The sequence below is a fragment of the Muntiacus reevesi genome, chromosome 3, assembly GCF_963930625.1.
Source record: "Muntiacus reevesi chromosome 3, mMunRee1.1, whole genome shotgun sequence".
In the NCBI taxonomy this organism is placed as follows: domain Eukaryota; kingdom Metazoa; phylum Chordata; class Mammalia; order Artiodactyla; family Cervidae; genus Muntiacus; species Muntiacus reevesi.
This window is the reverse complement of record NC_089251.1, coordinates 192,741,063-192,885,241: the sequence shown is the minus strand read 5'-3', so window position 1 is coordinate 192,885,241 and position 144,179 is coordinate 192,741,063. Positions and strand designations below refer to the sequence as shown.

General features: G+C 39.4%; 1 protein-coding gene, 1 long non-coding RNA gene and 1 pseudogene across 6 annotated transcripts; 2 read left to right on the top strand and 1 right to left on the bottom strand.

Annotated features, from left to right (window-relative positions):
• Nucleotides 1–25,890: 25,890 nt before the first annotated feature.
• Nucleotides 25,891–43,254, bottom strand: LOC136163372 (uncharacterized). The gene is made up of 3 exons (XR_010662229.1): nt 43,197–43,254; nt 27,689–27,714; nt 25,891–26,952 (listed from the first exon to the last, which is right to left on the bottom strand). It is a non-coding gene; the product is annotated as an uncharacterized lncRNA (long non-coding RNA).
• A 41-nt stretch (nt 43,255–43,295) lies between these two features.
• Nucleotides 43,296–142,374, top strand: CEP162 (centrosomal protein 162). Of its 5 annotated transcripts, none has more exons than XM_065931354.1 (27): nt 43,296–43,379; nt 45,238–45,353; nt 47,395–47,500; nt 51,257–51,403; nt 51,731–51,911; nt 55,742–55,809; nt 65,632–65,744; nt 66,645–66,675; nt 69,666–69,779; nt 79,462–79,653; nt 80,202–80,283; nt 86,974–87,256; nt 88,105–88,363; nt 91,595–91,728; nt 91,991–92,218; nt 92,759–92,899; nt 96,005–96,117; nt 97,988–98,093; nt 103,202–103,328; nt 104,501–104,664; nt 105,927–106,031; nt 108,843–109,055; nt 110,157–110,806; nt 114,684–114,825; nt 115,919–116,017; nt 129,886–130,020; nt 140,880–142,374. In XM_065931354.1, the coding sequence occupies exons 2-27, from the start codon at nt 45,297–45,299 to the stop codon at nt 141,081–141,083; spliced, it is 4,194 nt and encodes a 1,397-aa protein (XP_065787426.1). In that variant the 5' UTR covers nt 43,296–43,379; nt 45,238–45,296; the 3' UTR covers nt 141,084–142,374. The 5 variants fall into 5 exon arrangements, 4 of the variants coding, with proteins under 4 accessions (XP_065787426.1, XP_065787424.1, XP_065787425.1 ...); XM_065931352.1 differs by having other exon boundaries at nt 69,663–69,779; XM_065931353.1 differs by lacking the exon at nt 43,296–43,379 and adding an exon at nt 43,390–43,467 and having other exon boundaries at nt 69,663–69,779.
• On the top strand, nt 107,887–107,984 carry LOC136165546 (U2 spliceosomal RNA; annotated as a pseudogene).
• Nucleotides 142,375–144,179: the final 1,805 nt, after the last annotated feature.

Here is a 144,179-nt window from a genome sequence, read left to right as displayed (position 1 = left end):
TAAGTGTGTTTTTTATAGTATATTTTAAACAAATTATATTATCCATAAACACATTGTTGTTTTTAAGCAATTCTTTAAGAAAGCTCCCTTGATTTGGAGACTTCCCTGGCAGTCCAGCAGTTAAGACCCTGCACTTCCAATGCAGAGGCCTAGGCTCAATCCCTGGTCGGGAAAGTAAGATCCCAGGTGTTGCATGGTGTGGCCAAAAATAAAAAATAAGCCTCCTTGGTATGTTTTTGGATTTTGTTTCACTTAAAAATCCTTAGTAGAGACTGCAGTAGATAGGCAAAAGTATCTGTGCTATACACAAGGATGAAGCCAGTTTCTTGGTTTCTCATTTCCATTTAAGAAAAAGTTTTTCCTCTAATGAGTCCTTCTAGATTCATGTTCCAGTTTCTCCAGCTACAAAACAAGACTCAAGTTGTTGCCCATAACAACACAATGTTGCTGCCCAGAATGTTGCCCAGTTCCTTTCACTGTGCACATTGAACCAGTTTCCATACCCAATCTCCAGCTCCTTGCCAATCGCCTCCTCCAGCCTTCTCCCACAGCTTGGCACGCTTGAAGGCAGGGCCTGTCTCAGCCCCCAGGACCAAGCACAGTGTCTGGCACGTGACTGAAGTGATTCTAGTTGATTAAATGGAACTTGCTCTTTCCATATGCTTGGTAAACCTGTCTAACAGACCAGTGCTTCTCAAACTGGGGTGTGAGTTGAAATCACTTGGGGAGCTTTAAAAATGCTGGTACATGCACCCCACTACCTGAGATTCTGATTTAATTTGTCCAGGGTGTGATCTGAGCATCAGAATGGTTTAAAACTCTCCAGGCAGTCCTAACTAGAAGCCAGGAGTGAGAACCACTCTTATGATCAGATGCTTCCTGAACTGATGAATACGCCAAATAATCCCATGTTTACTGCATACCTGCAATGTCTTAGGCTATATTAAACAGTTATTTCCCCTTCCTTTATGATCCCATTCCCTGGGGCTTTGGAATAAGCAAAGTAACTGCTTTTTAGTTATGACTAAACCAGTATTTGGGGCTTCCCAGGTGTCACTATTGGTAAAGAACCCACTTGCCAATGCAGGAGACATAAGAGACCCAGGTTCAGTCTTTGAGTCGGGAAGATCCTCTGGAGAAGGGCATGACAACCCACTCCAGTATTCTTGCCTGAAGAATCCCATGGACAGAGGAGCCTGGCAGGCTACAGTTCAGAGGATTGAAGAGTCTAACATGACTGAAGCTACTTAGTATGTAGCACAAACCAGTCTTTGGCTGCTAAATCAGTATTTAAATCAATGCAATATGAAATAACCCTAAACTTCCAGTGGAATGCATTTTGATTGTATTTTAAATTGGTTTTGAGCAACTTTTCTTCTAGGAAAAAACAATCATTTTATAAGCCTAGGCCCAGGAGACACAGGGAACATAATTTGCAACTCTCACTGCCTCTGATATATAGATATCTCCCATGCCAGTAATCTGAAAAATGTTCGTATGCTCTGGAAGACACACACATGCATTGTGTTAATATAATTTTACAGAGTAAGACCACAGAGAGATATTTGGGGAAACCATGTTTACAAATAAATTGGCAAGATTCTGAAATCAACAGACAACATTCCTCTGAGCTCCCTCGGCTTGCGCACCAGAGTGAAATTAACTCTCAGTCAACGATAGGATAGAATGACTGTCCTGTGCTGGCCCCCATTCTGGCTCCTGCCTACTCTCATCTCTGTTTCTGAGCAACTCCTCACTTTCATCTTCTCTCCTCACCCTACACTCTCAGCACTTCCTTCCTCTGTGGAGCCATCATCCCTCAAACATGCCACCAGCACTGCACTCATCTTTTATATTCTTTGTCTTCACCACTAGACCGTAAGCTTCTTGTGGGGTCATCCTGCGTCTTATCTCTGACATCCAGAACAAAGCAGAGGACAGGGAACACCTTTGACCTGTTAAGTGATTAACAGAGAAGGTTGCTGCTGCTGCTAAGTCACTTCAGTCGTGTCCGACTCTGTGCGACCCCATAGACGGCAGCCCACCAGGCTCCCCCGTCCCTGGGATTCTCCAGGCAAGAACACTGGAGTGGGCTGCCATTTCCTTCTCCAACGCATGAAAGTGAAAAGTGAAAGTGAAGCCGCTCAGTCATGTCCGACTCTTAGCGACCCCATGGGCTGCAGCCCACCAGGCTCCCCGTCCCTGGGATTCTCCAGGCAAGAACACTGGAGTGGGTTGCCATTGCCTTCTCCCAACAGAGAAGCTTAGGTGGTAGATATCTTGAACTAATTAAGCACAGCCCCGGGCATGACTTGAATACACAGACCTTGAGTCAGTGTATTAATTCACAGAAAGGAAAGAACAACATGAAATGTAGCTGTGTATTTTCAGACAGTGCCAATATATTGAAATAGCAAAAGTTCATTCATATTATCAAGTTTGACATTGTTTTCAGCACTTTTTTTGGCGGAGGAACATCAAAGAATTATCATCTCTATGTTTTCATCTATTTTGAAAACTGGTTAGTATTGATCTGTTTCATTTCCTTCATTTCTGCCAGAGAAGGAAAACTAGTGTACATGCCAAGGTTTCCCCCCAAAGTACTCAGGCCATTATCTTTCGAGAATGCTCTGGTATTCTTTGGAGAATGTACTGGTATTCACTCAGCTTGACTTTTCTTAAGGTGATTTTTTTTTTTTTTACTTGTTGCTACTCACTTGCAAACAATCTGCACCTAGGAGGTACTCAGGACCTTGTCCTTCTCTGCGGCAGACACTACTAGCTGACTACCAGGCCATTTCTGTCTTTCTGGACAAATCAACAAGGGTGCACTTTCCAAAGCTTTGCGATCCTATGTGGTCACCTGACAGAAAATGATATATAAGTGGGAGTGGTGTGTGTCCCTCTCAGGCTTGGCCCTTAAAAATCTCCAATGCACATCATCTGATGATGCTTGTTTCTTTCCTGTTTTACCAGCATGATGGCAAGTGGTAAAGACAGGCAGAACCACCAGATTAGAAAGAACACAAATCACTGAAACCTTGAGGAGGAAGAGTGCCTGCAGGACTTCACGTGAGTATGACTAAGCACTAAACTTCCACTATGACAAGCAGCTGAGATTTGGGATTATGTCAGTCACAGCCCCGATTCCCTTCCTGATGGAACTCCACACAATATTGATGCAAAAATGGGCACTGCAGCTGCTGCCAGTGTCTGGGAGACTTGGCACTCTGGAGCCCTCACTGATCCCCCTCCGGGAACTGAACCTACCTAGGCTATACCCACCCATTGCCCCAACCCGGAGCTTCTCCCCGGTTCACATCATGTGGCTCATCAGAGGATGGGATCACCACAGGAGCCTCTCTTTGCCCACTCGGCTGCAGAGTTTAGTGATGGTGGGCAGGTGGGAGAGAATAGAGAGAACATTCCTGAGCATCTATTATGTATCAAATACCTTGTGATGAGGCTTCCCAGATGGTGCTAGTCGTAAAGAACCCAGCTGCCAGTGCAGGAGGACATAAGAGACTCAGGTTCAATCCCTGGGCCGAGAAGATCCCCTGGAGGAGGGCATGGCAGCCCACTTCCATATTGTTGCCTGGAGAATCCCTTCGGCGGGGGAGCCTGGATCCTGTGGACTGCAGGCTAGTCTATGGCTACAGTCCATAGGGTTGCAAAGAATCAGACATGACGGAAGTAGCTTAGCACGCACACACGGACCGTGCGATGTACTCCTTCACGCAGGATCTCATTTTCAATGTCACAAAACCCCATGAGGGAGGCATCACTATTTCCCCACTCCCCACCTGAAAACTAAAGACACACACAAGGTTACCAGCTGCTAGTGACAGAATCTAGAAACCAAATTGACTCTTCTGCCTGGAGGATTGGTGATGACTCCATTCCCTGTGAGCCCTACACAGATACACACTCAGCCTGCTTCCCTGTCCTGGGTCTCGCTGGGAGCACATGTCTCTGGGAAGGGCAGTGTGGGAGCCTCTCCATGGAAGCCAAGCCATGTCAGAGAGACCAGAGTGGGTGGAAAATGTGTTAGCAGCCTTCGCATTTAAAACTTAGAAATGTATTTTTCAATGGAAAAAAATATTATGCAGAAACATTCCATTTTTAAATGTATGTGAAAGCACTTTGCAAACCATCAAGAAGCATGTGACTTGCCTGTAAGGAATTGCTACTCTCCAGTACATTAGCACTGTAATTCCGACACGTTGTGGATTAAATAGCCTTTTGTGAAGTAGTTGGAGAATTTAACCACTGACTGTTACATTGTCTCAAAGGAAAAATACATCTGATAGCCAAACAGCTGACTTACAACAGACATTTGGAACCAAACCCATTCATAAACTGAGAGCTGCCTGGATTAACATGAAGAGGACACATCATCACCATCTTCATCAAGTATTATTTATTAAGAGCAGTGTATGGGGTGAAGGCTTTGCGTTAAAGGAAAAAAAGAAGTGATGTGTTAATCTAATTTTTAGTGGCTAAAATTCCACATCCCCAGTTGTGAATGAACTCAAGCTGCTCCCAAACATCCCTCTCATCTCTCTCTTTACCGCCTTCCCCTCATTTTGCACTTATCTTTGACTTCCCCCTCTCTTTTTTTTTCCTCTTGCCATTCCATGTCTTGTCCACCTTCCCCATTTATTCTTGCACAACACAAGCTTTTTCTAAAGCTGGTATCTCAGACTTTGTGATGAAGTCTGTCCATGGCTCCTCTGTCCATGGAGTGGATAGCCTTTCCCTTCTCCAGGGGATCTTCCCACCCAGGGATTGAACCCAGGTCTCTCACACTGCAGGTGGATTCTTTACCATCTGAGCCACCAGAGAAGCTCAAGAATGCTGGGGTGGGTATTCTATCCCTTCTCCAGCAGATCTTCCCAACCCAGGAATTGAACTGGGGTCTCCTGCATTGCAGGCGGATTCTTTACTATCTGAGCTACCAAGGAAGCCATGATAAAGTCTAGAAATACCATCATGAGTAAAGTACAGTTCTCAGCAAACTCCCTGACCAGTAGAGGAGGTGATTCTATAGACAGAATTCTGTCTAGTGTGAACAACACAGAGGCAAGCAGGGAGAAGGGAGGGTGCTGTCTTGGTAGGATTTAGGAAAACTCTAGTCCCTTCTTGCCCATCTCACACATGCACGCCCTCTCCCCTGCCACACCAGTTTAAATCTTTATTGCTTCTCTTCTGAACTATTCCACAGTGATTCTAAGCCATCTCCTGACCCCTGCCTCTCCCCACTGTAATTTAATGCATGGATTGCTACCAGAAATGTGTTTCTTTGGGACAACTCCCATTATACAATTTCCCCTACTTATCTCACTGATACTTTTTGCTCTCAGAATTTTATAATAACTCCTCATGTTGTGTTGGAAGGCTCTGCATGGCTTTATCTGTAGCCCATGCCTACACAGAGCTCCCCTATTATTTAATCAAATTGAACTGCATGTTACTCCCCAGACATGCTTCCTTATGCTATTCTGTCTTCCTGAACAGAGTTCTTCAAATTACTGGCATGAAATTCTATTTATCTGTCCATACCCGGCTCAAAACCCAGTTGCTTGCAGAGCATCCCCTAATCCCCTCGGCTATGGATCCTTTATTCCTTCTTTGGAGGAAGGAACCAATGTTTACTGAGCATCTTTTATGTATCCAGCTCAGTATTAGGTAGTTCTCACGAACTATCCTAGACAGTGTTCACAGCATCCCTATGAAACCACACTGTCAGTTTCCCCACTACTCAGAAAAGGAAAACAAGGCTCTAAGAGGTAAAGAGGGGTGCTCTAGGTAAGTAAGTGGCAGAACCAGAATTTGAACAGGCAAACATCCATCTTCAAGGTCTGTGTTTGTCTCTTTTCATTGTCTCATTGCCTCCTTCTCTTAGAGCAACAGATTTGAAAAGTGGTGTTTGTACTCACCATTATCTCGATAATTTTGTGGATGCTCTCAGTTCGGAAACTTGGTTTAAACATCTTTGTATACCAGAGTGCCAACCACTGCGCATGGGATAGTAGAAACTTTAATGCGGGATTGATGAAAGTAGCATGACATTGTGTGGGGTGGGGTGGGGGGATGAAATCTACAAGCCCATATCCAACTTAACTCCTTAAGTTACTTTATGACATTATATCATTAACCACGGAATCATATGTCCACAGACACATTAATACAAAGAATCAGATATGGAATTCTTATCAGTGTAATTCTCTAAAGAGGTTCTAAATAGAACAGAAACTAGAGATTAGCCCCCCAATGTTTGCATCTGGCAAAGTTTGAGAAGAAAAGGATAGTGAGTGTCAGCAAATATGGAAAATGTTTTGTTTGCTTGCTTAGATATTCAAAGTGAGCCATTTGCCAAATTTACAGACCCACTACAAGACTGAGAAACAAACGTCTGCTTCTTCTCAGCCAGTAATAGCTTCTGATGCCATCTGGAAACCTACCCCAGTCAAGAAAGAAACAAATAGACCTTTTCCCCCTTTTCTTCTAAGACCTCAAAGCTTATAAATCTGGAATCTGTTGGGGTAGGGAAGAGAAGAGAGTTCCAAAAATGGGGGCCCTCCATAAAACTCAAGCCCCCTGGCAACCAAGACTTTGGATTGTAGAGGCAGTCAGAGATCATGTTTATTTTGATCTCAGAGGCTCAGGAACAAAATAGAAGTCGCTGCTATCTCTGTCCATACTGAAAGAGCGTCACCATGACCCAATTTGGAGTTCAGTCCAACCCTGTAAATTACTATGATATTTTTATTGATACCATGAAAATGTACCCTTGATTCTCTATTGTCACAAAAGCATGTTGTTGAAACACTTAAAATATACTGGCACACTTTAAAAGTGCTTTTTACAAAAGAGACATGAAATTAATGGTGCATTTCAGTCAACACGTCCCTCACAGCGCTTTCTTTCCCCTTCCTCAAAGCCACAGAGTAAAACAAGATGGATCCAAACAAGACCTCTGAACATTTCTGTGATGGTAATAACATGTGGGCATCCGGGAATGGGAATCAGTGTTACAATCTCCTCTCATACCCGAATGTACACATGAACAGCATTAAGCTAGCTTTATCATCAGATTTCACTCTTCAGTGAAGCTTTAATAACCCACCCCTATAATGTCATTTCTGCGAGGGAGTCTTGTACTTCGCCTCCCATTTTCTTGCTTTCCAAATCTGTCCCTTGGGAAACTCCAGCCAGCTCCTAGTCCTGCCTGCTCTTTTCATGCCCTCATTCAGAAACTTTCAGCTCTGAAGTGACCACTCACCACTCCCTCGGCGTGATTTTTTTTTCTCTCTCTCATTTGAACCCTGTATGATCCTAACCACACAACAGTTTCCAGCCATCAGGCACATAATCTGAGTTGCACATTAGCCTGGAAATGGGCTTTTCCCCCATTTGGTTATCTTATCCACAACATGTGCAACGATTACCTCATTCATCCTTGTGCTGGCTCCAGAGATTAACCCCCAAACTGTCACGATAAATGTATAATTTAAAAAATAGTCAGTTTCCTCAAACTTCATTTTGTCAGTCTCGTTTTAAATTTCATCCCCCGTTATGACGTGGCTACTAGAACCTGTCATCTTTTATACGGTCTCATTTCCAAACACGGGAGCCAAAGGTGATGTCATGTAATCTAGTAGCACTGCACTTATCTAAAGGAAAAAGAATACCCAGAACTTTTTCTAATGTTTTTATTTGCTATAATAACACACAGTGCAAGTTGGAAAACATATTTTTAAGGGAAATCCATGAGACAAGCTTTAACCTTTAACCATGGAAAGGATTCCTTAAGTATTTCAAAGGAAAGACAAATTCTGTTCCTGAGTTGGATTAGGCAGAGAGTGGCAAAGGTTTCTGTTTTTGTCTTCCCGTGACCATTCAGTGTGAGCAGAATCATTTATAAATCAAGCAGCAATTTTGTCATGAGCATCGTGTGGGTATTATGGAGAGTGTTAAGAAGTGAGGGTTAGTGTTCATATCCAAAAGAATTTAACATTTTATCTTTTTAAGTTGGAAAATAAAAGAATACAATGATTCTTCCATATTCTGATTAGCACCAGTAGCATCATATTTAATCAGCATAAATGGAAGATGGTGTCATGGGAAACAGAAGATCAGGGCATGGACCTCGGAACGTGATACTGGGCAAGTCTCTTACTTTTCCTCATTTATTAGAGATAATCTCTTTTATCTCAAAGTGCTTGAGGAAGATTAAACAAGTAGTTCATGCAAAAGTGCTTTGAAACTATAAAGCACTAAACAAATATATGACATCATCTCTGCCAATTTTTAGTTCCCACTCTTAATTTTTAAAATTAGCAGCACTGGGAGACTTCCCTGGAGATCCAGTGGCTATGACTCTGTGCTCCCAATGCAGGGGACCTGTGTTCAATCCCCAATTGGGGAACTGAATCCTGCATACCAAAGCTAAGACCCAGCTCAGCCAAATAAAAAAATACAAATAAAATATTTAAAAATTATCAGAGTTGGCACTCAACCCCATTTACACCTGTGCATTCTTCTCTCCCAGTGGTGACCACCCTGTCTTGTAACCACATCTGTATAATTATTCTTCCTGCTAGCCTGCGTGCATGTATGTGTGTGCTCAGCCATGTCTAACTCTTTGCAACCCTATGGACTGTAGTCCACCAGGCGCCTCTGTCCATGGATTTTTCCAGGCAAGAATACTGGAGTGGGTTGCCTTTTCTTACTCCAGGAGATCTTCCTGACCCCAGGGATGGATCCTGCATCTCCTGGGTCTTATGCACTGGCAGGCGATTCTTTACCACTGTGCCCCCTGGGAAGTCCCTACCAGCCTGCAAGATCCTTCAATTCATCTTTATAGCTGAAGTGCCCAGGGCAGTCTAGGTAGGTGTCTGTTGAATAATTTACTTGCCAATTGAATCTTTACATAGAGGCTCCCAATTTTCATTTCAGCTTTCTCATTTTCCGTTTTTCCATTAAAGCCTTAGGCTCTTGTCTTTGCCTCATTACTATATCATCTATACAGAATACTGTTAATTTTTGTTTTGCCTCCTAAATCTTCCTCTTATTCTTCTTTATTTTTCTGTGAAATTTTCCCTATGGCCAAGAATAGAGACTCAGTACCATAACTGAAGTCACCACATATGAGAAATTTCACTGAAGTCTTAAGAATTACTTTTTTAAATTCATGGAAAATTTGAATGGAAATTCATGACTTAACTGAATTTATCTTAAGAAAGATGATATTTCCTCCTAAATATTTGGGTAAAATTGGTATTTCAGAAAGATGGGTCCATGCACTCAAAGACCCAATATCTTGGCACACAATGCACAGGAATAATCTACATTAAAAGTTGTATTAATATAGAAATATTAATGAGGACATTTGACCTCACAAGTAAAGGTAATGTAACTGTATATTCTGAGCATACCATTAGCACCAAATAAATCAACTAAAAAGTCCAGAGAATATAAGTAAACTGATTTTTTTTACTCACCTGGGAAGATTTTTGTTTGTTGGTTAGTAGAATATACAAGCCTACTCTTGCAATCTCATTTAATTGGTCTGTTAGATTTCATGAGAGTACTTTTTAAGCTTCCAAGATGTTTCTACTGCACAGCCAAGGTGGATAATTTCTGAAATACATTCAGAATTGAGAAACACAAGAGGAAAATATAAACCAAGAACTTGGGAATAAACATCTTGTAGAAACATCTTGGGAATTACATCTTGTAGATGTAATAAACATCTACAAGTTAAACTCCAGAATCAGAATCCAAAATTGCAGAGTACAGATACTTAACTTAGAAGGAGAAAATGGCTCTCGGGTGCAGAATTTATGATTAGGATGTTGATAGGTACAAATAAAGAATATTTCAGTCAGAAGAAGGTGCTAATTACCCATAGAAATATGAAGAAAAAATCAGAAGCTTCAATATTGACAGAATGAGGACAGCATTGTTCTAGGGAGATAAAGTTTGACCTCCAAGTATAACCTCCAGTGGAGGAGGAAACCCCATCTTTGGGTGAGACACAGAGGTCTTAGATTCAAAATGACCTGCTGGCTAAATCCTGGCTTTAATCACTTATCAGCTGTGTGATCTTATATAAGTTGCCTGATCTCTCTGATCTTGTATCCTCATCTATAAAGTAGTTTTATCATATAGAAATGTAAATCCATGTGAATCAGCACAATGCCTCCTATGCAGTAAAAGCTCAATACTGGTGGCTATTAGTGTTATTATTAGCTATTGTAGCTTGATGACCCAATTATGGACATCACTCAATTAAAACTCCTTGGAGAAGGAAATCCCAATCCACTCCAGTATTCTTGCCTGGAGAATTCCTTGGACAGAGGAGTCTGGTGGGCCACAGTCTATAGGGTTGCAAAGAGATACAACTGAAATGACTTAGCATGCCTATGTTTTCACACTTAGGAAACAACTGTCTCATTATAACCTTATTTTTCCATAAATATCTATCTATTGGGAAAGAATGTAGTGATCAGTGATCAGAAGAGGCTGATCTACTGAATAGCTCAATGTCTCATTAGAAATTAATACATTGGAATTTTTGTTTTGTTTTATTTTTTTGGAATTTTTGCTTTTATACATCAGTCTTTTGTGGCTGTGGTTACTGAGTTCTTTGGAGTAAAGTTACCAATACTTTATTTTGCTTACCTAGTGACTCAGATGGTAAAGAATCTGCCTGCAATGCAGGAGACCTGGACTCGATCCCTGGGTTGGGAATATCTCCTGTAGGAGGGCACGGCAACTCACTCCAGTATTCTTGCCTGGAGAATCCCATGGACAGAGGAGCCTGGTGGGCTACAGGCCATGGAGTCACAAAGAGTCGGATATGGCTGAGCAACTAAACACACATACTTAATTTTAACGTCAAACATTTTAACCTTAGCCTAGCTGATGTTGAGAACTAGCCCCTGGGCTATAAAAACCCAACCAGAGACTTCCTTGGATGCCAGTGGACCTTACCCAGACAAGGACCCTTCTTCTAGTGGCCTACTGCTCCAAACTTCAATGCACAGGCTTAAAGAAAGAAAATAATTTTTTTTTATTTTGAAAAAAATTTTAAAATATTTTATATTTTAATTTTATTGGAGTATAGTTGATTTACAATGTTGTGTTAGTTTCAGGTGTACAACAAACTGATTCTGTTATACATGTATTCATTCTTTTGTAGATTCTTTTCTCATATAGGTTATCACAGAATATTGAGTAGTTTCCTGTGCTATACAGTCAGTTATCTAAAAAGCATTTTTCCTATTTTTTTAAAGTAGATCCTTGGGTTTCTCACTTATAAAATGAAGACAACTTCTTTTCTACTTAGAGAAGACCATTTAACATTTCATTTTTTGTTGTGCTCAGTTGTCCAGTCGTGTCCGGCTCTTTGTGACCCCATGGACTATGGTCCACCAGGCTCCTCTGTCCATGGAATTCTCCAGGCAAGAATACTGGAGTGGGTTGCCATTTCCTCCTCCAAGGGATCTTCCTGATCCAGCAATGGAACTGGCGTCTCCTGCATCTCCTACATTGGTAGACAGATTCTTTACCACTGAACCCAACATTTCTTTTAGGGAAGATTTAGTACTGATGAGCTCTTTTCAATTTTGCTTGTCTGAGACATTTTTCTCTCTCCTTCAATTCTAAACGACAGTCTTGCTAAGTAGAGTATCCTAGGTGTAAGTGGTCTCAAGCAGCAGGGAAGGAGGAAGCAGAGAGTACAAGGAGATGCCAGCCGCTTGTCACAGACAGAGAAGACAATTCAGGCTACGGATTTGTTGCTTTTGAGTGGATGTTCTTTAATGCATGTAAGGTACAGACTATCTGCATTATGAGTTTTTAGTGTTTTTTCTATTAATACAATTCAGGGGAGAGAGGGAATTTCTTACAAATTTATCTTTAAATTACGTTTTTGGTATATTTTTTATCTCTATCCTAAAGGACACAAAACAGCATTTTCTTATTCCCATATGAAAAATCACCCCCAGAATTTGATTTAATTTTGTAACCTCCAGTAGCTATTTATGAATGACATGTGAATAATTTGAAATATTTTTTTCTAGAAATGTCATTGAATTTGTTTCACTGCCAGTTAAGAAACAACTGAAAGATATTATGCATACAGCATACTTATTTTATGTACTATTTGCAGGATTTTATGTCAACCTTTGCACATCAAAAAGCAGTGGCCCTCCTCATACCTCCTCATACTCATCCACAACATGCTCTGCACACAAAAGAGTAATCTTATTGATGAGGAAGCAGTAAAATGGAAGTGCGCATATGTGTTATTTTTATTGTTGCGTTGCTTTCATCATCTCTGTTTCTAACCAAGAGACAGAAAGCAATGCTAGTGGAATTTCCATGTATACCGCACTTATCCTGTTACCAAGCCAAACTTGGATCCACTTGCCCTCATGTAGTAAAGCCAACCATTGCAGAGAAGGAAAGTGCAGAGTTTATTGCAGGTGCCAAGCAAGGAGTCTAGGGCAGCTAGTGCTTAAAAGACCTGAACTCCTTGCTTGGGATAAACACTGCAATTTCCTTCATCACAACCCTGGCGTTTAATGCACTTTACTTCCTGAGGGCAAGTGGACCCCAGTTTGATTCAGTAACAGTCTTTTCTGGGGACTGTTACAAAACTTACAGACTCTGATGAATGTTATGGTAATTTCTCCCATAGTTAACAGACACAAACTTTTACTTTCCATTTCAGGGCCTTATGGATCTACTGAAGTCTATTTGTATCCTAAAGGCCCAAGGTTAAGAACTTCACTTCTAAGAGATTTCAGGATCCGGCCACGGTAAGCTCATGGTCTCATGGTACAGTGAGCCAGATTCACATAATTTATTTTCCTTTGCAGGATTCAATTTGCAGATGAAATTATGCTCATCTCTACTCTGTAAAAGAGGAAAGGCTAGACACTCAGTATCTGAGCTGATTCGTCCTAAGAAATATAGTTGCGGGCACACACCTTATGATGCCCATGAATTTGGAAAATAATGTAAACAAGCAGGGATCATATCGACAATGTGTGCATTTGTATTCACAAAACAATATGAAGAGCAGCAGTTCTAGTATGTATTTTATTATATTTGATCAGTTTAATCTCCCAAATTAATAGGAAGCCCCATAATACAAAAATATACATTTACATAGATAGCAATTATTGAAATTTTATTTCTATATGAGTTGAACATGAAGCACTGAAAGAAATACCCTGCCTTTTCTCTCAAACCCATTGCCATAGGAACGGGGTGATATTTTCTGCACTGGCCTCTACTTGTGGCCTCTTATCTTGTAAGTATTTAAGTCTGAAGAGATATAGTTAGAACTAAATAGAATTTTTCTGAGCGTATGGATTTTTACTTCCTGCCAAACATTCTATTCTCATACACCCTTGTGACCCTATGGAAATGGGAACCATGAAAATATTTTCTGGCTCAGAGGTTAATCTATGGTTCACTTTCTCCAATGTACTCCACCAAAGACCAGATGGAATACTAAAATGAACTAGGTTCTGACTACAAAGCACCCTTATAGCCTGAGGCAGGGGAAGGCATTACAAATATGTATGCTATGTGGAAGTCCCAGCGGGATTTCCACAGAGAGCCTGTCTGAAGGCACATCGCCACTCTGGGAAGTAAACCACTCTGAAATTCCCAATTCTCTCTGAGCACTAATCCTGCAGCCTGGGCATGGAGGCCAATTGGAACCATGTGTATGGGCTGCAGCTCTGGGCAGATCACAGTGCCCTGGCCACACTGTCTTGTGGTCACGGTCCCAGGGCCTTGCCAGTTCCACGGTTATGGAACAAGTTCTCTACAGCCATTGACTTAGCCTTCTAGAAAAAGTGTACCACTTGTGATTGGGGAAACACATGCTTTGGCATCATTCAGGCCTGAGTTGAATTCTGGCTCTCCCACTTTCTAGTTACATCGTTTGGTACAAGTGACTGAATCTCTGCGCTTTGTACCTTGTGTACAAAAGTGATAGTTACACCTAACTTGCAGGATATTACAAAGATTGAGTCAGAAAATACAGTATTCTGGAGAAGCTAGCTAGCAAAACGGTTAAGAACTTTAAAGTGCTACATTGTCAGCTTCAGTTTCCTCATCTGCAAAGTGGAAATAACAAAACACTTATCTAATAGGGTTCCTAGGAAGGATTCAGTGACTTGATATACTTAAAGGGCTTCAGCCAGAGTTTGCTATATATTAAATGCTTCAGAAATGTTTGTATTATTGAATGATGCTCCTATAATATTTAGCAGAATGCTATGGGAAAGCAGAACCTCAAAAATAGCAATACTGTTATCTTTTTTATTTCTCCCTAAACATGGTATGAAAGGAAATTGTAGTGATTATTTCCACAGCTGCACAAATTTAATATGTTTAATGGTCTCAAAAGTGTCTCTTTTAAAATGTCCTAAAACTTCATATTCCACATTCAGCTTGTCTATACCAAACTCAGCCTGTGTCAATTCCCCAAATTTTCTCAGAATATAAAGCACAGACTGGAATTAAATGGATCCAGTGAAAGTTAAAGAAAAGTGCACAGAAGAGAAATGCTGGTGCAAGATCAAAGTGTGTGGCTAAAGAATTTAGTAATCTCTACCTCCAAATACTCCGGTCCCTCTTGAAAATCTCAAGAAGAAAAACAAAATGTTTCCAAAAAAAGAATCTTTTCCTAGCAGCCAAATGAAAGATTTGTATAGTATTTTACTCAAAACAGCAATTTTCATTCTGCAGCCAGGATACTTTAAAGAAGAGAAAGCCCAATTGTGTGCATGGCCATGAAAATGATTCCAGGTGCAACAAGCCATCAAGATTTATATAACTCAGCTCTTAATTTATTTCCTTTAATCCACACGCTATTTCCTGGGTTCTCAATTGTCAGCCACATGTTTCTCAATGAAGACCATAGTAGCACCAAAATTCCCAGTTAGATGCTGTGAGTGCATTTCCTGAATGGCCAATATGCAAAGTAGTTACTGCTTTTAATTATTATTTCTGTTGTGATATTTCCAGAGGACAACGGAAAGGTTTTATGCCAAACCTTGGTCTTTATAGAACCTGTCAATGGGCATAGGGTTACCAGAAAGCTGAATTTGCAAACTCTGATGGCAGTGTCAGCATGAAGCAGCCCTGTAATTGATAAGCAACTATCTTAAGGTATAATGCACAGAGCATGTAATGCATGAGGAGAAGGCAGCTCATTACAATCGAAGGCCACTGCAGTCTCAACATAGAAGCATTCTATATAAAAAACTAAAAATAAAACCATAAAAAACTATAGTATAGGAATATTAACCAATGGGCAATGTGCTCTTATTATCTAACAAGGGGAAACAATATAAAGCTTTGTAGGTAGCTACAAAAGGCTTCCCTGGTGGCTCAACAGGAAAGAACCTCCTGCCAATGCAGAAGACGTGGGTTCCAGCCCTGGGTCAGGAAGATCCCCTGGAGAAGGAAATGGCAACCCACTCCCGTATTCATGCCTGGAGAAGCCCATGGACAGTCAGTGGGGCTGCAAAAGAGACACAATTGAGCAAGTAAGCCACCACCACCACCACAGGAAGGTCTGTACTACATGTTTTAGTGAACTAAAGTTCAGACTCAGTCATTCAAAATCCATCTTTTGACAGATAGAAATAAGCTTTTATCTAGAAGAAGTTTACTTTTATACCTGCCTACTTAAACTTTACTTACAAGAGCAATTTCTTGCAGTTAATTAATTAAGCAGAGATCACTACACAAATAGAAAATTTTCATTACACTTGTTTTAAAATCATATCCATAAAAAATAAACTATGTAAAATTAAAAAGTCCCACCAGAGTGACACTATTAACATTTTCTTCTAAGAGGTCTGAGTATGAATTCATTAGAATGGAAAGGTAATTTGTGAACATTTTATATGAAAAATGATATAAATCCCCTTGTTAACATTACACAGTAAAGTATTACATTATTCTTCAGAGAAAATAGCAGAATCTATTCTACACCATAAGTGACCAATGAAAATTCCAGAAGAAGCCATTTTATTACTTTTTTCATGGCATTTCAGAGCCATTGTTAATATAAGAAGCAGTCATTTCCAGTTGTGAAACTTGTGAAGAGAACTTACTTTTTAGGATGAAACATCCAAATGAGCAACTTTTCACACCCTCTGAGTGTGGTGTTCATGTCGACATCACGCAGAACAAACATGGCTTATGAGCAGAGGTTAAATGATAGATAAATCATTTCATAAGCAAAAACTTGAAACTTTTTCTATTCTTCATGGTTATCAGTGCCTTGGTGCTGTCTTTATCTTTGCTACAGTCTGCGGTCTTACTTTTTTTTTTTTTCTTTTTAATATGATTCCCGGCGTTTTGATGTCATATGTTTTGCCTTATTCAACCATTTGGAGTACAGGTGTGCCACTGTGTTTTTGATGGAGTGTTGCTATTCCAGAAAGCTCCATCCAAAACGCAAGCCCACACATGTAATCCAAACCCGAGGATGAGTCAGCCACGGTGCCTTTGCTCCAGTTCTTAAGAGAATGCCTCACATCGCTCCCCAGAATACAGGATTAGTAACACACGTGATAGTTAAGGAATAATCCTGAACTTGAAAAGATCTAAATCTTCCTCTATGAATTTTCCAGGAAGAAATTTGGTTTTAAATGCTGGGTGCATTTTACTAGGCTTACAGTCAGTGCTTTTAGATTACAAGAGTCTGTCCTTGGTGAATAAAACCCGAAGTTCATGACTTACTCCACCTCAAAAATGAGGACATTCCACAATACTGGTCCAGTGATTTTTTTCCAATAAGGACAAGAAGCTTAAGAGATTTTCTTGCCATGGAAATACCCTCTCAAGTGCTAGTGAAGACGCTGCGGATTCTGACAAACACATCACCCAATTCTTATCTATTTGAAAATGTTTCCGTTTCTTTTCACATTAAGAAAACAGCCACTTCCCAAAAACAGGCAACCACAAAGAGAATAGCGTGGTCTTTTTGTTTTTTTGGTTAATCTGGGTATTATGTTCAAGACACACTTCGGAGATAGTCTCTGAATGTTGTCGGAGGCATGTCTCTGCCAGTGTTTATTTCTCATACTGGTGCAATTCAGAGGTTGTTAGTGAAAAAGATGCTGAAAGAAAGGGCGTAAACGAGCAGACAGGTGTTGTCCTTCCTGCGCTCCAGTTCAGAGCCCGCACGGCCGATTCCTTCGTGGCAGATTGGCGCTATGTGGGTGGCTGCCTGACTTCAAATGCTCAGCTGCTCAGGCTCCCTGGTCACTGACAGACTGCCTCCTCCACTTGGGAACTCGCAGACGATGAGTCCCTGACCCTTTAAACAAAAAGCCTGAGCACCATATGGTGACTCTAAAAAGTGCTATCTCAAGATACAAGGTCTTTATGAAGAACATTTGCACGCTGCTTCCATGCCCGGGGTCGGTTCCTCGCATTGTTTTTGTTGGTTGAAACCACCTCCCAGTCTGCACCCTTTAATAGAAACACAGCCACAAATGAATGGAAGTTTCAAGCTGGGAGGAACTTATAAACCGTCTGGTCCAAACAGCTTCAAGCATTAAAAAAGATAACATGTGGGAAAACACTTTGTAAACTGAAAAATGTTCCCTAAGAAGAATGTATTTTATTTTGAAGAGGAGGGAAACCAATGACAAGAAAATGATGACTTATTTACTATACCTTAGGTCGATCAATAACTGCATAATTAATTTTAGCATTTTCATACAAATTTTCATACAAAGTTTTAACAACCAAGTTCCCATTTAAAGTTTAAAATTAGACCACGGGTTCCATGACTTTTCATTTGAATGTATAATTTTGGATGAGAAATTTGGGGCTTTTTTTTCATTCAAATAGTCTATCTTACAAGCAATGTGTGAAACTTCAAAGAGGCTGTCATCTTCAATCAGAGCCCTTCTATAAAGGTGACCACGTATGCTGACCGAATGGAAGGAAGTACGTGTCCATTTCACAGGACAGACAGAAACACTTTGCTGAGGCATGTTCTTTGGTTAAAAATAAATGTATGGTATAAACTGTTGTGTAATATCTTAATATCAGAAGTCTCCTCATACCTTTGTCTAAGGGTAACTGCAATCCAAAAAAGCAGAAAGATGTAGGTAGCTGTCCAAAGTGGGACCATCAGATTTCTGAGTCTGATTCCAAGAATCATGAAACTAACAAGAGCCACAGGGGTACAGAGAAGCCAGTTCTGGGTCCTGTTTCCATGCAGCATCACACAGGAAGGCACAGGAAAGAGGCAGACCTGCCAGACAGGCTCACATCTGGTTGATCTCAGCCCTGGCTAAGGTGGCCAGAAAGCCAAGTGCATCTTTACCTATACAAGTTGGGGCCGTCAGTGATGCTCACAGATTTGAAGGAGTGGGGGTGAAATAATTTGCATTGACTTCTGGACACCTCCCAGCATCCACAGCTGTCACAGAATCTGTATGTCTACAGGAAACAGCTGGAGGAGGCCTGGTTAACAGGTGGAATCTGGCGGAGTCATGGTACTGCTGGGATCCCACCTTCCTCATCCTCTTGTAAGACCTGAGTGCCCCCTGGCCCTCTCCACAGACCTCAGGATTCCTGGCCCAAGCATGTTCCTGTTTCTCCATTAAAACCTTCTCCCACCTCAGCCACAGTACCTCTCAGTTGCTCATAACAAGTTGAAGAATCAGGATACTGATCTGTGAAGCAAGAAGTTGAGAAATTCAGAGAGAAAAAAGGGAAAGAAGTGCAGCAGAGCTGACTCTACTTAAAGCTAAGCCATTAAATGGGCTTCCCCAGTGGCTCAGCGGTAAAGAATCCACCTGCAATGCAGGAGATGAAGATTCGATCCCTGGGTGGGGAAGTTCCCCTGGAGAAGGAAATGGCAACCCACTCCAGTATTCTTGCCTGGAAAATCCCATGGACAGAGGAGCCTGGTGGGCTATAGTCTGTAGGGCCACTAGCAAAAGAGTCAGACAAGACTTAGTGACTAAACAACAAGCCATTAATTGCCTTTTTATAATTTGATTCACTTTAGCTTCTTCTTAACCATGAAAATCAGCAATATGGGAGGATATGGGTAAGAAGCTGGAGAGATTTTCAAGTTATTAATGAAAGGTGATTCATAAGACAACCTTGAACAGTGAGATTGAAACCCAGGGCCCTTCAGTGACATCCCAAGCCTGGAAGGTGCCAGATGTCCACCCTCTTGTATTTCAGTACCGAGACCCCTTTTATTTGTTTTCTTTCACAAAGTGGTGAAGCTGGGGACGGGGATGTGTAATTGTTGCTTATTTCAGTAGCTCTGTCAAAGTTCTTGATGACACCTGTCATCACATTGACCACCCGCAACTCCTTGGTTGGAGAATGCCTCCTAGTCACCAGGCCAGAATCTGGCAAAGCCAGGAATCCAATGGCAGAACTGGAAGAGACTTTATTTCTCAACTCTCCCTGGGAGAATGTCCACTTACCTGGCCTCCTTTGTCTCTTCCATTTCCATGACTGAAAGAAAAGACTGCATTCAATTCCTCCAATATCATATTAGGAAATTTACAACAAATTTCCACATTTATAGCTTAAATTTGGTCCTGATTTACCTTGTAAGCTACTAAGAGGAACGGAAACTGGTTGTAATATTGAGACTGAAACTCTCATGGCTAGAGAGTGAATCTGGCTCTCTCAGTATGGTGCTTAGGATAAACATACATTCACATACTGTTTATTATACTTCAAAAATTAAAAAAAAAAGTTTAGTGTGGGGCAAATTTTTCTAGCTGTATTTAGAGAGTGACCTGAGATGTGGGAAAGTTGTCTATTGCTTATGTTATTTTTTTCACCCACTTTTGAACACTTTGAGGCTACATTTCCCCGGCGTTGAGCAGAGACTGCCACCCACCTTGGCTCTTCCTGCCTCTGCCCCAGCAGAGCCTCTTTGTTGTTTTATCTAATCAGATTCAGAGGCCCTGCTATGGTTGGCTCGCTTGGATTTTTCAAGGAGGCTCTATTTCTTATTTCCCAGGCTTCAGAAGAACTAAAAATAACCGGGTGAAAAATCTGAAAGGCAAAACTGCTCTATCTGCCAGCATTCTAAGGAGACAGGATCCAGCTCAATCAGAAGAGAGCGTATCTCTGCCCTTCTGGATGATTAAATCAAACTGACGTCTTATATCAGTTTGGGGACTAGAGCCCCTGGATTGTCAGATGCTCATAGTTAATAGGCTTACATTTTCCTTCTTCATCCATTAACATTATTCCTGTGAACACCTATGCTTCTGTGTAAAAATGAAACTGCCCTTAAATTATGCTTGGCCTTCACCTTCTGTATCTACAGTAAATAATCATAATAATAAACTAGTAAATTTGAAATAGCACCAATGGAAAGTGTTCTGAATGGTACTGTCACCATTTTCCACTTCTCATCACCTTCTACATTGTAGTTGCAAGCTAATTTTTTTTTTAACCACGTATTGTCCAGTCTCATCCAGAAATCTGAATGGTGTGTGGCCCTAAGACTCATTATAAAGGATTAGCTAAGCAAGACAAGCAGTCCTCTTTTCAGGAGGCTTTGGTGGCAGAAACATCCATCTCTGGGTTTTCAAACGATGGATTATGCCCGTGAAACATGGGTGAGGGAACATCTGTCATACATGAAAGATAAAGTATATCTGGCTTTGCCTTTTCATGTGTTATTTTTCAGAGCCATAAAAAATTAAGAGGCTAAGTCAGGGGAAAAAGTTCAAAAAAGGAGTTTGTACCATTAACTCTGCTAGGGCATCAGAGGAGATATAGGGTTTCAGTTTTGAACTTACAAATATGTGAAACTAGAGATTATGAAAATAAATATTTAGCCTGATTCCTAGTTGTCTTTTCACAAAGGTTAACAGTTTCATACTGAACTAAAAGCAAACAAACAGTGGTGAATTAAGAACTTTGTTCAAACTGCTTTCTTGGTTGTGTTCACAGTGATAATCTCGCCTGACAAAACTAAGCAATAAAAAAAGTTAGACTCTCCAAGATAACACTGAAGGGTGACACTGTTATTTGGAAGCATTTACATATGACATGGAAATTTTAATAAATAATTCATCTTAAGTGTAACATATGCATAACATATAAATGTAAATGAGTTCAACATCAGATTTCCAGAATTGTTTCATATTTTAATAGCTGAGCCAAGTCTCCACTGATAAGTCAGAATAATAAAACTTACTTAAATGAGTGGTGGGGGAGTGATGAGTAGGACCGTCGGCATATGGGAGCAGGATCATTTCCAATAACTTTTGAATTTTCCATACTGGATCACAAAAATGGTGAGCAGAGATTCTGTTTTCTATGTGATTTTTGCAAAACTTTTTATACTTTTGACTATTTTTAATCTCTGTTCAGGTCAAGAACATCTCTACCCTATTCCCAGTTCTTCTCTAGAGCTTATCAGTCACTGGTGCTCACAAAATATTTGTTGACTAAACAAATGAAGGAATGCATGTGTGAACAGCCTGGGTAGAATTGATCTCATTTGGGATAATAGATTTAAAATGGGAAATAGAAGAAACACAACACTTTTTGTGAGTGTTGGTGATAACATTTTCCTTTCCTTCTCACTCTAAGTTAATTTTCCAATCTAAAACTTTGCAAACTAAGAAGTAGAAAATTTAAGCCAGAAGTCTGCAAAACAGAAGTCTTCTGTTACTAGTTAGTCCATGCAAAGGTTTGTTCAAGAGGAAGAAAAGATGAATGTATTCACAAGGAGCAGGAAATCTCTTTGAGGAACGTGGTGTCTGATAAAAAGGGACAAAGAGAAGAGAATATGGTACCAAAAGACCACAAGCAACTGACAAAACACTATTTTACAAAAATGAAAATGGTCAATGTCTGCCATTATTTTGCCTTGTACAATACCCCTAGTGCTTATTTTCATTCTCAAAGCTTGTTTCGCTGGAAAAAGCTTTTAAATCGTAACCAGTTTGTTCCAATCCTGCTAGGTGCTTGGAGGCAAAAGGCACAAACATTTTTGCACAAGCATTTCTGTAGGTCCACCCTTGCTCACAGATGATTAGATGGGGGATATCTTGACTATATCTATGCAGTTCAAGTCATTTTTGAAACAAGATCTTGCACACACACAGTTTTTTTAAAAAATGCTTTTCTCCATAACAAGGAAAAGACATGGTTCCTCTTATACATGAAATGAGTTCACATACTCAACGTCTCTCTCATCTGTGTATAACCACATATTTCTTCTGTCATATTTATACGCACCCACATAAGAGAAGTCAGTTTTGAGTGAAAAAGTCAGAGAACAAAGTGGAATCCCAACTCAAAGGGCATATGATAAGGACACTCATGTTAAATATCTAGGGAAATAGATCAGACCTACTTTTCTGAATTATTTGCCAAGTGCTACCAGAGCCAAGCATATTACCAACATGATCCTATATCTTAATAGTCCTGAGAAATAAGTATTATTATTATTATTCCCATCTTACTGATAAAATCAAGGCTTTGCAGGACTTCCCTGGCAGTCCAGTGGTTAAGACTTCCCTCTCCAATGCAGAAGGTGCAGGCTTAATCCATGGTTGGGGAGCTAAGATCCACATGCAAAAATCCAAAACATAAAACAGAAACAATATTGAAATGAATTAAATAAAGCCTGAAAAATAGTCCACATCAAAAGAAAACACACACACAAAAAGAATTTTCAAGGAGGTGAAATAACTTAAAGTGCAAGTCACAGAGTGCTAAATAAGTTATATATAGCATATAAGTTGCACATAGCATAAATAAGTTGGCCTTGTTCTGCTGGAAAGCCACTGTTCTTTCCAAAATAGTACAGTAGTTAGTGAACTGTGTTCCATGGGTAGCTGGGCATTTCTGAGTGGATATTGATGGTTTAGATATCACCCCGCTCTCCCCACACACGTTCACACATACACATGTACACACAAGCACACCCTTACAAATGTATCTGCTTGACTTCATTTATTTGCCTTTACTTTTTATCAGGGTGAGAGACAGAAAAAGAAGTTATAGGTGGAGGGGATGGTATGGTATCTGATCCCATCGAGACCAGTAGGCTGGAAATATTTAAAAGCCAATGGCCATAGGCAGATGGAACTATATAACTGAGCTTTGGTGGGGAGAAAGATATGTCAGAGACTGGCAGAGAAGACCCTTCTGCCCCGCTGTGTTCGGCACCCAGCGCTTTCTGGTGCCCAGGTTAGGGAGCCTGGCTAGGGCCCTGAAATGGTGTTCTCAGTGTGGACATTGAGGGTTTCCTGGCAGCAGTGACAGGTGCATAGACGGCACTGCCAGCAACAATGGGAGGCAAAAGAGAAAGAAGGCAAACCCACGGCTCAGCACAAGTAAGGAACTGGGGGCTCTGGAGAGAGGCTGCGGATCCACACTCACAGATTCACAGGTATCTGCATACGGGCGTCTATCACACCTGGAGACTTGGCATTCTGAGGATGGACCTTCAGGCCCTTCTTCAGAATCGAGGGGGCAGTCCCAACAGGTAGGATTTCAAGGCTCCCTGCCTACTTCAGCCAGAGCCTATTTTCAAATGTTATAAACTGGAATTCCCTGCAATAGGTCATTTGAAAAAAAATATTCTGTTGATTTAGAAATGCAAATTACTGACTATCTCCAACTGCACCTTAAGTTCAATAATTCAGCATACACCCAAACCTCTTTAGCTTACTTAGTCAATGGCCCTAGCACCTATATATATCCATCTGTTCATCCAACTGAGTAGCTTCAAAGACATCATCAGCTTCTTCCTCTGCCCCACTCCGTAAGTCAGCAAACCAATACATTTAACTTCCAGAAAACCTCTCAAATCTCCTTTTTCTCTCTCTTCCTCATTGCCCCTTTCTTTTAAAGCCCTTATTATCTCTCACTTGACCATCACAATAGTCTTCTACCTGGGATGCTCATCTCTATCCTTCCTACCAAGCTCAAACAGACAAGAGAACTATTTTTAAAATACAAATATGATCATAACATTCTCATATTCTAAAGTCTTCATTGTGAAAAAACATGGGGCATGACATACGAGACCCTTCACACTCTACCCTAACCTTCCAACTCAAACATGAGCACTAATGATGTAAACGTGGTCCTTTAGTTGCAAGAATTATGGCGGATAAAACAGGGAAGGTACTTATGACAGGATATATTGAGGGGTTTACAAAAATTTTGGGTGGAGGAACCAGACTCAGAAAAGGCAGAAAGAAAGTGAGGCAAAGCAGAAAAACCACAGCCCAAAGCAGACTACACAGTCAAGGGAGTTGAGACTGCCATCCTTCCCAGCACAGAACAATGGACCTATGCTGCATGCCACCGCTGCAGCTGTCTCTGGACACTGGGTATGGCATTGGCCCCACAGCCACTGCCTCTGAAACCACAACCCCAAAGATGCTGTTGACACAGAAAGATTCTCCACGCAGTGTGTTTTTCTGCTTCTCTTGCTCCATCTGACTGGCAGTGCGAAGTCAGATATCCATTCCCTGCCAAGAAAAGGGGGAGGTAGGAAAAGAAGCAAAAACAAGAGGCAGACTTTTCAGCATCATATGGAGAGGCTGGCTATAACAAGTGGAATCAGATGCTGGCAACAAAAAAATCAATGTATGCTTGATACGTACATTGTATCAAGTATAACGTATGCTTCCACTACCTGGGCTATGAAACCTTCTTCAAAGGAGACATGTTCCCTTTTGACTCCTTAAAAATTCTGTTGTCAATATTTGAAAAGATGGTTCCCTGTTTCTAATAAGGGTGCATCTATCTGCCCCTGGCCTGATGTTACCTCCTCTGTGAAGTGCTGGCTGATGCCCTCAGGCAGAGCTGGTGCATCTTTTGTTTGTGGTCATCACACTTACTTGGAGTACTTCTTACAGGGAGTTGTCATCCTGACGTCATTTCACAATTCAATGTCCCACCTCAACAGAGAATTCCTCTTGGCAGGGACTATGTTTTTATGTCTGTGCCCTCAGAGCCAGACACTGTGCCTGAGGCAAGACAATGTTCTCTGTAAAGTCTATTGAGTAATTTTTGTGTTTCCCCTAGGGAGAATGTGTTGGAGTCTCTTGGTGATCCCTACAAGATGCTGGCCTCAACTGCCAATAGTAGGGGAACCATCTTCTTCTTGCCCAGAAACTGAGAGATTCTGGAACTTTACAAGACAACTGCAAGCTGGAAGGCACTCCTGGCATGAACACTGCCCACCAGCCTTTTAACCAGAACCTCTCAACTGGGTTCTCAGTTCTAACATTCATTACAGTGTGCTCTTTGGTATAACACTAAGGTCACAGCTGTACCAGAGCTTATGTGTAGTTGTTTTATTGCCTAAACTAGTTATAATCTGGGTAGTATAGAAACTGTGAAAAGTTTTCCATTATTTCATAGAGGAAGGTTAAAGCAATTTCAAAAGTAGTCAAATCCTGTTGGGTAGAACTCATATGTGTTACTGTTTAGTCACTCAGTTGAGTCTGATTCTGTGCAGTCCGATGAACTAAAGCCCACCAAGCTCCTCTGTCCATGGGATTTCCCAGACAAGAACACTGGAGTGGGTTGCCATTTCCTTCTGCAGGGGGTCTTCCCTGCTCCGGGATCAAACCCACATCTTCTGCATTGACAGGTGGATTCTTTACCACCATGCTACCTGGGAAGCCCTGAACTCATACATACAAAAATTTATAGTCTTCCCTGTGTTACAAAGACAGTAAAGAACTGATATTCTCTACCTAGATTTCAGATCGCAAATGAGATAAAATTCTTTAAACTCTTTAATGTTGCACAATATATCAGCGTAACAATAGAAAATTTGATAAATTTCAGGCAGTAAACATACTAAGTATTAACTTTTTTTGTATTAAGTATTAACATAAGTAGAATATATTTTTATACAATTAATATTGTCTGAAAGTAACAGAAAGATTTGTGAATAATGTTCATTTGTTATAGGAATGAGATATGCTACTTGTTATCCACTTAGATGCTGGCCTAAAATAACATGATTCTTCAACAAATGTCGGCTATCAGCTGGATGCCTCCCTGAGGCACAAAGAACTATTATTGTTCTTCAGGCATTTGAGAGATAGTGGTAAAAAAACATGGTAATTATTCCACCAACATGCATCAAGCTTGCAAAAAGGAAATGAAACTGAAGTAGCTAGCTGGAGAAAGCACCAAGCACTATACATACACTGTCACTGAAATGGGAAAACTGTGTGAATAAACACACACCAGTTCAGGGGGAGTTGTTCTCTTGTTGTAAGGCTCGGTGAGATAGTGTTTTCACACATACGTACACTTATTTTTTCATTTCACAACTTACAGCTTTCTTTCATCAGTGTGTTCTGGAAGCTTTGCACTCCAGCAGCCCTCAGAAGTTCACTTTGGTAGAATTTCTGGATCTTGGTTTCTTTCTTTATTTCTTTACAACCTTTACATCAGATCTTGGCTGTGGCACGTGGCCTTCCCTCGCGTGAGCCCCATGGCTGTGGTGCACGGGCTCTCTAGCTGCGGCTCACAGGCTCAGGAGTTCCAGTCGCTCAGGTTTAGTTGCCTCTTAGCATGTGAAATCTGAGTTCCCAGAACAGGAATTGAATCCACGTCCCCTGCATTGGAAGGTGGTCTCTAACCACTGGACCGCCAGCAAAGTCCCTTGACAGTAGTTTTTGAGAAACTTTTTATTCCCAATGGTCTTGCTTGGGTTCTATCATAGGGCCAGTATAGGTATGAGACATATTCTTACGAAACTATTAATATGTATTGTTTGTCCTTCCCTACTTCGTCTGTAAATTCATTCTCTTCCTTATCCTGGGTCCATGACTTTGGTTCAGTACACCAAGAAATCAAAAAATATGTGAGTCTCCAGCCTTAAGAAGAAATATTTAGATTCACCATGACCTAGATAAAGAAACAACAGTGGAAGAAGTTTTGTTACAAGTCTCAACCAGCACATTCACCATTCCTAGGTTAATATTTATTTTGGTATTAGGGAATTATTACTTTGGATCCCTTTCACAACATGAAACTTTTATTACAAACATACAATAATTTTATTTTCATTTAAACTATGAGTATCCTTAAAAGTTTACTGATTGTTCAGCTTCTGTGGACTTTTTGAAATATAAAACTCTCACAATAGGTCTTACCCAAGGAAGAGGCATAAACATGCAAAATGCAACCATATTTACAATAACTTAGAAAATTAACACCTTGATGGCTTTTTTGATTAAAAATATACTTTAAATAGAAATTAGAGAACATTTATTTTATCTCTGATAATTTATTTCTTTACCTTAAATCTCAATAAAAACATTTAAAAAATGTAAAAAAAGTAAAGCATATTGCACATTTCATATATTCTTGGTACTTCCCCCTTTTTTCAAACTTAAAAACACTACACTTTTAATACAGATAATAAGAAGAATAAAGTACCAAGAAATTTAATCAAATTTGCCATCCAACCCAGATAATTTTCATGTATGGCCGATGCCTTTTTTCTATGAGGCTAAATGTATATAGTTAATGAAATTCAAATTAAAATTCGATATTTGAAATAATGTTATATTGTGAGATTTCAATCTTTAAACAGTAGAGAACTTTTCAAAATTCAAAAAGAAATGAAAAAGAAAATTACCTTTTGTTCTTGAAGAGTTGCCAGAACTGAAAATGTAAAACAAATTCAGCTTATATTCCAGTTGTATTGCCCAAACTTTAAAATACTGTTGATCTCAGACAAAAATACATAATTCTCTTTTAATGTCAGATGCTACCTTCTCGGTAGCCTGCCCATCATGGGTTTTGACGCCATTTCCGAGCCTGCCCTGCCAGACCTGCCTCCCACCCCGTGATGTACCAGCTCTGACCCTGCTGTGTTGGGCAGGGAGTCCTCAGACCAGCCAGCTTCACCCTCCATGAGGGCAGACATCTTGGACATTTGTCTGCTACATTCCCAGATGCTTGGGTTCAAACAAACTATATTCGTGATGGTGACATTTTCCAAGGTCTATACAGGGTTAAAAATGTGGCTGGGGGAGGTCTCCCCTCTAGTAAACTGATGACCTCTTCTTAGATTTACACAAAAGGTTTGTTTTTGTTAATATGTGACTTAATTTCTTCTTTTCTTGCTGTGTTCATACTACATATCTTGAAATAAAAAAACAATTTCAACTAAAATGAACTCAAATGTATTTCCTTTCAAAACAGTATCAAGAAATCAGAAACAACTTCGAAATGGTCAGAATCTCATGAGCTTTACTTTTTTGTTTTTTAAGAAAAATAAAATATTAACACCTCTCTTCCCTGTGGAAAAGAGGGAGGAGAACATGAATGTCGCATCCTTATCTATATATTAGAATTTTGCTTCTCAGAGTAGATAAACAGCCTAAATGTGTTTAGAGCCAGCCCCCTACATATGAACCTTCAAGTTGCAAACTTTCAAAGATGTGAACATGCCCTTGTATGCCAGTTGTTGTACTGTACTACTGTACTTTCCAAGGTTCTTTACTGTAAGATTAAAAATGTTTTATTTTGTGTGTTTATTTTTGTGTATAATTTGTGTGAAGAGTATTACAAACCTATTACAGTACCAATACCAACTGTGCTAGTTGGGTAAGTAGCCTAACTGTTGGACTTATGAACAAATTAGACTTAAGAATGTGGTCTTGAAACAGAATTCATTTGTATGTAGGGGACTTACTGAATTTTTATAAGAGGAAGGAAATAAAACTGCTGAAGCTATTTTAACTTGTTACATTAACTTATGAGGAAAATATGATTTTAAAAAAAAAGCAACACTTATTCAGACTTCTCAAAGACATCAGGATCAGGTACTTTTTTCCAAAGCTTCCCCGGTGGCTCAGCTGTGAAGAATCCACCTGCAATGCGGGAGATACAGGTTCGATTCCTGAGTCAGGAAGATGCCCTGGAGGAGAGCATGGCAACCCATTCCAGCATTCTTGCCTGGAGAATCCCAAGGACAGAGCAGCCTGGTGGGCTACAGTCCATGGGGTTGCAAAGAGTCAGACATGACTGAAATGACTGAGAATGCATACACCTGATTCCAAAGGTCATCACCAACTGTCATTCTCACTCTAAGGACTCTAAGGAACCCTATTATGGAGCAATCAGCAGTTGGTTGAGACTTTTACATTTATATCAAGCCTTTTAGAATTGACAGTGGTGTAAGATGGTGGAGGACAAGGACGTGTGCTCAAATGCTTCTGGGAGAACTCCAAACTACACGTCGCTGCTGAACAGTCATTGATAGGAGAATGTTGGATCCCACCAAAAAGAGATACCCCATGTCCAACGGCAAAGGAGATGCCCCAGTAAGATGGTGGAAGGGGCAAAACCACATTTAGAATCAAATCCCAAACCTGCTAGAGACTCAGAGGGCTCAAACAGAAGTGCGCACCAGGATACAGAGACCCCACAGAGACGGAGCCAGAACGGTTTGAGTGTCTCCGGCAGACGTACGGGTCAGCAGTGGCCTGCCGAAGGGGCAGCAGTCCTGGGGACGGCATAAGCCCTCTTGGAGGAGGTCACCATTTAACCACCATAGAACCGCCAGAACTTATACAGGATTGGGGAAACAGACTCTTGGAAGGCACAAACAAAAGCCCGTGCACACCAGGACCCAGGAGAAAGGAGCAGCGACCCCACAAGAGATTGACCCAGACTCGCCCATGAGTGTCCGGGACTCTCCAGTGGAGGCGTGGGTCAGCAGTGGCCTGCTGCAGGCTTGGGGGCACTGAGTGCAGCGGTGTGTGCATGGGGCCTTGTGAAGGAGATTGCCACTGTCTTCATTACCTCCACCACAGTTTGGCCTCAGGTCAAACAACAGAGCGAATACAGCCAATAAACAGAAAACTGGATTAAAGATTTACTGAGCATGGTCCTGCCCATCAGAACAAGACCCAGTTTCCCCCTCAGTCTCTCCCATCAGGAAGCTTCCATGAGCCTCTTATCCATCAGAGGGCAGACAGAATGAAAACCATCATCACAGAGAACTAACCAAACTGCTCACATGGACCACAGGCTTGTTTAACTCAATGAAACTATGAGCCATGCCATGTAGGGCCAGCCAAGACAGACAGGTCATGGTGGAGAGTTCTGACAAAACATGGTCCACTGGAGAAGGTAATGGAAAACCACTTCAGTATTCTTGCCTTGAGAACCCCCTGAATAGCATGAAAAGGCAAACAGATAAGACACTTGAAAGATTAACTCCCCAGGTCAGTACATGCCCAATACGCTACGGCAGATCAGTGGAGAAATAAATTTAGAAAGAATGAAGAGACGAACCCAAAGCGAAAACAACATCCAGGTGATGGAACTGAAGTCTGATGCTATAAAGAGCAATATTGCATAGGAACCTAGAATACTAGGTTCATGAATCAAGGCAAATTGGAAGTGGTCAAACAGGAGATGGAAAGAGTGAACATCGACATTTTAGGAATCAGTGAACTAAAATGGACTGGAATAGGAGAATTTAAATCAGATGACCATTATATCTACTACTGTGGGCAGGAATCGCTTAGAAGAAATGGAGTAGCCATCGTGGTCAACAAAAGAGTCTGAAATGCTGTACTTGGATGCAATCTCAAAAACGACAGAATAATTTCTGTTCATTTCCAAGGCAAACCATTCAATGTCACAGTAATCCAAGTCTATGCCCCGACCAGTAATGCTGAAGAAGCTGAAGTTGAACGGTTCTATGAAGACCTACAAGACCTTCTAGAAATAACACCCAAAAAAATATACCCTTTTCATTATAGGGAACTGGAATGCAAAAGTAGTAAGTCAAGAGATACCTGGAGTAACAGGTAAATTTGGCCTTGGAGTACAAAACGAAGCAGGGCAAAGGCTAATAGAGTTCTGCCAAGAGAACACACTGGTCATAGCAAACACCCTCTTCCAACAACACAAGAGAAGATTCTACACATGGACATCACCAGATGGTCAATGCCAAAATCAGATTGATTGTATTCTTTGCAGCCAAAGATGGAGAAGTTCTACGCAGTCAGCAAAATCAAGAGCAGACTATAAGGAAAGCTGAGTGCCAAAGAATTGATGCTTTTGAACTGTGGTGTTGGAGAAGACTCTTGAGAGTCCCTTGGACAGCAAGGACATCCAACCAGTCCATCCTAAGCGAAATCAGTCCTGACTATTCATTGGAAGGACTGATGCTGAAGCTGAAACTCCAATATTTTGGCCACCTGATGTGAAGAAATGACTCACTAGAAAAGATCCTGATGCTGGGAAAGATTGAAGGCGGAAGGAGAAGGGGATGACAGAGGATGAGATGGTCTGATGGCATCACCAATGTGAGGATATGAGTTTGGGTAAGCTCTGGGAGTTGGTGATGGACAGGGAAGCCTGGCATGGGGTTGCAAAGAGTCAGACATGACTAAGCGACTGAACTGAACTTCAGAATTAAGACACAAAATGAAAGAATTTTCCCATTGATGTGATATTTGTCTAGATTAAAAGAAGCAATTTATTCACCCATTTGCCCAGACCCTGGGAGGGTACAGAACATGTGGGATGACTCTGAGCAACTGTTGAGCTGATAGAAGAGATTCTATAGTTCCCACAGCTCTCATTGTTCTGGACATTTGGTTTTCACTGTTATCCCTGAAATTAGAGAAAGTAATAATGGATCACCACATTTATAGTGTAATTGTAATTATTCCTGCTTTCTCATGCTCAGGCCAAAGGATAATCTTTCTATCTAGTACACAAGAGTGGGCTGGGGGGGCAGGGAGGGATAGCATTACCTCCATAGAAATGACAGTCATTTTAGAAAAGTTTTAAGCTAAAACTTAAAACACTAGATAATAGAATGATTTAAGAGAAACAATCAATCCAATAGTTTTAACCACAAGCTACTGAACACCTATTTGTGCAAAACATTGGTATGATACAAAATTTATTAACAGAATACCTATTCTTAATGAATTTACTATCTGGAAGGAAAAAAAAAAAAAAGAAAGACAGTTGCTTCTTGGAAGGAAAGCTAGGACAAACCTAGATAGTGTATTGAAAAGCAAAGACATCACTTTGCTGACAAAGGTCTGTATAGTCAAAGCTATGTTTTTCCTGGTGGTCATGTACAGATGTAAGCGTTGGCCCATAAAGAAGAAGGCTGAAAGATAAAGAATTGAAACTTTTGAACTGTGGTGATGGAGAAGACTCTTGAGAGTCCCTTGGACAGCAAGAGATCAAACCAGTCAATCTTAAAGGAATTCAATCTTCAATATTCATTAGAAGGACTGATGCTGAAGTTCAAGTTCCAATACTTTGGCCACCTGAGGTGAAGCGCCAGCTCATTGGAAAAGACCCTGATGATGGGAAATATTGAAGGCAAAAGGCGAAGGGGGCCGCAGAGGATAACATGGTTAGATAGTATTACCAACACAGTGGACATGAATTTGAGCAAACTTGAAGAGATAGTGGAGGACAGAGGAGCATGGCATGCTACCGTCCATGCAGTGACAAAGAGTCAGAGATGACTTACTGACTGAACAACAAGGAGAAAGAGAAAGAGCAAGTATGCAATAAGTAAATAAATATTTTAAAACATAACATTTCTACTAGAAATATAAGCAAAGAAAAACCATTGTTTCCAACTTGAAGTATCAGAAGGTCACTGAAGGCTTGAATGTGAGCATGAAATAAAGTTGAATTAGATGTTCTTTTCCTTATTATTCAATTTTCCCAAAGTTAAACGGATTCCTTTAATACAGCAGTGGTGTTATAGAACTAATGCTGTTCTCAATATCGTTGATTATTGAATATGGAATAATGCAGATGGTAGGTTATTCAGATTTGTCTACCTCTGCCTTTCACCATGAGAACCAATTCATTGCTCATAAAAGCTCCTGCAGAGAGCAAACAAGTGAGGGCATGGAGTTGAAATTCATTTTGGAACTTGTTAGAGGCATTGGTGAAAGCCCTGGTGGAATTGTAGAAACAGTCTCTTTATATGTTTTTTTCTTTCACAGAAACCTTGTTTTCCATCAATGAGATTTATTTGGTGACTAGAAAGTGGTTCAAGTGTTTTGACTTTCAGGATAAAGGAGTTCTTCAAAGACGGACTTCAAGAAAAAAATCAAAATTTTCCCCCACCTAAAAAATTTTTCCAATTTCATATCAAATATTAAGTTATAGTTTTCCTCTTAAGATTTATTACATAACCAAGACCAAAAAAAAAAAAAAACTAGATTAAATATTTTTAAACTAACAGAACACATCAGTATTCACACAAGTAGCAGAATCTATTTTCATGTTAAAATTCAATTCAGTTCAGTCGCTCAGTCATGTCTGACTCTCTGTGACCCCATGGACTGAGGCATGCCAGGCCTCCCTGTCCATCACCAACTCTCAGAGTTTACCCAAACTCATGCCCATTGAGTCAGTGATGCTATCCAATCATCTCATCCTCTGTTGTCCCCCTCTACTCTCGCTTTCAATCTTTCCCAGCATTAGGATCTTTTCCAATGGGTCAGCTATTTGGATCAGGTGGCCAAAGTATTGGCGTTTCAGCTTCAACATCAGTCCTTCCAAGGAATATTCAGGTCTGATTTCCTTTAGGATTGGCCAGTTGGATCTTCTTACAGTCCAAGGGACTCTCAAGAGTCTTCTCCAACAACACAGTTCAAAAGCATCAGTTCTTCGGCACTCAGCTTTCTTTATAGTCCAACTCTCACATTCATACGTGACTACTGGAAAAACCATAGCCTTGACTAGATGGACCTTTGTTGGCAAAGTAATGTCTCTGCTTTTTAATATACTATCTAGGTTGGTCATAACTTTTCTTTCAAGGAGTAAGCATCTTTTAATTTCATGGCTGCAGTCACCATCTGCAGTGATGTTGGAGCCCAAAAAATAAAGTCTGACACCGTTTCCATTGTTTCTCCATCTATTTGTCATGAAGTGATGGGACTGGATGTCATGATCTTAGTTTTCTGAATGTTGAGGTTTAAGCCAATTTTTCACTCTCCTCTTTCACTTTCTTCAAGAGGCTTTTCAGTTCTTCCTCGTTTTCTGCCATAAGGGTGGTGTCATCTGCATATCTGATGCAGATATTTCTCCCGACAATCTTGACTCCAGCTTGTGATTCATTCAGCCCAGTTTTTCTCAAGATGTACTCTGCATATAAGTTAAATAAGCAGGGTTACAATATATAGCCTTGACATACTCCTTTTACTATTTGAAACCAGTCTGTTGTTCCATGTCCAGTTCTAACTGTTGCTTCCTGACTCGCATACAGGTTTCTCAAGAGGCAGGTCAGGTGGTCTGGTATTCCCATCTCTTTCAGAATTTTCCACAGTTTGTTGTGATCCACACAGTCAAAGGCTTTGGCATAGTCAATAAAGCAGAAATAGATGTTCTCCTGGAACTCTCTTGCATTTTCGATGATCCAGCAGATGTTGGCAATTTGATCTCTGGTTCCTCTGCCTTTTCTAAAACCAGTTGAACATCTGGAAGTTCATGGTTCACGTACTGCTGAAGCCTGGCTTGGAGAATTTTGAGCATTACTTTATTAGTGTGTGAGATGAGTGCAATTGTGTGGTAGTCTGAGCATTCTTTGGCATTGCCTTTCTTTGGCATTGGAATGAAAACTGACATTTTCCAGTCCTGTGGTCACTGCTGAGTTTTCCAAATTTGCTGGCATATTGAGTGCAGCACTTTCACAGCATCGTCTTTTAGGATGAAATAGCTCAACTGGAATTCCATCACCTCCACTAGCTTTGTTCGTAGTGATGCTTCCTAAGGCCCACATGACCTCTCATTCCACAATGTCTGGCTCTAGGTGAGTGATCACACCATTGTGATTATCTGGGTCATGAAGATCTTTTTTGTACAGTTCTTCTACGTATTCTTACCACCTCTTCTTAATATCTTCTGCTTCTGTTAGGTCCATACCATTTCTGTCCTTTATTCAGCCCATTTTTGCATGGAATGTTCCCTTGGTATCTCTAATTTTCTTGAAGAGATCTCTAGTCTTTCCCATTCTTTGTTTCCCTCTATTTCTTTACACTGATCACTGAGGAAGGCTTTCTTATCTCACCTTGCTATTCTTTGGAACTCTGCATGTTAAATGTTAAAATTGAAGGGCCCTAAATTTAATAAAGAATCAAGAAAATATGAGCAACAAAAAAAATCTAAAAAAAAATTTTTTTTTTAAATAGAAAAAATGACCTTAAAACAATTACTTTTATCAAGAACGGAGCATGAATTAAAATAACAAAATCTGTGAAAACTTCTGATGTTCCAGATTCTAATCTACTTCCCTCAAACACCACACACCCATGAACATTGTACGCAAAAAGAATGATTTCAGATAGAAGCAGTATGGAGGTTTCCAGAATTGAGCCACTGGAAGACAAGTGATGAAACCCAGTAAGACAGAACTGACTCAAAAAAGAGGACAGAAATGAGGGGAGGAACAATTGCATGGACATCACTGAAGTCTAAGTTCTGGCTGTTAAAACTACTAATCCATAAACATTTATTTCTCTGTGAGCCACAGACTTCTGTTTTTATTACTTATTAAACTTTTTAATTGTTGCTAGGCCTCTGGGACTCCAAAAGCCAAAAGAAAAATGTCTTTTATACACTATATTGGAAAACTAGAACCAATACTGTGTGCTTAGTCACTTAGTCATGTCCAACTCTTTGTGACCCCATGGAATGTAGCCTGCTAGGCTCCTCTGTCCATGGGGATTTTCCAGGTAAGAATACTGGAATGGGTTGCCATGGCCTCCTCCAGGGGATCTTCCCAACTCAGAGATCAAACCCAGGTCTCCCGCATTGTAGGCCAATTCTTTACCATCTGAGCCACCAGGGAAGCCCAAACCAACAATAATAGTGATAATAATAGATAATAAATCACTGTTTACCACATACACCATAGGACGTGCTTCACGAAAAACAACAGGACTGCTAACACACATTGAGCATTATGACATACAATCACTGATGAGAATTTTTACATGCTTTAACTCATGTATTTCTCACAACACTATGGTGTAGACTATGTGTACATGCACATTGTTGTGCAACCATTAGAGCTTTTTTCAAATCCTGAAAAGTTGAAATCCCAGTACCCATTCAATAATCCACAGGCCCACCATTTTACATTCTGTCAGCATGCATCCGTCTATGCTAGATACCTCACAGTTTTTGTCTTTTTGTGATTCATTTCATATGTCACAGAATTTTTGGAAACATACAAAAACTATGCTCATGTGAAAATGTTAACGATCATTTTACAAGGAGGCTTTTTATTATGACTACTCACCAAAAAGAGCAATGACAACTGATAACTTGTGTTTTTATGACACCAATGAAAATTATTTTAACTTACTGATTTTTTGCATGTCTAATAATTTGCCTAGGGCAATAAAGGTTTTAAATTAACAAATGCTACCTATGACAGACAAAATACATATCGATAGTAGATACTTAAAATTTACTATCAATAAGATACTTGATACATTGTGCATTGTTAGTGTGAAATGAAAATATCTCCTGCATATCAATATACAAGAAATGTCACAGCCATCAGCGATTTCTGGGCTCCAAACGTGAATGAGGGCTCCCACAAGTGCAACCGAGAGGATGCTGCCACCCTCGTGGTGACTGCTGAAGGGTTGGAATGGAAGAAGCAAGGTGATCAAGGAAACAGGGCTGGCCCCGGAGAGCTAAGGTGTGTAAGAAGGGAATGAATTCAGTGAGCCCAGAGGCTTGCATCTTCCCACACACAGAATGCTAAATTCCTTAACTTGATACCTGGTATTTGATGTTCAAACTGCCTGCTCTTTTTGTTGCAGACTTAGTTTCTCAAATGCAACGCTCATGAGACAGACTTTACTTTGTTTTATGAAGTAGATGCTATGTGCATTAACAAATGTACTTCTAAACATGTCTAAGCTTTAATTTTGTTTATTTTCCTCCTTTTTCATAAGTGAGATACTTCTTTTGTCAATTATAGACCCCAGAAACCTAGCTGAAATTAAACATTGTATATTCCCAAGACAAGGAGTCATCAACATTTGCATTAAAAATTTTAAAATTTTGAATTAAAAACTTTAAAATTTTGCATTTAAAATTTCTTAAACTAAAACTTGAGAGCAGCAGAGGCAAATAAGAGCCTCATGCTCTTGTAACCTATCAGATAATTTTATTGTTAAGAATTATTTTTCTTTCTGTACAAATGACATTAAGTAGATAGTGGTTTTTCTTTTGTAAAAAGCCTTCTAAGAATGTTACAGTCCTGATTTCAAACAAGATTTTTTTCAGCAAAGCTCAAATTTTCTGTTCAACATTGTTCTTTCATGACCTCTGATGGTGAAAACGTAAACTGACATTACAAATACCAACAGAAATAATGCCACAAACTCCATTTATCTTGTTAGTGAACCTCCTTTCCCTTCTTTTCACATTTATTTACCTTAAAAATGTAATGGTATCAATTATTCAATAATCTAGAAAGTGTTGCACAAGTTCATACCACTTCAAAGCATAAGAAACTCCTCTTATTCAGTCTATAAATCTCTAAAATGTATGTGTGTATTTTATAAAGCAGAGTGAACATTTTAATGATGCAACAACTTACTACTGTGACAACTAGCTCTCAAATGGAAATGGAATAAAGTTAGGATAAGCTGAAACAACTATTTTAATTTTCAAAGCCATCACTCTTCCTAAATCTGTCTATACATGAATAAGGCAGCATGATTGCATATTAAGACCTGAATTATTTGGATTTGTTTATTTATTACTTCAACTTAGTTAATAAGATTACTGTCTCAACCTGAGTCACTCCTGAAAAGGTACTTTATCTGGGAATATGACCTCAGAGGGCTTCCCTGGTGGGGCTAGTGATAAAGTACCAGCCTGCCAATGCAGGAGACTAAAAGACATGGGTTTGATCCCTGGGTTGGGCAGATTCCCTGAAAGGAGGCATGGCAACCCACTTTAGTATTCTTGCCTGGAGAATCCCACGTACAGAGGACCCTGGCAGGCTACAGTCCATGGAGTCACAAAGAGTCGGACACAACTGAAGCAACTTACATGCATGCACATGATCCCAGAGCCCAGGAATAATGATTAGGGAGTAAAAACCGCCAGGAAGGAAGAGCTGAAAAAAGGATGCATTATCAAAATGACTATGGCCAACCTATGCTGGATTCCACAGGCCTTCTAAGAGACTGCAATGAAACCCATAAAATAAATAGAAGGGGGATTTCCTGGATGCCTAGTGGTTAGGGCCTGCACTTCCACTGCCAGGGGCTGAGTTCGACCTACTAGGGGAACTAATCCTGCATGCCTCATGGATCAGCTGGAAAAAAAAAACAAAAAGAGAGAATGATTTTTCAATGGGCTTTCATCTCTCATAGGGCTTCCCTGGTGGTTCAGATGGTAAAGAATCTGCCTGCAATGCAGGAGACCTGGGTTCAATCCCTGGGTCAGGAAGAACCCCTGGAGAAGGGAATGGCAACCCACTGCAGTAGTCTTGCCTGGAGAATCCCATGGACAGAGAAAAGCCTGTCAGGCTACAGACCATGGGGTTGCAAAGGGTCGGACATGACTGAGCAATTAACACTTTCACACTTTCATCCCTCATAGATTTAGTGGCCCTTAGACTTTGACTACCAAATACCACTTGTATGTTGCACATATGTGGCAGTTCAGTGGGCATTCCACACCCATACTTCTCACCAGAAAATGCTCAGGAAAGGACGCAAGAGGCTCACACCTTGGCCAGAGGTGAGGCACTTTCCAGTGGCACCTTCATGAAGGTGGCCAAAGTCAATGAGAACTGGCTGTAGAAACAGTGACTTCAGTAGAATGCAGCGCCAAGTGAATTTTAGGTGATGTACAAAGTGGTCGCTGATGCACTAGAACCTCTGCAAACACACAGATTCACTTTTTCTCTCTATTGACTCCAAATCTGTCACCAAGTCTCCTGACAGAGGCTAGCCAGCCACAATTTCTGCAAGAGGGTTTGTGGAACTCGCTACAGTCCCTGCTGCCACAGTTGGTCCCCAAAGCTTGATAGTCAATATCTCTCTTCTCTACCACTGATTCTAAATTTCTCTCACCATGGCCAGTATCTCAGCTGACCTAAGGTTGTTTGCCTGAAGTGATCCAGACCTGCTTCCTCTAGGTTTGATTTGCTTTGCCTTCATCAGGGCTTCCCTAGGGGCTCAGATAGTAAAGAATCTGCCTGAATACAGGAGACCAGGTTTTGATCCCTGGGTGCGGAAGTTCCTCTGGAGAAGGGAATGGCAAACCACTCTAGTATTCTTGCCTGGATAATTCCATGTACAGAGAAGCCTAGCGGGCTACAGTCCACAGGGTCACAAAGAATAAGACACAACTGAGCAACTAACAGTTTCACTTCACTTTCACTTTTCCTCAGGGCATAGTTGCTGTAAGTGCAATTCATCACGATCAACTGTCACAAAACAAGAGGAGATGCATTAGTCAAGCTGTTGGATATTTTTCCTGCCTCCATCATATGGCAGTGATTCAAACTCTTTGTGTTAATAAGGGTAGGTTACCCTTGCAAACAGGCTTTCCAGGAGGCACTAGTGGTAAAGAATCTGCATGCTAATGTAGGAGATGCAAGAGATGTGGGTTTGATCCCTGGGTTGGGAAGATCCCCTAGAGAAGGAAATGGCAATCCATTAGAGTATTCTTGCCTGGAGAATCCCATGGACAGAGGAGCCTGGCGGGCTACAGTCCATGAAGTTGCAAAAAGTCGGACACTGAGCAAAAATTCCTTTTTTGCTTGATGATCTAGGAGTGAGGAGCCAAATTACTCAAATGAGGAGCCCAGAGTGATCAGGTGATAATTTCTGTGGAACTCTTTTACTTTGACCTTTGGTGGCCCTGATAAATAGTCATAAGGCCCTTTGTGGAACTGTAGTGAGAATGCTTATAACCAATCTTATTACATTACACATACTTCCTCAAGGGCCCTCACCCTCCCTTTGAACCCTTGGTAACTAGATCTATTGAAATTAAATATATCCAGAAATAGGGTGAAGGATCTGGATTTTCCATTGTGATAGCTGACGTTAGTATTCTGTTCACAAGATCTCTTTGTTACATACTCACACACACACACACACACAAACATACACACACATATCAAGTAATCACTTAATCAGCTGTCCACTTAATCTCATCCCTCAAAACACCATGATTTATTAGCTATCGGCACAGATTTCTGCAGGTCAAGGCAACCTCATTGGTATGGCAGAATTCTGCCCATTTCAGTAATTACGGCCATCTTGCCTTTGATAGTTTTGTATTGCTACTGCCACTGAGAAATCTCATAACCCCACTGACGCTGGGAAAACTAGCTCTATAGCAGCATCTCCTGTTAGAAACTCTGACCTGTGGAGGACAGAAATCACCAAGTTCTTTTACACCAATGAATTTCTTCTTGCCTTACTGAAGGGAATGTCCTATTGAGTCCTCCTAAGGAGCAAAGTCAGGTGCTAGGCTCTAGATATCACATAACAAAACTACTCTAACATTCTCATCTCTGTGAGCCTCCTGACATCTTCAATAATACTCTGCCAGAGCAATTTCAGCATCTCTACTTCATCTGCCTATTGGCCATTATCACATTCAGGCTTCAGGGAAACATCTGAGCAGCAAATGACCAGCACCAGCTGTTCTCACTTGCACGCTGAACTCCAAGGCATGAGTGAGTGTTCCCAAGTCCATAAATCCTTGTGCAGCCTTATTTTATCCTCCTTATCAGTTCAACACTCCAAAGATCCTCTCCTTCATGTGTTCCCCTGGTTCCTTTCTAGTATGTATAATGTGGGACCTGCACTTTCTGAAAACCATTTTCTCCCAGAGCAAGGATTATATTTCCATGCTCAGATTTTGAGGCTTGACCTGAGTCACTGGCACAGAGATGGTGAATGGTGGCAGGGCTGGATCCTGAAGAGGACAAGTGTCATGTTGTGAGTTGCCTTTCTCACATGAGGGCCCTAACTCAAGATAGCCAGTGAGACTGTGCCTTCATTCTCTATTGCACTTATGCTGAAGAAAATGAGGATCTCCTCAAACGCCCATAGAGTCCTTGCCTATATAACAGTAAGTATATGAATCAATTCTCATTTTCCACCCATACCTCTCCCCAACCAACCTCATATGAGAAACGCAGAGCTGTGTTTCAATGGTTATCACCAAACCATTTCCCGTTAGCAGTGGAATCTTCAGTGCCATCTGACTGCTGACTTACCCAGCTCCTAAATACCATCCTAATGATCCCCTTTCCAGGGTTAATCGTGATCTATCCATCTTTCCTAATGTTTGCCTGAAGGCAGAACATGAGACACAGCTTTGCACGAGAGTCATCTATTACTATTCAGAAGTGGGTTGCCAAGTAACAGTAGCCATGAACAAAAAGTGACACAGAGAAGGATCGAACGCCAATACAAGAGTGTGCTAACAAGTTGGCCTCTGTGGTGAACAACTGGCTCTGGATCACAGAGGACACTCTGGTCAGTCTTACGAAATGAGTATCAATTCTGTCCAGGGTCAATAAGGAAAATCATTTGTTCATCAGCTCCAATTCCCATTGATCAAGCTGAGACCTATAGAGATTAATTTCCGCACACTTCCAAGCTTCAAGTATTGAGTGCTGAGTCGATTCCCTCCAGAGTCAGAGGAGCCCCATGGATCAAAAAGCCAGAGGTCCACACTGCAGGCTCCAGGCAGGCACACAGATGAATCACACCTGTGTGTAGCTAGTGACAGCCTGACTGGAAGTGGTCCCAGCAGCTGCAGCCCGAGTGAAAAAATGAGGCCAAGAAGATCTGAGGCTAATAGGTATCTGTGAATGACTGTGAAGGAGGCCTAATTTGCAAAATGCTTCCTAATAAGGATGGGTGAGAAAGGTTCCTAGAAGAAATGAAGGCTAAATTGAAACCTAAACCCCTAAAGGATGAGTAGAGGGCAGCAAGAATTGATAAAGAGGAAACAGGTCACTTTCACAGAGAAAGTAGCTTTCTCCATCTCTCAAGGGTTGAGGGAGCTTCTAATGTCTTTTAACCACACCCTACTTCTCCTACAAGTTGTGATTGCACAGAACTGCAATTGTCCAGTCACTTGTCTGTCTGCTCCACTAGATCGAAGACTCCACCAGGGCAAGGATTGACTGCCTTCACCCACTCAGCACTTGTTAGAAACAAAAATATGGACTTAATTGAATTGTCTTTTAGACTGTAAAGCGGTGAAGTAACCCACGTGCAGCTCCTAGCAACTTAAGTGGTCAGTAAAACAACAGCTTCTTAAAATCTCTATCATAATATTATTCAAATCTTTATCATAGGGCAGTTCCTGGCATGTACACATTTGTATTACAATAAACAATTGTTGAAAGAAAAGTTCAGGCAGGACATGATGAGGTCTTTAGGTCTGCCAGCATCAATGATTTCGATTGATGCTGATTTTTCTTTTTATACCCTAAATACTGTCCTCTGAAACTCCAACGTGCTTTGCTTCTATTTTTTTTAGAGAAAGAAATAGAAAAAATAAAGTAAAAATCAGGAAAATAATTGTAAGATGCCGCAATAGAACAGAGGCAAAGAAATAGTGGGAAACCACGGAGATGCTCTGATACACTAATAGGTAGGGCTTGTGGTGTGTCTGTGTATTTTCAATTTCTTGTCCACTAGATGGTGGAACAGAGTCCCTGTCCTGAAAACAGAGCTCTTTCCTGAAAACAGAGCTCTTTCCTGAAAACAGAGTTTCATTCACAACGCGCACGCAGGGCGTTGCACATGAAGGAAATCACTCAATATTTTTCAAGGTTTCCTCTTGGAAAGCAGAAGGCTGAAATAACACGGGAAGAGAAGGTTTGGAAGAGATGACAAGCGGCGAGAAACGCTGAAATACTAAAACCGGGGGAGCTAAACTACATTTCCCAGGAAGCCACGGGCGGGCTCGCCACACCGCTCACTCCTGTTCCCGCGCTCACGACCATGTCGTACATCCACCACCCCAAGGAGCACACGGAAGGCCGCAGAGTCTCCAATGATGCAGCGGCAGCGGCAGCGGCTCCCACCCCCCAGACCGTCCTGCTGAGCCACGACCACGCTAACCTGCGCTCGCGAAGGCGAGACGACGCGAGCTGCAGTCCCTCCGCGCCCGCAAGCCACGTGACCAGCTTGCATCATGTGACTCCGGAGGCTGGCGGCTGAAGTCCGTTACCCTGGCAACTGGCTGCGCCCCCTCCACCCCCACCCCTCGGACCTTCCGGGAAAGCGCGGAATTCGGAAGCGAAGGTAGGTGAGGCGTGGATACCTGCTTCCCGCCCGGTTCAGCGGCGTCCAGACTGTGCTCAGACCTGCTTCTTGGGGCCTTGAGTTTCAGGTCAGTCCCCACCTGCGTCCTGACTCCTGCGAGCGCCTTTGTCTTCTCGAGGACGCCAAAGGCGCGTTTCCTGGGGCCGGGTACTCCTAGGGCGGGATCCGCCTGTGACCTAGAATTTGGGGCCAAGACCTTAACCGCCGCCACCCTGAACTGAACCGAAATGCAGAAGAGGAGGAGGAGGTGTTACTGCGCAGCTTGGCCGAAGTGTTGTCTAAGTCTCCACACCTCCCGCCTCTGCAAAAGGAAGCTGGGGTCGGAGCTGCCTCAAGGAGTTACAGTCCATAAGTTGGCGCAGACGCGCCGTTGGATTCATGAGGGGAGGCTGGAGAGAGTTTAGCGTTGCGCGTCACCATTGCATAGTTTTGTTGACCTTCCCTCCCTCCGAAGGATGCTTAATTTGTTCTAATTTGTATACTCCGCTTTGTTTTAGGTAGATTCTGAGTCTTCATAACTCACTCCAAAAATTTACATCTGGAAGCGTCCCCAGTATCAGAACAGTGTATTTTGCAAAACTTTTAAATATGGATTGATAATTACCTGAATGATAAAACTGCACGAACTCTGCCTTTTCCTTTGCAGAAGGAAAACAGTCTTTTGAATATGCTAGTTTTTAAAAGTTTTCTTGAGAAGCCCTGGTTTAAGAGATGTTAATACATACACACACACACACACACTCACGCACGCATAGATTTAGGAAATATTGCGGAGATCACTTTCTAATAATCGGATATTAAGAATGAAAACTCAATTCTGAACTCAAGTATAATGCACACTGTAAAAGCTGCTTGTTAAATCAATTTTATTAATGAATTAGGACTCTCTCACTCAGCTTACTGGTCAGTGATTGTACTTACATGCGAAATCCTAAGAAATGCCTGCGCAGGAGCGGGTCATATGGTAGTTGTAGGGAAGGAGCAAACTAGCCAAGGTGGCCGCGGTCAGGCGCTCTCCCCGCAGGGCCTCTGGCTCTCACCCCACGGTTTGTAAATAGATGGTCATGTAAGAGCTGAGGTCACTTATGGCAGTGGGCAGGCGTGGAACCTGTAGAAGCCCCACCTGAGAAGCCCTTGCCTCTGCATTGTGGCCGGGGTATGGCTGTGTCTGCGGGCTCAACCACGGCAGAATCCCCTGCGTCTGCTGTGCCAGTCAAGAGAGACTAAATATCTCTGTAGTTCCTCGGGTTTTCCTCCAGTTTTCTTCCAGCTGATGGCTGGTGACCTGCCTGCCCTGGGTTCAGCAAACGGAACAGTGAGATATAGCAAGACAGTAGCTAGATATTTGGTTCCTTATAAAGAACCTCCATACTGTTCTCCGTAGTGGCCACACCAGTTTACGTTACCACCAGTAATGTAAGAGGGTTCTCTCTCCTCAGACCCTCTCTAGCATTTAGTGTTCAGAGACTTTCTGATGATGGCCTGTCTGACTAGTGTGAGGTGATATCTCATTATAGTTTTGATTTGCATTTCTCTAATAATTAGTGACGTTGAGCGCCTTTTCATGGGCTTCTTGGCCATCTGTATGTCTTTGGAGAAATGCCTGTTAGGTCTTCTGCCCATCTTTTTGTATTTTCTTCCTTTTTATGTTGACCTGTAAGTGAACACCGGAAACTAACACTGTTTTCTGTACATCTGAAACTAACATAACATTGTAAATTAACTATGTTTCAATACAATTTTTTTTTTAAAAAAATGTCTGAAGTTCAAGCCTGCCTGTTTTTTTGATGTGATTACTGATTTCCTTAAAGGATGTTTATTATCTCTTGCCATTTAGTGTTTCCAGTGTTGTAAATACTTCAGAATGTTTACTTTGGAAAGTGAAAAGTATTGATAATGGCCCGCTATTCCAAAGAAGAGCTGGATGAAGAGTTTGAACAGTTCATGAAAGAAGTAAGTTTCTATTTTTAGAAGCTATATTGTAAATATATAAATACATGCATATTTATAAATATATATAAATATAGCTTTCTCACCAGAAACACATTTCTTCAATTCTCCGTTTCACCTGTAAGATACAGTCAGTCAGTCATCAGGCTCTGTCGCCTGTCTCCAGAGTATATCTATCATCCCTCTAGTTCTCTCCCTTTTCGCTGCAGCCATCCTATTCCAGGGTGCCATTATCTCATTAGGCTACTGCAACAGCTCCTACTTCCTGTCCCAGCATTCCTTCACCATGCTGCAGCCAGCATGGTCTGTGACATAAATCAGACTCTGTTCCTCCAATGTAAAACACTATTCCTTCCCATCACGTAGAGAATAAAATCCAGACTGCTTTCTGGGACTGACAAAGCCCTAGTGCTTTGGGGTATGTCCACCTCACTGAACTTTACACCATTCCTTCCCATTTTCCAGTCATGCCTTTCTCCTCCTCCAGATATGCCAACTCAATTCATGTTAGGAGCTTTGTACTACTAGCTGTTCCCTCTGCCAATACTAGGAGCTTCCCTGGTGACTGAGACGATAAAGAATTTGCCTGCCATTCAGGAGACGTGGGTTCAGTCCCTGGGTGGGGAAGATCCCCTAGAGAAGGGAACGGCAACCCACTCCAGTATTCTTGCCTGGAGAATCCCATGGACAGAGTATCCTGGCATACTGTATAGTCCATGGGGTCACAAGGAGTCGGACATGACTGAATCACTTTCTATGCCAACAGTGCTCTCTGTTCCTCCGTTCTTTACCTGGGTGGTGAAGATCTCTTCTTAAAAATCCTACCTGAGAGGTATTTTTCCTATTGACCCAGTTAAAGAAAAAGTAGCCATCAGGTTCCTTCTTAGTATACCATGTACTTAATTATCCATGTTGCATTTACAACCATTCATTATTTTACTTCTTTAGCTCTGTTTTCTGACTCCCTTAAGAATGGTCTATGACATAATGGCTGTATTTTTTTAATTGAAGTATAGTTGATGTACAACATTACATTAGTTCAAATAGTGATTCTATTTTCATAGATTATATTCCATTTAGAGTTATAAAATACTGGCTATGTTCCCTGTGCTGTATGATATATCCTTGTAGTTTGTTTTAAACACAGTAGTTTGTACCTTTTAATCCCTACCCCAACCCCTATTTTGCCCCTCCTCCTTTCTCTCTTCCCACTGGTAACACTAGTTTGTTCTCTATATCTGAGAGTCTGGTTTCTGCCTTGTTATATTCTTTCAGTTTACTTTTTTTAGTTTCCACATGGTAGTGATAACAGTACTTGTCAACCCTGACTTATTCCACTAAGTATAATACCCTCCAAGTCCATTCGTCTTGTTTCAAATGACAAAATTTTATTCTTTTTATGGTTGAGTAATATTCCACCATCAGTTCAGTTCAGTCGCTCAGTCATGTCCGACTCTCTGCGACCCCATGAACCACCTGGGAAGCCCTTTTCTAATTAGAGGAGACTTGAGTGTTCATTCTTTTATCCTACGATTATGCCAGGTGCTGTGCTTGGCCCCGGGGATGCAGCAGTGAGCAGGTTTAGTGACCTGAGGGAAGGAGGGATGGGAAGTTGGGGAGGGAGTAAGATGGAGATGCAGTAGGATCGCCTGGTAAGAACGTGGTGAGGAGGGAAGTGGGCCCCTCCGCAGGTTCTCCTTGGAGTGGAGGAAAGGATTTCTCTTCTGAGAGAGGAGAATCAGTATCTTAGCAGGTGAGTTTGAGTGCTAGAGTGAAGGGAGTGAGAAGGGTGGTTTTGACTATAGGGTCTTCATTTTCTCAGAGAGAGATACTGGCTGAGAGTAAGGGAGGTAGATTGCCTTTAGAGTAGGAGTTTATGATTGTAGATTTGGACCTAAAGGGTAGAAAAGGAGAAATAAAATTTTTTCACTAAAGCTTATTAATCATTGTGACAAGCACTAATTGTCAAGATCTAAGAGAAACATTTTCAGTGATAAATCTGGGATTCTTGAATATAAAATTCAGTAGCTTATATCTGATTTAGCTTTCAGATGATTCTTTTGAAAATTCAAATAAAACACCTAGACAACCTAAAGAAGCGAAGAAGAAAGATACAGTGCCATGGTGGATAACTGAAGATGAATTTGAAAGTGGGTAAATACTGCTAATTTTAAATTATTTGACCACAAGGGGGCAGACAAGACTTTTGATTCTGGATTTTCTTACTGTGCTGTTTAAGTTGGCCAAAAAGTTCATTTGGTTTTTTAAGTAAAATTAAAAGGCCCATTTTTCATTTTCAACAAGAACTTTATTGAACAACATATTCACCATTTCTTTCCTCTACCTTCTGCAATTTTTCAGAAAACTTTGTAATTCCGTCTTCCCCAGGCTATCTTTTTGAGCAAAGAATTGTCCAGGTGCCTTTTACAGTCTTCCAGGGAATTGAAATTTTTTCCATTAAGAGAATTTTGTAAAGACCAAAGTAAATGGGCATCCAAAAGTACAGTGTCTGATAAATACAGCGGATGAATCAAAACTTCCCAGCTAAGCTGGGAAGTAACAATTTTTGCCTGGTCATTGAAGAAACTTGTCTTTTCTTGATGGAAGATCATGTGGTTTATATTGACCAATTCTGGACGCCTTTTGTCAAGTGCTACCTTTAGTTAGTCTAACTGGGAGCAGTACTTGTTGGAATTAATTGTTTGTTTTTCCAGAAGGAGCTCATAATAGAGGGCTTCCTTCCATCCCTACCATATATACAACATCACCTTCTTTGGATGAAGATCAGTCTTGTGTGGTTGGTGGTGGTTCATTTCCCTTGCCCCACAATCTCTTTGGTTCTGCATTATTGTACAGTATCCGCTTTTCATCACCCATCACAATTTATTTTAAAAAGCACCGTTTTTGTTATGTTTCAGTAGAGAATTGCATGTGGAAATACAGTCAAGAAAGTCTTTTTTGCTTAACTTATGTGGCACCCAAAGTGATTAATGTAACCAAACTGGTGCAAAGGATTTTCAGTGCTTGACTTAGATGTTTTAAGTATGTCAGCTGACCCGCATGGTATAACATTTACTGTTCTCAATTAATTTCTCGATTTAATCACTGTCAACTTCAGCTGGGCTCCCTGACCATGTAGCATCATCAAGCGAGAAAACTGCACAGAACTTCACAAACCACTTTTGACAAGTTTGATCAGTCACAACACCTTCCCCATTCACTGCACAAATCTTTTTTTATGTTTCAGTATCATTTTTACCTTTCTTGAAATAATAAAGTATGATACACCGAATATGTTACTTTTTCTTCCATCTTCAGTATTAAAATGGATATGCAGGAATTCACCAGTTTTGGTAAGGTTTTTTTTTTAAATGCACCCTGGTATGCCAGCTGTCACAGTATAATCTAACAAAATTTTTTCTAATGACATTAAAGACAACTAAGCTCTACCAGAGCCATTTTTTGGAAAAAGTCAAACGAACCTTTTGGCCAACTCAATATATAAGGAAAATAATAAGTGAATTTTAAGCTTGCATTGATTCTCATATTATATAACTTTATATTTGTTATATAAATGAGAATCTATTTCTGCATTTTCAGATTATTTTACGTTCAAATAACTTATAATTACTTAATTTTAGATGGTGAATAATATAGGTATATTTATATGTTATGTTTAATGGTAAATTGATTTAAGGTGATTTAATAAGATACTCTGACAATGTGTTAATGTCATTGGATTTGGAAGATTTTAGTAGACCTGTTGATTTTGGTATCAACTGTCTGTTAATAACAGTAAAAAAAAACAAATACCCTTGTCTTAATGGTAATGAACTCATTGATCCTGTCTACCACATGCATATACCTCTCCCGGAACCTTTCCTAGTCACATTTTTACAATGGAAAAATTACTCTCTTGCCTGTTTCCTTCATTATAGCTAGTTTATGTGGTACTGCTAAATTCATAAGGATCCTCAGGCTACCTCTGTTAAGTACCTGTGATAACAGAATCTGTGGATCTTTAAGCACTATTTTATGAACTGATAGGATTTCTATAGTACTTCTTTTTCCTTGTACTCCTTGACCCTCAAACATAAATAATAAATGTATTTAATAAGGAAATGTTACAATTTAATAGTCATTTCCCTGTCCTTTTTAACACTTTACAGTAAGGAATTGCCTTATTGAAAAATTCAGCGTATTTCATAAATCTATAAATTATGCACAGTGCTAAAGCTTATATATGAAGAATTTTTTGTTTTAGAATCTTTCCCCATATTGGTGCTTGAAAAGGATATTATATGATTAAGTACTATTGAAATAGTTGACAAAAATTTGAGACTTAATTAGCTTTAAAATCTCTCTCCTAGAAAGTAGTGAATTAGAGTTGGGGTATGCAAACTTATGCAAACTCACCCTAAAGGGAAAGAATGAGTCCTAGACCAACACGTAGTGTAACCTGATTAAAGAGACTAAGTTTTTTTGAAAAGAATGTTATCAGTCAGTGGATTTGATTAGTAAGGGATACAAAGGATACTTAGGAAGGAAACTTTGACAATGTCCATTTAAACACAAGGGAGAAGGTTTCTCTACCCAAGAGCATAACCTGGTCCCTCGTTAATTCACACGCATTTACTGAGATCGTATTGCCTTCTGAGTATTTGGCACTAGTATACAAAGACAAAATATGATTCCTGCCAGCAAGAGTGTAGAAGCTTCTAAGGGAGAACTGAACCACCCCTCTTGAGAGGAATGCATTTCTTAAAGAGACACCATTAAACATCGACATTGAACCAATTCTACCTTATAATTTTGCTTTTTCTTTAAATTGCCATTAAGACAAAATGTTCTGCAGAGAAGGTGAAACTATCTATCTACTGGTTATACTCTTCATTATAAATAGCTGAATCAGGTCTTGGTTTTGGTTGTATTAGTCTCTTGGGATGTGGGTTAGTGTGGGTCACATCCCTGAGTCCAGCTTCAGAGCCAGACTGAGACCCCTGGACAGATGCCTCGACAGCGCTCCAACCTTGGCATGCATATTTTCATCTGAAATCTCCTGATTTTCTCTGTGTTAAAGCTATTATTGGGCCCATTAAAACCATTATTCACACAGAGCCAAAAAGTTTGATTCTGAACCCTTTCCAGCAGGACACTAAGTAGGAAATTGAAGTCAGAATTTGTTAACTTATTTTGATAAGGCTTTCTTCTAAGCAAAAGTGGTGTTTTTCTAATCTCAATTTTTATATCATACATATAGTTATTTTTTCCATATATCAGTTTTTTACAACAATTATGTACTGCTGGGATAAAGAATATTTGATATTGTATAACTTTTACAGTGTTTTCTAATGCTTTTAGAATGAAGAGCAAAATCCTTTCCCCAGCCTATGAAGATGAGCATGGTCTGACCTTTGGCTCCTGCCTTAGGGTTACTTCCTCCAGACTACCCTCACTGACCTTTTTGTATCCTTGCATGTGGCCTGCCCTCCCGTTTTTGACCCTTGGACCTCCTTCTTCCCCAGCCTGGAGTTGTCTCCCTTCCTTCCTTCACGTAAGGCAGGAGATATCTTTCAAGTGGCATGGTTTATGTATTAAGTACTTGTGCTTCAGAATAATTAATTTTTAAAGTCTTGATGCAAATTTTTAAAATATTCCATTGGGTAAGATTCACATAATCAAATAGAATTTTAATTTTCCTTTTGTGAATTTTTGGTCTGGTGAATTTTTATTTCATGTAGCAGATTTAGCTACTGTCTCCTAGTATAACTCATATAATAGCATAACAAATCTAAGCTAATTTAACAGTATTACTATGTTGACATAGAGGTCAAGACAATTCTTTTTTGTTTTTTAAAAACAATTCTTTTAATGTAAATATCCAACTATATTAAATCCCATCCCAGGACCGTTTGGGACAAATGTAAGCTATTTGAAAACAAAGAAGACTTCTCAGCCTGTTATGGAAACAGAAGAGGAGTCTGCTGAAAGGATTCAGTTTCTTAAGAGCAGTGGAACCTCTATCTTGAGTATTGACAGCTTAGAAGCCAATGGTAAGAATTGTGGGGGATATAAATTGACAGATTATGATGCTTATAGTCAGAATTTTTAGAAAAATTAACTCTTAGCTCTCTTGGAGCCTCCTTAACTGAAGTGTATAGACAGATTTAGTATCTTCCCAGAAGGTTTAGAATTACACCTCTGGAGAATCCACATAACCTTATATATTATGAACACAACTCTATGTTTGGTGGTAAGAGAGTAGGTGAAATGTTATAGACTTTTTTAAGTTTTGCTATATAATTTCAATAAATGCAACATTAAAGTTAATTTCTTCAAATTGTATTTGTTAATGAAATATATTTGTGCTTTCTATTTAGAGATAGTTTCTGAGCTTAATCATAGTGTTCTCGGATTGGGACTGGACACGTTAGAAGAGCAAGAGGAAAAAGAACAATTTTTTGCCAGGCTTGAGAAAGGCTTAACATCGTCTGTTGATTATTCAAGGTTAAATAAGGAATTGGATTCTAATGACTCCATACATTTTAAAGCTTTACATAGGTAATGTAAATACAATATAAACAAATCATTAAATAATTTTTGTGTTTTTCTATATTTTTATAATGCTAGTATATGCATGTAATTAAAGGGGTAAATATAACAGGCAAAATTTAAGTCTTATTTTTAATTCTGTTTTCTGTTCATTATTTTGATCAGGGTGTGTGTGTTTATGAGTGTGTAGAACATGATTTGTATGTATATCGACTGGAATACATTTGTATTTGAGTCTCTAGATATCTAAAATTTCATGCATGATATACTTTTGAGGTGAACAACATATTGCTAAGTAGCCCTAACCAGAAAAGTAATTTATTAAGTCGTCTTCTACAGATAAAGTGAGTCCAGGTAGCTATTATAGACTCAGGGGAGGGACTTCCTTGGTGGTCCAGTAGTTAAGACTCCATGCTTCCAACTGCAGGGGACACAGGTTTGATCCCTGGTTGGGAAGCTAAGATCCTGCATGCTGTGTGGTGCAGCCAAAGTCTTTAAAAATAAAATAAGATAGGAACAAACAGGGAAAGAGGAACCAGGGAGCAAAGACAGATCTGGTTTGTGTCCTACCTTTGTGTGTGGTTCACCCTAAGGATTACCAGGAAACCTCATCTATCCTGGAAATTCTACTAGTTTACTGAGCTGGTGCCTTGTGCATGCCATAGACCTTTGGCATTCTCGAGATTTGTGTGACCTGATATCTTTAATATCCTCAGTTTTAAGTGTTCCATTTAATTTTGAAAATTATAAATGGAAGTCAGATTGCAAGTTTAAGATTTTAAGAACACCAAACTATAATTAAATTAAGGGTTGGGAAACGCATACCCTCTGGTCATCAGAGTGCCTGGTCTCCTCGGGATGCTTGGTTTCTTACAGACAGTGGACAAAGCAGTGACTGTCATGAACTACGTAGAGTCTGAGATTTTTACCCTACGTGCAAACCAGACTGTGGTTTATGGATGCTGACAATTGACAAGGGTTCTTGGGTCAGAAACAAAATGACTGTCTCTTGACAAAAGCAGGACCCAAGTGCCATGTTGATTTGCCTCAGTTTCCCTTGTCCCACAAGGTTCATGGGGTCCTTGATGGCTGTCCACCCATGTAGTGGGTTGCTTTACAGGACAGGGTCACTGAGCTTGGGGACTCTATTGCTTTTTTAGTAGGTAGAAACAAGCCTGCTTTGAGGGCAGAAACATTGCCTGTGTTCAGAGTTGATCACTGCAACTCTTAAGAAATGACCTAGGAAGGAGGGTCCGTGCCTTATGTTCTTGGCTTACCCAGCAAGAACTTGCAGGGACCCTAATGGCCCATGGTGATTGCCTGTCTTAACAGTGACAACACAGAATAAGCATACACAGGTTTGCTGGCCACAAGTTTTTGTCCCTTTGGAGTATTTCTTAATGTTTCCTTGTTTTTAACAATGTTCCTAGAGATCTCTTCAAGACAGGCTAGAGATCTCTTCAAGTAAATTAAAGATACCAAGGGAACATTTCATGCAAAGATGGGCTCAGTAAAGGACAGAAATGGTATGGACCTAACAGAAGCAGAAGATACTAAGAAGATTTGGCAAGAATACACAGAAGAATTATACAAAAAAATCTTCACGACCCAGATAATCATGATGGTGTGATCTCTCACCTAGAGCCAGAATCCTGGAATGCAAAGTCATGTAGGCCTTAGGAAGCATCACTGCGAACACAGCTAGTGAAAGTGATAGAATTCCAGTTGAGCTATTTCAAATCCTAAAAGATGATGCTGTGAAAGTGCTGCACTCAATATGCCAGCAAATTTGGAAAATGCAGCAGTGGCCATAGAACTGGACAGGTCAGTTTTCATTTCAGTCCCAAAGAAAGGCAATGCCAAAGATGCTCAAACTACTGCACAATTGCACTCATCTCACATGCTAGCAAAGTAATGCTCAAAATTCTCCAAGCCAGGCTTCAGCAATATGTGAACCGTGAACTTCCAGGTGTTCAAGCTGGTTTTAGAAAAGGCAGAGGAGCCAGAGATCAAATTGCCAACATCTGCTGGATCACCGAAAAAGCAAGAGAGTTCCAGAAAAACATCTACTTCTGCTTTATTGACTGTGCCAAGGCCTTTGACTGTGTGGATCACAACAAACTGTGGAAAATTCTAAAAGAGATGGGAATACCAGACCACCTGACCTGCCTCTTGAGAAATCTGTATGCAGGTCAGGAAGCAACAGTTAGAACTGGACATGGAACAACAGACTGATTTCAAATAGGAAAAGGAGTACATCAAGGCTGTATATTGTCACCCTGCTTATTTAACTTATATGCAGAGTACATCATGAGAAACGTTGGGCTGGATGAATCACAAGCTGGAAGCAAGATTGCCGGGAGAAATATCAATCACCTCAGATATGCAGATGACACCACCCTTATGGGCAGAAGGTGAGGAAGAACTAAAGAGCCTCTTGATGAAAGTGAAAGTGAGGAGAGTGATAAACTTGGCTTAAAGGTCAACATTCAGAAAACTAAGATCAAGGCATCCGGTCCCATCACTTCCTGGCAAATAGATGGGGAAGCGGTAGCAGACTTTACTTTCTGGGACTCCAAAATGACGCAGATGCTGACTGCAGCCATGAAATTAAAAGGTACTTGCTCCTTGAAAGAAAAGTTATGACAATCTAGACAGCATATTAAAAACCAAAGACATTACTTTGCCAACAAAGGTCTGTCTAGTCAAGGCTATGGTTTTTCCAGTAGTCATGTCTGGATGTAAGAGTTGGACTCAAAAGAAAGCTGAGCTCTGAAGAATCGATGCTTTTGAACTGTGGTGTTGGAGAAGACTCTTAAGTGTCCCTTGGACTACAAGGAGATCCAACCAGTCCATCCTGAAGGAACTCCGTCCTGAATGTTCACTGGAAGGACTAATGTTGAAGCTGAAACTCCAATACTTCGGCCACCTGATGCGAAGAGCTGACTCATTTGAAAAGACCCTGATGCTGGGAAAGATTGAAGGTGGGAGAAGAAGGGATCAACAGAGGATGAGATGGTTGGATGACATCACCAACTCAATGGACATGAGTTTGAGTAAACTCCAGGAGTTGGTGATGGACAGGGAGGCCTGGCATGCTGCAGTCCATAGGGTCGGACACTATTGAGCAACTGAACTGAACAATGTTCCTAGTTGTGATACTTCTACTGGAGAACAGGCTAGTCAGAGTACAGTGTAGTATTGAATATATGGTGTTTGCTGCTACTGTTATTAGAGTTTATAGTTTCTTGGGCCTCCTAATGATCTCACTAAAGACTTGGTTGGGGGACTGAAAAAGGTAGAACTGATTCTTCGGTTTGAAAAAAGCACAGTATATGAACTAATATATCCAATATAGTTAAAACACCTCCTGAGTCTTTATTGGTTTAAGGCTCTCATTCAGCTTCCATTTTGGGATGAAATTCCTTATTAGCATGGAAATGCTGACTCTGGGAGTTTTTTTTCTGGCTTCCTCATATACTTGACTGGTTCTTGCAGCTTGTGGGGCATACCTGATCTGTAGTGTAGAAAGGCTGTCTGGGCCCTGAGAAATATAAGGCACACATTTAAGTATAAAATTGTATATATTTATGTATAAAGTTAAGAAATATGGCATTTTCTGCCCCCCCTCCCTTGTATTTCTTTGGTGGCTACAGTTAGTTTCAGGCTTGGAAGAGCCTTCATTTTTAAAACATTGCCTTCATAGTTTCCAGATTTTTAGCTTTTGCTAGAACAAGAGTACTTAAGAAGAAATACGTGATGTTAAGATTTTTAAAAAAATATTCACAAAAGATTTCATGGAAATATATTAGTAATGTGTGATATTAAATATTTTCTAGTAATCAAGCTAATATGGAGCTAACTGAAGATAAACATGAGAATGAATCAAAACATGAAGAACTGGCAGGTAATTTCACTGATTTTAAAATTTGCACTATTTGAAAAGATAATATAACTTTTAATAATGACATTGATAAGAGAGGGCTTCTCTTGTGGCTCAGCTGGTAAAGAATCAGCCTGCCAAGCAGGAGACCTGGGTTCGATCCCTGGGTCCGGAAGATCCCCTGAGAAGGAAATGGCATCCTACTCCAGTATTCTTGTCTGGAGAATTCCATGGAAGAGGAGCCTTGTGGGCTACAATCCATGGGGTCGCAAAGAGTCGGAGACAACTGAGCAACTTTCATTTTCACTTGATAATACAATTTTATTTTTAATTATTTTTCTCTTATCTTGGAAAGAGCTTGAACAGGTAGAGTGAGTTGCCTGTGTCACAAACGGAGCTACTGAGAAATTGTTATAAGAGCAGGACTGTTTTGTTTGTTGGGAGTGGATAGTGGACCTATTGGGAAGACGGAAAAAGGAATTTTTGTCTTAGGACCTGGGGAATGTGTACAGCCAGGACAAATACCTCCAACGCATGGTTAGGGAGATAAATCTTTTTCTGCCTTTTGACTTTAAATGTGTCTGTGTTATACTATTTTAAACGGTTTTCTTTTGGTAGTGTATAGCTGAGTTTTGGTTTTATATCCAGTCAGTCTCAAACTGTTGGTTGAAATGTTTCTGCCCTTTGCAGAAAGATACTCACTGCTGTGGTTATTTACTGCTTTGCCATCTGTCCCTTCCATCTTTTTGTTGTTGCTTTTGTGCTACGTTTTATTGATTTGAGTATTTATGGCGTTCTGTCTTAACCTTTCTTACGGCTTGTTAGTTGCACCTCTTAGCTCTGTTTTTTACAGTTGCCTTACGATTCACATGTGCTTGTGCGTCTTTACTCCATTAGAGCCTACTTTAAAATGACCTTGCACCACTCTACATGAATTTTAACAGGAGCAAACTTCCCCCAACCTTTTGGCCGTTTTTGGCATACATTTTTCTTCTACATCGCTTAAAAGCCCCACAGTACAGCAGTATTAGTTGTTGAGGCAGTCTGAGGGCAAGTTGGAAAAGAATTTCCAGACATACAGCATTTCAGAAGGGAGTGAATTTATTAAGAACAAAGAGCAGAAATAAAGTGTGTACAGCAAGCACAGTGGGCTGACAGATGGAAGAGTCGACAGTTTTTCTGGATTAATAGCCAATTTTTATAGACAAAATTTTAAGACAAAATTCTTGCTGGATGGTTGGCGTTAGGTGATGGGTTGGGGTGCTATAGGCTGCTTACTGGAATGGGCATCTTTGCCTAATTAGGAATTAGGAAGCTTGATAGTGATTATCAGGGTGCTCTTGGCAAGGTTACAAAGGGGCTCAGTCATCTTTGGAGATGTACTTCTGTGATGCAAGGCTTCGAACCTGTGGCCTTGGGGAAGGACTCAATATTATTATTGCCTTTAACAGACTATTATAAATCTTATACATAATATAAAAGTGTTTTTATACTTACTCACATAGTTACCATTCCCAGTGAATTATTTTACTTTTTATTTTGAAATGAATCTTTAAAGTTTATTTTTAAATTAAGTTATAATTAACATATATAACTTATTAGCTTCAGGTGTATATCATAATGATTCAATATCTGTATACATTGTGAAATGTTCACCATAATAAGTCTAGTTAGCATCTGTCACCTTCAGTTCAGTCGCTCAGTTGTGTCTGACTCTTTGCGACCCCATGGACTAGAGGAGGCCAGGCTTCTAGTTGGCCAGTAGGACAACCAGAGTTGTCCATCACCAACTCCTGGAGCTTGCTCAAACTCATGTCCATTGAGTTGGTGATGCCATCCAACTATCTTATCCTCTATCATCCCCTTCTCCCGCCTTCAATCTTTCCCAGCAACAGGATCTCTTCCAGTGAGTCAGTTCTTCAAATCAGGTAACCAAAGTGTTGGAGTTGCAGCTTCAGCATCAGTCCTTCCAATGAACACCCAGGACTGATCTCCTTTAGGATGGACTGGTTGGATCTCCTTGCAGTCCAAGGGACTCTCAAGAGTCTTCTCCAACACCACAGTTCAAAAGCATCAGTTCTTCGACAGTTAGCTTTCTTTATAGTCCAACTCTCACATCCATACGTGACTACTGGAAAATTAAAACTTTGACGAGATAGACCTCTGTTGGCAAAGTAATGTCTCTGCTTTTTAATATGCTGTCTAGGTTGGTCATAACTTTTCTTCCAAGGAGCAAGCATCTTTTAATTTAATGGCTGCAGTCACCATCTGCAGTGATTTTGGAATCCAAAAAAATAAAGTCTGTTACTGTTTTCATTGTCTCCTCATCTATTTGCCATGAAGTGATGGGAGGATGCCATAATCTTTGTTTTCTGAATGTTGGGTTTTAAGTCAACTTTTTCACTCTCCTCTTTCACTTTCATCAAGAGGCTCTTTAGTTCTTCTTTGCTTTCTATCATATGGGTAGTGTCATCTGCATATCTGAAGTTATTGATATTTCTCCCGGCAGTCTTAATTAACAGCTTGTCCTTTATCCAGCGCAGCATTTCTCATGATGTACTCTACATATAAGTTAAATAAGCAGGGTGACAATATACAGCCTTGATGTACTCCTTTCCCGATGGAACCAGTCTGTTGTTCCGTGTCCACTTCTAATTGTTCCTTCTTGACCTGCATTCAGATTTCTCAGGAGGTAGATCAGGTGGTCTGGTATTCCCATCTCTTAGAATTTTCCACAGTTTGTTGTGATCTACACAGTCAAAGGCTGTAGCATAGTCAATAAAGCAGAAATAGATGTTTTTCTGGAACTCTCTTGCTTTTTCAGTGATCCAGCGGATGTTGGCAATTTGATCTCTGGCTCCTCTGCCTTTTCTAAAACCAGCTTGAACATCTGGAAGTTCATGGTTCATGTATTGCTGAAGCCTGGCTTGGAAAATTTTGAGCATTACTTTGTTAGCGTGTGAGATGAGTGCAATTGTGCAGGAGTTTGAGCATTTTTTGGCATTGCTTTTTTTGGGACTGAAATGAAAACTGACTTTTTCCAGTCCTGTGGCCACTGCTGCATTTTCCAAATTTGCTGGCATATTGAGTGCAGCACTTTCACAGCATCATCTTTTAGGATTTCAAATAGCTCAACTGGAATTCCATCCCCTCCACTAGCTTTGTTCGTAGTGAGGGTTCCTCAGGCCCACTTGACTTTGCATCCTAGGATGTCTGGCTCTAGGTGAGTGATCACACCATCGTGGTTATCTGGGTCATGAAGATCTTTTTTGTATAATTTTTCTGTGTATTCTTGCCAATTCTTATTAATGTCTTCTGCTTCTGTTAGGTCCATACCATTTCTGTCCTATATTGTGCCTATCTTTGCATGAAATGCTCCCTTGGTATTTCTGATTTTCTTGAAGAGATCTCTAGACTTTCCCATTCTATTGTTTTCCCCTATTTCTTTGCACTGATCACTGAGAAAGGCTTTCTTAGCTCTCTATGCTGTTCTTTGGAACTGTGCATTCAAATGGGCATATCTTTCCTTTTCTCCTTTCTCTTTAGCTTCTCTTCTTTTCACAGCTATTTATAAGACCTCATCAGACAACCATTTTGCCTTTTTGCATTTCTTTTTCTTGGAGATGGTCTTGACCACTGCCTGCTATACAATGTTATGAACCTCCATCCATAGCTCTTCAGGCACTCTGTCAGATCTAATCCCTTGAATCTTTTGTCACTTCCACTGTATAATTGTAAAGGATTTGATTTAGATCATACCTGAATGATCTCGTGGTTTTCCCTACTTTCTTCAATTTAAGTCTGAATTTGGCAATAAGGAGTTCATGATCTGAGCCACAGTCTGCTCCCAGTCTTGTTTTTGCTGACTGTATAGAGCTTCTCCGTCTTTGGCTGCAAAGAATATAATCAATCTGATTTCAGTGTTGACCATCTGGTGATGTCCATGTGTAGAGTCTTCTCTTGTGTTGTTGGAAGAGGGTGTTGCTGTGACCAGTGCGTTCTCTTGGCAAAACTCTATTAGCCTTTGTCACCTTCTATCACCTTACATAATTGCAAAAAATTATTTTTTCTTGTGATGAGCACGTTTAAAATGTGTTCTCTTAGCAGCTTTCAAATAGTTGGGATCTACTATTATTTTTAGTTTCTGTCTAGTAGTATTTTTCTTCAGCATGTAAAACCTCCCTGGCTTTTCTTATAGTGCAGGTCTACTAGGAATAAATTCTCTCAAGTATTGTTTGTCTGAAAGTATATTTTGCCTTTGTTTTTGAAGAACGCTTTTGCTTGATACAAAACTGTAGGTAATTTATTTTCATTGAGCACTTTAATGATTTCCTTCTATTGTCCTCTGACATTTCTCATGAGAAGTCCAGTAATAACTTCTGTGATTTTGTGTATACAGTGTCTTTTCCCTCTGTTTGAACATTTTTCTCTTTAGGCCAGTTTTGTGGCCGTTTGGGTAGTATGATCTTGGTGTGCTTTTCTCATGTTTATCCTATTTGCAGCTGGTTGAGCATCAATTGATCTGTTAATTTATGGTTTCCATCAAAATAAATGTTTTCTGCCATTAATTCTTCAAAATCATGCCTGACTTCCCTTGCTTTCTGATCCTAATTCCAAGTATGTTAGAAAGTTAAATTTTGTCCCATAGATCAAAAGACTGTCATTTTTTAAAGCTTTTTTCCTCTCAGCTTTAGTTTTATTGTTATGTTTTCAAGTTCATTAATCTTTTTTCTTCTTTAATCTCTTGGTTTTTTTTTTAACTCTAGAAGTTTCTTTTGCATCTTTTTTTTTTTTCATTTCTTTTGGTATATTTCCTCATGTTCTTTGTTTTCAAGTCCTCAACACTGAGTGTATTCTGCAGTCCCAGTATTTGTTTATTTCTGGGTCTCTTGTAGTTGTGGTGACTCTCTCCTTGTAATTCTAGTAAATTTTTAATGGAGTGTTGAATATTTTGTAGATTTCTACATTGTTAAAATGAATTTTTAATTTTGTTTTCTTCTTTTCAACAGTGTTGAGCTTTGTTCTGGCTGAAAGGTTGATCTTTTCAAGGCTTTTCTTCTGCTTTGTTAAGGGAAGTCCTGAGTAGCCTAACTTTAGCAGAGTTTGACACTGCTACTGAGACATAGCCCTCTTGATATTTTCACTGGATGATCCTACTGAACAACAAGGATTTTTTACATTCAAGCTGGTTAGAGCTTCAAAACCACTTTTCCCTGTACAAAATATGGAAATTTTCCAACTTCCAACATCCCACTTGTTCTTTGGTCAAACTAGACTTAAATAATTCAGTATGCAGGAGAGCCTCAAGGGAGCTCCCTACAGATTTCTAGCGCTTTGTTTCTGAAAGTTGCTCATTGGAGTCCAACTCTTTGCAACCCCATGGACTACAGAGTCAATGGAATTCTCCAGGCCAGAATACTGGAGTAGGTAGCCATTCCCTTCCCCAGGGGATCTTTGCAACTTGGGGATCAAACTCAGGTCTCTTGCATTGCTGGCAGACTTTTCCAGCTCAGCTTCATCCCTTTATCACTTGCCTGCAGCCTACCTTGTCTTTTCAGTATTCATCTCTGTTTTCTTAACACAGTAAGACTGTCCTGATCTCCCTGATCCTGCTTAGCACTCCAGGATATATGTTCAGTTCAGTTCAGTTCACTCAGTCGTGTCCGACTCTTTACGACCCCACGAGTTGCAGCACGCCAGGCCTCCCTGTCCAACACCAACTCCCGGAGTCTACCCAAATTCATGTCCATCGAATTGGTGATGCCATCCAACCATCTCATCCTCTGTCATCCCCTTCTCCTCCTGCCCTCAATCTTTCCCAGCATCAGGGTCTTTTCAAATGAGTCAGCTCTTTGCATCAGGTGGCCAGAGTATTGGAGTTTCAGCTTCAACATTAGTCCTTCCAATGAACACCCAGGACTGATCCCCTTTAGGATGGACTGGTTGGATCTCCTTGCAGTCCAAGGGACTTCAGGAGTCTTCTCCAACACCACAGTTAAAAAGTATCAATTCTTCCGCGCGGTTTCTTTATAGTCCAATTCTCACATCCATACATGACTGCTGGAAAAACCATAGCCTTGACTAGACGGACCTCTGTTGGCAAAGTAATGTCTCTGGTTTTTAATATGCTGTCTAGGTTGGTCATAACTTTCCTTCCAAGGAGTAAGCGTCTTTTAATTTCATGGCTGCGGTCACCATCTGCAGTGATTTTGGAGCCCCAAAAAATAAAGTCTCTCGCTATTTCTACTGTTTCCCCATCTACTTGCCATGAAATGATGGGACCAGATGCCGTGATCTTAGTTTTCTGAATGTTGAGCTTTATGTATCTTCTAGTAAATGTATACTTAGCTCACTTGTTTATCTTTCTTAAGAATCATATTTTTGCACTGCTGATTGTCCAGTATCTGAAAACATTTGTTTCATATACTTTATGCATTTTATGCATTATTTTGGAGTAGGGGATAACAACCTTCTCTGGTATTCTTGCCTAGAAAATTACTCAGATAGAAGAGCCCTGGTGGGTTACAGTCCATGGTGTTTCAAAGAGTTGGACACAACTGAGTCTGCATGTACTCATCATTTACAAAGTTCTTGAAGTCCCACAAGGTACGGCTGAAAACCCTCTAAATTCCATCATACTTAAAATTTATCAGCCAAGTATTCTAACAGAGAAGGAAAAATATCTCCAAAATGTATCTTTTAGATCTTTTACATCAAGAATTGTTTGCTTGTTTTCTGTTTATGCAAATTATGTTTTGAAAGTTACAGATGCGGAGTATAATGGTAGAAATCCCTAATGTTGAATGTGCAATGTCTTCCAGTCAAACAGATCAGAAGTGTAAAAGTTGTTGTTTACTCAGTCGTGTCCGACTCTGAGACCCCATGGACTGTAGCGTGCAAGGCTTCCCTGTTCTTCAACATCTCCCGGAACTTGCTCAAACTCATGTCCATTGTGTTGGTGATGCCATGCAATCATCTCATCCTCTGTCGTCCCCTTCTCCTGCCTTCAGTCTTTCCCAGCTTCAGCGTCTTTTCTCACGAGTCGGCTCTTCACACCAGGTGGCCAAAGAATTGGAGTTTCAGCTTCAGCATCAGTCCTTCCAATGAATATTCAGGACTGATTTCCTTTAGGATGGACTGGTTTCATTTCCATGCAGTCCAAGGGACTCTCAAGAGTCTTCTCCAATACCACAGTTCAAAAGCATCAGTTCTTTGATGCTCAGCCTTGTTTATGGTCCAACTCTCACATCCATACATGACTGCTGGAAAAACCAGAGCTTTGACTATACGGACCTTTGTTGGCAATGTAATGTCTGTACTTTTTAATATGCTGTCAAGGTTTGTCATAGCTTTTCTTCCAAGGAGCAAGCATCTTTTAATTTTATGGCTGCAATCACCACCTGCAGTGATTTTGGAGCCCAAGAAAATAAAATAAAAATTAATATTGTCATCGTTTTCCAAACAATGTGAAAGAGCTGGTGGAATTTATTATCTCTGATATTTCTCATATGAGAACCACCTTCTCAATTGTGTTTTAGTCTTTGATTTTTATATAAACTTAATTTCCCTTGGTGTTTCTTTCAGAAATTGCTGATTCACTGTTTTCCTCTCTTTTATTTCTTGTCTCTCTTATTTCTCTCTGTGTCTACCAATGGCATTTCCTTCTTGCTTCAAACCTAGTTTATTTGTGACACAATTCCTTATTGGTCTTTTACATGTTAGTAATATTTGCCTAGACTATTCCGTTACTAAGTGCCAAGAAAATGTAGTTTTGAAAATTGCTCATTAGATTAGTACATCTCTTAAATACTATTTGGCTTTATTAACTTTTAATTCAGATTAAGTATAACACAAGCTATAATACTAACAGATAAATTATTACCGCTCAATGTAATGGCTAAGACTAACATACAGTGCAATTGTATAACAGTAACTCTTAATCTTCTCATCAATTCTCTGAAATAAATACTCATATTGTTCCTACTTTATAGCTGGGGAACATGAGGCAATGAGTTTGTGACTTGCTTTTGGTTCTACAGCTGAAAAATACTAGAATCAGAAGTTGAATACAAGTCTTCTGGTTCTGGGTCATGCTACAAGCACTGTGCCACAGTATCTGAACTGTTTCTTATGATGCTTCTTTGAGGTGACACAAACACTACATCCTCTTCCATTGATTTTAGAAAGTTCCCGAATCCCAAGTAGTTGTTTAAGTTTATGTCATACTCCCCATAGGACTTCCTGTAGCTCCAATGGTAAAGAAGCTGCCTACAGTGCAGGAAACCTGGGTTCAACCCCTGGATCAGGAAGATCCTCTGGAGAAGGGAAGGGCAATCCACTCCAGTGTTCTTGCTTGGTGAATCCCATAGACAGAGAGGCCTGCAGGGCTACAGTTCATAGGGTGGCAGAGTTGGACACGACTGAGTGACTAACTCTTACTTACTTACTTATGCTTATACCCTCCCATATGTCTTCCCTCCTTGTTCGTCATCTTTACTTAAGCATGACTAATTCCTGAGGTACTTAAAAATCAGTGATTCCCACTAGAATATGAGAATGTTAATCATCTGATACTGGTCCTAGCATCTAGAATTTAATACAAGATGATTTCTCTGTAACTGTTTTGTGATTATGTCTACTGATACTATAAAATTCCAGGCAGAGTTCTTTTTCAGATAGAAGAAAAATAGAAGTGAGCTTCTCCGCCTTAGAACATAGATACTCTTGTAATTAACCAACCAACCTAATTTATCTACCTAAGTCACAGTACCCATGTTCTTCCACCCTTGTATACCTGTGAACTGAAATGGAGATATGTCTATAGGTAGATCTCACTTGGAACATCTCTGTTTAGCTTACCTATTTTCAGACTTCCATTGTTAATCTCCATTCAGAGAAGACTGAAAGATGGTCATTCCAGAAGCAGGCTCTCAAACCTCATGCAGCCTTTCACCCATCAGGCCATACTGTCTCTGAATGTGATCTAATTTTTTAAATACAAATAAGATTATGAATGATCAGTTCTCTTCTAAAAAGGCCATTCTTGTTCTGCAGCCCACAAATCTCACTCAGTCCTTCAACTGGAGGGCTGTAGACAACCAATTAAAAATTGATGATGAGATCCTGGCCATACAGTTTCTGCCATCTTCACCATAAGAAGCCTGATAGCATCATGTTAACTGGACAGAGCTTGCCTTCTGCTGCAGAGTCATTGAGATAATAATTTGGGAGACTTTAGCTGAGAGATGTCTAGGATTGGGAAACAGTGAAGGTCATTAAGGCTAGTATTTTCCTAAGGGAGGTGTCAAAGATAGAGTTTTCATACCCTTTCATACTGCTTAAGGGTAACAGTAGAAATAACTGTAAAGACTAAAAAAATCAACTTAAATAAAATCCAGCCTTTGTTTAAGCATGTCTAGGTTTTTCAAAAGGGCTACCTTTTAGAAGTAAGAAATTTGAGATTTTTATCTTTAAAAATCAAGTAACTGCAGTTTGTTTTAAAAGTATGTAATATTTTGAACACCTCTGGAAAATTTTAGTTGGAAAATAATTCAAAGTATTAATAATATAAAACTGATAACTACTTGAAAGTACAAAAAAAAGCTTACCCAAGTCTTTTTTTTTGTTTGTTTGTTTTTTTGTTTGTTTTTTTTTTACCCAAGTCTTAATAATTGAATTCTCATCAATCTTTTCCTCAAAATAGTGTGTTCTTAAAGATATCTTTATGTTAACATTTAAGTAACTACTCTTATGCAGACTTCTTTTGGAAATCAATAGTCTTTCCCTGGGAATTTGACTTTTTTGACTATATTATTCTTGTGGCTTTTTAAAAACTATTTTCTTCAGAAAATTATAGTGATGATTTTGAAGATGAGGATATTGATGCACCTTTGACTCCTAAAGGAGAGACTAATTCCAAAGAAAATTCCAAATCAGAAAAAACAAATGTACCTAAACAGGTATGTATCAATTATATGTTTGACAGTTTGGAAACTTCTTTCATTACCTTAGCTGACTACTGACTATTGCTCTAAAAAGAGCTTGAAATACAGAGTTCTTTATATTCTTGTTATTGTTGTAAAGTTATATGTCTCTTAATACTCAGACACTTTGTTAACTCAAGATGTCAGTTTTAATCTTAATGAAATACATAGCAGTTGATGGTTTTCTGAAAGATTTCTTTTGGGAAATTTCTTTAAGCTTTGAAAATTGAAAATTTCATTAAAATCTCAAATCCTAATTTTTAAATAGGTATATTAAACTGTACTTTTCTTTGCTTGGTCTTGTCCTTGTGAGACATCCCCTCCCTAGTATTTATGCCAATAGTGATGTTACTGACTGAAACTTAATGGGCTAAGATTGTTATTAACATTGTTAATTGTCAATTAAATTATTCAGTTCACATTCAGGGATGTTGTACTCTTAATTCTGTCATTTCTCAGTTTTTACCAAGACATGCCAGACAGAACTTACCCTTGAAGCTACCTGATGGTAGACAATTGCTGTTTGTCATAAACTAGTGATGTTATCTTGGAGTTCAATTTAAAGAGGGTGATTTCTGAGCAAGGTAGATGAACAGATGACATCAGGTACTTTAAACAAGGCGCAAAAAGGCCTAAATTAATTGCTGGTGACCACCAAGGTTATGAAGAGACTTGCAGAAGTTCTCTCACTGCTCCACTGTCTAGTCCTACAGAATGGTCAGTGAATGAGCATGGTGAGAGAGATCCAGGAAGCGTATTTCTTGGTCTTTTCACAATGGGGTAAGGTGCTGCCTTTCAAGTTCTGTTACTCTTTGCAGTGGACTCATTTCATATGAGTTCAACTTCAAATCATATAATTTTCTTTTTTTAATTTAGGAAGAAGAAAAAACTGGCATGCTGGCTAATGGTAAATATTATGTGTATTCATAAATTTTTGTAGACAAACAGTTGGTCTGTTCAGAATTATATTTAAGTCTGAATAAATTACTGTATCTTGTTTTTAAATAATTTCTGATGAATTAAAATTTATAAATTTTCTCAATATGTTCTTTATGCCTACCTTAAATTCTTCTTGTTGTATTTAAGGATATATGTTTTTTAAAAACCCTGGACCAAATGCCTTTATGGATAAATTTTACCAAACATTCAAAGATGATTAATGTTAATCCTCCTTAAACTCTTCCTAAAAAACAGAAGAAGAGGGAATTTTTTCAAACTCAGTCTGTAAGACCAGCATCACCTTGATACGAAAGCTAGACAAATATTCCTCAAGAAGACTACAAACAAGCAATTCTGTTTGTAGTGACATTAAAAAGAATACAAACTTAGGAATAAATTTTATCAAGGAGGTAAATTATGCCTAGAACTATAAAATATCAGATAGAAATTGAACACTAAAATAGAAAAATATTCTGTGCTCATAGATTAAAAGAATTACTACTGTTAAAATGTCCATACTATCCAAAGTGATCTACAGATTCAGTGAAATTCCTATCAAATTCCAGTGACATTTTTCACAGAAATAGGAAAAAAAAATCCTAAAGTTTTTATGAAACCACAAAGAATTTCACATAACAAAGCAAGCTTGAGAAAAGAGCAAAGTGTGGAGGCATCACACTCCCTAATTTCAGAATGTATTACGGAGCTATAGTAACCAAAACAGTGTGGCATTGGTGTAAAAACAGACAGAAAACCAATGAAACAATACATCCATGCACCTGTGGTCACCTGATCTTCAACAAGGGTGCCAAGAATATACAATGAGGACAGATAGTCTCTTCAATACTTCATGTTTAGAGAACTAGGTATTCACATGCAGAAGAATGAAATTGGATCCTTACCTCATAGTGCATACAAAAGTCAACTCAAAATGGATCACAGATTTAAGTATAAGACCATGAACTGCAAAAATGAAAAGAAAAACATAGGAATACGGCTGCTTGATGTTATACTGGGCAATAATTTTTTGGATATGACCCCCAGATCACAAGCAAGAAAAGCAAAATAGCTAAATGGGATTGAATTAAACTAAAAAAGCTACATACATAGCAAAGGAAAACAGCAGAGTGAAAAGGCAGCTTATAAAGTAGGGCAAAATATTTATGAACTATATGTTTGGTAAAGGATTAATAACCACAATTAACAGAAAACTCATGCAACTCAGTAACAGTAACAACAAAAGTTAAAAGTGAGCAGAGGATCCAAATAGACATTTCTCAAGATATGCAGCTGGACAAACAAGTGTATGAAAAATTACTAAACTTTGCTAATCATCAGGGAAATGCAGATCAAAACCATAATGAGATACCACCTCACACTTGTTAGATGACCGTTATCAAAAAGAGGAAAAATAATTTTTGGTGAGTATATAGAGAGAAGAGAACTTTAGTACACTGTTGGTAGGGATATAAATTGGTACAGCCATTATGGAAAGCAGGATAGAGGTTCCTGAAAAAAAATAAAAAGTGAAACTACCTTATAATTCAGAATCCCACTTCTGGATATATAACTGGAAGAGATATCTGTACTCCCATATTTGTATGTGTGCTCAGTTGCCAAGTAGTGTACAACTCTTTGTGACCGCATGAATCGTAGCCCACCATGCCCCTGTCCATGGGATTTTCCCAAATAAGAATACTAGAGCCATTACTTCCTCCAAGGGATCTTCCCGAAACAAGGATCAAACCTACATCTCCTGGGTCTACTGCATTGGCAAGGCAGATTCTTTAACCTGAGCCACCTAGGAAGCCCCACTCTCATGTTTATTGCAGGATTATTCACAATAGCCCAGATACGGCTAGAACGTAAATGTCCATCAAACGATGAACGGACAAAGAAAATGTATTTATAGTTAAAAAAAAGGAAATCCTGCCATTTGCAGCAAAATGGATAAATGTGAAGGTATTGTAGTAAGTGAAATAAGCAGATGAAGAAAGATGCATACTATTTATTCTCACTTATATGTGGAATCTAAAAATGTCAATATCCTAGAAACAGTAGAATTATGGTTACCAGGGGCTGGGTTTGTGGGATATGGAGGTTGGTTAAGGGGTACAAGTAAGTTATGGATCTCTGATGTGCAACAGTGTGACTGCAATTAATGTTTTATACTTGAAACTCGCTCAGAAGGGAGATCCTAAGTGTTCTCATCACATACACCAAAAAGGGTACATGGATATGTTAATTAACTTGATTTGGTTGATTATTTTATAGTGTATCACTTCAGTTCAGTCACTAGTCATGTCCGACTCTTTGTGACTCCATGAACCGCAGCACGCCAGGCCTCCCTGTCCATCACCAGCTCCCGGAGTTTACCCAAACTCATGTCCATTGAATCGGTGATGCCATCCAACCATCTCATCCTCTGTCATCCTTTTCTTTTCCTGCCCTCAATCTTTCCCAGCATCAGGGTCTTTTCAAATGAGTCAACTCTTCATGTCAGGTGGCCAAAGTATTGGAGTTTCAGCTTCATCAGTCCTTCCAATGAACATCCAGGACTGGTCTCATTTAGGATGGACTGGTTGGATTTTATAGCATATGTGTTTATCAAATCAACAAGCCATAGATCTCAAATATATACAGTTTTTAATCAGCACTATGTGTCAATAAAATTAAGAGAAAAAGGTGGTTTTTTTTTGTTTATTCTCCTCAGTCCTTTGCCTTTTATATATAAATATATGTTAGACCTGTATTTAATCATAGATAAGTTTTGATATAAGCCTACTGTGTTGTATATAAGAAGAAAATCATTCTTGTTCTAGGTATGTAGTTATATATTCTTTATATGTAAACATTTATCTTTGTTTTTATAGATTGCATGTGATTTTAAGTATTTTGTTAATAAAACCATACAAGCTTATTTATATTCCTGATTTTTCTTTTATGTTATTCTAGTAGTGCTTCTTGATTCATTAGACTCTGTTGCGGAAGTCACCCTTGATGAACCGGACAGAACAAAAACTGAGCCAAGGGCTCTGCCGGATACGACTGATAGTGAAATGATAGGAACAGGTAAGAATGGGAAACGATAGCTAGTCTCTAAACATATAATATTTTGTGGCTAGTTGACTTCATTTCTGGGGAAAATATGATATATAACAATATGTATAATTATATCAATAAGATTTTATATTTTGTATTGAAGAGTAGTTGATTTATAAAGTGTTAGTTTCAGGAGTGATTCAGTTATGCATGTGTATGTATGTAGACATGGTACTCACGTGTGTATATGCATATGTTTAGATTCTTTTCTATTGCACGTTATTACGGGATGTTGACGTAGCTTCCCTGTGCTGTGCAGCGGGCCCTTGCACATGGTGTGTGTCTGCTCATCCCAGACTCCTAGTGCATTCCTCCCTCAGTAGCCAGAAGTTTGCTTTCTGTGTCCCTGGGTCTGTTTCTGTTTTGTAAATAAGTTCATTTGTATCATTTTTTTAGATTCTGCATATCAGTGCTAACATACAGTATTTATGTTTCTCTTTCTGACTGACTTCACTTAGTATGATAATTTCTAAATTCATTTATGCTGCTTCAAATGACATCATTTCATTATTTTTCATGGCTGAGTAGTATTTCAGCACACATGCACGTGCGTGTGTGCGTGTGTGTGTGTGTGTGTGTGTGTGTGTGTGTATACCTCACATCTTTTTTATCCATTCATCTATTGGTAGACATCTGGGATGCTTTCATGTTTTGAGTCTTGTAAATAGTGGTGCTATGATTATTGGGGTGCATGTATCTTTTTTGAGTTATAGTGTTCATCTTTTCTGGATACATGCCCAGGAGTTGGGATTGCTGAATACTATGGTAACTCTGTTTTTAGTTTTGTAGGCAACCTCTCTGCTGATTTCCATAGTGGCTTCAGCAGCTTACATTCCCACCAACTGTGTAGGAGGGTTGCCTTTTCTCCACACCATCAGCATTTATTATTTGTAGACTTTTACATGATGGTCATTCTTCATGGTGGTGTGAGGTGGTGTCACATTCTGGCTTTGACGTGGCGTTTCTCTAATAGCGATATTGTGTATCTCTTCATGTGCCTGTTGGCTGGCTGTCTGGCTGCTTTGCAGAAATATCTGTTTACGTCTTCTGTTCATTTTTGATTGTGGTGTTTTTTTTTCTTATTGATCTGTTTGTATATTTTGGAAATTAAGCCCTTGTCAGTTGCATCATTTGCAGATAACTTCTCCCATTCTATAAGTTTATGGTTTCATTTTGTTTATGGATTCCTTTTATGCAAAAAGCTTATAGGTTTGATTTGGTTCCACTTGCTTATTTTTGCTTTTATTTCTTTTGCCTTATGAGACTTAAGAAAATATTGATACAATTTATATTAGAGAATGTTTTGCCTGCGTTCTTTTCCACGAGTTTAATGGTGTCATGTCTTATGTTTAAGTCTTAAGCCATTTTGAGTTTATTTTTGTGTGTGGTGTGAGGGTGTGTTCTAATCTCATTGATTTGCATGAGACCAACCAGCTTTCCTAACACCACTTGTTGAGGAGACTATTTTTTTCTCCATTGTATAGTCTTGCCTTTGTTGAAAATTAATTGACCACAGGTGTGGGAGTTATTTCTGGGCTTTCTATTCTGTTCCACTTATCCATGGGTCTGTTTTTATGCCAGTACCCGGCTGTTTTGATTACTATAGATTAGTGGTATTGTCTGAAGCCTGGAAGATATGCCTTCAGCCTTTCTTTTTTTTCTCACAGATTTGTTTTAGCAATTTTATTGTGGTTCCATATAAATTTTAAGATTATTTGTCCTAGCTCTGTGAAAAATGTCATGGGTAATTTGATAGGGATCACATTAAATCTGTAAGTTGCTTTGCGTAGTATGGCTATTTTAACAATATTGTTTCTTCCAATACAAGAGCATGGAGTAGCTTTCTGTTTCTTTAAATCATTTTTAATTTCCTTCATCAGTATTTTATAGTTCTCAGCATGTAAATCTTTTAGCTCCTTGGTCAGGTTTATTCCTAGGTATTTATTAAATAAGGGCGTCCCTGGTGGCTCAGAGGTTAAAGCACCTGTTTGCAATGCGGGGGACCTGGATTCGATCCCTGGGTTGGGAAGATTCCCTGGAGAAGGAAATGGCAACCCACTCCAGTATTCTTGCCTGGAGAATCCCATGGACAGAGGAGCCTGGTGGGCTACAGTCCATGGGGTCGCAGAGTCGGACACGACTGAGTGACTTCACTTTCACTTTCACTTTATTTATTAAATGCATTATTGAAAGGGATTTTTTTTTCTTTTTCTGATATTTCATGTTAGTGTAAAGAAATGCAACAGAGTTCTGTAACCTTGTATCCTGCTACCTTGCTGAATTCATTTATTAGTTCTAATAGTTTTTATGTGGAGTCTTTAGCATTTTCTATATATAGAGTATCATGTCGTTGGCATGTAATGACAGTTTTGCCTCTTTCCTTCCAGTTTGAATCCCTTTTGTTTCTTTTTCTTGTCTCATTGCTGTGGCTCAGACTTCCAAAATATGTCAAATAGGAGAGGTGAGAGAGCATCCTTGTCTTGTTCCATATTTCAGTGGGAAGGCTTCCAGCTTTTCACTGTTGAGTACTATGTTGGCTGTGGGTTTGTCATAAATATCTTTTATTGTGTTGATTTATGTTCTCTCTGTACCCACTATGGTGAGAGTTTTGATCATGAATTAATGTTCAATTTTATCAGATGCTTTTTCTGCATCTATTGAGATGGTTATATGGTTTGTCTTTTCTTCTGTTGATGTGTTATGTGTATCACATTGATTGATTTGTATATGTTGAACCATCCTTGTCACCTTGGGCGGAATCCAACTTGATCATGGTGTCTGATCCTTTTTATGTACTGTTGGATTCTGTTTGCTGATACTTTGTGGAGGATTTTTGCATCTGTATTCATCAGAGATATTGGCCTGTAATTCTGTTTCTTGGTAGTGACTCTGTCTGGTTTTGGATCAAGGTAATTGCAGCTTCACAGAATGACTGTGGGCGATCCCCCTCCTCTTCAGACCCTTAGAAGATCTGGAGAAGAGTCAGTGCAAATTCTTTCTTGTGTCTTTGTTAGAATTCCCTGGTGAAGGCATCCAACCTGGACTTTTGTTTGTAGGGAGTTTTTTTTTAATTACAGGTTCTATTTCACTTCTAGTAATTGGTCTGTTCACGTTATCTGTTTATTCTTGATTCAGTTTTGGTAGGCTGTATCAACAATAAAATTTTCAATCTCACATTTTCTACCTATTTTAACAAGTTAAATAGTCTGAACTTGCTAATGGTGACACTTTATCCCAATAGGCTGAGTAAAGTGTTTTAAAAGAAATACTTGTTATTAAATGCTGTTGATACAAAGTATGGTACTGAGATGAATATTACATAATTTCCTGTGCGCCCCCCTCCCCCCCAATTCTGTTAAAGTTGCTATATGTAGGAGGATTAAGACTTTGTTATTGTGCTTCTTTCTGGGTAGGAAAAAGCTAGATCACATCCTGAAATTCTGAAATGTATAGGACCATCTAGACTTAACTAAAAGTTGTAGAGACATTTAAGATAGTGCCTTTTCAAACTTTCTTAAAGCAGTGGAACTGTTACCTACCTCCCAAATGGAGTCTTAGGTAGTACTCTCTATATAGATACAAAATGTATTTTATCAGTACAAATATAAATGTTTACATTTGTGACATTTACTTAAAAAGTTAGAACAGTAATGGTCTTTTGAAATTTTTAAAATTAAATGTTACAGATACTTCTTACATTCTTATATCATCAAATTTCCAGTATGTTTATATATATTTTTATTGTATAATATGAAAATATTTTTGTTTTACCACATAAACAAGTGCAAATGGGATCTTTTCAGCTTGCTTTTGCAAGTCTTAGTTGACCAATATGGTCACTAAATCAACCCAGACACTAGTCAAAGAAAGAGCAATAGAAATGGTAAATCACTAGCCAACTCTGAACATCTGCTTGCATTTTAATTTTACTTTTTATTTCTCTATGGCAGTATAATATACTTTTTATGGCAGTATAATATGCTTGTAGTAGAATTCATAGTGCAGTTTGGTGAATTTTCAAGTACTGAACACATTCATGTAACTGGCAACCAGATCAATAAACGAAGCATGATCAAAACCTCAAAGTCTACTCACATCTCTTTTTCTAGTCATTACCATTCTAAGACTCACCACTGTCTTGTTTCCTTTACCTCCATTTTAAAATGTGAATATAACAATTACAAAGTTTAAACAACAACAAAAAATTGCAACAGAAGTTATTCATCAAAACATTACTCATTTACTTGTTATTGCCTGACTGAATATTCTTCCATGATGGAAGCGTGTGCTGGGCACATGTTCCTTAGTCATATTACTGTTTTTATTTAAATACTTGTCATATGTGCTCTGGTAGTCTGCTTGCACTGTTTTCAGTAAGTAGATATGGATTCTTCTAAAAGACAAGTCTAGAGCTACAGCTTTTCTGATCAGTAATACATTATATGAGGTTCATTTATATACAGGATGGCCAGAGAAACTTTTTTCTAAGATATGCATGAAAACAAAGTCAGAGGAAAGAGTTATCACTCTGCTCTTCATATTTTAAAATGAAAATTCAAACATCTCTGGAACCCATGATTTTCTCTGAATGAAAATCAGAGCAGTTTGAAAACTTCTGCTGTACATTATAAGAAGACTCAGAAATAAAAAACATATTGCTGGAAATAGAAACTCTAATATGATCTGGGAAATTATATAAAAAGTTAAGAATTTTTGGTCTTATTTCTTAAACATTCTTGATTCTGAAATAATTTGGTGAGTCAGTTACTAGAAGAGTAGAGTATGACCTTACTGTCTTTGGTCTTGGACTCATATTTCCAGCCTTGCCAGTTACCAGCTGGGTGACAATGGACAATTAGTGCATCAAAGCCTGTTTCCTCTTCTTTGAAATGACGTTATTTGATGATCAATTGAGATTGTGTAGTGCCTCGCGTACTGTTGCAGTTCAACAAGGAGGAGCAGCTCTGTGGTTCTCATCACTTTGTATTTCAATACTGTTAATAGTCAAACTATAATAAAGAACCTGAAGGCGTGTAATGGCTGATTCATATCAATGTATGACAAAACCCACTGAAAAAAAAAAAAAAAAATTAAAAAAAAAAAAAAGAACCTGAAGGCATAAATACCTTTTGGCTATGAAGTATTAAATTTACCTACTATTTACAAAAGTACACTGGAAAATTTTCAAATCAGAGTCTGAGCTTGGATTAAGAACTGAAAGTATCGGCAGCTTCGTTTGTTTACCATGCGTCTTTGAGCCTTAAGCAGGCTCAGTTTAGGTGGTACATTGTCAAAGATTTGTATCTCTTTTTATTTTGATAATACTGTTCATGAAACTTGTGCTTTACTGTCTTAAAAAGGTTGGAAACTGTAAAATGATGGTCAGATCTCGCCTTTTGCTTGTTTTCCTTTGTCTCAAGGGCAGGGCCCACTTTGTGCCATGGTCGCGTGGCTGCAGCAGTCACAGGACAGTGTTGGTTCACAGCCAGACCCCTGCCTCTGCCAGTAGGATCTGACACTTCTCTGCCTCTTGAAGTAGAAAATATAGTGGGTTTTTGACTTGTGGTAATATATAGAATACATGCAAGAAGTCAGCCCTTTTCTCTCTATAAAATGCATAAAAAGGTTTTAACATAGAAAGGATCTGAGAAAATATTTGAAGAGTTGATAGCTGAAAACTTCCCAAACATGGGAAAGGAAATAGTCAACCAAGTCCAGGAAGCACAGAGGATTCCTAGGCAGGATAAACCCAAGGAGAAACATACCAAGACACATAGTAATCAAACTGATATAAATTAAAGACAGGTAAACTATTAAAAGCAATAAGGGAAAAATGACAAATAACATACAAGGGAGCTCCCATTAGGCTATCAACTGATTCCTCAACAGAAGCTCTACAAGCCAGAAGGGAATGGCATGATATATTTAAAGTGATGAAAGGGAAGAACCTACAACCAAGAAAACCCAGGAAGACTCCCTGGGTTCTCCTTTTGATGGAGAAATCAAAAGCTTTCCAGATAGGCACAAGTTAAGACAATTCAGCACCACCAAACCAGCTTTGAAACAAGTGCTAAAGGAACTTCTTTAGGCAAGAAACACAAGAGAAGGAAGAGACCTACAGAAAGTAAACCCAAAACAGTTAAGAAAATGGTAATAGGGTGATACATATCAATAACTACCGTAAAAGTCAATAGATTAAATGCACCAACCAAAAGACATAGACTGGGTGGATGAAAACATGTGCGTGTATGCACCTCCACTTACATCACTCTGCTTGACACACCCCCATTGTATGTAATTATTTTGTTTTGTTAAGTTAATCATGTTCCCATTATGACTTGCAATTGTAATTATCTTTTGTTTTTTGTTGGGCTATTGATTGTGAAAACTGATAAACATCTTTTACTCTTGTGATTATGTAACTATTACTTAATACCATTGTATCATGATTGGTCAACAGAAAAGTAATAGAACTCTTTATCACCAGAAATAGGATCTAATAGAAAAACCTGTAATCACTTTTTAAAATCCAGATGCATATCAGAATTATCTTGGAAGTTTTTTGAAAAAAATACAAATGCTCAAGTATTACTCTTTTTCTCCAGCGCTCCAAATATGTTTCTGATGGGCAGTCATGTTTAAAAACATCATGATGATCTTTTACTTTTATCTAGTATGTTTCACTTTTTCTATTTCATATTCAGTGCTCCCATTTCATTTAGTTTATATTCTCCAATTTCTCCATCTCTTTTTTTTTTTATGTTCTTTCTCAAGCCTTTATCAAGTATAGTAGAAAAGCTTTTGTATACATATATATAAATACATATAATGTATATATTTTAAAAAACTTATGAATTTTTGCCTAACTAAAAAAATTGTGACATTTTGATTCCACTTGTTTGATTTAGTGTGAATAGAATGCTAGATTTCTAATTAAAGGGCTTCCCTCGTGGCTCAGATGGTAAAGAATCTGCCTGTAGTGTGGAAGACCTGGGTTCAGTCCCTGGGTTAGGAAGATCCCCAGTATTCTTGCCTGGAGAATCTCCCAGGACAGAGGAGCCTGGCGGGCTACAGTCCATGGGGTCGTAAAGACAGAGAGACTGGTGGTCTACAGTCCATGGGGTCACAAAGAGTCTAAAAAAATTGATAACGCAATAAGCAACAAAAGTTTACTGTATAACACAGGGAACTATAGTGAATATCTTGTAATCTATGATGGAAAATAATTTCAAAAATAATATGTGTGTTTGCATAACTGAATCATCTCGCTGTGCATCTGAAACACTGTAAGTCAACTGTACTTCAACTATATATATATATATATATATATATATATATTGAAAAAAGGTCAGCATCTATGACCCTGAAATTATTTTTAGTATCAGTTGGATTAATGATTCAAATTAGGAGACAAGTACCTTTCCCTTGCTCTGTTTTCTGAGCAGCACCTAGTGCTTCTCCATCTTGCATTTCTAATTTTTAACTTTTAGGTAATTTGCTTTTCCACATCTTTGCTCAGCTGTTACTTTAAGCCAAAACCACTTCTTTCTGGCACCTCATGCCTGTTAAATTAGGCATGAGCACTCAGTACTGTGATGCTGTTTCCCATTGGGATCATTTCTTTCATACATACTCAGCAGATACTTAAGCATCCAGGTATTTCTCTAGAGGAGGCAAAATGTCTTCTGCCTTTTTCATTTCTTCATTAAAATTAATTCTCTTCTCCTTTTGAGTCTGATAGATGGTTTGGGGGAAAAAATATGCTTACTTTAGCAGGCAAGATTGTTTTCCTCAAGTCCTGCTGGACACCCCTGCCACTTAACTATTAGTGATTCCAAACTGGTGGTATCCCCTTTTTTAAATGTATTTATCTATTTATTTACTTGGCGGCATTGGGTCTTAGCTGCAGCCTGTGGGATCTCCGTGGCGGCGTACGGATTCTCTGGCAGTGGCGCACAGGCTCTGGAGTATGCAGGCTTCAGTGGTTAGAGCACTCGGGTTCTCTAGTTGTGCACATGGGCTTGGTTGCCCTGCAGCATGTGGGGTCTTAGTTCCCCGACCAGGGATCAAACCTGCATCCCTTGCATTGCAAGGTGGATTCTTAACCACTGGACCTCCAGGGGTCTCCTTCACTTTTTTGTTTTTAGTTTATTTAAGCAAATTTATTCCATACTGGGCAGGCTCCAAACAGCAGTGGTGCCCTGATGACCTGAAGCAGCAGATGCAAAGCTATTCCATTGTGAGGCATTCTTACGTAATCACATGTGATACTTGGCACCCTCTTACACTTAGAGTTGAAACTAGTTCCTCAGAATTTTATACTGTGTAATTTACAGATTATATAGACAAAGAGGAAGCTGTATATATGCTCTTTTATTTTTAGGCATTAATTAATAGTCACAGTTAATCAAGAGAACAGGAGTCTGATCACCCTATTTCTCTTGTTCTACTCTTCTATGATGCTTTTATTCTTCTAATTTTGAAAATTCTACTGTTCATAATGAAAAGTACAAAATGAGTAAGGAAATACTCATAAAAATCTTAGATCATCATTGTAATTAGATTCTTTGAATTCTTTTCTCCAGAGTTTATCAGTTGGTAGGAAGAGAAGGAGGTTAATAGGGACGGAAAAGTGAACTGTGACAGAGGTTCTCTGTTGGGGATAACTGATCACGCCATAGCCAAAGTAGCAGATACTGGGAGCAGAACAGATTTTGTCGGGGAATGTAATTAATTTACTTGAGGATGTATTAGATGTGATTTGCTTCTGGAACAGTCTACATGTCTGTTAGGAAGTTCAGTGTTCAGAAAAGAGACAGAAGATAGATTAAACGGAAGACAGGTTTGGGAGTCAAATGTTTATGGGCAATTACTAAGCAAAGGGTGTTAGTGAAATTATCCATTACAACCCCCCCCCCCGACACACCCATAAAAAAGAGAAGTTTGAAAATAGAGAGCTGAAGACGGAGCCCTGAGATGAGCTATTTACCAGAGAAGGTGGAAAAGCAGCCATCAGAGCAGTGAGAAGAACAAGAAGGTGTCATACAGAAGACACAGCCCCCAGGAAAAGAGTAGGGTCACATGTCTCACAGGGCGAAGAAGATCTTTCAGGCTGAAGAAAGTTAGAGGCTGGGTTTGTCTCCTAGGAAGTTATTTATTTTTTTTTATTATAGCAGCTTTAGCAGGGTTTTGGAACACACTGGACTGCAAAATTAGAGGATTGAATTTCAGTTGAAGAAATGAAGAATACTACATGGTTGGTGGCTCAGGAAAGCAGAGAGAGAGAAAGGTGGGGTGGGGGGCATGTGGAGCAGAGGAGAGACAGAATCCTTGAAAACTTTTTGTGTCAGCTTGAGAAATTTAGGAGTAGTTTTCTCCAGCGCAGAGAGTTTGTATAGGGATAGTGGGCAGAGATGGTTTTACAGGTAGCCTGTCAGAACACAGTTCAGCCTGCTGAAAGAGTCCCCGAGCCTGCTGAGACTGCACGCCGGCAGGCTGTGGCCGCCCGTTACTGAGGTCTGTATTTCACTGTGTCATATCAGGATTGTCCTACAGCCTTGTTCACCGCGCTTAACAGATGAACAGCCAACTTGGTGTTTTTATGTTTCTCGTGTTTGTGCGGTTATGCTAGAGATTACGTTTATCTCAACAGGTATTTCTTACGGACAAAGCAACAGTGACATTGAGGCTCTACATCAGGCTTATTGTCACATAGCCCGGTCTTTGGGAGATGCAGATGAACAAAGAACTGAGAGTAATGCAGCAGAAAATACCAAGAGCTCAACAAAAGGTCATCCTCAAGAAAATGAAGGCTCCTCTAAAAACATCTCTACTACAGAGTCAGGTAAAAGCGTCTTTGTTGGAGCCTCTCTGAGCTGTTTTCAGTATGGTATAGTTTAAATACAATTGGCTGTAGTAGTTATTTCTCAATATCTGAATTTAAAAGTTTGTTTAAATAAATCTGGGAATTACCCTTTTAACTATAAAGTTAGCATCGAAAATAGGTTAAAATTTTAATTCCTCCTCTAATATGCTTTGACCAAATTAAGAAATCTCTTGAATATTTTCACTTTTTTTTATACTTTTCCATGAACATATAGTAATGTTATTTTTTTTTAATGGAGAACAGTTTTGGGGAATCAACTAAATACATGATGTTTGTGGATATAACCATACACATATACTTAGAGGGAAAGAAAGTAGATATATATTTCAAATATAAATACCAAGATTTTTTTGGTACAAATAAGTTTACAGTGGGAATCTGGGATTATTATATGTATCATTTTGTTAACTATGTCAGTCAGAAAATGTGATTTTGGTGGTATTAGATGTTAAATTAAGCAATTTGCATAACATTTTTGGTTGCTGTTTTAACTTTTCTTCCCTCAGATCTGCCCACAGTAGAGGAGCTGATGAAGCCTATCAGAATAGATTCCTTTGGGGTCAGTGGTTTTGATTTACAACCCATCAGGTATGAGTTTCTTGGAATGGATTGTGTAGGTTGTTTGTTTGTTTATTGTTTTGTCACTGCAAACTTCTAGAATCATTTGTTCTACCTAACGATTCCTAGTGAATGATTAAAGGTAGCTGGTATGAATCTACCTGTGAATGAGTCCTGTTTTCTTTTCCTATTAATCTTTACTCAGTTTATCAAAATTCATCTAGTTCTAAAATAAAAAAATAAACAATTGCTGCTAAAAAGTTGCTGCCCTTAGGTGGGTGGTTCTAAAGATTTTCACTGAAAAATAAAATCCCTTCAGCTCTAAATAGTTCAGGGACAGCTGATTCGAACACTGAGTGTGAACATGAATTTTATTCTTTGTGTGAGTCATCTACTCGCTTCCTTATAAACCAGTGAATTCTGCACTTAGTCACAGACTAGCCGTCATCTCCCAGGGTGAGATCTTGGGTCACAAGAGAAATGGGGTTCACAAAAATCTCCAGCTCCAGTACATTTTAATGACAGCTTACAGGACCTGGCTGTCATCCACCAGCACAGAGGATCATATCACAGTCACCTTGTCGTAGGACAGCTTGGCACCCATGCAGCACCAAGAGTGTCGCATCCGTCATCTCGTGAGATCTTTGTAACAAATAGGTCAGCATCTTTATCCCCACCGTTCAAGTGATGCACGCGAGGTAAGCAGACTTAACTGGTAGAGCTCTCACAGGAACCAGACCATGATGACAATAACAGCTAACATTTTAATCACATGCTTACTGTGGACCAGGTGCTGTACAAAGCTCTTTACCTGTCAGACTTTATTTAATCTTACAGCGATTCCATGAAGTCTATTCCACTATCATCCTCATTTCATAGATTAGAAACTGGGGCTTAAAGAGGTTAAATCAGTTTCTCCAGATCATATGGCCATGACCCAGGAACACACTCAGATTGTCAGATTTTATCTCCATAAAATATTTCTGTGAAAAGCCTGTCATCTGTTCATGTATTCACTTGTTCATTTGTGTTTTAACAGACAAGTTTTTGAGCCCCTCTTTGAACTCCATCTTCATCATGTAAATCCACGTGCAGTGATTTCTTGGTCTTTTTCCTACGTTTGTGCTAGTTGAGACAATTCAGTGTAGTTTATACTAAAACTCGTCTGGTTTTGTTGGTAACTCGTGTCCAACTCTTGTGGCTCAGTGGACCGCCAGGCTCCTCTGTCAATGGGATTTTTCAGACAAGAATATGGAGTGGGTTGCCATTTCCTCCTCCAGGGGATTTTCCCGACCCTGGGTTGAACCCTGGTCTCCTGCAAAGCAGACAGATTCTTTACCAACTGGGCTATTAGGGAAGCCCATCTACTTGAATACTAAGTCTAGATTCTTCCACTGATCTGCAGTGCCTGTTAATAGTTTTAAAAGGCAGTTGTGCTCACATAATCGTTGCTGTTTTGGGCTATGCTAGTGTTACTGAAGAGTTTTTGTTTGTTTGTTTTTTTACACGTCTTGTGTCTTTGTTGGCTTCAGTTCAGTGAAGTCACTCAGTTGTGTCCAGCTCTGTTGTGACTCCATGGACTGCAGCATGCCAGGTCTTCCTCTCCATCATCAACTCCCAGAGTTGACCCAAATTCATGTCCATCGAGTCGGTGATGCCATTCAACCATCTCATCCTCTGTCGTCCCCTTCTCCTCCTGCCTTCAATCTTTCCCGCCATCAGGGTCCTTTCAAATGAGGCAGCTCTTCGCATCAGGTGGCCCAGGTATTGGAGTTTCAGCTTCAGCATCAGTCGTTCCAATGAACCCCCAGGACTGATCTCCTTTAGGATAGACTGGTTGGATCTCCTTGCACTCCAAGGGACTCTCAAGAGTCTTCTCCAACACCACAGTTAAGAAGCATCAATTCTTTGACAGTCAGCCTTCTTTATAGTCCAACTCTCACATTCATACACGTATACTGGAAAAACCATAGCCTTGACTAGACGGACCTTTGTTGGCAAAGTAATGTCTCTGCTTTTTAATATTCTGTCTAGGTTGGTTATAACTTTCCTTCCAAGGAGTAAGTGTGTTTTAATTTCATGACTGCATTCACCATCTGCAGTGATTTTGGAGCCCCCAAAAATAAAGTCTGCCACTGTTTCCACTAATTCCCAATCTGTTTGCCATGAAGTGATGGGACCAGATGCCTTGATCTTAGTTTTCTGAATGTTGAGCTTTAAGCCAACTTTTTCACTCTCCTCTTTCACTTTCATCAAGAGGCTTTTCAGTTCTTCTTTGCTTTCTGCTATAAGGGTGGTACCATCTGCATATCTGAGGTGATTGATATTTCTCCCGGCAATCTTGATTCCAGCTTGTGTTTCATCCAGCCCAGCGTTTCTCATGATGTACTCTGTATATAAATTAAATAAGAAGGGTGTCAATATACAGCCTTGACATACTCCTTTTCCTGTTTGGAACCAGTCTGTTGTTCCATGTGTAGTTCTAACTGTTGCTTCCTGACCTGCATACAGGTTTCTCAAGAGGCAGGTCAGGTGGTCTGGTATTCCCATCTCTTTCAGAATTTTCCACAGTTTATTGTAGATCCACAGAGTCAAAGGCTTTGGCATAGTCAATAAAGCAGAAATAGATGTTTTTCTGGAACTCTTTTTTTTTTTTAATTTATTTTTATTAGTTGGAGGCTAATTACTTTACAATATTGTAGTGGTTTTTGTCATACATTGACATGAATCAGCCATGGATTTACATGTATTCCCCATCCCGATCCCCCCTCCCACCTCCCTCTCCACCTGATCCCTCCGGGTCTTCCCAGTGCACCAGCCCCGAGCACTTGTCTCATGCATCCAGCCTGGGCTGGTGATATGTTTCACCCTAGATAATATACATGTTTCGATGCTGTTCTCTTGAAACATCCCACCCTCGCCTTCTCCCACAGAGTCCAAAAGTCTGTTCTGTACATCTGTGTCTCTTTTTCTGTTTTGCATATAGGGTTATCGTTACCATCTTTCTAAATTCCATATATATGCGTTAGTATACTGTATCGGTCTTTATCTTTCTGGCTTACTTCACTCTGTATAATGGGCTCCAGTTTCATCTATCTCATTAGAACTGATTTTTGATGATCCAGCAGATGTCAGCAATTTGATCTTGGCTCCTCTGCCTTTTCTAAATCCAGCTTGAACATCTGGAATTTCACAGTTCATGTATTGCTGAAGCCTGGCTTGGAGAATGTTGAGCATCACGTTCCTAGTGTGTGAGATAAGTGCAATTGTGCGGTAGTTTGAGCATTCTTTGGCTTTGCCTTTCTTTGGGATTGGAATGAAAACAGACCTTTTCCAGTTCTGTGGCCACTGCTGAGTTTTCCAAATTTGCTGGCCTATTGAGCACTTTCACAGCATCATCTTTTAGGATTTGAAATAGCTCAACTGGAATTCCATCACCTCCACTAGCTTTGTTCATAGTGATGCTTCCTAAGGCCCACTTGACTTCACATTCCAGGATGTCTGGCTTTAGGTAGCATCATTTTAGTAATGTGGATTCTAGTATCGATTTTTGCATTTGTGTTTAAGAGCTGAAAACAAGTGTGCTTACATTAAGGGCATAACAATAATCATAGAAATGTCAGTAGTATAAACCCTAGTATACTTATCAAAAAATGTTTTATAGCAAACTAGGATAAGTAATTCTAGCTGCTGTAACAACAGAAAAAAATCCCTTGAAAAGTTTAGCATCATCAAAAGTGTATTTCTTACTCACATCACAATTCCATGTATCTCAGTGGATTTGGGGTGGGACTCTGGTCCACATAGTCTGTTTAGGGACCCAGGCTGTTTCAGTCATCAACACACAGCTTTAAGGTTCTCATGGCTTCATGTAAAGAGTCTATAAGGAGAGAAAAAAGATGGTTTAGCGTACTTCCTTTTAACTGCCTCAACAGAAATGTTACATCACTTCAGTCTATGTTCTATTGGTAAGAACCAGCACCTCTAGCCAACAAGATCCAAAAGGAATGGAAAATGGTTTGCTTTTGTACCCAGAAAGAAAGTCAGTGCGTTTGGTAGGCATCTAGCCTATCTCCACCCAGAATCTCCACTTCTGTCAAATATCCATTCCACTCTTCTTCATACAAAGACCTACTTCACACAACAACCTACTGAGCTCCTCCCCAAAGCAAACAGCTGGAAGTCCCATTTAAGACTGTATTCATCTGAAAGGCCAGAATTTCTAGGTGAAGCACAGTTCTCTTCATCAGGTTTGAATATAGCTCCTCATTGTCTGCTAATCAATGAATTAAAAAGACAAGTTCATACTTCCTTACGCACACCGCTCCCATTCAGAAAGGAAAAGTATGAGAAGAAAGTAATAGCCATCAGTAATGCAACTCTGAAACCCACTGAAAGACCTCATAAGGAATTTTCCTTAATTACGCCATGATTCTGCTCTTAAGGAGGAACTGCCAAGTAACTATTGTTTCATATAGCTCTTGGTTCCAATCCTTGAAGAATTTGTCTTGTATTTTATCACCGTTGGCTTCAACTGAAGTGGTTTTCAGGGGGAAGGTATGCCCTTGGAGGAGGTGATCATTTCTCCATCTGCTTTCTGCCTGCAGGTGGTTTTAAGGCTCCGAAACAAGTCTCTAGCCTTTTTCTTTTTTTGAGAAGAGTTGTGGTTTCTTTGTCATTACAGTTCCTTCAGAAGGTTTATTAGGCTTCAGATGTACTTGGTTCCAGTTAGTCCCGTGTGCCAGGAACTACACTTAACGTTCTTTGCTAGACAGAGGTTTTACATCTGCCTTATGTCTGCTTCCTTATTTCCTCTGTTTTTTTCTCTCTCAGTTGCAGCTGTCTGAATATATTATTAGGAACAGTAACCTTAAGTTTGAAGATGACACTTAGAATAATATTATATTTGCCAAGGGACTGAGTCTCTTTTCAACCAGAAAGTCTCATTGGTATCTTGCTTTTTCATAACATTTTGTAATGCTGAATCTTACTGTTTGAGTTTAGACACCGAGAGTGAACCTAAGACACCTTAAATGCCCAGACTTCGTTCCCTCTGATTTCTTCTTAACAAACCAACCCATTCTATCTTGAAATTATTTTTTTCTCATAATATCTTGTCAAAAGTAGCTAGTGGTAGCTGGCACTTAAAAACTGCCTGTTGTCTCCTACTATTTTCTTAGTACCCTAGACTGGGTAGCCATGTGGTCTGCCTTATAAACTGTTGTAGGTGACAGCTTAGCAAATGTTCTGTTACCATAAAACATGGGTTGTTACCTCTCCAGCCTCTGTATCAATTTCCTTGCCACCTAAAACCCACCTACTAAGCCTCATATTTTAGATTCTTGTCATCGTAGCACTCACATTCTAAAGACAAGAACTAGCATGTGGCCCCATTTAGACTGAAGGCAGTGATGAAATGTAGTTCAGTCGGTTCACAGCAAGAAAGGGGAACGATTATGATAATAATCGGATTCTGCTACCATTAAGAAGGAAAGAATTGTTACCGACATGCTTTCTGATTATTCCAGCTACTTCAAGTATTTCTAACAATTATTTTTTTTTTCTAACAATTATTAAGAAGCCAGTCTATCTTATGTGAAAATGGTAGCCTCTTAAACTTTCCTTTTATCTTATTTTACAAATGTAAAAATCAAGTAACCTAATGGACCATGATCTAGTAATTCAAAAATGACAATATACATATTTCTGGAACTCCCATAATATGCCAATATCTAATCACATTTATAATATTTCTTTAAGGGATAGTTTCCATATTTTAAAAACCTACTGATCTGAAATGTAACATTGCATTTAAGTGTTTTAAAATAAAGGAATGATTTTATTTTAAAGTCCTAGTGATTTTTCTTGTTTCACTTAAAAAATTTCCTGTACTGTGGATGAAATTATTCATTTTAATATTTATGTTTTATGCCTTAATTTAAATTATGGTTACTTCTTAATTTCTTCTGCTCTATATACTTAGTTGCTCAGTCATGTCTGACTCTTTGCGACCCCATGGAGTGTAGCCCCCCAGGCTCCTCTCTTTATGGAATTCTCCAGGCAAGAATACTGGAGTGGGTTGCCATGCCCTCCTCCAGGGGATCTCCCCAACTGAGGGGATCAAACCCAAGTCTCTGGCATTGCAGGCAGATTCTTTACCAGCTGAGCCACCAGGGAACCCCAAGAATACTGGAGTGGGAAGCCTGTCCCTTCTCCAGGGGATCTTCCTCAACTAAGAATTGAACCAGGGTCTTCTGCATTGCAGGAGGATTCTTTACCAGCTGAGCTACCAGGGAAGCTAGAAATGTGTAAAATATTTTTCCTGCCTCAAATGCATGTTGACTTTATGAGCTCTATTACAAAAAGGCCATTTAGAAATTCATTTTTAAATTTTTCTTGGACAGAAGCAATCTCAGTCTTGTTTGGTTTGTCTTTCCTTTGAAGTAGGTCTCAGAGTCAACCATGAAGTCCCTTATGCAGCATTGAAATTACTATTTTAAAACAATTATGTGATGCTGTAAGTTTACTGTCTTAAACCAGAATTGTAAATAATATGTTTAACATTAGTAACCTAATTTAAACTTTTACAAATATTAAGTATATTTAATATTATATATTAATGTAAATATGTTTTTATATAATATGTATACACATATTAATAAAACTGATATTTGAGGACTTACATAGGGTTCATTCTCTGTGTCCTGTTTTGTTTTATAGCTATAAGAAACTGGCTGAGAATAAAGAAACTGAATTTGTTAGCCCTTTACCCCTCAAGATTAACCCAAATGTTGTGTCTCAAGAAGCACAAACTGTGAGCCAATTTCTGGACAAAAATGAAGAGAATGTAGTTTTAGAAAAGGCAACAAATGAAGGTACAGAAGATAACTATCCAAGAGTAAATACTGTGGAAGAACAAATAGATAAAATGTACCTTGATATTCTGAAGAAAAAAATATCTGTTGGTGCTTCATTATTACCTCAGGATGACAAGACAAATAAGGTAAGTTTTATAATTTGAATTGATTTGGCCTACTGATAAATGAAGCTGTGTAAATACTGTTGAGAAGTGTGTATTTCCTAAGTTAGCGGGATCACGCACATACTGACCTCCACATAACTCCTGGACATCTGTGAGCAGTATCTATTATAACACACTGCGGTCCCCAAATTTAAAAATACCACCGTAGCGTTAGCTCTTTTTTAGAAGGCGTTCTGTATATTTACACTTTTTAATAAATGCAGTCTAGAGCTTGAGCAGCACAGATTCAGGGCACTCATCACCCTGGTGCTTTGCGGTCACCTCGTAGTCTGTGTGGTACAACAGTGGGTACATTGGCGTTTTGTACACATGCTGCTCACAGCTCTTGAGAAACTTGCATTTCACTGTTGCTTTTTTCTCTCTTCTTGATTTATTCTGATTATATATAATCAGGCCATGACCACAGTATTCCATTTTTACTTTACAGTTTTGAGTTATGTGTTTACCGTAAACTATCACCTTATAGAATAAGGCAGGGTACTAATAAATTTTTACATTGAGAGCTCTGAAGAAAAAAGATAAGATTTTTGTCATTTCAAAACTTGTTCTTCTCTGCTTTCCTCCATGTTCATTCAATGCTTTCTGGCAAGCTTATTTTGTTTTATTATTTAGCTTTGTCTTACTCTTGATTTTGAAAATGTTGGTTCCAAATATTAAAATTCTGATGACTTTAATTTAGAGGACTTTAATGGTTTGCCTTCTATGAATTATGTTCTTTAGTTATCAATATGATTTTACTACCTGTTAATCTTATTTGCAACTGTAGTTGAAGTTTATTTAAGTACTGAAGAGTTTGTACTTGTATGCAGACTTTAAGATCTCAGCTTGATTCTGGAGAAGGGACTGTAACTGGTAAACAGCTACCGTACAAGAAGGCCAGAAGTGCACCTCCTTTATTTAAAAGAAAACCCCAGAGTGGATTATATGCATCAGTTAGGAGTTCAGGGTATGGCAAACCCAGTTCACCTTTCAAGACATTTTCTAATCTTGAAAAGAAAACTTCAAAGGACATCATGAAGAGCAAAAACTTGAGATCTATTCCTGCCTCAAATCAAAGTAGGAAAAAAGGTAATCATTCTATACATATAGTATATTATATTCCTTGTTCTCTGCTTTCCTTGTTTCCTTTCTCCTTCTATGAACTTTTCTTATTAATAGAAAAAAAATGAGTTGTAATCATTACATTCCTTTTCTGAAAGATTCAATTCTATTGAGTTCAAGAGGTTTTTCATCATTAGTTCTAGGTCTTCCTGAAAGAAACCCAGGAAGTATAGGAAGTGAATATAAAATAGGAGAGTTCAACTCCTCCTCATCTGGCTGGCTTTGTAATATCCAAAATGTTTGCCAGAGCAGAGCCATCAATTCAGAATCAAGTGGCAATGTACAGGTGAAGGTTGATCCGGAAAGAAATACCTGGGTATTAGTTCAGTATAGACTTTGGAGAGTCAAGATGTTTTCTGGATTACAGAATGCCTGCTTCTATATGTCACAGTTCAGGTCGGTTCAGTTCAGTCTCTCTGTCATGTCCGACTCTCTGCGACCCTATGGACTGCAGCACACCAGGCTTTCCTGTCCATCACCAACTCCCAGAGGTTGTTCAGACTCATGTCCATTGAATCGGTCGGTGATGCCATCCAACCATCTCATCCTCTGTCGTCCCCTTCTCCTCCCGCCTCTCATCACAGTGCCTCCTAATCTAGTTATTTCCTTATTTAGTCATTTGTTAATATGTTGGCAGTAGGGAAGGGTAATTTTCCACTTAGAAGCCCATGCTGCTAGTAAAAGAAATAGAGATGTTTGACTTAGACCCACATTTCTGTTGCCTTTGGACTTCACTGGGGAAGGGAGAGCAATAGAGCCAGAAGCATTTTGTCCTTTTCTGTATGATTAAATCAAATAGGTACCAGTTCCATCATTGCTACCTGGTAACAATAGCTGTCAGAGGAGAAATAACCTCATTGGAAAATTTACTTCTGCTTTAGTATGTTTTCCCTTGCCTTTCCCTGCAACTGTCAATTTCAGGACCACTTTGACTGTATTTAAAATTCTTTCACATCAAAGATTCTTTTCTTCTGTCTATGCTTGTGCATATTCGCTACAGAAACTCATGCGTGTAAGCTGGAAAGGCTGGGGCTGACCCGTGTGAGCAGGGTAACAGCAGTCAGGGGTGGGTCTTCTGGAGATACAGAATTGTAATTGCTGGCTTAATGCAAGCATCCTTTCCTCCTGTTCTCAACCTGTGGACCTCTGATCCCTTCCTCTAAGAAGTCTCCTGTGGTTTTGTTTTCTCTTACTTTTCTGTGAAACAACTAGAGGGAAGGAGAAAGGCAAGCATGTGAACGAACAGACAAAACATTTTATAAGAATAGAGCACATTTCGTAAGTTCTTTCAAAATAAATATTAGATTTAGTTTTATTTAAATCCTTAGGAAGAAAAAGAAACTTCCTCCTAAGAAATATTATATCCCAAAAGATTGTTTTAATAAAATAGACCATGAAAACCCCTGAAAGGTTGCCAAAACCATGTTGTTTTTTTACCTACATTTTTCAATTCTATACATTATCCGTTTCCCTTCTATGAAATATGAAGTAGTAAAACCCCCCCACTCACATGCCTGCTGCTCATTTTTGTTGGTTCTATTTTTATTTGTTCAAGATACATCTATTATATTCTCTCCAGCAACTGTAATTCCCCACAGCTTTTGAATGTGGGTCTTGGTTCTGGCTGTTACAGTACCAGAATGCTTTTCACTAGTCCCTTAACCATCACTTTCTAGAATTATTTTGGTTGATTTCTTATTTGACTGAATTTTCTTAATCCATTGTTTTTTCAAGAAGGGCTCATGAGTTCCAAACACTGTGCTTTTCACATTTGAATTTTATATCCAAGCGAATTTTCTTTCATGTATAAGGAGAAAAGATATTGTCCATGTACTGTTACTGAAAATAATTACCTAGGGAGACCAAAATTAAGAACTCAGGAAGGAAGAATTCTGGCATAAAAGCCCTGGCTGACTGCAGCTTGAGCAAGAACCACTTGTCACTCTTGGCTGCCTCGTCCTTGGAAGAATCACAGGGCTAGCAGATCACACCCCATGCATTGGCCATGTTAATGGGCCTCCAGTGACTTGGAAGGTTTAATGCCTGCTTTTACAATGACTCAAACTGTTCCTTTATGAACAGTTTAAGAAGTTTTCTCCAGAAAAACCTTCCACATCACAAGTCCAATTAAATATGATTACTACTATATGAGGAAACACTGGCATGGCTGAAAGAGAGTAGAAGGAAATCTCAGGGTGAGGTCGTGTTGGGGACTTGCTGTTTCTTTTGACTTTTCTATATTTTCCAAATCTTTAATGACCATGTGTTTTAACTTCAATGAAAAAGCCAACCTTGCATTTAAAAAGTTGGCATCTTAAAGAAATTATATTAAAAATATAAGTTTCGGATGTTTCATTTACATCTATGGCAATCAAGTACATGTTTATGCAATATTCAGTTCAGAATCTGTAATGTTAGAATATGGGCCTGAGGATCTCTTCTCAGTATTTCCGTTAATTTTTTTTTTTGTTATAAATTGAGCAACTTATTGGTCTTAGAATTATTTCTTCTTTTTGTAAGATTTACAAGGTACCTTAAAAACTGAAAATTTGACCGGTATATGTGTGTGTGTGTGTGTGTGTGTGTGTGTGTGTGTGTGTGTGTGTGTATGTATAAACCACATTTTTTTCTAATTTAATAAACAATATTATAGCAGTTTTATCATTTTATTTTTAATCAGATTTTAAACTACTTGTTATGAGGTGTGCATGAAATTTATATTATTCCAGTGATACTATATCTTGATATACATTATTTATAAAAATTGTGCTTTGAGAACACACTTTAGTCTGAACTGAAATATTTCATTATCAGCTGCTCTTTGATTCATCATTTAAATACTTCTATTTGCTATTGCTATGAACATTTAAAATGATGACTTATTGAAAAATAATAAAACCTGAAATTACCCTAATCCACATTCTCCTCACACTTATCGAGCTCCATCTGTCGTTTAATATGAATCTTGGGTCAAGGAGCCTTCTGTGTCAAATCGAATAGAATGTTGATTGTGGGCTGGCGTTCCGAGTGCAGTGAAACAGATGCCTTGCAGTGTTTGTTAGGCATTGGCCTCCTTTGAGATGCTCATTTGTCTTAGTGTCCTCACTGGATTAGTACTTACTGTTAGATAATTGCCTGAATACACAGTCAACATGGTTTATATTTGTGGTGCTTTTATCCATTGTTCACAATATTTAGAAATCTTATCTGCAACAAAGCTGATCAAGCCTGCATCTTTGGGTAAACCAACTCCCCAAACTGAAAGTTGGCTGGCTACTCCTAAGTCGTCTGAGGGCCCCACAGAAGTTGACTCCTGTGTTCAGTTTCAGAATGTAGGTATTAAATTTAAAAATAATATTCATACTGTTTTATGTTCTATATATACTGAAGCAACTATAAAAAATGAAATATTTGAAATTTCTTTTGTGTTGACGGATACTTATCACTTTTATTGAACAAGTATTGATCTTCTTGATTAGTAGAATATTGTTAAACATGTCATTTTTATTCTTTGTGGGTGTTTTGTCCCCTAACCACCTATGTTTGAATCTATTATGTAACTCTTCATAATGAAGTAATGCTTTTCATTAAAAGGATTCTTTAGGATACCATGGTGGGAACAAGGAGACAGAATTGCTTATGTTTAAAAGAGTTCAGGAAGCAGAGGAAAAATGGAAGGGTGCCCAAGCTCTGATTGAGCAAATTAAAGTCACTTTCTCAGAAAAGGAGAAAGAGCTGGAAAATAAGATGGAGGAACTAAAGAGACAGCAGGAAAAGGAACTCTTCAGACTGAATCAAGACAATTATATTCTTCAGGCCAAGGTACTAGACACATTGTCCTATTTCTCCTTTTATTTATTAAAAAGAACTTGTACTCTCTGCTAAATGCATTGTTATTTTCTTGTCCCTGGGGCCTCTTGACTTGATATATTTGCTGCATAAAACATGAACACGGTTTCTGACAGTGCCTCCTTACGAAAGAGCCTACTTGGAATCCTTGGGGGGGAAATAAAAAATTAAATTGGTTCATTTTTATAGTTTTCTTGTTAGCAGCCTTTTTTGAAAACTAATCACTTGGTTCACTGTGACCTTCAGGGAAGATAACAGTTTCAGAAAGAAAGCTATAGAAGTTCTAGATTCAGAAAAGTGACACTGGTAGCATTTCTTGAGTTACTTCCGCCCTCAGAACCATCAGTACGAAGCATCACTGTAGTGACTTAATTGTAGTTGGTATTATGATAATTCTGATGTGCTTATAAGACAGTCTTGGGTCTATACACCTAGAGTTTTCTGATGTCTTTCCTCACTTCTCACTGTATCATTTTCTTCCCCAAATGAAACAATACCTGCATTTTCTCAAAGTTGAGTAGCTTTGAAGAAGCAAGCAAAAAACACAGGTGGTTGCATTTGGGAGAAACAACTGATCCTGTCACTGAAGAAAAATTGAAGCAAATCCAAAAAGAAATACAAGAACAAGAGGTGCTTCTTCAAGGATATCAGCAGGTATGGCTCTTCAGCACAAAGTTAGTCTTGAGATTCTTTGATTATAAAAATAAGGCATTTAAAAATATTTCTGTGTCCATTTAACAGGTGATGGCAATGTAGGGAAGTAATAATTTGACTAGTCTGTGCATTTTTTATGGGGAGAATTAAAGCGATTAAGAGCATGGGTTCTGGATTCAAAAAAATCTGATTTTAGATTTTGCTTCACTACCTGCTCTATAGCCTTAGGCAAATCACATTACCTCTTTACAGCAGTTTCCTCATCTGTGAAATGAGGGTAATAATACTTGTGTCAACGCATTTATATGGAATTTAGAGAGATGGTAACGATAACCCTATTTGCAAAACAAAAAGAGACACAGATGTATGGAACAGACTTTTGGACTCTGTGGGAGAAGGCAAGGGTGGGATGTTTCGAGAGAACAGCATCGAAACATGTATATTGTCAAGGGTGAAACAGATCACCAGCCCAGGTTGGATGCGTGAGACAAGTGTTCGGGGCTGGTGCACTGGGAAGACCCAAAATGATTGGGTGGAGAGAGAGGTGAGAGGGGGGATTGGGATGGGGAATACATGTAAATCCATGGCTGATTCATGTCAATGTATGACAAAAACCACTACAATATTGTAAAATAATTAGCCTCCAACTAATAAAAATAAATGAAAAAAAAAAACAATACATGTCTCACAATGGTTGTGAAATTAAAATAAGACTGCAGATCAACCTCTTCCTGCCTTCCGCACAGTAACCAGTTAGTGCATGTTGGCCTTTTAGTAATTCTAATAGTCAGATTTCCTTAGAAACTGTCTTTTTTTTGCATTGAAAGTGTTAGTCACTCAGTCATGTCTAACTCTTTCCAGCCCCAGGGACTGTAGCCTGTCAGACTCCTCTGTCCTTGGGATTCTCCAGGCAAGAATACGGGAGTGGGTTGCCATTCCCTTCTCCAGGGGATCTTTTTTTTTTTTTTCCCGTAGTAATATTGACTAGTTTTGATACTATATTGAGAACTATAAATCTGAAATCAATTGCCAATGCCTTGAGAATAAAAATAAAAAATGAATTAAATGGGAGAAACCGTGTGTGTTCTGCGGAAGCCTTATATTGGTTCTCTGTGATAACGGAGTCTTGGTGGTGTTGACTGTCTGCCGGGGCAGGTCTGGCGATCTTCCAGCATGAGGCTTGTCTTAGTTTAACTTCTCTATTCTTTTCCTCTGTCTCATTCCTTTTTTCTCTTGACAACTGTAACCTAAGCATCCAGCCTCACAATAACAAGCATTTTCATTCTGGGGACATCCAGAGAAAGCATTACCATATCAGAAATTACAGCTTTTCTTTTTACTGTTTATTTATTTTTTCACTGGTCTCAGTTGGGGCACTCAGGACCTTGACCTTCTTTGCAGCATGTGTGATCTTTAGTCTCGGCATGTGAACTCGTCATTGCGGCACATGGGATCTAGTTCCCTGACCAGGGATTGAACCCAAGGCCCCTGCGTTGGGAACACAGGCAGAGTCTTAACCACTGGACCACCTGAGAAGTTCCCCAGACAGTCCTACTGTAAATCAGATACTATGGATTTTGCAAGATACCTGGCCCTGGAGTGAGTTAGCACCTTCCAGACCCTCCCTGCCATTCTGAGCTTTCTATATACAGAGCATGGGTTTTTGTGTGTTTTTTTTTTATAAGTCAATTTTTATTTATTTATTTATTTTTTCATTTATTTTTATTAGTTGGAGGCTAATTACTTTACAATATTGTAGTGGTTTTTGCCATACATTGACATGAACCAGCCATGGATTTACAAGTAGTCCCCATCCTAATCTCATCTCCCACCTCCCTCTCCACCGGATTCCTCTGGGTCTTCCCAGTGCACCAGCCCCGAGCACTTGTCTCATGCATCCAGCCTGGGCTGGTGATCTGTTTCACACTTGATAATATACATGTTTCGATGCTGTTCTCTTGAAACATCCCACCCTCGCCTTCTCCCACAGAGTCCAAAAGTCTGTTCTGTACATCTGTGTCTCTTTTTCTGTGTTGCATATAGGGTTATCGTTACCATCTTTCTAAATTCCATATATATGTGTTAGTATACTGTATTGGTCTTTATCTTTCTGGCTTACTTCACTCTGTATAATGGGCTCCAGTTTCATCCATCTCATTAGAACTGATTCAAATGAATTCTGTTTAATGGCTGAGTAATATTCCATGGTGTATATGTACCACAGCTACCTTATCCATTCGTCTGCTGATGGGCATCTAGATTGCTTCCATGAGCATGGGTTTTAAAACAGGATTTCACAGACCTGTGATTTTGCCAACCACCCACTCCCATAAAGATAACATGAAATTGATGTGTCTATGTATGATGTGTTTTTCTGAGTTTCATTAATTCTGCCGAAAATCACCCACAAACTGTGTCAGGCACTGGACCAGGCATGGTGAGATAGTTCATGGTTTTCATGAGATCCTGAGTGGTCCTTGGTTTTCATCAGTTTCTTGTTTTTAAAGAGGTTAGCAAGCCAGAGCACCTGAGCACAGATGGGTACTTTCTCCCCTATCTTCATTGTTTGAGTCCCTCTTTCGCTCAAGCCAGATGCTGTACTGGGTCTAGTCTATATACTCACTGTCCTGATCTTCTGGAAACACCCAGTCTCTAACTTCCTGCTCAGATAAAGTTTCAGAAACAACCACGGATACCCACTGTGGCTTCATCCAGTTACCTCACTGCAGAAAGATGGGCCAAAAGCAGGAAAAAGAGCAAACAGCCCCAGTGGCCTTTCCATCTCAGGCACACAAGTCAGGATGTGGTTCTGCCTGCAGTCACTGGTCCATTTACTCCCATGAAATGCAGTACACTACTCTGACGGGCTGTTTGGTTTGGGGAATTTTTTTGCAACTAATCATTTTGAACATTTTAGAAAGAACTGTTCTTGGATTACAGATTTTCTTCTGAGACAAAAAGTTTGAAAAAGATGTTGCTTACTCAAAAACTGAAGAAATTGAAAAACCTTTAAAATTGCTTAAAGGATATATCTTTTATGAGCAAATAAACTTACATAAGTACTACTGGTTTTTAATTAAAATGTAATTTTCTGTTTATAAAAAGGAAAATGAAAAATTGTATAATCAAGTGAAAGATCTCCAAGAACAAAACAAGAAAAATGAGGAGCGAATGTTCAAGGAAAACCAGAGTTTATTCAGCGAATTAGCTGCCTTAAAGTAAGTCCTTTTTAAATTCTTAAGATCAAATATACTTGGACTATTTCTAAGCATTTTATTATTATATTAATAATACATTTAGTTATACTTAGAAATTATAAAAGTTGTACGCTGATTTACAGTTCTGTAACTTTTATGTTTTTCATATTCAGTGATTCTCTTTGGTGTTTAATGATCAGTACATACTTTAGTATTTTCAATATATTGGTATTGGAGTTTCACATCAATTTCAGGAAACTGAATTATTCCTTTTAAACCTGAGATACTTAGGTAATATAATAATAAATAATAAACTACAATATTATTTACTGTGTTAGGTCAGGTTGCATACGAGTAGAGTCTGAGATGGGGATCTTTGTGGAGGTGCTTTCCTGGAAGATAACTCTTAGGAGAAGGGGCAGGAGAAGTGAGATGAGGTGGGGGTGGGGGTGGGTGGTGAGAGGGAAAATCAGTGAGACTGAGTCTCGGCTGGAGGCTGGCTTCATTCCACTCTCACCAGGACATGCAGGAGAATAGATTTCATTGCATAGCTGGTTCCTACTTGAGGCAAGTGGAGAGCAGCCCTTTGAACCCCTCAAGGCGGTCTGTCACTGGATGAAGTGGGCCCCAGGAAGCAGGTAGCCGGTGTCCTCTGGGGCAGGGGCAGGAGCTGCTGCTTGACAAGGAAATTTCTCCAGAGAATGAGAACCTGGGAGTTATTACAACAAACACACCATGGCAGGCTGACAGAGCGCTAACACCCACTTACAAACCAGTCATACTTCAGACTGTGAGGTCTTTGGGATGTTACTATGTCCCTCTTTAATATACCAAGTGAAAGAGCTGAGCCACCAAACATGGGCAGGCCAGGGTTCTGTCTTCTTTTAGGAAATGACTGCCACCAGTGCATCATTTCACCCCAACACCTGAAATCTCAGATAGAACTACTGTCCGAAGAAACGTCTTGGACTGTGAGTGTCATGTACATTATGTTTCTCTACATACTACTTCCATTTTTTTGTAAGATAATGTAGGGCATTAGAGTCATGGCTGCTGTTAACTCACACTAATATTTCATGCACAGGAGAAAAAGGCACGCCTTGTAGCAGACAGAGCTAGAAAGTACACAGGTTGGCAAGCTGAGGGCACTTTTGTATAAATTGGGGGGTCACCCCTTTCTCCTGGTAAGTGTGACCTCCATGCCAGGGCTAATAATCTGCAAGGTTTGATGCCTCAGGGCTTCTACATCTGCTTTCTTCCCAGATGCTTCAATAAAATATTTTAAAATTTTATATCTTACATTGCCTAGCTTTTAAAAGAGAAGATCTATTCCTGGCTCCAAACCTGAAGCTCTAAGTGAATTTCCACAATGGAATAAATGGTTTCTTTAGACTTAGATGATCATATACAGATTCCTAAACTCCTTGTACAATGTCCTCTCGAAAAATAAAAGAAAAACTGACTTGAAGTTACCAGTAGTAGACTGTTTGCTTTTGTTAGTTTCCATGGGTATGATTGGTAATTTGTGTGTCTCAGAAAGGAGTCTAGAGTGATGTGACAGGGAGTACAGAACCCCACAGGGGAAATGCAGTGAGTCTTTCCCAGACATTGATTTCCTTTTTTCTGAAAATTGGCAAGAAATATTTTTATATTACAAATACACCAATACTCTTAGAATTTCAGTTCTTTTAGATTATACATAAATGTTCCCCTTAAAGCATACTCCTCTTGTAACATTTCAGTATTGTATTATTTAGTGCAAATGAACTGTTTCTCTTCAGTGACTCAGTTTTGATGTGCAAAGAGTTTAGTTTTTAATAATTGAATATTTTGTACTTAAAGGAGGACATTGTAAACACATATATATGTATGTATTTTCCAAATAAATCAGAGAACAGATGCACAGAAGTCGTTTACTGTCTCAAGCAGTTGAAGATTCAGAGCCCACCAGAAATCAAAATTTTACAGATCTGCTAGCAGAACTACGGGCAGCACAGGTAAGGTACATAAGGATTTTAACCATTAGCAATAAAAGTGTGTTATAAAAATCCTTACGTGTATAAAAAAGGAAAATTTGTTTTTGTAACTTATGAATAAATCTGCTTATAAATTTCATACCAATTAAAAACTAGGAAATACCTAAGATTAGCATTGAAATACCTATGACCTCAGTGTAGAGGAAACAATGTGATATTGGTTGTAGATGGCATCTTTTACTATCCAGCCTCTTATCAGGCATTTATCATGTGGAACCATGTTGGAGCCATAACCTTATTTAGGGAAGATCCCTTGGAGGAGGGCGTGGCAACCCATTCCAGTATCCTTGCCTCCATGGACAGGAGCTTGAGGGGCTACAGTCCATAGCGTCGCCAAGAGTTGGACATGACTGAAGTGACTGAGTATGCGTGCGTGTACATGCCTAACTTCAAACAAACTCCTCATTGAAAATGGAGGGCTGAAATACGAAGACAATTTGAAGGTGATCATTCACCTTAAAAAGTGAGTTGACTTTTCCTCAGTCTTTAGGAAGACTGAGTGGACTGTGCACTTATGAGGGGCTGAGGCTATATCTGCAGGTATTTGTATCTGATATGCCTGACAGAGTGGTGAAATGGAGTATCTGCTACATAATTTTTTTCTTTATTTTTACTGAGTTGTACTAAAGCAGTGTTTACCAATGGGAAAAGTTTGGGAATTTAGGGCAGATTAGTTTTGTCTTAAGCAGAACAGTTATAGGCATTGCTTGATTTTTATCACTCCTGTCCCCAAGAACTATGCTTATAGCACCCGCCAGTCACTGTAACACTCAAAACCACTGCCACAGACAGCTCCTGTGGAAGGGCAGTTAGCTTTCCCCACTCCCTCCTATTAAATACTTCCAATCTATTTCAACGATTATGCACATTAGAAAAATTCCAATTGCATATCACATTCTAATTAGAAATTTATTATATAAAGTTAGGCTACACAGAAATATAAACATACCATAGTTCAGTAGTTGATGTTTGACAGGTTTTTGTAATATATAAAGTGCAGCTTCAAATATGAACCCATTAGAGAACTTCCTTAAGATGCATGTGGATACAGATGATTAGATAGGTAAGCAGATAAATACAAAGAATAAATGATTGGACACCTTCACTTATCATTGGGCCCCAAAAACTAGCAATTTAAGAGAGAAATTGCTGTGGCTTATGAAGGCTTGGGAAGACATGATAGGGTTTCAACCACAGCATTAACTTCATTTGAAGGCTGTTATTAGTGACCTTTTAAAAGTGGTTTTGGACACATTTTCAAACAAGTGGTAAACCAAAAGTGCCACTGAAATCACCAGAACATGCTGGCTAAAATATAATTAACATCTTGTAAATTACATAACCCTATTCTCAAGAAAGTAAAGTGAACTTCTGGGGTCAGAATAGAACAGGGATACAGAGCTAGCAGTAAGCATTGCTCCTAGGCTGTCAGCCCAGTAACCACGAGCCTTGAGCTTGAACAACAAAGTAGAGATAGGACCTCAGGACTTCACAGGGCCACATCCTTCAGTAAAACAGTGTTTTAGGGAAAAAAAATGTACCCACTTTCAGAAGGGACTGAAATGTCAAGAAAGCTTCTTCTTGTTAACTTGGTATTTATAGAAAGAGAGGGGGAAAAGATCTCGTCTTCTCAGTGCTTTATTGATTATTCAGTATAGATGTCATCCCTTCTCCTTTCATTTGTGTTTTAGTATTTGAATTGACACCACCTTCAAGGATAGTGGGGCTTCCCTCATAGCTCAGTTGGTAAAGAATCCACCTGCAGTGCAGAGATCCCAGTTCGATGCCTGGGTCAGGAAGATCTGCTGGAGAAGGGATAGGCTTCCCACTCCAGTATTCTTGGGCTTCCCTTGTGGCTTAGCTGGTAAAGAATCTCCCTGCAGTGCAGGAGACCTGGGTTCAATCCCTGGGTTGGAAATATCGCCTGGAGAAGGGAAAGGCTACCCACTCTAGTATTGTGGCCTAGAGAATTCCATGGACTACACAGTCCATAGGGTTGCAAAGAGTAGGACATGACTAGGGGACTTTCACTTTCAAGGGTGGGTCATGCTCAATCTGGGAAAAAAAAACCACGTAAAATGTGATCTTCAGTCAGTGGTCATCTTAAGTGTGTCTGAAGAAACACGTGCAAAACACTTTTAAGGGTGTCTTCTCTTAACTCAGTTCACACAGTATTCCTTCAAATTAAATCATGTTGACAGTACACTTGCAATGCAGAATTACAAAATCCAGGGAAATAGCCCACCATGAGTAAGCATGGGGTGACTTAATAAACAGGGTTAAAACCCAGTAGAATTATTGAGTAGACTATAAATTAAATAGATTTAAAATGATTAAATATATAGAATAAGGGAGAAATTCAATGTGAGGAAGGAACAAAACAGACCAGGGAAATTCAGAGAAAAAGAGAATAAGTAGAAAAGTTAAATAGATGATCAGATGTAACTAAGAAGAAATTAGTCAACTGGAAGATAGATCTAAGAAAACTTAGAGTGAAACACTCAAAATAGAGAAATAGAAAATAACAGAAATAGGAGATGCTCTAGTATGTAATTAAATATTTTTATAAAGTAATGGCAAAGAATTTTCTAGAAATTATGAAAGATGAATTCTCAAATTCAGGAAATATAGTGAGTCCTGCTCAGGATACATAAGTAAAAATCTACATCTAAGCCCATCATGGCGAAAGTATCACAGGCAGGAACACCTTAAAGGAAAGGTGTTAGTTGAAGATAAAATTTATTTGGGGATGTAGTTAGTTGTGCAAATACCAAAAGATGGAATTACCATTATGTGTTTATTTTCATTCACTCTGGTTTTCTGAGTTTAAATAGTTTTAGAGCAAAAATTCATACTGGGATAAATCTGTAGTATAATGTTCATCTCAAACCTACTTAAAAATTAGTTCCCATTAGTGTAGTTGTAAAGCATGAGCCGGTTCTTTGTAACCTATGAATGGGCACATAATGAAAACAAAGATCTTGAGCCCTTTGCTTCTAGTTTCCCAGGAGGAGGAGGAGGAGGCTGACTGCAGCTCAGCTGTCACTTAGGAACTCTTCTTGGCTGTGGAAAAATGGCAGGTAAAGAAGACAGGGCTGTACCTTGGCTCACTAGAAGCAGGTATTCAACCAGGGAAGACAGGTAGTAAGTGAATAAGAAGTCGGTGCTCATGGAGGTTCAGTTCTTTGAGAAAAACAAGAACAGAAACTAGTGGTAGGCAGTGCAGGGGTGAGGCAGCCCTCAGCCGTGCGGGTCAGCAGGCGAGGAGGCGCTCCTGAGAAAGTAGTGTCTGCGTCAGGAGCTGAGGAGCAGCGGCCACTCACTGTGCAAAGACCGAGCCTTCCAGACGGCGGGACACGGCGCCTCGGAGGCCTCTGAGGAACGGCTGGGTGAGTGAGGACAAGGTGATGGGAAAGAGGGTCCGAGAGACAGACGGAGGCCTCCGAGCGTCCCACAGTACATTCTTGAAGAAACTCAGCGCTCTCCTGAAAAGACATCCACAGAAGATCCCACAAAAGGTTAAACGTTGAAATGATGCCGCTAAAACCACGGTTATATTCATACAAGGCCTTATGGGTGGATTTATTTTCTTCATGAGACTGGATGTTAAATTGTAAGGTAGCGTGATACAGAGTTTCTAAGGATTTTCCTCTCGACACTGAACTAGGAAGTGTACCGCCTTGAGCACGGGAGTTTCTCCAGCAGCTGTCAGCTGAGTGTGCACTTACTGAGTGCCTGCCGTGTGCTTACTGCCAAACGTAAACGAGCAGTAAAAGCAGCCTTGATGTCCCCAGAGAGCTCTCGGCCTAATGAAGAGAAAAGGCAGGTGATACAGATGAGTGTCACATGGAACAGTAATAGATGCTGTGCTTCCAGGTACACTGGAGGTTTGTGGGAGTGCAGGGTTGGGGTCTACCAGGAAGAGCCGCATTTGAACTACACTTTGAAAGGTGAATATGACTGTCAAGGCTAGGAGCAAGGGCTGTTGCGTATGGCACGTACAGCACATTGAGAATTTAACTTGTTGAAAGGTGAATATGACTGTCAAGGCTAGGAGCAAGGGCTGTTGCGTATGGCACGTACAGCACATTGAGAATTTAACTTGTTGTGTCAAGCATAGTTTTTGCCTTTGTGATACAAGGAAGAGAAATATACAGTTCTGCTTTCAAGTAAATATATAATATGTCAGGGTGATGAGTATGTGAGAGGAAAGTACAGCTGTACACCCCGGGGCCAGGGTGGGGGTTGCTAGTTTAGAGTGACCAGACAAGGCCTTCCTGGGGCCTCATTCGAGCAGAAATCCCAATAAAGTGAAGGACAAGCCACTTGGCTATCTGGGGGCAGAGGGAGCAATAAGTGCCAATACCTTGAGGCAGGAATGCCGGGTGGGTTCAGAGAAAGCTGGGAGGTCTCTGTGGGCGTACAGTGGGAGGGGGGATTTGCAGGCCACGCATCCGAGGAGTGGGCAAGGCTGGGTTCTGTGACACTGAAGGTCAGGGTAAGAGCTGTAGGTTTCCCCTCAAAGAGGTGGGAACCACAGAGAGTTTCAGACCAAGGAATGATATCAACTGACTCCTGAAGACAGTTCCTCTGGCTCCTGGGAGAACAGATTGTAGGTGCTGAGGGTGGAAGAGGCAGCCTGGTTAGGAGGGTGCAGAAACCCAGGAGCAGTAAGAAAAGAGATTGGAAGGGGCCTGGAAGCTGTATTAAGTGATGAGAGCTGATTCTCGGAGGCTCTGAGGAGCTTGTATCACTGGAAGGAGAATGGTGATAAAATCAAGCTGAAATTTAAGAAAAAGAATTAGCAGTCTTTATGATGAATTGGGGACAGAAGGAGAAGGGGACGACAGAGGATGAGATGGCTGGATGGCATCACCGACATGAGTTTGAGTGGATTCTGGGAGTTGGTGATGGACAGGGAGGCCTGGCATGCTGCGATTCATGGGGTCACAAAGAGTCGAACACGACTGAGCAACTGAACTGAACTGATGAATTGGGTGAAAGAGACATTATTCTACAATTGATTGTGGTTGGAAATAATTTGCTTTTGTATTTTTATGAATATCAAGAAAGAAAAGAACAGTTTGTTGGAAGACATCAAAAGACTGAAGCAGGACAAACAAGCTCTTGAAGTAGACTTGGAAAAAGTGAAGAAAGAGAGAGACCAAGCCAAAGACCAGATTGCTTATGCTACAGGTAAAAGTCTGAGGTGAAATGGTTTACCTTTATACTCCTAACTGTTCTCATCTTGAGTTAAGTAATAGCAGTTGGATAGTATAATCAAAATGCTATTCCTTGAAGTGTATTATAATTTTAGAGGCTTTTAAAATATTAGCTATTAATAGGTATGTGCAAACACATCACTGATTACAAGATCAAAGAAAATCATGGATTATTTTGAATTTGTGGCATCACATACTTAGTTGTTTATAGTCATCTCAGGTAGACTGTGACTTTTCAGGGCATAGTCCCTCTTTTTATCTCTGAGTCTGAAACATACGCTCTCAGTTAGTTCAGTCGCGCAGTCATGTCCGACTCTTTGTGACCCCATGAATCACAGCACGCCAGGCCTCCCTGTCCATCACCAACTCCCAGAGTTTACTCAAACTCATGCCCATCGAGTCAGTGATGCCATCCAGCCATCTCATCCTCTGTCGTCCCCTTCTCCTCCTGCCCCCAATCCCTCCCAGCATCAGGGTCTTTTCCAATGAGTCAGCTCTTCGCATGAGGTGGCCAAAGTATTGGAGTTTCAGCTTCAGCATCAGTCCTTCCAGTGAACACCCAGGACTGATCTCCTTCAGGATGGACTGGTTGGATCTCCTTGCAGTCTGACAAGTATTTGCCAAATGAACAAATAGCACTGTACTATGTTGTAGAAAACACAAAGATGGATATGGCATACCTCACCAGGGAAAACGAGAGTAAAATAAGAAAGCAGAAAATTTTAATATTTAAAAAATTAGAAATAAACATGAGGATGCTAATGAGGATTTTAGAGAAGAGTGGCATTTGAGCTGGGTCCTGACAGAGAGATTCATAGGTAAAGAAACGGAGAGGCCCAGAATCTGACATTTATTTTCATAGAAATGACTTTACTTTTATAATGAAAGTCATTGGAAAAACTATTAATCAAGAATTTCTAGATGCCAGCTTTGCTGCAAGTTTGATGATGTGGACTATGAGCACAGTCTTTATCCTGCTTCACTAATACACTAAAGTGGACACAACCTTACAAAAAACCAAGTTTTTTGCCTCTTAATAGCACTTTCATTAGAGAGGCATTGGTTTTCATTCAGAATGTTTTAATTTAGTTTATTTCCACATTTTGAAAAATTATTATCGAGTTATTGAATTACTTGGTCTTATAGGTGAAAAATTATATGAAATAAAAATTATACAAGAAACCCATAAACAAGAAATCAGTCGTCTACAAAAAAGATTACAGTGGTATGCCGAAAATCAGGAACTTCTAGATAAAGATGCAGTTCGGCTTAAAGAAGCAAATGAAGAAATCGAGAAGCTGAAACTTGAGGTAACAGATCAGTTCAGAATGTGTTTCTATAGATGAACCCTGTTATCCTCAACACTCCTTCATAGGCCTGTGTCATTGAGTCAGTATACTTGAAATTCTGTTAATTACAGTGGTCGAGTTGACTTTGGTTTGTGTTTATTTGTATAGTCTATTTTAGATTAAACTGAGAATACAGGCAGCTCTCTGTATCCACAAGTTCCCTATCCAGCAGATTAAACCAACGATGGATTAAAAATAATCAGAAAAAACAGAATGTCAGAAAGCAGAGTTTGCTATGCAATGGCAGCTATTTTCATAGCATTTATGTTGTTTTAAGTATTATAAATAATCTAGAGATGATTTAAAGTATATAGGAAAAAAGTGAAAGTTGCTCAGTCATGTCTGACTCTTTGTGACCCCATGGACTGTATGTGGCCCGCCAGACTCCTCTGTCCATGGAATTCTCCAGGCAAAAATACTGGAGTTTGGCATTTCCTTCTCCAAGGGACCTTCCCAACCCAAGGATCGAACCCGAGTCTCCTGCATTGTGGGCGGATTCTTTACTATCTGAGCCACCAGGGAAGCCCAGTGTAGAGATGATTTAAAGTATACAGGAGTTACATGCAAATTCTACACCATTTTATACAAGGGGCTTGAGCATCCTTGGATGTTAGTATCTGTGGAGATTGGGAACCAGTGCCCGGCCCACCCCCTCCCATTACCAAGGCATGGTTATAAATCCAAGCTCCTTACCACAGCCTGTGAGGTTCCCACGTGGTCTGAATGCGCCTGCCTCTCCAGCCCCGTCTGTAAGGCCCTTCCCCAGTCACACTCCTCCAAGCACAGCAGACCTCCCTCTGGTTCCTGAGCATGCTGAGCCCAGGCCGCTGGTCACTTTGGCCTGAAGCGGCCTGGCCTGTGTCCTTCCCATGTCTCTTCGTTTGTTTCAGCTCTGATTTCTCTTCCCCAGAAAGATCTTCCTGACCTCTTTATCTAATGTAGCTACCAGTCCTGCTGCCCTCTGACTGTTTCTTTCTCATTCTTTCACTTTATTTTCTTTGTAGTACTTGTCATGCTCAGAAGTTACTTATTTACTTCATCAGCTCATCAGAGCCCTCCTTCCATTAGGACATGAGCCCCATGAAAGCAGGGGTCTGGCTTGTCTTATTTGCTCTCTGTGTCTCCAGCACAGCGCCCTAAAATGTACTCCCATCATGCTTCCCTCTTGAGGTCTGCTGTGTTTCAAGTGTATGTTTCTTAACATCATCTTTCCTTATTGGTAGGTTGAGAAGCTGAAAGCTGAATCTGGAAATCCATCCATCCAGCAGAAGATACGTTTAAAAGAAAAAGCAGCTGATACCAAAAAAATTCAGGATCTAGAGCGACAGGTATGTGTTTAGGGTACATTTTCATTAAGATGTTTTATATACAGTGCATTTTTGTTTTTTGTTTTAGAAGTTCCTATACGATGTAGTCAACTGGCAAGCTTTTGGTGTTATTCATTCATTTTAATATAGAACTGCCTCTGCTTCCAACTTTGAATACAGTATTCAAAGTAACAATAAAAGCAGGAAACAAAATCATTTTATATAATCTGTGATTCTGTGAATAAAGAAATTTTGAGAGTCACGTGTCTCATTAGGTGGTAGACTTGCTGATGGAAGGTTGTTTGCATCCCAACTCTATTTGACATCCAGGAAGAAAGAAACAGAACTTTGACACTCTGGGTGTAGGATCTTTTCTCGAGAAGAAGGATAGGTGTGAGAGGAGGCAGGGTAGGAGACCCTCTGGGAGTGTGTTAGTAGCACTTGGGAAGTCTTGTGGGACGCTCTGGAAACCGAACATCCAACCTCCCAGAGAGCTGGCCACAGTTTTGAGCTCTTGCTTACACTATTTGTGTGTGTGCACACTCGGTTGTGTCCAACTCTTTGCAACCTGTGGACTGTAGCCCGCCAGGCTCCTCTGCCACTGTTTAGACTTAGAAATACTCATGTCATGGTCAGTGTGGCTGGGAGACTTTTTTCAAAAACTGTATAGTGACGCTTATTAGGATAAAGTTTTTTCTTTTTCATTGAAGTAGTTATTTTGTAAGCAGGAATACTACTAAACTCTTTCCTTATGTTTTTAAAACCTTCTGTAATGTAGTGTTTGTATTCATAACTAAATATTAAAACAAAATTAGAATTTCCAGCCCTGTTCATAAGGGCACATGATTCTATAGTTGTGACACTTAGATGTACAGCTATTATTCCATCACAGACCTGAAACTGTGAGGTCATCACTGGGCAGAATATTATCCCCATTTTAGAAGAAGAAGGAAAACTGGGCAAAAAATTAACTTCGTTAGTTTTACAGGACCTGTTAGATTAAAAGGTATGATTTGGTAGTTTGGTTCAGTGGCCACAGAAGGAAGAGGAAAGAGGTGGTTTGAAGAGCTAGAAATATTCTGAAATAACTATAGTCCAGGATTGTTTGACTTTTTTTTCCCCCCAGTGCTTAAGACTTAGATTAGCCCATGTAGAAGAAGCCATCCAGAATTGCAACAAAAAACCAAACGAACCACTTCAGCACTAGATGACTTAATTTTAAGAGAATACTGTGGAACCAAATGTATAAGAGTAAAAAAATAAAACATGCTTAAAAACAAAATTAAGGTTTGAAATGGTGACCCATATTGACCAGAAATACATTATAAAAGTAACCTCCCTCTTTTACTAGCACTTTCATTAAAAATTTATTGGTTTATTGGATTAGAGCTTTCTAAAATATTATTCATTAATACTTTGTATAGTTTGCTACATGTGCATTTCAAATCCTATTCTCTTTTTGTGAGCAGACGTTTCTATCCTAGTGATTGTAAGTCTTAATATATATTTTATAATCAAGGTATATCAATATATTCAAAATCATTTTGAACTATATTCTGAAATTATAGAATAAAACATCCATTTTTCTAAATAGTACATAAGGAAAGTGGGGCTAATTGTATGCATGTTAATAGTGAAAATTTCAGGTTATGTTCATTCATTCATGCTCTTATTTAATGATATATTTAGTAGTTTAATTTCCAGTGAGATTTTAAAAAAAAATTGTATGATAGAGCCACACTGATAGCAGTGACCAAAGAAAAATATTAAAAAGCCAGATTAGAGAAGATAAAAATTAGTTTTCCACCAAAAATGTAGTATACATTTTAAAATATCAAAATCAGATTGAAAATACTACTTAAAATTTAAATGAAAAATCACTTCTCGGCCTTTTGGCTAAGATCAAGTGTAGTAAAATTTAAATGAATATATTAATTATAGACATGTTAAATCCATTTTTAAAAACTAGTTTCCTTTTTAATTTATTTTTAGTTGAAGGATAATTGCTTTATAGAATGTTGTTATTTTCTGCCAAATATGGTCTCTTTTTAATATACATGGAATGTATGTGTGTATGTATATATATATACCTTTATATGCTTATATCTGATCTAGATTTTTAATACCAGAGGAAGCAAAACTGAAAATTTTGCAGATGAAATTACCAATATTTGTATCTGGATATATTCCACTTGATATCTGTATACATTTATGTCCATATCGATGTACATATCTGTGTACATTTATGAATGTGGAAGCAGTCTTCAGGAATGGAAATATTTGCTGTTAACTTTGCAAATGGTGTCACCTTTAAGTACCTACTAGGACTAGTAGTCTAGAAACAGGATTTTGAGCAATCCATTTTTGCCTTAGGAAAGGTGGTTTTTGAGACCAGATCATGATAAAACCATCATCAGGACCTCATCACATGCTGGCCACTCTGCTAATCACTTCACTGAGATAAATGTCATCTTATCCTCACTTAATTGCATGAACACCATGAAATCAGTATTGTTTTCTTCCTGTTTTACCAGTGAGGCAGAGATTTAGATGAGTGTAATAGGAAGTCACAAGATCTATTTCAAATAAATATAAGAGGGTTTCTGTAAGCTAATCAGTTAAATTAGATGTTATACTCTAGTGTTTTTTAATCAGATAATATAGACTAGAAAATTTGAAATTTGTGCTACTGTACATTTGATTTAGTCTTAAGATGTGATATAAACATCTCTTTGAAATCTAAACATGGCTAATATAATCTAAATGTGTACATTAAACTGCTTAATTTTAATATATCTGTGACTTTAAATGCCTACTACAATATTTCACTAGGTTAAGGAAATGGAAGGAATTGTAAAGAGACGATACCCCAATTCTTTGCCAGCTTTAATACTGGCTGCATCAGCAGCTGGTGATATAGCAGATAGAAATACAGTGGAGTTTATGGAAAAAAGGATAAAAAAACTAGAAGCTGATCTGGAGGGCAGAGATGAAGAAGCAAAGAAAAGCCTTCGTACCATGGAGCAGCAGTTTCAGAAAATGAAGGTAAGTGCCAGGTTAGCCATGGAGGTGGGGCTCTGAGGTGTGCCATGGGAGCTGAGAGCTTCTTAGAATGAGACAGAAGAGTATGTCTTGGGATGGGGCAGTGGGGAGCGGTGCAGAGACCAAATAGAAGAATGAATTCCAAGCCCTCTGTTTTGATCTGTCTAAATTTTCCCGACTTTTTCCTTTTTCTAGGCCCTATCTCATCCCACTTTTGCCCCCGCTCATTTTTTGGCCAGTTCTTCATTTCTGATTCCCAGTGCTCATCAAGTGTTCATTTGCCTTTGCCTATGCTCTTCTTCTGAAATAGCCCTGTTTCCACTTATCCCCAATTTACACACACCCCTCAAGGCTGATTGAATGTGCCCTCTCGCCGCCGTCTTCTCCCCTTCCCTCAAGGCCTCCAGACACACTTGGGTGCCTCATCCCCTCTGCCGTGTGTCCATAGGCCCGTTACCACCGTTACCGCAGGACACTGAAACTTGCCATGTCACTCTCCTCACCAGGCTATGAACTGTTGGAACGCAGGAACTGGATTTATCTGTAGGGTCTGATGCAGTGCCGGCAGTCGTAGCTCAATAAATGCTCATTGAATGAATGAGCGAAACCCTCCTCCCTCCTTGGCCTGGACTGTTAGGTTATGTTTGTTAATTTAGCTGCAGTGTGCAAATTCTAGTCTGACTTCAGTGAAATTTCTAAATTGATGTTAAGCTGTTGAAATCTGCTATTTCTTATAGACGTCGGTGTCCCCAACTGCTTTCCCTATTTATCCTCAGGGAGAATAGTTTGTCAGTTTGCATAGAGAAGGGTACACAGTAATGGTGAGGCTTAAAATAAGTTTTAGTATACAAAAACGTGTAATTTAATGTTATGAAACAACATACAGCATTATGAAATTACATAACATATATTGAGAATATGTAATGGAATGCCCATCAAAGATTAGGACTTCAATACTGACTCATGGAGCATGGCCTTGGAGGCATCAGAATATATGGTGGGCCCCTGAATGAAGGAAAAGGCAGGGCCTGGGAGAGTTCGGGGCTTTGGTAACTAATGAAGCATTTAGCAGTGGTCTGTTGTTGCATGGATTCTTTTCTGCAGATTCAGTATGAGCAGAGACTGGAGGAACAGGAGCAGTTACTTGCTTGCAAATTGAAGGAGGCAGCCCAGAACCAACAGGACAACTCCTCAAGGGCTAAAGCCCTGGAGAAGGAACTGGATGATGTTAAGGAAGCCCATCAAATCATCGTAAGAAACCTTGAAGCTGAAATAGATGTCCTTAAACATCAGAATGCTGAATTGGAACTCAAGAAGACTGAGAAGGATGATAAAGATTTCCAGTCCATAGAGTTCCAGGTGGAACAGGCTCACTCTAAAGCTAAACTGGTCAGGCTGAATGAGGAGCTGGCTGCAAAGGGGAGAGAGATACAGGACCTTTCCAAAACTGTGGAGCGGCTTCAGAAGGAGAGGAGAAAGATGCTCTCTAACCAGCACCCTAGGGCTCGAGAGGAGATGACAGCCAAAAGGGTGAAGAAAGATGGTCTGCACCCTGGCAAAGGAAATGCGGACTCCTCCGGAACTCTGGAGGGCAAGCGTTACCAACCACATACTTTTACTGATTCCCACGTTTCAGAGGTTTTACAAGAAAACTGCAGATTGAAAAATGAAGTGGCAAGATTAACCGTGGAGGGGAATGAGCTGAAGATGAAATCTGAAGCTACAGTGAATCAATTTGAAAACACCATGAAAAGGTAAAATAAGTGAATTTGTCAGTTTGAGAGACATAGAAAATTAAAAAATCTTAAGATGTATTTCCCCTGGGTAATTAGTTTGACCCTGAACTAAATTCACAAACCAAAATTTAAGAACCTGTATAACATGGCATTTCCTTCTCCAGGAGATCTTCCCCAACCCCATGGATCAAACCTGGCTCTCCCGCATTGCAGGCAGATTCTTTACCATCTGAGCCACGAGAGAAGCCCCCTGAACCAAGTACACAAACCAGATTTTAAGAACCTGTATATAAAAAAAAAAAAAAAAAAAATCTGTATAACATGGCTAAGTGTAGATCTGTTTGAGGGTTGGATCTCCTACCTGTTGCAAGCTGAGAATCTGGTGAACTGGGATCTTCGTGTGAACCCCGACCTTCCTGCCCGGTCTTGTTTCTCTGCAGATACCCAAGTGGTGTTAGTAAGCTGACCCATCTCTACAGATTTATGGTTGTGGTAGGCAGATGGCTGTCAGAAAACAGCTCTTGTTAAAACCAGTTGATATCCTAACAGGAAACAGTGCTCTTTTCCAAAATAACTCTTCAAATTAATCTTGTGATCACATCTGTCCATGCCTTGAAGAACTTCTGTATCTTTTCTCAGACTCTCCCAAGACCTCCTCTGAGCCTTCTCGCAGGCATACATCTTTTTCACCCAATCAAACCAAGCTCTGGTCCTCTTTCTGCCTTTCGGACCAGGTTTCCCACCGGCTGCCTCTCCTTGCGTTTCCCCGACTTCCTCTCGGCATGGTCCATGCCCACACTGCTGGCCCTGGTCTCTGGAGAAGGACGGTCCTGTCATTGGAGTTTTCTGCGTGGACACTGTGGAGACAGTGTCGCCTGCACGGCCTTTCCTGAAAGGCTTTCCTCCCTTCATCTCCATGACATGCCAGCTCTCACTAAAGCTTCTCAACTGCTTTTAAGTGACTCCTGATTCCTGTTCATTCTACTGCCTCAAAAATCTGACTTTGTTACAAAGTTTTTGGCTTTTGACTGTCTATTCTCTGATCCTTCTTTGCTAAACTCATCCATTCTTTATGGCTTCTATGAACCTGACTTCTAGATTTTACTTTTCAAGTCTTGTTTTGTTCCCTGAGTTCAGATGTTAAATCTGAAAATTTGTTGGATTGTTCCTCTTGGAATCAGTAGTATTTCCATTTTTTTTCCTCTTTTTAACATGTAAAGTAATCCCCCCTTCCAGCATCCCTGTCTCTGTCTGTGACCATACTTTTCAATTTCCAGGCCCAGCTTTACCACCTTTATTCCTTGGATTGACAGTCTGTGGGGTGCTTCCTTATAAGTACTTATTTTGCTTTCTTCCTCCATTTATTAGTGAGGCCCGCTTGGTTTGCTAGGCAGTTGGCCCACCCTGATCTCCCTGATTTCATTTCTTTCTCCCCTGATCATCTTGCTTAAAAATCATTAATATTCTTTAGTATTCCTATGTCTGAGTCACTGTCCTCCAGTGACTCCCAACTTTCCTCAAGCATCAGGACTAAATTTCTGTCCCTAGCATCTCAAGTCCCATCACTATTCTAATCCTGCTCTATCAGAGTCGTGTTACTTGCCAAGCTTCTTCCCTGCCTTTTGCTCATTCATGTTTCATTTTCTAGGACAAATATTACCCAGAGCTTCTTAGAAATTTCCTGCTCCCACCTCCAGCTCCTGTATAACTTATGTGCCAAGAGAGTACTGTCATACACCACCTCACAGCTTCTTGAGAACTGATGTCAGATTATACTTCTGCAACTGTAGGCAATAATGGGTCTGAAGTTCAACATAAGGTTTAGAGTGTATAAAACGTGTAATTTAATGTTTGTGAAGCAACATGTTAATTATGAAGTTATATAACATATTGAGAATATATAATACTATGACCTTCAGAGATTAGTATTTCAGTACACTTGACTAGGGCTTCCCAGATGGCTCAATAGTAAAGAATTCCCCTGCCACTCCAGGAGACACAGGTTCGATCCCTGGGTTGGGATATGCCCTGGAGAAGGGAACGGCAACTGATTGCAATGTTCTTGCCTGGGAAATCCAACGGACAGAGGAGCCTGGCCGGCTGTAATCCATGGGGTTGCAAAGAGTTGGACACGAATGAACACACACACACACTTGACTAAATTAAGGAACCCAGAGTTGGAAGCATCAGAATGAGTAGTGAGTGCCTGAATGAAGGAAGAGATAGGACCGGGCAGAGTGCAGGGAGAAGTAAAAGCAGCACCTAACAAATGCTTATTGATTGATAGGCAGTCATGTCTGATTGAGCCATCACGGCAGTTATATCACTTTCAAATTGAAACCTTGATTCTTTGTCCTGAATATGATAGTAGTAATGAAGCCAGTTGAAAAGAATCGTGTTGTTTAGTCATTCAGTCACGTCTGACTCTTCGTGACCCCATGGACTGCAGCACACCAGGCTTCCCTGTCCTTCACTATCTCCTGGAGTTTGCTCAGATTCATGTCCATTGAGTCGGTGATGCCATCCAACCATCACATCCTCTGTCATCCCCTTCAGGTCCTCCTGCCCTCCATCTTTCCCAGTATCAGGGTCTTTTCTAATGAGACAGCTCTTCGCATCAGGTGGCCAGAGTATTGGAGCTTCAGCATCAGCCCTTCCAATGAATATTCAGGGTTGATTTCTTTTAGGATTGACTGGTTTGATTTCCTTGCTGTCCAAGAGACTGAAGAGTCTTCTCCAGCACCACGGTTTGAAAGCATCAGTTCTTTGGCGCTCAGTCTTTATGGTCCAGCTCTCACATCTGTACAGTACTGCTGGAAAAACCATAGCTTTGACTATCTGGACCTTTGTCAGCAAAGTGATGTCTCCAAAAATAATTTAAAATTTAGATTTTCCTGTAAATTTTCCTAGACACAATTTTTTAGTGTTCTTAGTCTGTTTCTGAGACAGCTCTGAACTGGAGATGTGAAAACTAACCTTTCTTCTTTTGGCTGTTTTTTACTATAGTTCAGTTATATCATGGGTACTTTAGACTTTTATGCTTGTCCTAGGACCCTAATAACACTGTTTCAGTGAAGAAGTATTCATATAATCAAATAAGCAACTGATATGTTTGTTTATAGTTTGGGAATTGCCATATCATCAACAGTGATTGCTAAATATCTGCTTTCAATAAAATTGTGTCATTTTTAAATAATTTTTCCAATAAGAGGAAATATTTACCTGTAAGAAATGTCCCGCTTTTTAGTCATAACTTTACCATTTACTGAACTGCTGCTGAATGCATAAATTTTGTCACAGAGACAAATGAGCAGTCCCTCACATTTAGTGGTCCAATTAGGTTCAGACTACCTTACGTCCTGAGAATTACCATAAAGATCATTTTGTTCTCACAACCTGAACCTAGCCCTGAAGTTATGCATGGGCCAAAAACTGGTGAGTGTTGCCTAGAGATAAAGCATTTGAGGATCTAAAGAATTGGGGCAAGAAATATGAGTTTATCTTAAAAGGTTTAAAATAACAAGCTCTTTACCTTAAATCCAGACAACATTTACAGCCTTTGTTTCTCTCAAAGTGCCCCAGGATGCTGGTGGTGTCTAGCTCTGCTGGGCTCAAACCCCAGCTCTACAATTTACTGACCTAGGACCCCAGATATATCACTCTTTCCTACACTCGTTTGCCTTTATAAAATTGAGTAAATAGAGCGAGCTCATGGAGTGGCTGTAAGAATTCCTGGGCAGTAACGTCTAAAGCACCGAGCATAGTGCAGTAGATACTGGTGCCTTCTCTCCGTCTGCTGCTTAAATCTCCTGGCTTCTTATACTGTTTATAAGCTAACTGAATTACAGGTTGAAGAACCACTTTTATGTGTGGTTTTCTTTAATTTGCTCTAAAGGTTCAAGGAAGAAACTATAGCACACATCACATCTCTCAAAGCATCTCATCAGAGGGAAGTAGAGAAACTCCTTTGCCAAAATGCAGTTGAAAATTCTTCTTCCAAAGTAGCTGCACTAAATCGTAAAATAGCAACTCAGGAGGTAGGTGACTTTAATAAACTTTGACTGTAATGTGATTTTTTCCCCCCAAGATCGTTGCCAAAGTATCTGGAAGTACTTAACTTCACTGCTTAAGGTTGGTGATAGAAATGAGAAATTATTGTTGCTTTTTTTTTTAAATAGGAGTTGACACCCTTACCATACATGTGTTTAACTATTCAGCTTTACTGTTATACATCTTAAGTGTTTTTGCAATTTTGTCCCTATATTTCTCAAATAGTCCTTCTCCAAAGTAGGTTGTAATAGGTGGTTCAGGGATAAATTGAATATGATTAGGACCTCAGCACTTGAACCTGTGTTGAACCATCTCCCTTCACCCCAAGTCCAAACTGACAAGTCACTCTTCTTTCCTGTTTTTCACTAAATAATGTTTCCTAGCCATTCAGTCACGGGGGATAAAGTAGTGAACAGAGACATGTACGCACTTCTAGTCAATACGAAGCATAGTCGTCTGAGAATCATGGCGGGGCGTGTTGGCAGCTCATCTGCATTTCCTCAAATGTGTCATCCTTCTTGGATAGCATATATGTCAGCTTGTGACATTTACCAGTGTCAACTATGTGGCCTGTCTTCTGTGGCTTTTGCAACTTGAAAAAAAATCATTAAAAAAGAACTTTCAACTTACTCTCAAATGACGTATCTAAGAAAAAAGAAAAGAAAGCAAATATGGCAAAACATTAGCAATGAGTAATTCAAGTTGAAGAATACATGACTGTTCCATGTGCTCTTCATCTTTTTTGTAGGTTTTAATTTTAAAAACCAAACTGGGTAGAGGGGGGAACTTCAAGAAATAATTCTCTCATGACCACCTCTCCCACCCATAATAATTTAACAACATGTTAATTAAAAAGAAATCCATCAGTTGTGGAAGTTTGAACATGGACAAGATATGAGATATGAAATTATTATAAATTTTCTTATATGTAAAAACACTATTGTTAGATTCAGGCAATTTTAAAATAGGATCCTTTTAATTTTTTTAATATATACAAAGGTCATTAGTTCACTTTCCTCTATTTTTCAAATGTTCATGGAAAAACTTGACTAACTCAGCACTGCTAACATAATTCCCTAGGTACTTATAAAACATTTTCAAAACCAAGTCAACGAGCTGCAGAGTGAACAAGAGTCTCTTGTCGTTTCTCGAGTTCGAGAGGAAATCCTACAGAAAGAGGTAAGAGATAACCAGAATATTGGGCTGACGTGGGCTTCTTAGCCATTTCAGTCATATAGTCCCACATAATTTTTTAATTTAAGTGTACAAATGGAGGTAACTCAGAAATGACTATCATGTCAAGAAAATATTACTGTTTCCCCAGATGAAGCTCAAATAGCAATTAAATTATTTATGTTTGTATTTGTTAAGATTTTCTGGGGAGTGGGGAAATGGGGCAGGTTTGGTTTGGTTGTTTTGATTTTTTAGGAGGTAAAATTGTATAATTAAGTCCATTTCTGCAATAAGTAGTAAGATTATATAGTTAAGAAAAAGGTAAGTTACCCAAAGCAATCTATAGATTCAGTGCAATCCCTATCAAGCTACCAACGGTATTTTTCACAGAACTAGAACAAATAGTTTCACAATTTGTATGGAAATACAAAAAACCTCGAATAGCCAAAGTAATCTTGAGAAAGAAGAATTGAACTGGGGGAATCAACCTGCCTGACTTCAGACTCTACTACAAAGCCACAGTCATCAAGACAGTATGGTACTGGCACAAAGACAGAAATATAGATCAATGGAACAGAATAGAAAGCCCAGAGATAAATCCACGAACTTATGGACACCTTATCTTTGACAAAGGAGGCAAGAATATACAATGGAAAAAAGACAATCTCTTTAACAAGTGGTGCTGGGAAAACTGGTCAACCACTTGGAAAAGAATGAAACTCGAACACTTTCTAACACCATACACAAAAATAAACTCAAAATGGATTAAAGATCTAAATGTAAGACCAGAAAATGTAAAACTCCTAGAGGAGAACATAGGCAAAACACTCTTCGACATAATTCACAGCAAGATCTTCTATGACACACCTCCCAGAATATTGGAAATAAAAGCAAAAATAAACAAATGGGACCTAATGAAACTTAAAAGCTTTTGCACAACAAAGGAAACTATAAGTAAGGTGAAAAGACAGCCCTCAGATTGGGAGAAAATAATAGCAAATGAGGAAACAGACAAAGGATTAATCTCAAAAATATACAAGCAACTCCTGCAGCTCAATTCCAGAAAAATAAATGACCCAATCAAAAAATGGGCCAAAGGACTAAACAGACATTTCTCCAAAGAAGACATACAGATGGCTAACAAACACATGAAAAGATGCTCAAAATCACTCATTATCAGAGAAATGCAAATCAAAACCACAATGAGGTACCATTACATGTCAGTGAGGATGGCTGCTATCCAAAAGTCTACAAGCAATAAATGCTGGAGAGGGTGTGGAGAAAAGGGAACCCTCTTACACTGTTGGTGGGAATGCAAACTAGTACAGCCACTATGGAAAACAGTGTGGAGATTTCTTAAAAAACTGGAAATAGAACTGCCATATGACCCAGCAATCCCACTCCTGGGCATACACACTGAGGAATCCAGATCTGAAAGAGACACGTGCACCCCAATGTTCATCGCAGCACTGTTTATAATAGCCAGGACATGGAAGCAACCTAGATGCCCATCAGCAGACGAATGGATAAGGAAGCTGTGGTACATATACACAATGGAATATTACTCAGCCGTTAAAAAGAATTCATTTGAATCAGTTCTAATGAGATGGATGAAACTGGAGCCCATTATACAGAGTGAAGTAAGCCAGAAAGATAAAGAACATTACAGTATACTAACACATATATATGGAATTTAGAAAGATGGTAACGATAACCCTATATGCAACACAGAAAAAGAGACACAGAAGTACAGAACAGACTTTTGAACTCTGTGGGAGAAGGTGAGGGTGGGATGTTTCAAAAGAACAGCATGTATATTATCTGTGGTGAAACAGACCACCAGCCCATGTGGGATGCATGAGTCAAGTGCTTGGGCCTGGTGGGCTGGGAAGACCCAGAGGAATCGGGTGGAGAGGGAGGTGGGATGGGGGACTGAGATGGGGAATACGTGTAACTCTATGGCTGATTCATATCAATGTATGACAAAACCCACTGAAAAAATAAAATAAAATAAAATAAAAATAAAAATAAATTAAAAAAAAAGAAAGAAAAAGATAAGTAAATTATTATGACAGTATTGCTGGATCATCAGGAACAATACCATTACAGGAAATAGATCTTTCTGGAAGTTCACCATTTTGTTTACTCTGAGATCCTTTTGATTCTAAAAAGTGTGAAAAATCAAATAAACTGTTCATTCTATTCTTTGAAGCTTATACATCATTTTTTTTATTATTCAAGGGCTTATTAAATCACATAATAAAAGTGAAACATACAACTAAATTGCATCATGGAAAGATTAATGTAAAATACTCCACGGTCACACAACTATCCACTTAAACATCTTGTTCTTGGAGCTGAAGGACCGTAGTTGAACACTGTGCATACTTTTCACTGTCAAAAATATACATAAACTTTGTTGTATAAGTAATAAACTTACAGAACCTCACAGACCTGAAGTAAAATTTTTAGGAAAACAGTGAAAAGAAATACATGTTCGTGTTTTGCCGAGTGAAGATCAATTCTGGTCAAGGTACTGTGGTCTTAGTTTGGGAATAGCTCAATATTTTGAAAATAGAAAAGCTGTAACACATGGTTCCCAAGCCTGTGTGACTAGAAGACTGAGGAAATCACTTCATTTCTTGAATAAAGCTAATGACAATCTGCCTTTTGATATGGACTGTCCTTACAATAGCTGTTTTAACAGGGCTTATTTATTCCCACCACTGATAACCCTTTAAAGGTCCTCTCTGATGGTGTGTGTGTTATGAACTATTTCATCTCAGGCCAGTGGGAATATGAACCGTTCCTAGCCTGTATCAGCTCCAGGAATTAGTCAGATTACTGTTTCTAGTGACTCCAAAATTGCTTTCAGCCAACACACTAGGTCGCCATAGAGCTCATCTTGTTTGTTTCCCTTCTCTCGTGAAGTATAGTCCTGCAGTGCTATTAACCAGTGCTTGAAAATAGTTGTGTCATATATTGACTGGTTTCTCTGCTTGTTTAAGAAATGTGTTGCTGACTCTTACTACACCATGACCTCGACTGAAAGCACACTGTGTATGATATCAAAAATGGTGAATTCTGTTTTTTGACTGCTTGGTTTTTTTTAATGTTTTCTTCCCTTTTTTTTTTCTTTATTTTTTATTAGTTGGAGGCTAATTACCTTACAATATTGTAGTGGTTTTTGCCATACATTGACATGAATCAGCCATGGATTTACATGTGTTCCCCATCCTGATCCCCCCTCCCACCTCCCTCCCCATCCCTTCCCTCTGGGTCATCCCAGTACACCAGCCCCGAGCACTTGTCTCATGCATCCAACCTGGACTTGCGATCTGTTTCACACTTGATAATATACATGTTTCAATGCTATTCTCTCAGATCATCCCACCTTCGCCTTCTCCCATAGAGTCCAAAAGTCTATTCTAAATGTCTGTGTCTCTTTTTCTTTCTTGCATATAGGGTTATCGTTACCATCTTTCTAAATTCCATATATATGCATTAGTATACTGTATTGGTCTTTATCTTTCTGGCTTACTTCACTCTGTATAATGGGCTCCAGTTTCATCCATCTCATTAGAACTGATTCAAATGTATTCTTTTTAATGACTGAGTAATATTCCATTGTGTATGTGTACCATAGCTTTCTTATCCATTCGTCTGCTGATGGGCATCTAGGTTGCTTCCATGTCCTCGCTATTATAAACAGTGCTGTGATGAACATTGGGGTGCACATGTCTCTTTCAGATCTGGTTTCCTCAGTGTGTATGCCCAGAAGTGGGATTTCTGGGTCATATTGCAGTTCTCTTTCCAGTTTTTTAAGAATCTTCACACTGTTCTCCATAGTGGCTGTACTAGTTTGCATTCCCACCAACAGTGTAAGAGGGTTCCCTTTTCTCCACACCCTCTCCAGCATTTATTGCTTGTAGACTTTTGGATAGCAGCCATTCTGACTGGTGTGTAATGGTACCTCATTGTGGTTTTGATTTGCATTTCTCTGATAATGAGTGATGTTGAGCATCTTTTCATGTGTTTGTTAGCCATCTGTATGTCTTCTTTGGAGAAATGTCTGTTTAGTCCTTTGGCCCATTTTTTGATTGGGTCATTTATTTTTCTGGAATTGAGCTTCAGGAGTTGCTTGTATATTTTTGAGATTCTCCTTTGTCTGTTGCTTGGTTTGCTATTATTTTCTCCCATTCTGAAGGCTGTCTTTTCACCTTACTTATAGTTTCCTTTGTTGTGCAAAAGCTTTTATGTTTAATAAGGTCCCATTTGTTTATTTTTGCTTTTATTTCCAATATTCTGGGAGGTGGGTCATAGAGGATCCTGCTGTGATTTATGTCAGAGATTGTTTTGCCTATGTTCTCCTCTAGGAGTTTTACATTTTCTGGTCTTATATTTAGATCTTTAATCTATTTTGAGTTTATTTCTGTGTATGGTGTTAGAAAGTGTTCTAGTTTCATTCTTTTACAAGTGGTTGACCAGTTTTCCCAGCACCACTTGCTAAAGAGGTTGTCTTTTTTCCATTGTATATTCTTGCCTCCTTTGTCAAAGATAAGGTGTCCATAGGTTCGTGGATTTATCTCTGGGCTTTCTATTCTGTTCCATTGATCTATATTTCTGTCTTTGTGCCACTACCATACTGTCTTGATGACTGTGGCTTTGTAGTAGAGTCTGAAGTCAGGCAGGTTGATTCCTCCAGTTCCAATTTTCTTTCTCAAGATTGCTTTGGCTATTCGAGGTTTTTTATATTTCCATACAAATTGTGAAATTATTTGTTCTAGTTCTGTGAAGAATACCATTGGTAGCTTGATAGGGATTGCATTGAATCTATAGATTGCTTTGGGTGGTATAGCCATTTTGACAATATTGATTCTTCCAATCCATGAACAAGGTATGTTTCTCCATCTACTTGTGTCCTCTTTGATTTCTTTCGTCAGTGTTTTATAGTTTTCTATATGTAGGTATTTTGTTTCTTTAGGTAGATATACTCCTAAGTATTTTATCTTTTTTGGTGCAATGGTGAATGGTATTGTTTCCTTAATTTCTCTTTCTGTTTTCTCATTGTTAGTGTATAGGAATGCAAGGGATTTCTGTGTGTTAATTTTATATCCTGCAACTTTACTATATTGATTGATTGGCTCTAGTAATTTTCTGGTAGAGTCTTTAGGGTTTTCTATGTAGAGGATCATGTCATCTGCAAACAGAGTTTTACTTCTTTTCCTATCTGGATTCCTTTTATTTCCCTTTCTGCTCTGATTGCTGTGGCCAAAACTTCCAAAACTACGTTGAATAGTAGTGTGAGAGTGGGCACCCTTGTCTCGTTCCTGACTTTAGGGGACATGCTTTCAATTTTTCTCCATTGAAGATAATGTTTGCTGTGGGTTTGTCATATATAGCTTTTATTATGTTGAGGTATGTTCCTTCTTTTCCTGCTTTCTGGAGAGTTTTTATCATAAATGGATGTTGAATTTTGTCAAAGGCTTTTTCTGCATCTATTGAGGTAATCATGGTTTTTTTCTTTCAATTTGTTAATGTGATGTATTACATTGATTGATTTGTGGATATTAAAGAATCCTTGCATTCTTGGGATAAAGCCCACTTGGTCATGATGTATGATCTTTTTAATATGTTGTTGGATTCTGTTTGCTAGAATTTTGTTAAGGATTTTTGCATCTATGTTCATCAGTGATATTGGCCTGTAGTTGTCTTTTTTTGTGGCATCTTTGTCTGGCTTTGGTATTAGGGTGATGGTGGTTTCATAGAATGAGTTTGGAAGTTTACCTTCTTCTGAAATTTTCTGGAAGAGTTTGAGGAAGATAGGTGTTAGCTCTTCTCTAAATTTTTGGTAGAATTCAGCTGTGAAGCCATCTTGTCCTGGGCTTTTGTTTGCTGGAAGATTTCTGATTACAGTTTCGATTTCCTTGCTTGTGATGGGTCTGTTAAGATCTTCTATTTTTTCCTGGTTCAGTTTCAGAAAGTTATACTTTTCTAAGAATTTGTCCATTTCTTCCAAGTTGTCCATTTTCTTGGCATAGAGCTGCTGGTAGTAGTCTCTTATGATCCTTTGTATTTCTGTGTTGTCTGTTGTGATCTCTCCATTTTCATTTCTAATTTTGTTGATTTGGGTTTTCTCCCTTTGTTTCTTGATGAGTCTGGCTAACGGTTTGTCCATTTTATTTATCTTTTCAAAAACCCAGCTTTTAAGCTTTGTTGATTTTTGCTATGGTCTCTTTTGTTTCCTTTGCATTTATTTCTGCCCTAATTTTTAGGTTTCTTTCCTTTTACTAACCCTGGGGTTCTTCATTTCTTCCTTCTCTAGTTACTTTAGGTGTAGAGTTAGGTTATTTATTTGACTTTTTTCTTGTTTCTTGAGGTAAGCCTGCTATGAACCTTCCTCTTAGCACTGCTTTTACAGTGTCCCATAGGTTTAGGGTTGTTGTGTTTTCATTATCATTCATTTCTATGTATATTTTGATTTCTTTTTTGATTTCTTCTATGATTTGTTGGTTATTAAGAAGTGTATTATTTAGCCTCCATATGTTTGAATTTTTAATATTTTTTTCCTGTAATTGAGATCTAATCTTACTGCATTGTGGTCAGAAAAGATGACTGGAATGATTTCGGTTTTTTTGAATTTGCCAAGGCTAGATTTATGGCCCAGGATGTGATCTATTCTGGAGAAGGTTCTGTGTGCACTTGAGAAAAAGGTGAAATTGATTGTTTGGGGGTGAAATGTCCTATCAATTAGGTCTAGCTGGTCCATTGCGTCATTTAAAGTTTGTGTTTCCTTGTTAATTTTCTGTTTAATTGATCTATCCATATGTGTGAGTGGGGTATTAAAGACTCCTACTATTATTGTGTTATTGTTAATTTCCCTTTTCATTCTTGTTAGCATTTGCCTTACATATTGCGGTGCTCCTATGTTGGGTGCATATATATTTATAATTGTTATATCTTCTTCTTGGATTGATCCTTTGATCATTATGTAGTGTCCTTCTTTGTCTCTTTTCACAACCTTTATTTTAAAGTCTATTTTATCTGATATGAATATTGCGACTCCTGCTTTCTTTTGGTCTCTGTTTGCGTGAAATATTTTTTTTCCAGCCTTTCACTTTCAGTCTGTATGTGTCCCTTGTTTTGAGGTGGGTCTCTTGTAGACAGCATATTTAGGGGTCTTGTTTTTGTATCCATTCAGCCAATCTTTGTGTTTTGGTTGGGGTATTCAACCCATTTACATTTAAGATAATTATTGTTAAGAATGGTCCCGTTGCCATTTACTTTGTTGTTTTGGGTTCACGTTTATACAACCTTTCTTAGTTTCCTGTCTAGAGAAGATCCTTTAGCATTTGTTGAAGAGCTGGTTTGGTGGTGCTGAATTCTCTCAGCTTTTCCTTGTCTGTAAAGCTTTTGATATCTCCTTCATATGTGAATGAGATCCTTGCTGGGTACAGTAATCTGGGTTGTAGGTTATTCTCTTTCATTACTTTAAGTATGTCCTGCCAGTCCCTTCTGACCTGAAGAGTTTCTATTGAAAGATCAGCTGTTATCCTTATGGGAATCCCTTTGTGTGTTATTTGTTGTTTCTCCCTTGCTGCTTTTAATATTTGTTCTTTGTGTCTAATCTTTGTTAATTTGATTAATATGTGTCTTGGGGGTGTTTCACCTTGGGTTTATCCTGTTTGGGACTCTCTAGGTTTCTTGGACTTGTGTGACTATTTCCTTCCCCATTTTAGGGAAGTTTTCAGCTATTATCTCCTCGAGTATTTTCTCATGGCCTTTCCTCATTTCTTTTTTTTCTTTTTTCTTTTTTCCTCTCTCCTTCATTTATTTCCACCATTTTATCTTCTACCTCACTTATCCTATCTTTGCCTCCCTTATTCTATTGTTGGTTCCCTCCAGAGTGTTTTTGATCTCATTTATTGCATTATTCATTTTTAATTGACTCTTTTTTATTTCTTCTAAGTCCTTGTTAAACATTTCTTGCATCTTCTCAATCCTTGTCTCCAGGCTATTTATTTGTAACTCCATTTTGTTTTCAAGATTTTGGATCATTATTATCATTATTCTAAATTCTTTTTCAGGTAGATTCCCTATCTCCTCCTCTTTTGTTTGGCTTTGTGGGCATTTTTCATATTCCTTTACCTGCTGGGTATTTCTCTGCATTTTCACCTTGTTTAGATTGCTGTTTGGGGTGGTCTTTCTGTATTCTCGTGGTCTGTGGTTCCTTTTTATTGTGGAGGTTTCTCCCAGTGGGTGGGGTTGGACGATTGGCTTGTCAAGGTTTCCTGGTTAGGGAAGCTTGCGTCGGTGTTCTGGTGCGTGGAAATGGATTTCTTCTCTCTGGAGTGCAATGGTGAGTCCAGTAGTGAGTTTTGAGATGGGTCTATGGGTTTGCTGTGACTTTGGGCAGCCTGTATGTTGACCCTCAGGGCTATATTCCTGCATTGCTGGAGAATTTGCGTGGTATGTCTTGCTCTGGAACTTATTGGCTCTTGGGTGGTTGTTGGTTTCAGTGTAGGTATGGGGGCTTTTGGATGATCTCTTATTACTTAATGTTCCCTGTAGTCAGGAATTCTCTGGTGTTCTCAGGTTTGGGGCTTAAGTCTCCTGCCTCTGGATTTCAGTCTTATTCTTCCATTGGCCTCAAAACTTCTCCTTCCATACAACACTGATAATAAAACTTCTAGATTAATGGTGAAAAGATTCTCCACAGTGAGGGACACCCAGAGAGGTTCACAGAGTTACATGAAGAAGAGGAGAGGGAGGAAGGAGATAGAGGTGAGCAGGAGGAGAAAATGGGGGACTCAAGAGGAGAGAGACAGATCTAGGCAGTACTGTGTTCCCTAAGTGTTCTCCGTCACCCATAACACCCACAGAGATTCACAGAATTGGATTGAGAAGAGAACGGGGAGGGAGGAAATAGAGGTGATCTTGGGGAGAAAAAGGAGAATCAAAAGGGGGAGAGAGTGATCAAACCAGTAATCACAGTTTAAAAATGGTACTGAAGATTGGATTCTTAAATGTCCAAAATTGATATCAAATACTGAAAAACAAAGGTTAAAAATCTAGAAAAATATGTTCTAGAAATCTAAAAAAAGTTCTTAAAAATACAATATTAAAAAAAAAAAATTTAAGAAATATGTATGAAGTTTGCTTTAAAAATAGGGTTCTTTTTTTTTTTTGCAAGGTTATAATGAGTTATAAAAATGAAAATTAAGGAGTAGTAGAGGAGTAATGAGGACTTAAAAAAAATTTTTTTTAATTAAAAAATAATAATAATAGTAAAAATATATCTAGGAATTTCTCTGGAGCTGTTGCGGGCAGTGTGGGTTCGGCTCAGCTTCAGATAGCTCCTTGTTCCAGCTTACACTTCTCGATATCTACAGACCCCTTCCAGTGTAGTTGGTGTTACCTACAGGGATTTTAATCTGTTGCACCGGTCCCTTCTGAAGCGGTTCCCTTTGTTTCTTTGGCTTCTGTTTGCCGGTCTCTTCAGTGTCTAATTTCCGCCCTGACACACGCGGGTGGAGGTGGTCTCTTGTCTAGCTTCGCTTGTTCAGTTGTGCTGCGGGGAGGGAGGGACGCCGCAGACAAATATCACCGGCCTGTGTGGGGAGCACTCGCGGTGTTCCGGCCACACTGGGTTTGCCCCGCTCACGGTGTGTGCTTTCCCGTCTACACTGCTCAGGCTCCAGGCTGCTCTCCAGGGAGTGGCCCCTGCGTTGCGTGCTCTTCCCAGGCCTAAGCCGCTCAGGATCAGGTTCTCGGGCACTCCACAAAGGTGCAGCCCCGATTGGGCCTGCGTTTTGTGCCTTCCCCGCCCGAGCAGCTCAGGCCGCCAGGAGCTTGACGGGTGCAGTCTCTTCAGGTGCAGCATGCTCCCCTCCCCGCCCACCCTCAGTGTCCGGGCGCACCGGTCCGGTGCATCTTGTGTCTCTTCTGGGGAACTGATCTCTGGCTGCGACCCTCCCAGCCGATGTCAGCCATCCAGAATCTCAGAAAGTCTTTGGTTAGAAACTGGAAGCCTGTTTGCAGTTTGGTAGGGGATGCCATCTCTGGGGCCACGTTTGTCCCTTTCTGCCTCCGGCTGGCGCCCACCTCCTGCCTCCAGCGGAGGATGGGCCAGTCCGCAGCCGACTAGCTCTTCTCTGGTATTGCTCAGTTCTTTTGTTCTGGGAACGGGCCGGCTGTGCCTTAGGTTAGGGCTTTTCGCAGGTTAATTCTCTCTCTCTCTCTCTTTTGCTATCCCACAGTTTAAGTTGCTATCTCATGTTAGCTCCCTCCGATTGCCCTCAGGGCATTCGGGCCCAGTCCTTACTCTAAGCAATGCTGCCGGCTCCTCTCTGTTCAGCCCCCATTTGCTGGTGACGGATGCGAGTGTCTCGGGTACTTTTCTGTTGGGAGTTGCTTTTAGGCATGTAATCTGTGGGTTTTATTTATTTTTCCTCCCAGTTAGGTTGCCCTCTGAGATTCAAAAACTTCCCCCAGACCCGCCAGTGAGAGGGTTTCCTGGTATTTGGAAACTTCCTTAAATAGTCTCTCTTCCTGGACGGATCTCCGTCCCTAACTCTTTTGTCTCTCTTTTTATCTTTAATATTTTGTCCTACCTCCTTTTCAAGACAATGGGCTGCTTTTCTGGGTGCCTGATGTCCTCTGCTAGAGATCAGAAGTTGTTTTGTGTAGTTTGCTCTGCGCTCAAATGTTCTTTTGATGAATTTGTGGGGAAGAAAGTGGTCTCCCCATCCTATTCCTGACTGCTTGTTTTTAAAGCGGTTTCATAGATCCATAAGAAAAAACTGAGTAATTTCAACTTTTTCAATATAGTTCAAAGGACCTTTTTAGATTCCTTTGATGGTGTCATATTTACCCTGATTTTTTGTGATCCTTGACTCCCTCATTGATTATCTGTGCATTTGAGTCAGGTTAGCTCTGGCAGAGATGGTTCTTCACTGGTCAGCTCAGCTTGGGTTTCTGCGTGTGCCTGCTGGTCGTGTCCTGTCTGCGTGGGGCTTGCTTTCAGGGTGTATTTTTGGGCAGGGCCAGTGCCTGAGCTCTGAAGTTGGGGCAAGAGGGATGTCATTGACTGAACACAGTTGAGCGGGATTTCGGGTTTGATTTCCATACCTAAGTGAAGCTATTTCCTAGCCTGTATCCACAGTACCAGGGGTGGCTCATGATCACTGTATGGCTAAATATTTACTTAAACCTACACTTTATAATAGGAGTCAAAATTGTAATAATGATAGTTACTGCTTATGAAGGGTTTCGTGTATACTAGGCACTGTGTTGAGTGTTCCGTGTGGTTCTCACAGTAACCCAAAAAAGTAGGTACGATTATTCCCACGTTATATACAAAGAAACTGACTGTGAGAAAAGTGAAATAACTTACCTGAGGTGGTGGTGGTTAAGCCCCTCAGTCACGGCAGACTCTTGGTGCCCCACAGACAGCAGCACGCCAGGCCTCCCTGTCCTTCACCATCTCCCTCAGCTTGCTCAAGGTCACATCCATTGAGTCAGTGATGCCCTCCAGCCATCTCATCCTCTGTCGTCCCCTTCTCCTCTTGCCCTCAGTCTTTCCCAGCATCAGGGCCTTTTCCAATGAGTTGGTTCTCTCATCAGGTGGCTAAAGTAACCTGAGGTTACCAGGCCATAACCAAAGTACCAGCATAGGACTCAGGGCCTCTGGCTCCAGGTTCAAGGTTACTTTACTATTTACCAGTCGCCTATCATTGGACATTCAGGTTGTTGGCAGGTTTTTCTATAGTATTCAAGTAGAGGAAGCATTTTTTTTAACCTCACACCTTTCTTTTTTTTGAGGTGTTTGGATTATTTATCATATCCATTTGCTAAGAACTTTAGACAGTTTGGTCCCAGCGATATTGATATTTGTGTGTGTGGTGTGTGTTTTTTAAAGCCGGAAACACTTTTGATCATGCATCTTTCCTTATGTATCCAATTACCTCCAATGGACATATTCACTAAAATAAAAAGAATTTTTTTAAAGACTTTAATTATACTCTTAAAGGTGCTTTTTAAGAGGTACAAATGAAGGAACGTTATCTTTACTCTGTCTAGAACCAGATCTCAGAATTTATGTAATTTACAAATGAATGTTTAATCTTTGAAAGGTGACTCCATTGATTGATTCACGGGTAATTGCTAAGCACCTACTCTCTGCTATGCATAGCTGTAGGAGCTAGGAAAACTGAAGAACAAAGACCCAGTTCAAATGGAGCTTATGTTTTGTTTGGTAATGAAACCATAAACAAATATAAGTTTTGATAAAAAAGATCAACTGAGTTAACATTTGTCCTTAGCATAACACCTAGCCCACGATGCTGCCATAACTCATTCCTGCTTATCCTTTAAGACTCAGGTCAGACACAGCTGCCTCTGGTTGAGAATCCTGCGGCCACCTCTCCTTCAGGTTACGAGTCCCTCACTCACCACCTTACTATGCACGCAACTCTCCACCGCAGCATATCATGTTAGAATTGTCATTCACTCAACTGCTCCTTCTTCTAGACTAGAACTCTGCTGGTGTACCCAGAATGGGTCCCCTGTGGTCACAAGATGATGATGACTGGAAAGGTGATCTGAAAACAAACTCAGTCATTTTTCAGTCATTAAAATGTTTGTAGAGGATGAAGTGATATTTGACTAATACATGTATGACAGTGCTTCTGACAACTTTCTTAGTTCAATAATCATTGCTTGTTTTGTTTTGGGGGTAGTTTTTTGTTTGTAGGGGTTTGTTTTTTACAGTTTTGTTTTTTTGCCCACCACTCATCACCACAGCATGGTATGTACAGCATCTCCCCAATCTTTCTGTAAGTCATCCCCATTAAAGTCTGTTTATTTATTTGGTCACTGGTGATATCCAGGATGTCCTGCATTTAAACTGTTTAGATTTGCCACTGATTTAATTTGCTTATATTTTCACATTTTTTAAACCAACTTCAGAAGAGTATATTGGTTCTTTTTTTTTTTGTAAGTATTATTGGTGTTTTTAGGTACTAGGTGGTTCCTTGTAAAACATGACTGCTAACTTTATCCATTTTCATTTGTTTGTTAATTATTTTGCCTTTTGATAACAGTTTGCAGGTTATCATAATTATATGGTATAAAGAGTGCTACTAATTGTTTTATGAAGTCCAATATAGAGATCCCTCATATCACCTCCATTTCACTCCCTGGTGCCATAAAATTTTTACCATTTTTTTCTCTGGGCCGTGACATGAAAAAGGAGGTACGGTGCTAGGCTGTCCTCTCTGTGAGGACAGGGACCGCGCACTCTGGAACCTGAGACACGACCAGCACAGAGAGAGCCCAGCGCTCACTCATGTCTGTTTCATATGTGCATGTCACATGTGGGATGAGTTGTTATAAGTTAAAGATGATAAGAACTGGAAGAGAATTACAAATAGAATTACAGGGAGTTCACAAAAAAGGGTTCATATTTATTGAACCCTCTGTGTGCTTTAAATGTATTTTTTAATCCAAAAAGTAGTCACACTATTAACATATACTTTGTAGCGAGGCTGAATACATCAAAGAAAGTGCCCAACTTAATTTTGAGCGCTACAGCCAGCCTGCGTACCTGGGAGAGAGAAGTTGGTCCACTCATCTGGAACCTTTTCAAATGTGAGGTCAGTTCAGAGCTAGGATGAGTCTTTACTTTCTGGACCGAAAAAGTGAAAGCTATTAGTCTTAACAACTCCAGATACCTTTGATGTTAACAAGAAGTCTCTGGTCTAAAGAAATTTTATACAAAGAATATACAGTGAATGTTCTTACTTCTAATGATTGCCAGTGAAAAATGAATTATTTCCTTATAATTTCCCTTTTATTTCATATCTCAACTTCAGATTACAAAACTCTTGGAAGAATTAAGAGAAGCCAAAGAAAATCATACACCAGAGATGAAACATTTCATGGTCTTAGAAAAGAAAATCAGACAGATGGAAGTGAGACATGAGCAAAGAGAACAGGAGCTGCAGCAGGTGAGTTAGTGAATTGTATTACACGTTTGTGTAGTTGGTAAATTAGTAAATTATATTTACATATTTGTACAGTTCTTCATATTTAAGTACTTCCAGTTTACTATGTTTTTGTCATCCCTAACAGATTACTTCTTTCAGAGTGTTTTCATTTTATATTGATTTTATTATAGATAAATATATAGCTTTTAAGAGAAAATAGGACTAATTCTCAAATACCTGAAGATTGGTTTACCTTATATCTAGAAAAATAGAGAAACAACTTTTGTATTATGTCCTTAATTATTGATGGATGCCTAAAAGATAGGCATTTTACCCTGGGAATTTTACTCTTGGAAAACATGTTACATATTTAAGTCATTTCAGTAAATGTTAGTAAGGTACAGGCTTATATTGAAATGTGATCATTTAAAATATCATTTGCCTAGCACTATTAACATTATGATTACTACAAATAACTACACACAGATAAATTAATAGAAATTAAAGACAGCAGAAGGGTTTGATGTGTGTTTAAGCATATAGCCTTGGTCCTGATGCTTAGTTTTGCTTGAACAGTATATTTTAGTCTGCTTTGGCTACCACAGCAAAATATCATAAACCAAGTAGCTTCAAAAACAGAAAATAGTTTTCTCACGTATCTGGAGGCTAAAAGTTTACAATCAAGCTTCCAGCTGATTCGGTTTCTGTGGGAGCTCCTTCTGGCTTGCAGATGACCTTTCCTCTGGGTGTGCTCTGTGGGGTGGGGAAGGGCGAATAGATGCCTCTTTTTATGAGGACACTAATCCAGTCTGACTAGGGCTCCACCCTTGTAACTTCATTTAACTTGAATTAGTTTCTTACTCCAAATACAGCAAAACTGTGTATTGGGGCTTTAACATATGAACGAGAGGGTGGGGCACATACAAACAGTATATAAATTTATATACTCTTTGAAAACAACAATTATATACATGCAAAGCCTTATGGATAGTCCAAGTTCCACAGAGAAACCCTAGCTCTACTTAATCATACCAAGATTCTAGCTCTTTATCATACAGAAACTAATAAATGTGAAATGGAACACAAAGAGATTAATGTACTTGATTTCTTAGGGTTTTTTTTGTGCACTTCTCTTAAAAACATTGTAGTCTAAGAAACCACCAGTCATAGTAGAAATAAGGCATCATCATGTGTCACTGTATTACCAGAACCTACCCATATTATATAATTCCTGTTGTAGAAAATGGTTGTAAGTTGTTGATAAATATGTTTAACATTAGCTTTCTTACTTGTTATAAGCACATACTATATTATAGCCTTAGGACATATTTTGTAGTCTTATTATAAACAAATGTGATATATAAACATATATATAAGTTCTCTATATATTATTTCAATATGGCTTATAAAATTTATTTCACTTGCTTAAGCAAAAATATAGTAGGGTTTTTAGGACATCCTTGATTTATAGAAAGGTGATATCAGTTTGATGTATAGCATGGTAAAAAATTAGGACGTCATCAAAATGGTGAAATAGTTCATTCCTGACTTCAGTATCCCTTAGAAGAAGACCACCTAGCAACTATCTATAAATAAGATGCAGTTTGAAAGTCTGGGAACACAGATGAAGTGAAGCACGCTTTGGCACTAGAGAGACCAAGAAGGACCACATTAGAAGTGTAAGATGAACAACCAAACTGATAGCATTTTTCCTCCCCTAGAAGAGAATCCAAGGTGAACATCCAGCTCTACCACCATTGTGGGTTGCTTCCTAGGAGATCCATTCGAGTTTTCTGTCGTGGGTATTTCAGGGGTAATCTGTAGGGCTTGACCATTGGGGATGAAACAGAAAAAGGGGACAGGATTTACAGTAACCAGCACTTGACTCGTGGTAGACCAAGTTCCTGCTCAGAGTAGTGCCCAAGTAGATGCCAACCAGTGGCTGTTCACATTTGCTGACCCTGTATGGCCAGGGATATCCGGGTACAGCTCTGCCCGATGCAGTACCCCAGACAATGAGCCTTGCCAGCCTTGGAACCTTTTCCACCACCTGCCTGTGTAGGGAAGCTAATTCATATCCCCATCTAACGCTGAATACAGCTTCTGCCTCCCCCAACAAGGAAACCTAACCAGGTGCCTAGTAGCCCGTCCTACAGCCTCACTTACAATGGCACTTGAGCCCGGAGAGCCTAGACAGCAACACTGTCTATCTGCAAAGCTAAGCCACTGGCTTAGTAGTCTTAATGTGGAAGCTTGGTCACAATTCTGCCTGATTAAGATCCCCGAAAAGTCGATCCCATCTTGGACTTTTTCTGCCACCCCAACAATTCATGGCACCATCTACTGCTAAGTGTAGTACTCAGTAGAGTCTGAAAAAAAAGCATGACCAGAAAATCTAGGCAACTGCAGAACTCATCCTATAGCCACACTTGGCTTCCAGTCCTATCCAGTCCCAGCCAGCAGCAGCCTCTTGACCTCAGAGCTCAGGCAGTATCCTTACCCAAAAAAGAGACCCTGATAGCAAGTTCCACCTGCCCAAGGACAGTACCAGCTGACCTGTCCAAAACCCCAAGCTGAGCTAATAGACAACAGACTGTCTCTGCCAAGGCCAACATATAAAGTCTAGAAACAGAGTTCATTTACTCAAATGCACAGATACCAACACAAAAATCAAAAATCATGAAAATCAGTTAAATATAATGCTACCAAAGGAAACTAATAAAGCTCCAATACTGCTTATAACAAAATGGAGATGTATGAACTGTCCTAACAGAGAATTCATAAAAGTCCTTTTTAAGTTAACTACAAAAAGACACAGAAAGACAACTGTATAGAAGTCAGAAAACAGACATGACCAAAACAAATTCAGCAAAGAAATATAAACCATTAAAAGAAAAAAGAAGAATCATAGAACTGAAGAATACAGTAGACAACTGCAGCAGCAGACTTGACCATACAGAAGAATCAGTAAGCTAGAAAACAGGTCATTTGAAATTATCCAGTCAGAGAAGCAAAAAGGAAAAAGAATGAAAAAGTGAAGAAATCCTGTGGAATTTATGGGACACCATCAGAAAAAAACATCATCCCCACTATGGAAATCCCAGAAGGATAAGTCAAGGAAAAAGGGACAGAAAGTTTATTAAAGGCAATAATGGCTAAAACTCCTCGGGAGATATATGGACACAGATTCCTGCTTTGCAGGTGGATTTTTTACCTGCTGAGCTACCAGGGAAGACCCCCATGAAGCAACAAGGGACCCTAAATAGGTTTAACCCATGAAGGGCTACACTAAAACACAGTATAATTAAATCTTCAAAGGTCAGAGACAGGTTCCAGTTCAAGTGGGCTATGTAGAAAGACCCTGAACTCACCTCCTCCCCTGGGCACACTGATCTACAGCATACAGAATGATTTTTTCAGGACAGAACCCCCAAAATAACTGAGCACCTCCTACACATTGGATAAGTGAGAAAAAAGAAAACCACATCAAAGTAGATAGGAAAGGATAAGACACAATCTCACCATAAACCTCTCCCCTAGCACAGTGATTCACATTCAATAGGGAACTGAAAACCCAAGCTTCTCCCTGAAGGAAAAAGGGTTTGAACCCCATTGGACACTCCAACTTTTAATTCCTGAACCTGAGAGATGAGCCCTGGCAAGAGACCAACTTTGAAAGCTAACGGGGCTTGTGTCCACGAGACGCACAAGGCTATAGCAAACTTGAGAAATAGTTTTAATGGCCTTGCACACAAAGACCACCCACCCAAAGGCCCAGTGCAGGGACAGATGCCTGAAAGGGCCTACACAGACGTTTCTCCAAAGAAGACATGCAGATAGCCAGTAAATACACGAAACATTGCTCATTATCAGAGAAATGCAAATCAAAACTGCAATGAGATACCACCTCACACCAGTCAGAATGGCCATCATCAAAAAATCTACAAACAGTAAATGCTGGAGAGGATGTGAAGAAAAGTGAACCCTCTTGCACAGCTGGCAGGAATGCAAATTGATGTAGCCACTATGGAGAACAGTATGGAGATTCTGTGAAAAGGTAGAAATAAAACTACTGTATGATCAGCAATCCCACTCCTGGGTCTATATCTGGGGAAAAACCATGGTTTGAAAGAATACATTCACCCCAGTGTTCATTGTAGCACTATTTACAATAGCAAGGACGTGGAAGCAACCTAGATGGCCTTTGATGAATGGATAAAGAAGTTGTAGTACATATATACAATTGAATATTACTCGGCCATAAAAAGAACAAGTGTGAGTCAGTTGACCTGAAATGGTGAATGTATAGCCTCTTATACAGAGTGAAAGTTGCTCAGTTGTGTCTTACTCTTTGTGGCCCCATGGACTACACAGTCCATGGAATCCTCCAGGCCAGAATACTAGACTGGGTAGCCTTTCCCTTTTCCAGGGGATCTTCCCAACCCAGGGATCAAACCCAGGTCTCCTGCATTCCAGGTGGATTCTTTACCAGCTGAGCCACAAAGGAAGCCCAAGAATACTGGGGTGGGTGGCTTATCCCTTCGGCAGATCTTCCCAACCCAGAAATCAAACTGCAGTCTCCTGCATTGCAGGCAGATTTTTTACCAACTGAACTATCAGGGAAGACATACAGAGTGAAGTAAGTCAAAAAGAGAAAAGCAAATATTGTGTATTAGTGCATCTGTGTGAAACTTAGAAAAATGGTACTGATGAACCTACCTGCAGGGAAGGAATGGAGACATAGACGCAAAGAACAAACTTGCGGACACAGCAGGGGACGGAGACGGTGGGACGAATGAAGAAAGTAGCACTGATGTGTATACTCACTGCCATGTGTAAAATAATTAGCTAGTGGGAAGCTGCGCTATAACATAGGAAACTCAGCCTGGTGCTCTGCAACAGCCTAGGTGGGATTGGTGGGGAATGGGAGAGAGGCTGACGAGGGAGGGGTTTTTATATACCTGCGTATATGTATGTATATATATGTAAATACACACATACATAGTACAGCAGAACCAACACAACATTATAAAGCAGTTATCCTTCAGTTTTAAAAAAAATAAAATTTGAACATTTTCTAACACCATATACAAAAATAAAATGGATAAAGACCTAAATGTAAGATTAGATATGACAAATCTCTTAGAAGAAGACATGGGCAGAACACTGACATAAATTGCAGCAATATCTTTTTTTAATTCATTTCCTAGAATAATGGAAATAGAAACAGGACCTCACTAAACTTAAAAGCTCTTGTACAGCAAAGGAGGCCATAAACAAAGAAAAGGGCAGTCCACAGAACATGAGAAAATATTTGCAAAGGAAGTGACCAACACAGGATTAATCTCCAAAATAAACAGCTCATGCAGCTCTGTTATCAAAAAAGCAAAACAGTCTAACACTGGCAGGAGATCTAAATAGATACTTCTTCAAAGAACATACACAGATGGCCAAAAAGGAAAGAAAAGATGCTCAAGATCACTAACTGCCAAAGAAATGCAAATCAAATCTATAGTGAGATAGCGCCTCATACCAGAATGGCCATCATGAGAAAGTGTACAAACGGTGAGTGCCGGAAAGGCAACTCTCATGTACTGTTAGTGGAAATGTAAATTGGAACAACCTCTCTGGAGAACAGTATGGAGGTTCCTTAAAAAACTAAACATCGAAATACCTTATGACCCAGCAATCCCACTCCTGGGTATATATCTGAAGAAAATCATAATTCAAAAAGGTACATGCACCCTGTGTTCATTGCAGCACTATTTACAATAGCCACGATATGGAAGCAACCTAAATGTCCATCAACAGAGGACTGGATAAAGAAGATATAGTACATATATACAATGGAATATTACTCAGCCATAGAAAGAACAAAGTAATACCATTTGCAGCAACATGGATGGTCCTAGAGATGATCTTACTAAGTGAAGCAAGTCAGAGAAGGATATCTTACAATATTGCTTTTATGTGGAATCTAAAAAATATGGCACAAGTGAATGTATTTACAAAACAGACTTTCAAAAACTTATGGTTATCAAAGGGGAAATGTGACGTAAGGGAGGGATAAATTAGGAGTTTGGGATTACCGTATACACACCACTACACATAAAATATATAACCAATAGGGACCTACTGTATAGCACAGAGAATTCTGCTCAGTATTCTGTAGTAACCTATATAGGAAAAAATCTGAAAAAGAAGGAATATTTGTATATGTATAAGTGAATCACTTTGCGGTCCACCTGAAACTAACACAACATTGTAGATCAACTGCTCCAATAAAATTACAAACTCAGAACTGAGAGCAGCTTCATTCCAAATAGCAAGGAAAGCCATAGGTTTAAAAGGTCCCTTTCACACCTGACTAAAAATACTAAATTTCTTCCATAATTTCAATTCTGGGGGGAAAAAAAAACACAAGACCATGGTAGTAGTTGATATACTACCATGTAGCTTCTTACAAACATCTTTACTGTTAATCTAGGAAACATGTCACCACTAGAAAATGCAAAGGTTTCACTATGTGTGGTGCTAGAGCAATCTTTTGACTTCATTGTCCTGTTGGTTTTTTTTTCTAGTGGAGTAGTTGATTTACAATGTGTCAGTTTCTGGTGTACGGCTGATTCATTTATACAAATACACATACTATTTCAGACTCTGACTGAAGATACAGATCATATCATCATCATAAGCAGGGCTTCCAGGGTGGCACTCATGGTGAAGAATCTTCCTGCCAGTGCAGGAGACACAAGAGACACAGGGTCAATCCCTGGGTGAAAAGATCTCCTGGAGTAGGAAATAGCACCCCACTCCAGTATTCTTGCCTGGAAAATTTCATGGGCAGAGGAGCCTGGCAGGCTGTAGTCCGCGGGACATGATTAAGCACACACACGCACACATTTCAATCAATGTAGGAAAAAACCTTTAACACGAATGCCCATTCTTGATAAAGACTCAACAAATTAGGTATAAAAATAACGTGCCTCAACATGATAAAGGCCACATATAACAGGACCACATGTGTATGCATTGGTCTCTCAGTCTGTCCGACTCTCTGTGACCCCAGGGACTGTAGCCTACCAGGCTCCTCTGTCCATGGAATTCTCCACGCAAGACTGCTGGAGTGAGTTGCCTTTCATTTAACATCAAAATCTATAGTGACAGGTTGGAAGCTTTTCTGCTAAGATCAGAAGCAAGAGAAGAGTGCTCATTCTCACCACTCTTATTCAACATAGTATTAGAAGCCTTAGCCAGAGCAGTCAGGCAAAGGATGAAATTGTCTCTATTTGTGAATGACATTATTTTATATAGAGAAAATCCTAAAGACTCTACCTAAAAACTGCTGGTTAGTCAGTGAATTCAGTAAAGGTCTTTGATACCAAAATCAGTATACAAAAGTCAGTAATGTTTCTATATACTAACAACAAATTATCTGAAGAATAAAATAATTCCATTTATAATAATATCAAAAAGAATAAAATACTTGGAAATAAATCTATCCAAGGAGGTAAAAGATCCATATGTTGATAACTATAAGGCATTGATGAAAGAAATTAAAGACAAAGGTATTCCATGTTCATGATTTATAAGAATTGATACTGTTAAAATGTCCAGAGCCATCTATAGATTCACTGCGATCTCTGTCAAGATTCCAATAGCATTTTTTATGCTGATAGAAAAACCATTCTGAAATTTGTATGGAACCACAAAGACCATGCAGAGTCAAAGCAATCCTAAGGGAGAACAATAAAGCAGGAGGCATCTTCATTTCCTAATTTCATACTATATTACAAAGCTGTAGTAATCAAAACAGTGTGGTCCTGGCATTGAAAACAAGGACATAGCCCAATGGAATGGACTCTAGAACCCATAAATAAATCCATGTATATATTTGATAAGGGAGCCAAGAATACCCAGTGGAGATAAAACACTTTTCTTTATAAATGGTTCTGGGGAAATGTAATATTTACATGCAAAAGACAAACTAGATCCCTGTCTTATACCATTCACAAAAATTACTCTAAATGGATTAAAGACCAGAAACCATAAAATTCTTAGAATAAAACACAGGGTAGAAGTTCACTGATATGTGTCTTGTCATAGATCCCTTTTGGATGTGATACCCAAAGCACACACAACAAAATAAACAGATGGGCCCACATCAAACTGAAAAAGCATCTGCACAACCAAGGAAATAATCAAAATGATGTGAAAGCAAGCTCTGACTCATACAACTCAATAGCGAAAAAGAAAAAACTAATTTAAAAAATGGGCAAAGGACCTGAATAGACGTTGTTCCAAACAAGGTATTTAAATGCCCCACAGCTGTATGAAAAGATGCTCAACACCACTAACTATGAGGAAATGCAAGTCAAACCCACACGGAGGCGTATCAAAAGAGTATTTGCTCAGTCATGTCCAACTCTTTGTGACCCCGTGGACTGTAGCCCGCAGGCTCTCTGTCCATGGAATTTCCCAGGCAGGAATACTGGAGTGGGTTGCCACTTCCTACTCCAGGGGATCTTCTTGACTCAGGGATCAAACCCGCGTCTCCTGCTTGGCAGGTGGATTCTTTACCAAGGCACCATCTGGAGAATGGCTATTATTAAAAAGGCAAAAGTATTGACAAGGATGTGGAGGAAAAAGAACTCTTGTGCACTGTTGGTGGCAATGTAAATTGGCGTAGCCAGTGTTATTTACAGTATTTGCAGTATTATTTACATCAGCCAAGACAAGTCCATCAGTGGGTGAATGGGTAAAGAAAATGTGATATATATATACACACACACACAATGGGATGGTATGGAATGGTATTCACCCATTAAAAAATAGGAAATCCTACCAGTTGCAAAAACATCAATGGATCCTTAAGGGCTTTTGGAAAGTTAAACAGAGAAAAACAGACACTATGATCTGATATGTGTATTCTTTAAAAAAAAAAAAAAAAGTAAAGATGAGATTGGTAGTTCCCAGAGGCAGGGTGTAGATGTGGGGGAATTGGATAAAGGTGGTCAAAGGTTAAAACTTATAGTACGATAGAAGTTCTGGGTGTATAATGTATTGCATGCTGACTGTAGTTAACACATATTGTATATTTGAAAGTTGCTAAGAAAGGAAACCTTTTCATCACAAAAAATTTTAAATCTTTCGTGGTGACACATTAATTTATTGTGGTAATCATTTCACACTATTTACATATATCATGTCATTTCTTTGGATAACTTCAGTTCAGTTCAGTCACTCAGTCGTGTCCGACTCTTTGTGACCCCATGGACTGCAGCTTGCCAGGCCTCCCCGCCCATCACCAACTCCCGGAGTTTACCCAGACTCATGTCCATTGAGTCGGTGATGCCATCTAACCATCTCATCCTCTGTCGTCCCCTTCTCCTCCTACCTTCAATCTTTCCCAGCATCAGGGTCTTTTCAAATGAGTCAGCTCTTTGCATCAGGTGGCCAAAACATTTGGAGTTTCAGCTTCAACATCAGTCCTTCCAACGAACACTCAGGACTGATCTTTAGAATGAACTGGTTGGATCTCCTTGCAGTTCAAGGGACTCTCAAGAGTCTTCTCCAACACCACAGTTTAAAAGCATCAATTCTTCGGCACTCAGCTTTCTTCACAGTCCAACTCTCACATCCATACATGACCACTGGAAAAACCATACCCTTGACTAGATGTTGGCAAAGTAACGTCTCTGCTTTTTATATGCTGTCTAGGTTGGTCATAACTTTCCTTCCAAGGAGTTAACGTCTTTTAACTGTATACCTTAAACTTGTACAATGTTATGTCAATTATGTCTGAATATGATTGACAGGTTGTTAAATGCCAGGTTTTAATATATGAGACATCAAAATAATGAACTGAAAATTCATACAGTGTTTTGTATTCCCCATAACTCAAGCACCTATTTATACAATGTCTGAAATTCTTTTATTGCACTGATAAATTATGAAGTAATTATTTGTTAGCCAGGCAGAATTATAAATATAAATTTTCTTGCAGAGGTTCAGCATGTATAATGTCTGGAAACATTATTGGTTTTGTTGCCTTAACCAGTTATTTTTTTATGGCTAGCTTTGTGTGGTTTGTAGTGTCTGTGATTAACATTCCCTTCTGGTAAGGTATTTTATTAATAAAATTATAAGAACAACAGTATTGTAAGTTACTGGAGAAGGTACTTACTTCACAGCTGAAAAAAACTGATCTACGTAAAGAAGGCAGTCTAGTGTGGGTAGTTAAGAGCAGGGGCCCTGGGGCCAGCCCATTGGGTGTGAATTCTAACTCTGCCTCCAGTGGCCTCTGTGTGAATCCAGGGCAAGTTAATTTTTTTTATTTACCTGTGACTCTTTTCCCCCACCTGTTAAATGGAGATGGATATGTAGAATATCTTCTGGCGTGTTACAAGACTAAATGTTAACATATATAAGACTTGAAGCCAGGCCTGGCACGTGATAGGTGTCATCGTATGGTTCATTAGTGACATGTTGCATTAAAACTGTCTTGATTGCATCTCACGTGCAGTTCTTAAGAACAGCATTTTAGGGATGTTTGAATTCATTCCAAGGTATTAAATGCTTTAAATGGTATCCTGCCCTGCCCCCAACCCAGGCTTAAAATAAAAAACTTTAAACTTCTTAACTCCCTATCAGAATTAGATACTAAAATTCCCACTTACTCTTTGCTTGTAAGCCTTTCCCGACCTAATGGGGCCTGTTAGGTAAGGTTCCTCTCCCGCTGCCCCATCCCCTCTGACACATAGGTCGCCAGGTTACCCTTGTCAGCGTTGGCCCCGTTGAGCTCCTAGAAGCTGTTGGAGGCTCGTTATCCCCATGATAAACTCTTAACCTCAAATGAATGTGGTGTTTTTAATTTGCAGATGATACAGCAGACACACCAGGTAGTAGAAACCGAGCAAAACAAAGAAATTGAGAAATGGAGAAGACTTGCACAGCTGAAGAATCGGGAGCTGGACAAGTTCCGAACGGAGTTGGACTCGATCTTGGACGTTCTCCGAGAGCTGCACCGGCAGGGCGTGGTTGTGCCAGCTGCTCTGGCAGAAGTGAACGCACCAGAATATTAGTAGAAACTCACATGTCACGTGACCTCACAGAGAGGCCTGAAGATGGCTGGGGTCCCTGTCAGAAGGAGGCTTTTGAAAAAAGTGATCCAGTATGTTGCTGGAACACAAGAACAACATTTCAAAATAAATTATATTTTACCAGTTAGGGGAAAATAAAAGCAGCATTAATGGTGTATTTTACTGGAAAAAATTAGTTATCAACATTTTAAATAATTTACGGACAGTCCCTTTATGGCAGATGATTAGAACTGGTGTTATTTATTGCAAAAGGCCTCACTTACACACTAGATATGGGAGGAAAACAAAATTGCAGATACTTGGGCATTATTGACTAGGTGTGTATTTTTAATTCTCACCCAGAGGAACAGGTCCTCTTTCTCACAGAAACGGGGCAGTGTGAGCACTGTGGCTCAGACAGTCACCGGTGTAATAGTGCTTCATGTTCATTCTGACGAGTAGGTAGATAGTGAACTCTCGTGTTCTCCCAGATTGCCACCTCTAGGTGCCTCATTTTGCACCTGATGCAAGGTGAAAGGTATACATCACAAGTAATAGGGGAATTTGATTTATTCAGTTTTGTTTATGCTGTGTGTCTCAAATGCCAGTCCCTCTTTTGTAACTCTAAACAGAATGCAACATTTTTACTTCATTTAAGAAGTAAATATATGTTCACTAAAGAAATTAAAAGCATGCCAGATTATAAAATAATTAAAAGTAGCCAGATTACTCTACTTCACAGTTCCGTTTCCAAAAGCAGATACTAGGCACGTGAGATGCTGGCGAGTGAGAGCTGTCGCTGGGGCTCCCCCTGGCGGCCGCTTTGTTTTCAGATGCTCTGGCTCACTGCTGTCCGATAGGAGGGTCCTGTGAGCCACGCGTCATTTAAAAGTTTTTATAGCCACATTTAAAAAGGTAAAAAGAGAAGTTAATTTTGGTAATTTATGTCATATATCTAAAATAATATAAAAATTGGGATTTTACCTTCTGTTTTTCATCCCAAGTTTCCAAAATCAGCTAAGTTTTCCATTTACAGCACACCTCAGTTTGAACCAGCCACATTCTAAGTGCTCAATAACCACATGCCAGCCAGTGGAATTCTAGAATAATCATTACAAAGTGAAGTACTTTATAAAGGACATGTGAAGTAGAACTTGGTAAACTTATAGGTAGTAAATGTGAAATGTGGAAATCAAATATAAGGAATACAATTAATGTATGTATGAATGTCCAGCATTTTTAATGTCCTTTTCCTAAGGGTAGAAAGCATTAATTATAGTTTGCTATTTTTTTATGTGAAAGAGTTGTAAGTTATAAACTATTTTGGTTATTATTTGAGTGTGTTTTGTATACTTTTTATCTGCAAACCTGTTCATTTATAACTGTCTTTGTCTTTTTGACTGACCCTCCATGGGCCATTCATTCTAAGCACAAGCATGGCTGATTCTGAAACACAAATAGTACAGACATCAAACAGATGATCAGTTCCAGAGAAGGGACATCCCGTTTTGATGAGGACTCCATATTTTGGAATAAGCCACACACGTGACAGCTTCGATTTCATTCACAGAGTAAAGGTCCATATGCGCTATCACAACTGCTAGTTAGAGCCAGAAACCTCAGAGACCGTATCTCAGCCCTTCGTTTTTGCACTGAGGGTCTAGGATGAAAACACAGATCAACACGTTTAGACCATGTTGAAAAAAAGGCAGAAAGACTTTTATGAAAATTCAAACTCCAGAGACTATCATTCCTCTTCCACCAGTTCTATCCCCTCATGATGTCATAAGACAACTGCATCCACAGGCTTGCCGGCCCCAGGAAGGGCAAAATTCAAGATTCTGCTCAAGATTCAAGGTTGCTGCTCACACCATTGCTTTTGGGTGAGCAGAGAGGTTACGATCAGATCTATTACTTGTGAGCCCACAGCATTCCATAACTAGCTGTACCCATCAACCCTCAGAAATCCAGGCTTTAATATTAGGGTTCCCTTCCATACTGGAAAAATTCTAAATCAGTGACTAAATACCAAGAAGATGGTAGCCAAACCTAAGGGTGCTGATTGGGGAGGTCCAAAATCTACAGGTACCTTATTTAACAAGTCATTTTAATTTTACCCGAGATTAAACACTTAGTAGTATTCGATGGCTATCCTACTTTGAAGAACCCCTTAGCAGTGAATGGGCTTCCCTAATAGCTCAGTTGGTAAAGAATCAGCCTGCAATGCAGGGGACCCCAGTTTGATTCCTTGGTCAGGAAGATCCACTGGAGAAAGGATAGTTTACCCACTCCAGTATTGGGCTTCCCTTATGGCTCAGCTGGTAAAGAATTGACCTGCAATGCAGGAGACCTGGGTTTGATCCCTGGGTTGGGAAGATCCCCTGGAGAAGGGAAAGGCTACCCACTCCAGTATTCTAGCCTGGAGAATTCCATGGACTGTAAAGCCCTGGGATTGCAAAGAGTCGTACGTGACTGAGCGACTTTCTCTTTCACTTTAGCAATGAATGGTTAGAGGAGTGAAGTTTGAAAGTTTTCTAATCCCTGTGCTGTATGCTAAGTCACTTGAGTTGTGTCCGACTCTGTGACCCTATGGACTGTAGCCCTCCAGGCTCCTATGTCCATGGGGATTCTCCAGGCAAGAATACTGGAGTGGGTTGTATGCCCTCCTCCAGGGGTTCTTCCCGACCTAGGGATCAAACCGAGTCTGATGTCTTCTGCATTGGTAGGTGGGTTCTTTACCACTAGAGCCAAATCCCTGCTGCTGATCATTCTGCTCTAGTGTTTGAACCCATTAATTACAGCCTTTATTAGTTTCTATTGAAGAGTCCTTTAATGAAAAGCACATGTAATCCTTCTCAGCACCTGTTCAGCTAGCTAAGGGACTAGTTTCTAGCCCAAACTAACCTATTTCCTTCTCTCTAAAGCAAAGTATTGGAAGGACTGATGCTGAAGCTGAAACTCCAATACTTTGGACAGCTGATGTGAAGAACTGACCCATTGGAAAAGACCCTGATGCTGGGAAAGATTGAAGGCAGGAGAAGGGGACAACAGAGGATGAGATGATTGGATGGCATCACTGACTCAATGGACATGAGTTTG

What these genes read in the sequence shown, in the direction of transcription:
- CEP162 (XM_065931352.1), top strand. Translation starts at nt 45,297, where the DNA reads ATGGCCCGCTATTCCAAAGAAGAGCTGGATGAAGAGTTTGAACAGTTC. An exon ending in TTTGAAAACACCATGAAAAG is followed by an intron (nt 110,807 to 114,683) that starts GTAAAATAAGTG and finishes TTTGCTCTAAAG; the next exon opens with GTTCAAGGAAGAAACTATAG. An exon ending in GAGAACAGGAGCTGCAGCAG is followed by an intron (nt 130,021 to 140,879) that starts GTGAGTTAGTGA and finishes TTTAATTTGCAG; the next exon opens with ATGATACAGCAGACACACCA.